At 50.2% G+C, this 142,869-nt stretch overlaps 1 protein-coding gene across 13 annotated transcripts; it reads right to left on the bottom strand.

Annotated features, from left to right (window-relative positions):
• Positions 1 to 2,432: 2,432 nt before the first annotated feature.
• On the bottom strand, positions 2,433 to 51,853 carry FGFR1 (fibroblast growth factor receptor 1). Of its 13 annotated transcripts, none has more exons than XM_060085943.1 (18): positions 51,552 to 51,853; positions 43,652 to 43,830; positions 17,071 to 17,337; positions 15,614 to 15,697; positions 15,174 to 15,346; positions 13,420 to 13,543; positions 12,227 to 12,417; positions 10,219 to 10,363; positions 8,010 to 8,213; positions 6,905 to 7,049; positions 6,552 to 6,673; positions 5,996 to 6,106; positions 5,279 to 5,469; positions 4,496 to 4,618; positions 4,289 to 4,359; positions 3,878 to 4,015; positions 3,581 to 3,686; positions 2,433 to 3,468 (listed from the first exon to the last, which is right to left on the bottom strand). In XM_060085943.1, exons 2-18 carry the CDS (start codon positions 43,740 to 43,742, stop codon positions 3,292 to 3,294), a joined length of 2,463 nt encoding a protein of 820 aa, XP_059941926.1. In that variant the 5' UTR covers positions 43,743 to 43,830; positions 51,552 to 51,853; the 3' UTR covers positions 2,433 to 3,291. The 13 variants fall into 13 exon arrangements, with proteins under 13 accessions (XP_059941926.1, XP_059941925.1, XP_059941917.1 ...); XM_060085942.1 differs by having other exon boundaries at positions 13,420 to 13,579; positions 15,608 to 15,697; XM_060085934.1 differs by lacking the exon at positions 51,552 to 51,853 and adding an exon at positions 45,886 to 45,968 and having other exon boundaries at positions 6,905 to 7,050; positions 8,017 to 8,213; positions 13,420 to 13,579; positions 15,608 to 15,697.
• Between the last annotated feature and the right edge of the window lie 91,016 nt (positions 51,854 to 142,869).

Genomic DNA, 142,869 nt, shown 5'->3' on the forward strand with positions numbered 1-142,869 from the left:
ATCAGTTCCGTGCACCAACACAGGCATCTGGGACGCAGTGCCGTGTAAATGGCCATAAATACTGTTAAGTGCCAACCTAGAGAGAACTTGCCCCAACGGAGTGTTTCTGAACACCAGGGTTCCTGCCAATCTGGCTCTCAGCAGCTGAGGGAATGGAAGCCTGTCTCCTTCCCCCGCTCTCTACTCTTCCCCACAGATGCAGATACCGTGGCTGTACCGGCTGCTAATAATCTGAGTATAACTTTAGGCATTTTCTAAAGCCCAACCTCAGTGGTGATGTCAGACTTGGCCCTTGTGTCATACACTGAGAATTCTGCTCCAAAAGAAAGGTGTTGGTGGCATCTGACATGTGTGGACCTGCACTGTGCCAATGTCTAATCCTGTATTTAGATCATTACAGGTCACACTGGTGATATCGAATAAATGCTCTATAACATTAAAACCTAGACTAAAGATTTCCCGGTCACCACCAGCGCACAGCTGTAGGTAAGGTCAGACTAACGGAACGTGAAAGCCGATTGGCACGTTACTTAATCTTTGATTCTGGCTTGCTGGCTCCCCCCACTGGCGGCTGATCAACACAGCGACTCCGTTGTCATTGAGACAGATTCTTTCCAGCTGAGGTTCGATCTTACTTGAGATCAATAATGTACATTAGCGGTGCCCGGGGACGGATGCTCCCCAGCCTGTGGCAATTAGAAAGGGCGGGAAGGCAGTATCGATCGATGCTGTGGTGATCCCAGGCCCTAATCTTTTAACCCTCAGGAAACCAGACACTCAGTGCCTTGACAGCACGACATCTTCATTAGATAAGCTGGATTCCTTTCCTCGGGAGACCCAATCTGGTCATCTAAGTAAAATGGCCATTTCATTTTCTCTCAGGTCAATTTCACTATCTTTTATTTGCCAGTCAGCTCAGTCTCGGGAAATTCACGGGGGATTTCAGTAGTAACAGCGAAGACATCACTGTTGCAATAACAGTGCCTTCTATCTCCCAGCACCTCTCCCGAAGGTACAGAAAGCCCTTTGTAAAAGATCATCCATCCATCCACACAGCCGTGGGCAGAAATCATCACGGGTTTACAAGGAAAGGCCCCACTAGAAGGTGTCAGGCAAATGGTTTTTTTTTGTTTTGTTTTGTTTTGTTTTGTTTTGCTGTACGCGGGCCTCTCACTGTTGTGGCCTCTCCCGTTGCGGAGCACAGGCTCTGGATGCGCAGGCTCAGCGGCCATGGCTCACGGGCCCAGCCGCTCCGCGGCATGTGGGATCTTCCCGGACCGGGGCACGAACCCGTGTCCCCTGCATCGGCAGGCGGACTCTCAACCACTGTGCCACCAGGGAAGCCCAGGCAAATGGTTTTAAGTGCTAAAATTCATTTCCTGGCTCTGCCAACGTACGCCTTCTTTAAACATAAACACAAATCACCATATGTTGACAGTTGCATATTCATTCACAGAGGAGACCCAGGAGAAGAGAGAACTTTACAACAGTGGCCAGCACTGCAGCTGCCAAGAAATAGCTCAGAAAGGAAACTTCAGGAGCAAGCCCATTCTCCCGACAGGAATGAGAGCATACTGGACTTCCTTTTGTACTCAGAAGGAATCCAGCAAAGAGCAAGGTCTGGGGGTAGAAGCCGAGTACCAGTAGGCTGAGCACTGAGGTTCCAAGGAGCCAGGACCTACCTGGTGAGGGCAGTACTAACTAGCAGGTGGTGGAGGAAGACCATTTCCAAGCAGCCAAAGCACAAACATTCAGACAATGTTCTCCCTTTCCTGAGGGCTGGGGTGGAGTTTGTATAAGAACCATGGGAAGCCAAGATGTGTGACAGTCCCAACACACGCAGTGTGATGACACGAATTCAGGACGCGTGGATGGGCAGGGGGGAGGGGGAATCACGGACACAGAACAGCCTGGGAGACAAGAAACATGAGGCGAGGGGGCCTGAAGGTAAAGCTCGTCTTAGGGGACAAGTGCTCCCTCACACAGAAGCACGGGCAAAACCACACCCACACAGAGGGGCAGCCGCGCACCTGGGTCTGGGTGCCTGCAGGCCCTCATCGAATCATGCTTAGCCTACTCGCTGGCTCCTCTGAGGTCGGCCCCCAGCTCCCTGTCTGACCCTCAGACCCCACCTGGCCTCAGCCTCTCCCCCGAGGAATCGGTCCGTGGTGGAGAGGGCCGCAGGGCCTGGCCCCGGGCCCAGCTTCTCTGCTCCCTGCCCATCACGCAGCCGTCTCCTTTCCCTGCCTTTCCAAAAGCATCGCAGAGCTTAGGAGGCTTGTCCGGAGGCCTCAGTGCAGGACCTGAGGGGAAGAGCCGGTTGGGAGTGGGGACCACAGAGAACACGCAGTGCCCTCTGGACAGACAGCCCCAGAGCCCGTCAGCCTTGCTCCTCCGCAGCTGACCTTCTCTCCTGTGTCACACAGCCCGTATAAAAATGAAGCAGCAGCAATTTTTATTGAGGGACCTAAACTGAAAATAGGTTTAGAACATAATTTAAAAAAATAAAACAGCAAAAGTAGCAAAAAATATATGACCTTTTTAAAAACACTTTCCTTTTTTTTTTTTTCTTTTTTCTTTGTTTTTAACATATAGCAACTGATGCCTCCCAGCCACCAGGAGCATCTTACCCAATGGGTAAATCTCTGGTAACGACCCTTTTAAAAAGACATGTAAATATATACTCAGATTTATACACTTTGTGTTTTCTTCATAGCTATGTACAAAGCCCCTGCTTTGGGGCTGGGCCCCAGGGCCACGACACTGCTCCCAGCCTTTGCGTCCCCATCCTCCGGTACCAGGTATTTGGTCAGCAAAGCAAATTAGTATCGGAATTAATAAGCCACTGGCACCATCCATCTGGAGCAGAGGTCGCCTTCCACGGAGGCCCGAGTGCTGACCACCCCCCCCCCACGCTTGCTGCAGCCCGAGGACCAGGCACCTGCCACGGGAACACAGGCTGCACGGAGCAGACAAACCAACACAGAAAAGCTCGGTCGGCTCTCCCTCGCTTGCTGCCTGTGCCTCCACCGCCTGACCCTCCAGGCAGTGCCAGGCGGCTGGGAGGGGTCTCGGTCCAACATTTGGGACGGAACCAAGTGGCCATCAACAAGTCCCCGCCTCCCTGCTCGTCTGTGTCAGCGGCAGGCTGAGAGGAGGAGGAGAGGGGAGCTCGGGGGCGACAGCTGGCTCCTGCCAGCAGGACGGGCATGAAGGAGGCGGTGAGTCCAGCGGGAGCGGGGCCGGGGCCGCAGCTGAGGATGGAGTCTGGGGAGGGGTGCGGGGTGCTAGTCAGCGCCGTTTGAGTCCGCCATTGGCCAGCTGGGCCGGGTGTCGGGGCAGACAGGGCTCCTCGGGCAGGGGCTCGTGAGAGAAGACGGAATCCTCCCCAGAGGAGCAGGTAGAGCTGCGGGTGTCGGGGAAGCTGGGGGAGTACTGGTCCAGGGGCATTGATAGGTCCAGGTACTCCTGTGGGAGGGGACAGAAAGACGCTGGACCCGCACCGTCCCCCCGGCAGCGGCCGGAGGATCAGAGAGAACCGGGCCCGCGGGGCCTGCAGGCCTGGGCAGGGCAGCCTCACCTGGTTGGAGGTCAAGGCCACAATGCGGTCCAGGTCTTCCACCAGCTGCTTGAAGGTAGGTCTTTGAGAGGGTACCGCGTGCCAGCAGTCTCGCATCATCATGTACCTGAGGCAGGCCGGTGAGGGCGGGGGAGGGAGGACCAGAGCTGGTCACGAGGCTCGGGGCGGAGGGACCGTGGGCGGAGTGACCGGGGAGGGCCGCAGTGTCCGGCTAAGCACCGCTTCTTCCCTCTACCTGCCCAGCCCATCCCTCCCCCGGGGCCCAGGCCTGGACCCCAGGCATCTTCTCCCGCTTACAGCTCATTGGTGCAGTTACTGGGCTTGTCCATGCGATGACCCTCCTTCAGCAGCTTGAAAAGCTCCTCCACAGGGACGCCAGGGTACGGGGAGCCGCCCAGAGTGAAGATTTCCCACAGAAGCACCCCAAAAGACCACCTGTGGAGGAGCGTTCCGGGCACAGGTCTAGGCCACCCTGCAGTCCTTGCCGCTCTCCCTCCCCAGCACGGCAGGCACACGCCCTGAACCCGCCCCCGGCCCCGGCCCCCAACACAAGTCCCTAACCCCAGGGGACCCCAGGGGACCATGGCCTCCGGGAACAGTCTGAAGGGGCACATACAAGGTTTTTTTCTCTCAGAGATGGAATGCCAGACTCTACCGCCCAGGAAACTCTCTCCCGGCATCCCTGGCAACTGCTTATGTCAGACTCACACGTCGCTCTGGTGGGTGTAGATCCGGTCAAACAAGGCCTCGGGTGCCATCCACTTGACGGGCAGTCGGCCCTGCAAGCAGCACGGGGACACTGGCGGTGGCCCGGGGCACGCGGGGGCACAGGCCGGGCTGGACTCGGCTCACCCCGCCACAGTGGAGCGGAGCCCCGGGCAGAGGACGGGCACCGGGGACGGCGCCAGCACTTACGTTGGTCGTCTTTTTATAGTAGTCGATGTGGTGGATGTCACGAGCGAGGCCGAAGTCTGCGATCTTCATCACGTTGTCCTCCGTCACCAGCACGTTCCTGGCGGCCAGGTCTCGGTGTATGCACTGCGGAGCCAGGAAGGGAAGACGGATGGGAGTGAGGAGGGCGGGGCGCAGGGGAGGGTCTGCAGCCGTCTGTGGGCCCGCTCCCCTCGCAGGTTTCGCCCACCTCACCACTCGACCTCCCCGAACGGTCCAGCTGCCCGCTACGATGGCCGTCACCTGCACGTCAGAGCCAGCCGTCCAAACACCCCCAGCTCCGGGCCCCTCGATCACTCCAGCAAACCCTCCATATCGACCCCTTTTCCTGCCCCTCCCAGCTCTTAGCTTTGGATTTGCACCCAGCAAGGGGAACATTTCGCTTCTCTCCAGTGTGTACGAGCTCTCACGCCCCGTCTCCCTGGGCGAAGCACATCCACACCAGGCTGGGTTCAAACAAAGCAGCATTTACCGAGCACCGAAAGCTGTACTTAAGTCTCTCACAGGACCTCATTTTCCCCAGGTAGCTGTTCTACAACGCGGGCAGTATCATTCTGACTTCACGTTTGAGGAAAAGTAAGGAGGCGGCTGCCTGGGGCTGCACAGAGAGTGCCAGTGCAGGGACTGGAACCTAATCCACCCTGACCCCAAGGCCACAAGGCCGCACTGGCTCTCCTGACTCTGACGTCCCCTAGGAGCGGCCCGCACGTCCCCCACTCCAGCCAGGGGAGCCTTCAGGAGCCGCACCTTCTTGGAGGCGAGATACTCCATGCCTCGGGCCACCTGATAGGCGCAGGACACCAGGTCCTTGGAGGACAGCTGCTCCTCGGGATGACGGCTGGGGTTGTAGCAGTATTCCAGCCCCGGCGGCCTCCGGGCCTGCAGGTACTCTCGGAGGTTGCCCTTGGAGGCGTACTCCACGATGACATACAGGGGGCCTGGGGACACGAGGACCGAGAGGCCGTCAGGGCCGCCACGCAGGCACACGGGCCTAGTTTCCCCCCAGGAACTCCGCCCCCAATGGCACTGGGGGAACTGTGAGCCTGTTCCCCAAGCCTAACCTCCCCTTTTTAGGGAACCCCGCAAATTCGTTCCAACTCCCCAAAGAAACCCAGCAAAATCATTCTTCCCTGCACAGTCCAGGAAGTTCCCAAGCAAAGTTGGGGGCAAGAGCCCTAACCTAGACCACAGTAACTCAGCTGTTCCTGTCCACACAGTGTGTGTGAGTCCTGGTACCTGTATGAACCCCAATGGGCACCAGCCCAGACCCTGAAAAACACATTCCAACTACTGCTAAACCAAACTCTCCTCCCAACCCACTTCCCGAAGCGTGGCTGAGAGATGCCTGGTCGCTGACACCCCAGCTAGCTATCTGCTCCCCGACAGACAGGCAGCAGGAAGCCCGGGGTTCCCGCCTGAGCCCCTTCCCGACACGGGTGGGAAGGCTGCAGGCCCGGCGCCTACCGTCCTGCGTGCAGGCCCCCAGCAGGTTGATGATGTTCTTGTGCTTCCCAATCATCTTCATCATCTCCATTTCGGAGATCAGGTCTGACAGGTCTTTCTCTGTTGCATCCGCTTTATGGACAAGCCAGAGAAGGGAATTGAGACTCGTTTGCTTTGGAAGGGAGGCCGACAGGAGAAAAACTAAGGGAGGGGGATGCAGTGAGCACCCAGGGGTCCCTTTTCTCTGGGACTTGCTTCTCTCCGCCCTTTTTCACATCCAAGTTTATCCTCCCATCCCCCTTACGAGAGCCCGTGTTGCCGTAAGTGGTAATGCGTAGGGCAGAGGCTACGTCAGGAAAACCAGCTGGCATCGGCATCTAGAATAAACACCTGACGACAACCCAGGTGGATGCCAAGGCACAAAGTGAGGTCATAGTGATCTTGGGGTGCAGAATGCCCCCCCCACTCCCGGACATCCCTAAGCAGGCCATGTAGCAGGTGTGGGCAATGGCCCGAGGCCCACAGTTTGCTTGGAAAGGGAAGGGATTGTTTTTGCAGGGACACAAGCATCACTTACACTTCAGCATCTTCACAGCCACTTTGGTCACCCGGTTGGGTTTGTCCTTGTCCAGCCCAATGGCCTCCGCCAACACCACCTGCCCAAAGCAGCCCTCTCCCAGGGGTTTGCCTAAAACCAGTCTTTCGGGGAAACAAAGGGTGGTGGTATAAGCCGGGGGTGGTAAAGTTCAAACCTGACAGGACACCCCATTCCTCCCCGCCTCCACGTAGCTCCCCCAACCGAGAGCAGAAGGTAGAAATCATCATTTCTGATGCACCTGGTGCACCGTCGCTCCCTCGAAGGTCGGAGCACACACAACTGCCAGCGTTAGAATAAAAAGCGGGGGCTCCCCAGAAAGTGGAGAGGGTCACCTGTCCCGAGGCAGCTCCCAGCGGGGGTCTTCGGGAAGCTCGTATTCAGAGACCCCAGCCAGCATGGGGGTCCCGCTGGAGGAGAGACGCGAGGGCCGAACCAGCAGGACCCCAGAGTTCATGGATGCGCTGGAGTCGGCCGACACCTACGGAGAAGCGTGGGGTCACCCAGCGGGGACGGGGATTCCTCTCATCCCCAGTCAGGGCTTTTCGCCAACGGCAGAGGTATGTACCTGTCATCTGATGCTCCTTCCCCAGCACAGAGTGGCAGAAAGCCCACTGGGGGTCGGAAGATCTAGGTTCTAAAACTGACTTATTTCCCCCACCAGCCTTTCTGGGCTTCGGTTTTCTCACCTTTCACATGAGCGTTCCAGACTGACATTGTGTATCTTACCATCGCAGTACCAACTCTATTCTTGTCCCCACTCTTTGTGAAAACCCTGCCCTGGATTAGGGATTCCTGACTCCCAAAGCTGCTTCCAGAATTAGCCCGGCTCTTAGCAAAGGTGGCCTCCTTTCACACACCTTCACCCTCCGTTCCATGTCTGGGATGAGGGGTGCACAGGAGAGGGAGGGCATCTTGGGACCCAACTCAGGTCCTCTCCCCCACTCTGTCCCTTTGCACCTCTATTCTCCTCACTTTTTAATTGTTTTGGCCGCACCTCGTGGCTTGTGGGACCTTAGTTGCCCGACCCAGGATCGAACCCGAGCCCTTGGCGGTGAAAGCGTGGAGTCCTAACCACTGGACCGCCAGGGGACTCCCCACCTTTGCACCTCTAATGGGCCCTGGCGGGGGCAGTTCAAACTCTCAGTACCAGCTGTGCACTCAGCCCAGCTAGAACCGTCTTCCAATCCACATGCCGCGTGAGCAGGTCACCGTGGCTGGGCTAAGATGGGCTCACGGACCAGAACAGCCTGGAGCCTGACTCGGAGCACTTAGGACAGGACATTCCCCTGCCCTGGCCCAGAAGCCAGAAACCAAAGTCCGAAGCAGTTGGCTGGGCACCATGGCGAGGACAGGGCACTAGAGGGTCCCGGGGAAGGCCCCGAGGCACAGGGATGATGCACAGGATGAGTCAGAGTGTACAAACCCCCCATCTACTTTCTGTTACCTGTCTGCGCAGAGGGATGCTCTTGGCCAGCTTGTGCACGGCCATCTGGCTGTGGAAGTCAGTCTTCTTGGTGCTGCTCTTCATCTTATAGATGATGACAGACCCCACCATGCAGGAGATGAGGAAGGCCCCCGTGCAATAGATGATGATCTCCAGGTACAGGGGCGAGGTCATCACCGCCGGTCTCTCTTCCAGGGCTGGGTCAGTGCGAACAGGGTGTTAGCGGGCTCGGGGCGGGGCCCGTCCACTAGCGTCCCAGCTCCATAAGAAACTCAACACCCATCTCCTTTCCTCTGGGAATCTTCGGGGCAGAGAAGAACCAAGCCAGGTCCCAGCTAGGATTGGGGTTCTGGCACTGAGCACCCGTCAGACGTTCTGTGATCGCTGAGGCTTCCTGATCCTGACTCGTAGCCCAAGAGGGATGGACTATATCTTGCTACCCGAAGCCCATCCTCATGAACTCAGGAGCCCTCCTTGCTCAGCAGGACGGCTGGGCCGGAAGGGCACCTGGTGCCCTGCAAGAGATGGCTGAGAACTCACTTGTGCTAGACGCCTTCCTCAGTGTCCCCATGAAAACTCGGCCCTTCTCTGCAGCGCCTGAGCACTGTGTCCCCCTATCACAGGGGACAGCTGAACTGTCCATCGATCTTTCATCCCTGACAGCCCACAAGTACCTTGAGGGCTCAGATGGCACCTCACCCATGTCTGTAGGCCACAGCGCCTGGCATCTGGTGGCACTCACAGCATGAGGACAATGAACGGGAGGGAAGGAAAGAAGAAAACCAGTGTGTGTCCTGACTTCGTTTCTCAGCTTCACCTAACGTCATCTGTATCAGGTCAGACGTGTAAATATCCACACCCCGCCAAACCACAGGCAAAACTAACTTAATTTCCAAATGTGTCTGGACTGCTAAAGATGGAAAGTGTAAACTTCTCTTAAGGCTTCTACTCACAGGTCTAACTCCTAAAGCTGAAGAAGGACATGGAGGGGGGTTGTTTTATTCTCTTCTCCATTTAGAATCTCACCCTTCCCATCCCCACAGAAGCCCGTGCAGTTTAAGCCCCCTTTCCCTCCCACGCGGAGGCTGGGAGGGTTCCAAGCAGCACCACTTCACAGAACACACATTCCCCACGAGGGGAGGGTCCCTCTCCCCCCACAGCTCTCCTCCCACTCCTCCCCTTTTAAAGACCCCCGCCAGCCACCCGGGCCAGCACCCCGAGGACCTCCCCCCGGGGAGGCCCCAGGCAGGACCCCAAAGGAGCCCCAAGGGAACCTCCCGAGGCCTGACGAGGGGATGGCCGTGCTGATAACAAGGAGAAGCGGTTCTGTTTTTCTCTTTCCCCAGCGTCGAGAAACAGAGACAACCCACTGGGAGCACACACGGGACAAAGACAGTGACGAGGAGACAAACAGAACGCTTCTCTCCCTCCAGCGGGGGCGTTATCAGAGGAAGAGAGGGAGAGAGAAGACAAGAGGACGGAGTCTGCGGGAACCACAGCAGCACAGCGCACAGCCCACGTGCAGGCCCTGCAGAGGCACCAGCCCACCACCCCGAGCAGGCTGCAGGCTCCTGCCTTCCCGGACCAGCGCACACACCTCCCCTCGGGAGAGAGGAGACGTCGGGAGCCAAGGAGGATAAAAGGGCACCATCAGGCCCCCTGTGCTGCCTGGGAAAGGACTCGCTCCATGCAGCTCCAAGTCTACCGTCTGGGTCTGGGTGGAACCTCGCTCACCCTGAGGTGGCAGCGTGGGAGCAAGGAGAGCATGACCCTTGCCAAGAGCAAGCCCCTCGTTCCGGGGCGCGTGCGTTCAGTTACAGGGGGAGCGGGCCTTTCTGAGACTTTTGGGGGGTGCTGGCGATAAAGGATCAGACAAGTTAAGGAAGGCCGCCGGACCCGAGGAGGGAAGGAGCCTGCCCTGGAGGAGAGCCCAGCTGCAGGTTAAATCCAGATCCGCATGCATCACACTGGCCCAGGGGAGAGCCAGAGGCGGGCACACAGGTGGGACACCTCCGCGTTCCTGCATCACGAGGAAAGCACCTGTGTGAACCGAGAGGCTTCGACCTGCCGAGCCGGACAAATTGCTGGAGCCACCTGCCGGCCCTCGGAGCCCGGCTCTGTGTCTCCCCCAGCCCCGCGATGCATGCTCCCCCCGTGCCCGTGGCGAGGGCAGGACATCGAGAGGAGAAGTCCAGTGTGTACCTTCCAGAACGGTCAACCATGCAGAGTGGTGGGAGAGTCCGATAGAGTTACCCGCCAAGCATGTATACTCCCCCGCGTCCTCAAAGGAGACATTCCTTAAGTGCAGCACCTCCATCTCTTTGTCGGTGGTATTAACTCCGGCCGTCTAGAAGAGACAACGGAAGCAACATGGACAAGCCCGGGACCTGAGACCTCTCAGAGGCGCACAGGGAGGGAGGGAGGAAGAGGAAAAGGGAAAAAAAAAAACAACACACACAAAAACCAGAGGAAGAAATGCTCCCCAGCGTCTCCTTTGCAACAAGGAACAAACAAAAACCACCAGGCAGCGCGAGACCTGTTAGAAGAAGAGAGTGGGACCCTGAGGAGGAGCTCGGCAGACCTGAGACAACACGAATGGCTGGTTACACCCGTCACCAGACGCTGGCAGCCCCGGCCCGGCCCGGCATGCGGCGGCGAGCGCATGGAGAAATGGGGCCCGGAGCGTGGGGGGCCGTTTGGTTTCCAGAGGGCACACACAGAAGGGATGGAGAGGGCGGCAGCCACACACGCACACACGCCTGCGGACGCTGGTCCTGTCTTCTCTCCATCACTCAGACCCTCCGTCTGCATGACCAGCCGGGACGCACCTCACACACAGCCAAGGAACACACACAAGGCACAGAGGGGACGACACCAACACAGAACCAAACCAAACCAGCCTCCCAAGGCCGGGTATTTTTCCATGGCTCCGGGCACTAGAAACACAGCAGGGTAACAGGGGGAGTGGGGCGCTGGCCTCCCCACCTGCCCCAGCAGCTCGGGGCCTCAATCGAACTCCCAGCACAGGGGTCCCTCCAGCTCCCCGTTACCTTTTGCCACAGGTCTGGTGACTGTGAGCCACGCAGACTGGTTAGCTTCACCAATATAATTGGAAACCTTACACACATACTCCCCGCTCTGGGCCTCTGTCACATTGAACAGGGTCAGCACCTCCGCATCCGAGCTATTTATCCCCGAATGCTGGAACAGACCAACGACACGCCATCAGTTGGGCTAACACTGAGATGTGGCTGTAGTTTGCTCCCATGCAGGCCCAGGAGCTAAGGCAAAGGGAGGCTGAAGTGAGACTCGCCATGTTTCCCTTGTTAGGACAAAACAAGTGGACTTTAAAAGTCCAGAGCAGTTGACCGAAAAATAAACCAAAGAAAAACATCACTGCCCCCAAGCAAACGTTCTGTTTGTGTTAAACCCCCTCCTCCAGGACGAGGGCAGGGACTGTGAATGGAGAGGGCGGCCAAGGCCAAGGCCATGGCCCCGCTTCCTACAGGGCAGTTTCAGCACCCGAGGTGAAGAGGGGGGTGGCCGGTAAATCTTTGGGACGGCCAAGCCAGGGAGGATGAGGTCTAATGCTGGGACCAGGAGGGAAACCACTTTCCCAGCTTCTGGTGACTTCCTGTTGCAAGATCCACTGGAGAATTAGGCAATTAGCTTCCCTGGATTAATGGAGCATTCAGGGACAATCAAAGTCTGGGAGTGGGAGGAAAAAGGAAGAAAATGCCAATTACTCCTGAAACCGCTGAGGACTGACCTGTGGCCTTTGCTCCTCCAACCCTACCTAAGCCGTGCCTGTCATTCAGCCCACGTGCCAGAAAGAACGTGACTTGGGAACCAGGGCAGAGACTGGGAGATGCTGCCTAGAAAGGCTGCGGTCATGGGCAATGGAAAAGCAGGAATGCCAACGCCTTCCTGGAGTAGCTGACCCGAAAGCTTGGGCACAGTCACTATCGATGCATTTTAGAAACCAGCAATGCCCACCCCCAGCCCTCTGTGCCCCTCACGCCTCCACCCCGTGACCTGCCACTGGTCCTGCGGAATGTGGCTGGGTCCCCATTTAAGATGGAGCCTGTATCCAAAGAGAAGGGATGGGGTCCCATCGCGGGCACCGAGCCTGACCACAGCAACCTGGGCCCCGGGAGATACAGGCCTCCTTCTCAGAGCCCAGCCCACGGAGACTGGGGCCAGGGATTACCTTCAAGATCTGGACATAAGGCAGGTTGTCCGGACCAATCTTACTCCCATTCACCTCGATGTGCTTTAGCCACTGGATATGGGGCTGCGGGTCGCTGTACACCTTACACATGAACTCCACATTGCTGCCCAGGGCCACTGTCTTGTTGGCTGGCAACCCTGCCTGCAGGATGGGCCGGTGAGGGGACCGCTCTGTGGAGGAAGGGACGGGAGAGGCTCGTCAGGCTCTGCCACGGCTGCTCCTGGCTGAGATGCGGACAGAGGGCATCCCAAAGGCCACCAAAGAGAAGCACTCCCGGACCTCAGCCCAGCCTACCCGTCCTTAGCTAACATCACAGTCACTGAGACGCTTGCTGTTCAAAGTGTGGTCCAAGGGCAGCGGCACCAGCACCACCAGCTTGCGAGAAACATCAAACCTCAGACCCTACCCCAGACCTCCTGGACCGGAAGCTCCTTTTTACAAGACCATGGCCTCAAAGCCGAAGCAGAATGCCGGCTGTGAAACTCTTTACCTTAAGGTTGCTAGAGAAGGAGACTCAGAACCTCTAGAAGGAAGAGGCTACAGTCACAGCACCCAGAGGCGTGACATTCTTCCTAGCATCTCAGGCAACGCCCGGAGTCTGCATTCACCAGGGGCCTGTCCTCTCTGAGCCGCTCGGTACGCGGGCCTCTCACTGCCGTGGCCTCTCCCGTTGCGGAGCACAGGCTCCGGACGCGCAGGCTCAGCGGCCATGGCTCACGGGCCCAGCCGCTCCGCGGCACGTGGGATCTTCCCAGACCGGGGCACGAACCCGTGTCCCCTGCATCGGCAGGCGGACTCTCAACCACTGCGCCACCAGGGAAGCCCAACATCGCCTCCCTTGCAGGGGTGCCAGGAGAATTGCCCGTGGTATAGTTACTGCACCCAGCAGACCGCTGGCATCCAGGGAGTGATAGCTACTATTAAGCTAAATTGACCACCACTACTCCAGTCACCTCCTGCAGGAGAGACTATCAACAGCACCTGTCACTTTACAATGAGTCTGTGGTATGGCTGATCCTCCCACCTCTATTTACAGGTAAGGAAAGAGGCAGGTGACAAGAGCTAATAAAGGCCACACCATCCGGACTCCAACCCTGAGTAAACCTGGCTCCAGGCTGTCTGCTCAGCGTCCCTGCTCTTTCCTCTAAGCTCCTACTCCTGTCCCTTCTTACCCACGACATCAAGCTGGTAGGTGTGGTTGATGCTGCCGTACTCGTTCTCCACGACGCAGGTGTAGTTGCCCTTATCAGAGGGCACCACGGAGTCCATTATGATGCTCCAGGTGGCATAACGGACCTGAGCGGAAACATGCCGTAGGGTTCTACTGCGGGTCTGAAGGAAGAGGCGGTGCTGGTACCCCGGGGCGCTTACCCTCCGATCAGAGCACGGAGGACGCAGCCCCTCTGCACAGTGACCCCAGCCCATTTAAACTCTGCAAGAAGGCATCAGGCAGACGGGTGTGAGGACCCAGAAAGTCTCCCCACAAAGGCCAAGGCCATCGTGATCTGGACAAATGTGCTTTCTGCACCCTCCCCAATATACTGGGAACTTCCCCAACCCTGCACCCCTGTCCACCCTGTTCTTGTGCCAGAAAAGCTCCCCGCTAAGAGTCCAGCCCTGTCCGCCCTTGACATCTCATTTCAAAGTCCATCTCCTCCAGCCCCATCTCCGGCCAAACCTGTTCTCTCCGTCCCTCTGTACCTTGCAGGTGCAGTGCCCACGGATATCTGCCATCTTATTAGACAGAATTCTGCATGGGCAGGATACTGCCTCGTGAGACTCAGAGCACAGAGCCTTGCATACAGCAAGTGTTGGGTGAATTCATTTAAACAGTTTCCATATTTTTTCTGATCTCCTTTGCTTTTCTTATACAAGAATAATGAGAAAAGAGCAGCTAAGTGAAATGGAAGAGAAACAGGAACGATAAGGATGATCAGAGACTTTAAAGGGGGGATTAGATGAAGATGTTCTTCCTGGAATTGTAAACGGGCAAAGGACACGAATAAACAATTCCCACAACAGGAAATGGAAATCGCTTATGAACACATGAAAATTCTAAGTTCGTTACTAACCAAAAGGGCCCACAGAGAACAATGCAATACTCTCATCTATCAAATTTGTTGGCAAAGGTAGAGTAAGCTTGTCATTCTTGTACTCTGCTATGGGAGGGAAAACTCATTTTCTCTTTAAGAAAGTAACTGTTACCACAATAAAATAAAAAATAAAATCGCACTCCAACTGATTACATCATCCTCCATTAGAGCAAACATCACAGTAAAATTTTATGTCTTCCCATTGTACTTTGAACTCTGCTGCCTAGTACATTTTCTGGAAAGACATGTGTTCAAGAAATGTTCATGTAATAAATGAATACATGGATGAATGGATAAAATTATCTAATTATCAGGAAAAAAAAGTAATTGGGTAACATGCATCAAGGGCTTAAAAAAATGCTTACACTTTGATCTAGTAACTTCCCTCTATCTGTCCTAAAGAAGAACATTTTAAAATGCTGACATAGACTTAAGCACAAAGATATTCACCGCAACATTATTTATAGCAGTGAACAACTGGAAAATAACTACCATTGCAAAATAGTTCATTAAATTATGGGACATTTTAATACCGGGATATTATAAAGCCACGAAAAATTATCTTTCAAACACATGGCAAAAGACTCATGTCATAATGTTAACAACTGACAAGAAATTATACAGGCAACGTGATCCTCCAAGTAAAAACCGTATGTATACACAGAAAAAAAAGACTGAAAAGTTTTAACTTTATATACACTTTTTTATATTTGAAAAAATTTTAATTTTATAGGTAGAAAGCGTTATTTAACACAATTAAAGCATATACATAGGGATTTTCTAAGCAGAGGCTCCCGTTCCCCTGACTCTAACTTTCATATAAACACAGGTACCTTGTAGCCTCCGATCCTGTGGTCAGGCTTGAATTCTTTGCCATTTTTCAGCCAGCGCAGCGTGGGGTTAGGGGTCCCACTGGAAGGGCATTTGAACTTCACTGTCTTGGCAGCTGGCACTGCGTGCAGTTTCTTTTCCATCTTTTCTGGCGACGTCCAGTAGGGAGCCACGGCTGCCCGGGGAGAGCCGAGAGAGAGCGAGAGAGACGGGCAGGGCCTGGTCAGGCTCAGGAGCGAGGGCCTCCGCCCACCCGCCCACCACCTGGGGATGACGCCTGCACTGATCCGGACCCCCGAGGGATCCCAGGGCCAAGCACTGTGACCCCACATGCCCCCTCCTCCCCTTCTCCAGACAATCACCCGAGCCCCCCCCATTCCCGTTCAAACCCAACACCCAGGCCCAAAGGGCAGTAAGGTAGGAAACAGTGTCTCACGCATACGGTTTGGTTTGGTGTTATCTGTCTCTTTCTCCTCTGAAGAGGAGTCATCATCGTCATCATCGTCCTCGGAGGAGGGGAGAGCATCTATGGGAAGGAGAAGGGGGCACTGACGTCCCTCCAAGGGAACAGGGGCTGGCGAGATTCCCGTCCAATCAACAGCCACCCGAGGAACACAAAGGCCAGTCCAGTTATAGATGACCGCAGCTACCCCTCCCCACACTGTCCCCCAGTCCCACTCCTCCCTTAGTGCCTGTCCCTCGGAGGGACAGACACGGTTTATTTAAGAACTGCATGCTCTATGCGTGTCGCCCTCCTCCACCGACCCCACCGCCCTGCCCTCCTCTGCCCAGAAGAAGCCTTTACACTGGGCAGTTCCATGGCGGGCAGGTGGGCTCTCTTTAAGTTAACTCCACCCTGCATTCAGAGGCTCACTCAACTCAGCATCGCCTGGATGCGCTGGGTCTCAGAACTAGCAGCCAGGGAAACTGGGTCCTCCTTTGGAACCCCAGATCTAGGCACTGCGGCCAGAAGCCATTTCCGAAGCCATGGGCTGAACGACGTGGAGTTGGACTTTTCCTAGCACGCATCTGCTGAGCTCTGGGAGCTGCCTTTCTTAACCAGAGCAGACAGGGAGCCCACAACACAGTCCGCAGCTGCCAACACCTGTCCCCAACAAGTATCCACCCCTTTTAGCATGTGGTCACCAATCAGGGTTCATGCCAGATCTTTTTCCAGTCCTTTCTAGTGCTTTTGGGGGTCTGGAGGGAAAAAAAGGAGGCAAGTCCCTCAGTTAGGGGCAGGTTCCAGATGATGCCCGGGGGAGAAGATGCCAGGCCCGCACCCGGGGACGCACAAACGGCTTAAAGACAATTTCAGCTCTACCTTATTTAATCCTAAGGTTTTGTACAAGTCGCATCCTACAAGTGGCAGATCCCCAAAGTCACAGAGCCCTAGGGTTCCCTGGCTGCCCTAACAGCTCTGGAAGCCGGAGGACAGATGTTTTCCGTCAAGCCGTGGATACGGCGGCGCACCTGGATCATCCCCCATCACCCGGGGACCTCACCACGTATTCGGGGGTGCTAATTACTAAGCCAAGTACCAAGTCCAAATGGCCGGGGAGTGAGAGGGTGGAAGCTGCCTCCGCCCTCGTAGCACCCGGAGGACTGGGCAAGCTGTGGTGGAGAAATCACAGCGTCTCACTGCCCCGGATGTGTCAGCAATCACCTCCGAGGTAGGTCCCAGAAGCCCCCGCTCTCTGGCCTGAGGCCGGCACCACGGGTCACCCCTGAGAGCTAAGCCACGCGGCGGGCAGGGAGCGATGTTAGAAGGCAGCAGCTTCTGCAGCAGAGTAGGGGCGGATCACAGCCGGGCAGAGGGCCCGCCTCCCCCCGAAACCAGCAGACAGGGAGGGAGGGCAGGGGGTCTGAGGGAGGGGGAGGGCGGGCTTCGCTACCAACCTGAGACGTTGACGGAGAAGTAGGTGGTATCGCTGCCCAAGGGGCTGCTGGTCACACAGGCGTAGAGGCCGGAGTCGGCGGGCACGGAGTCCCGCACCTCCACCTCCTCCCCCGTGATGCGGGTGCGGTTGCTTTCCACCAGCTGCACCCCGTCCCGCAGCCAGTTGATGCTCTGCACATCGTCCCGCAGCCGACAGCGGAGCTGCAGCAGGTCACCGGGGTGGACCAGGAGGGACTCCACTTCCACGGGGGCTCCCCAGGGCTGGGCTGCTGCCGCCACAGGGGCCGGGAAGAGGAAGCGAGGCGGTGGGGGAGGGGGAGGAGGGGGGAAAGACAAAGGGCATTATGCCAGCCGCACTGAGCTGCAGCATCCCAGGGGCTACGGAGCTGGGGAGGTGGGAATGGGAAGACGGGTCAGTCGGGAGACGGCTGGCTACCTGGGCACCCCCACCGCTTCTCCTCCACCCCACTCCTCCAGAGGGCAAAGGAAGAAAGAGGCAAAGTTAGGAAGCAGCTGCAGCAGCATTAAGCGGTTCAAGGTTCGTTTCTCTCCATCCTAGGGGGGGCAGCCGGCCCTTCCCAGGACCCCTGTGCGTCCAGAGTGTCCCCTCCCCACACACTCAGCTCTTTGCCAAGAGTGGCCGCTTCCCAGGGGAACACCCTGTTTGCTTTTGGCTGGGGCAGCCTTACCCCTTTCCCTCGGAACCGTTGAACAAGCCCCCCTGTCACAAACCCAACAGCCCCTGTCCACGTGGGGGGCAGTTTGTCATGGGGGGTGTCTGGGTTCAAGTGATTCAGCACTGGGGGGATCTGAGCCCCGCAGTGGGTCTGATGCACAGGGTGCATATGTGGGAGAGACAGCCCAAGGGAAGGTCAGCTCAGGGGAGCCTCTAGCTAACAGGTGTTGGGCCAGAGGATTCGGACCTTTTGACTATATTAGGAACGGAGGCCGGCAGCTGCCACAAAACCCACACTTGCTCTGGCAGCAAAAGCCATCGCACACAAAGCTCCTTTCTCCTCATCCCACTGCAGGGCTCCCCCTCTCCAGCCCCCCACCTTCCTCTCCCCTGCCCTCCCCCCCGACACACGGGCACACACATCTACTCCCCCTCACCTCTCCTTCCCCGGAGTCTGGGGATCCGCACACCCATCCCTCTCCACCAGTTACACTGCACTCACGCTAACAAGAAGGCCTGAGGCCGGACACAGAAAGAGGCCACCCTCCCAGGAGGACCCCTCTGCACTAACAAGGGGGAAACGCAGCTCCTAGTTCCTCTCGGGACGTGCAAGCCTGCTCTCGGCATCATCTGCCCACTGTCCATGGCCCACCAGAAGAACACACCTGCTGCAGCTCCCATCTACCACCTGACTAGTTTCTGCTGCCTTTTGGAATCTTCCCTCTTTCTCACCATGGATTCATCATCAGAGGCTCGCCAGGGGGCCCCCTGCCCTGCAGGCCCCTGACGCGCGAGGCTCTGAAAGGCACCTGGCCCTACCGCCTGGCCGGGCCTTGCATCTCTGCCTGGTTCTGTTCACACACCCTCCGGTTCTCAGCCTGGCTGGAAACTGCCTCAAACCCTTCCTCTCTTTCTTTTTTGTTTGTTTGTTTGTTGTTTTGGCCACGCTGCCACGTGGGATCTTAGTTCCCTGACCAGGGATTGAACCCGCACCCCCTGCATTGGAAGCTCAGACTCTTAACCACCGGACCACCAGGGAAGTCCCTCAAAGCCCTTTCTGACTCCATGCTGGGTCAGGTGCTCTCCCCTCTCACACTGAAGGAAAGTCCCCTTTCTCGACTGGGCTGTGAGTGTGGGGACGTGTCACCTTTACCTTCAAATCCCAGCACCCAGTAGGGCCCTGGCACATGACAGCTGGCAATAAACGCACGATTAATAACGTAACAATGATGCACTGTCTCTTCCTCATCTTCCCTTCCACACTCCCTCTTCTCCTTCACCACCTCATTCGAAAAGACTCTTTCTGAAGTCCCAAACAGGTTTCTTCTAGAAACCTCACCAATGAAGAAATGAGTGTCCTGGGAGCCAAGGACTAACAGTAGTTTTGCTCAGAGGGGCCTCGGATAAGGCTCAGAGGCCAAGGCTGCAGGCCCCGGCACCCTTCGACCCAAGGGCTCTGTCTTAAATTTGGGGTAAATATGGAGTCATCAGAAAGGGAGGGCTGCTCTTTAAAAGGGTTTGAAAGCCACTAGGCCCGCACTTGTTTATTTCTGTGAGTCAGGTCAAGAGGAAGGCCACAAAGGTGAGCAGACCACACAACTCATTAAATATAAGCTTTTGTGGGTCTTGAAAAAAAAAGTTATTCCTTCCATTTTTAATGGTTTGTGGTTTTGCCAAAAGAAGGTAGAAGAAAAGCCGTTCAGACTTGACCCTTAAGGAAAACAGAAGACGCTCCTGTGGATCAAATCTTATTTCCCTGCAATGACCTCACTGATTAAATATTTTGCAGCTCGTGATCTGTACCAGCCGTTGGTCAAACAGTAAACTCCGGTAAACTCAAATTCTTAGCCTCTGGCATCACAGCCTATTTTGACAGGTCCCAGAAACAAAAAGGTAGCAAGGAGCACACATGGGCATTTCCCCAGGAGAAAGCAGCAAAGGGAGACTGGTCCTGCTGGGACCAAGCTCTGGCTGATTCTAGCTTGGATCTAAAACTTCCCGCTCATTCCAACCAGGACGTGCGAACAAAACTCTTGTACGTGGTCTATTAAAGCCTCAAGAGCCAGCTTTCTTGTCCCTGCCGCTGGAGGTAAAGCTCCCCCTGATGTTCCAGGCCCTGGTGAGCTAGGCCCATTCATTCTCCTGATCAATATCCTATGCTGTGTAGAGGATAGGATGTATTCTAACCCCGTGCTTGGCATTCAACACTCGTCACAGTCTGTTCCCACCTCCACATGCGACCTTCTCGTCCCCACTTTTTGCTCCAAGTCTGAATGTTTCCTGTACGAACTAACTTACTTATTATGCCCCACAATGAAACTTACTTCTGCTCAAGACTGCCAGGCATCTCTCTAGAGCCCTCCTACCCACCTACTCAAAGTGCACCTTCCAAGACACCCAGGAAGCCTTCTGCTGACACGAGTGTCTCTACCCTCATTTTCTGTACAACCGTAACTGTCTGAACCACAAAGATGCACACTCAATTCCATACCATGCTGCACTGTTGCTTTTTCAAACAACTTTATTGAGATACTAATTCACATACCATAAATTATTATTTATTCACATAAATTCACCCATTTAGAGTGTATCATTCAATGCTTTTTAGTATATTCACCGAATTATGCAGCAATCACCACCATCTGACTTTAGGACATTTGCATCACCCCCAAAAGAAACCCTGTACCCATGAGAAGTCACTCACTGTCCTCTCCCCCTCCCCCAGTCTAGGCAACCACTGATCTGCTTTGTCTGTATAGATTTGCCTACACTGGATAGTTCATATCAATGGATTTGTACAATATACAGTCTTGTGTGTCCTCCTTCTTTCTTTTAGCACGTTTTCATGGTTCTTCCATGTTGTATCATGTCTCAGTACTTCATTCCTTTTAATGGCCAAATAATATTCCATTGAGTGGCTATACCACAGTTTATTAATCCATTCATTGGTTGATGGAAACCTGGGCGCACTGTTTCCTAACTGTCAAAAGTGTCCATGTGTCGCCTGAGCAATAGCCAGCAACTCAGAGCAGAATTGCCTATCATAGTTTTTTCCACAGTGCCTAACCATGTCAGAAACTCAGAAAATACTCAGTAGGCCTTCAGCTGAAGTTCGCATCTGGCACAGACTAATTTTTGGAAGAACCAAAAACCAGCCGACGGCTCTTGGGTGATTTTTTTCATGGCTAATGGTGCTCTCGGATGTGTGTCAAAGTCTCAATTTACAAAGCAGGTAAACGCCGCTTTCTTTTAGGAGGTGATGGAATGGTAATGGACTGCTTGCTGGTTTACCGGGCCCTGCCCCTGTACGTCACCACCTGGAGTAGCAGCCCCGACCTTGGAGACTCCTCTGTAAGGCGGCTGATGCAGGACATCACTGCTCACCGGCCGCCTGCGACAATCACGTCACTACTCTCCATTCTCTTTTGGTCTTTCCAGGGTCCCCCATTTATGCCCTCATTGGAAAGGCCCTTGTATCTGTGGCTCCACCTCTACCGAGCTGGCCTTTCTCTGGCCGAGACCCATGGACCAGGGCTCTACGTGTTGTTAGCAGTCAAGAAAGGAGCCAACTGACAGCTTTACTGGGCTGGCCATGAACGATGAAGGAGAGAAAGCAGTTTATTGCTCAGCAACTTGGAAAGACATTCCAACTCTTGGAGCACGTGATGAATTGGAATGGGGATGCTGAAGGAGACGGCAAACCCACACACGTGCTTTACGTGTCCCACGCTTCCTGAGAGATGGGGAACAGAGGCTGGAGGACATTTGGTATCTGGATTCCGTGGTGACCAGGCTCTGGGTGCAGTGCGCTTGGAGTGCACCGTGGGAAAACAGTGCATCATGCTTCCACACCCACATCAAAGTCACTACCATCACCACCGGCAGCTAGATGGTTAGGCTTAGGGTTAGGGCTGGACTTGACTTGCACACCCTTAGAGGATTAAGGCCGCCAACAACTTGGCTATCTCTCCAGAAGACAAGGAGAGGACAAAGGCTCCTGCATAGCTGCCTGAATCTGGGGCTCAGGAGCACTGTGGTCCTGGGCAGCTCCTGGGACGGTACAGCTGGCAGGTGGACTGTGGAAGGCTGTGCAGGCTGGACCTGGTACCTCCTTTAGTGGGAGGGAAAGGGATTCAACCCCATCCTGCTTCTCTCATGGAGCCCCTCCATCCCCCAGGGGGAATTAGGAGCAGACAGGGGACCCAGACTTTTTAGTAGTCCTCAAGGAAGCAGCCAGAGGTGAGGGGCAGTGCCCTCAAGTCTAGGAACATGATTAACGTTAACGGGGCCCTACTGTGTCCCTCTCCCTTCCTCCTTTCCTCCAAAATACCAGGGTTTTGTAAATCCCAACAAGCAAACAGGATGTAGCATTTGGCTTATGGCAGGACTGGCAGAAATCTGCCACTGTCATCTAGCAGGCAGTTCTGCCCTGGGCTCATCAGATCAGATCCAAGTTCTTGATTCTAGACTCTGAGTCTTCTGCCAGCCATGGGCACCGTGTAGGGTAGGGAATGGCCTTGAGGAGGCTCAAATCCATACAAACGCTGTCATTAGAAGATGAAACCCCAGTTTCCAAAAATCCAAGAAGACAGAGGCTTTCTCCAGAATAGCTGTCATTAGGTGTCTCTGTGAGCCCCTGTTACTGTGCAAAGAGATGTAAAGGATTAAACTAAGCAGCAGAAGGGCTGGTTAGCCTTGTGCTAACCAGGGTGATAAGATTTATGCGATACTTGATCATACAACACGAGGCAACGGGAGAAGAATCCGAGAGCCCAGGACAGCTGATCCAGCACAGGCTCTGAGGCTTCAGAACTCAAGTATTGGTGGTCAGGGCGGACGGCGATGTTCACAGCACAGGGGAACATGACGGTAGGGAAAGGGAGTGAAACTCTGGGGAGAGTGGAAAAGGATGAGGTGCTTATGAGCAGTGCTGTGCCTCGGGATGAAGGGGATGGGAGATGAGGAAGGGGATGGGAGATGAGGAAGGAGATGGGAGATGAGGAGGGGGATGGGAGATGAGGAGGGAGATGGGAGATGAGGTGGGGGATGGGAGATGAGGAAGGAGATGGGAGATGAGGGGGGGATGGGAGATGAGGAGGGAGATGGGAGATGAGGAGGGAGATGGGAGATGAGGAGGGAGATGGGAGATGAGGAGGGGGATGGGAGATGAGGAGGGAGATGGGAGATGAGGAGGGGGATGGGAGATGAGGAGGGAGATGCGAGATGAGGAAGGAGATGGGAGATGAGGAGGGGGATGGGAGATGAGGAAGGGGATGGGAGATGAGGAAGGGGATGGGATATGAGGAGGGAGATGGGAGATGAGGAGGGAGATGGGAGATGAGGAAGGAGATGGGAGATGAGGAGGGGGATGGGAGATGAGGAGGGGGATGGGAGATGAGGAGGGGGATGGGAGATGAGGAAGGAGATGGGAGATGAGGAGGGGGATGGGAGATGAGGAGGGAGATGGGAGATGAGGAAGGGGATGGGAGATGAGGAGGGGGATGGGAGTTGAGGAGGGGGATGGGAGTTGAGGAGGGGAATGGGAGATGCGGAGGGAGATGGGAGATGAGGAAGGAGATGGGAGATGAGGAGGGAGATGGGAGATGAGGAGGGGGATGGGAGATGAGGAGGGGGATGGGAGATGAGGAGGGGGATGGGAGATGAGGAAGGAGATGGGAGATGAGGGGGGGATGGGAGATGAGGAGGGAGATGGGAGATGAGGGGGGGATGGGAGATGAGGAGGGAGATGGGAGATGAGGTGGGGGATGGGAGATGAGGAAGGAGATGGGAGATGAGGAAGGAGATGGGAGATGAGGAGGGGGATGGGAGATGAGGAGGGAGATGGGAGATGCGGAGGGGGATGGGAGATGAGGAGGGGGATGGGAGATGAGGAGGGGGATGGGAGATGAGGAAGGGGATGGGAGATGAGGAAGGGGATGGGAGATGAGGAAGGGGATGGGAGATGAGGAAGGAGATGGGAGATGAGGAGGGAGATGGGAGATGAGGAAGGGGATGGGAGATGAGGAGGGAGATGGGAGATGACGAGGGGGATGGGAGATGAGGCCAGAATGCATGGCCTCCTTGGAACAAAAGAAAACATAGTAGAAAACAGCCCCTCAAATGATTTCAACTTATAAGGTGGGGGATAGAACAGAACCCCTCAAGAAGTCCCAGGGAACACATTTCTCTGCAGAGACTGTGAATGCAGGCCTTTCATGCCACAAGGACGAATATACCTGAACATGTATTACTGAAATACCATTTCACCAGCCCTGGTCCCATAAGAACCAGTTCGGTCTGGAAGTCATCCATCCCCGAGCCTCACAACGTTGCACGAACCCAGGAAGGAATAACAACATACTTGCATAGAGCTTTGCAACTGACCACGCGCCTCCCCATATATTATCTTGGGATCCTTGAACAACTCTGAAAACAGTAACACCAATACGGGCAGTATGCTTACTATATACATCCCACATCCCGTGAACACTTTTAACACACACTATCACTGAATCCTCACAGCAACCCTATGAGGTTGATAACCACTCTTTTTTTTTTTTTTCTCGGTACGCGGGCCTCTCACTGCTGTGGCCTCTCCCGTTGCGGAGCACAGGCTCTGGACGCGCAGGCTCAGCGGCCATGGCTCCCGGGCCCAGCCGCTCCGTGGCATGTGGGATCTTCCTGGACCGGGGCACGAACCCACGTCCCCTGCATCGGCAGGCGGACTCTCAACCACTGCGCCACCAGGGAAGCCCGATAACCACTCTGATCTCTACCCTGTGGGTGCAGAACTGACAACTGCTCCACAACCCTGTGGAGTGGGTACTATCACCCTCATTTTACAGAGGGGACCCTGAGGCACCTGGAGGCTCAGGATGTGTCCAAGATGGCCCACCTAGTCAGTTAAGTGGCTGAGCAGGAATTCGCACCCAGGTGGCCTGGCCCTCTGCAATCCCCACACATCTGGAGCCCAGGTCTACCGCTTTGAAAGGCAGCCCTTATTTTCATTGTCTTTGCAATCCTTGACTTCCAGAAGACAATGGAAACGCTTTCTGGTCGGCCCCAGGGTCCTGTCTGATGGCGCCCATGTCTCCTACCTTCTCACAGGGGATTCTGCAGTTGGGTGCTTTGGCCTCATCCTTCCCTTTGCATCCGCCCCACAACTACTGCTTTATAACTCTGTTTTCTTACTTACAAATGTACTTTCCCAGCCATGCCGAGCGACTCAGAGTTGAGGAGGTGTGACTGTGCACACGTGGCAGATGAGGAAATTGTGGAGTGGGTGCGGACCAGGACCGACAGTCATGCCCTATTTCGGTATGGCACCTGGTACTTTACAAGGCGCGTTTATCCACGTTCATGTTCATTTGCATTTATTCCCTTTAGACACAAGACAATGGAGGCAGAGACTTCTCCCAAAGTCACAAAACAGGGCTCAGCACTGGCTCCAGGTGCTGGATCTGCTGGGTCCTGGGCCCTTCACCCAGCACACATGGCATCGGGAGGTACCTACAGCTCTGCCTTGGCCACAGGTACGTGGCACGACCCCTCCCTCCTGCCTGGGTCCCTGGCTCAATCCCTGACACCTTCTCTGGTCCCAACCCCTCCCTCTCGAGTGCAGCTTACAGCTGAACTGATGCCCTCCGATGACCCCTGCCTGATCCACTGAGATGATCCAGAACGTGAGGCAGAGGCTGGCCACCCCTTCCCTTGGACCAGCTCTCCTGATTACGCGTCCTGAGTGTCGCACTCCTGGACCTCTGCATCCCATCCCCTCAGGCCCCCCGAGAGCGCAGTTTGCGTCCCCCTCCTCCAGGACCTGGGGGTCTCTCAGCTACCTCCTCCCACCCAGCTCTCCTGGTTCCACCTCTGCAGCCAATACCCTCACTGCCCTTTATTTTGCTTTCTCCTAAAACACCTTGTTTTCCTATCTCTCCACCACTTCCCCAGACGTGAAAACTCATTCTCCGGAGACTTCTGGGGCTCTGTTCCTCCTCTCATTTGTAATGTGACATAGAAAATAAGCTTGTGGTTACCACGGGGTGAGGGATAAATTGGGAGATTGGGATTGACATATACACATTTCTATAATAAAACAGATAATTAATAAGGACCTACGTTATAGCACAGGGAACTCTACAGAATACTCTGTAATGGCCTATATGGGGAAAAGAATCTAAAGAAGAATGGATATATGTATAACTGATTCACTTTGCTGTATACTTGAAACTAACACAACATGGTACATGAACTGTACTTCAATAAAAATTAAAAAAAAAATTCATGGCTTTATCGTGCACTCATTCAAGCTGCTCGGCTGAGGGCTGGTCCGTAAGTATATGTCTTATCTACCCTCTGAGATCAGGTGTGGTGCCATGCCTGTGCCGCACTCCGAAGGGGAAGGGTGTAGGGCTTGAATAACCAGCCCTCCACAAATCCAGGCGCGTTGTCTCGGGCCGGGGTTCTCATTGCTGTCATCCCTATGAAATCCTTTTTGCTTTTGCGTCTCTGGGTTGAGAAAGTGAGGAGAGAAGGGCCATCCTCTTCGGTAACGTGGGGAACTGGTGGTCCAGGAATGTTTACAGTCTTGGCACAAACGCCCCAGAGATAAATGAGGGGGCAATTGTGGGTGGGGGAGGAACTCGGGGTGGCTTTGAAAGCGACTTAAAAGAAACACAGAACAGCCCAGTGGGGCTCCGGGAGCCCTCGGCCGAGGTTTTTATTACGTTACTTTGGCTTTGAAATGGAACTGAAAACTTACTTTAGTCTGGCAAGGCCAGGTCCGAGGGGGTTCTCACCGAAATCCCAGGGAGCCACGGTGGGAGGGTCCATGGAGGAAGCCCTCCAGATGTGAGATTCCCTGGACGCGAGGCATCCCCAACGTGCAGGGAGAGCTGCAGAAATGGGGCGCACGGGCATGGGTGGGAGGGGAGCCGGGGACACCAAATCAATTAGCAGGGCCTGACACCCAGATCCAGCCGTATTCCCCGGGACCCTGACCCAGGGAGATTTGGAGTGTAGGGTTTGTTTTTTGTTTTTTGTTTTTAATAGGAAAAGGGACAGAAATAAGAAGCATTTTGCATGCAAATGGGCCACTGCCAGAAGAGCCCATTAAAATGTAAAGACTCCACGTTCAGCCTGACAAAACGGTGCAAACTGCTGTGTTTGCCAGAGAGGCTGCAATACAGCTCCCACAAAGGGGCCCGGCAACAATGGGAGCTGAATGGCCTCAGTCAGCAGGTCCCCTCTCGCGTTGCCATGGGGACCCCACCAGGGCTTACTAAAGGTATTTCCTGAGGAGAAAGGCAGTGCACACATGCCCAGGCAGCCCAGCTAATCCTGACAGGAAGCCATCGCCATTCAGCAGCCCAGGGGCTTGGGGCTGGGAGGTGTGTTTTGTTTTTATTAAAAAAAGATTTGGGGGCTTTTGTGTTGTCCCATCTCGTCACTGTAATTTAGCGCAGAGCCGCCTGTGCTGGCCAAAGCCACGGCCAGGGCCCTGCACCCACCCCAAGACCCCCCAAAACCAGCTCCGCAGGAAGTGGTTGGGCAGGGGAGGCCCAGCATTCTGTGCAAACCTTCCCGAAGATGTGGCGACGGGTAACCCAGCATCAAAGTGGAGTCTGGGGTTCAAGCCCCAGTGCTGGGCTCCAGCTGATGCCTCCTTGGTACCTGTACTTTCTTCCCTCCTAGGGATTGGGTAACACCCACCCCTCCCCAATACCTCCCACCACGAGGAGAACACTTTCAGGCTGGGGAGAGGGCTGTAATTACGTGATTAACAAAGGAATGCGCCCAGGAGTTGTTTTTAAAAGAAATCTCCCCTCTTCCTCTCGCCCCAATGTTTACAGACGCACTCTGGGCAGAGCCCCAAAGAAAAATGCGTCCTCCACCCATTTCCCAAAAGGATTCCCGGTACCCTTGGCTGCTCTACCTTACCTGGAAGAGAGCGCTGCTCGGGGAAGGGGCAAGTTCACCTAAGACGTGCAGGAAGAAGCGTAAAGAGCAAAGGCAGGTGCCTTGCAGCTACCGGGAAGGGAGGTCCTCAGCTCCCGGTTCCTAGAAGTTTGTCACCGGCTCACATTTGGCACCAGAGGAATCAGCCTTGGCAGATTCAGGGAAGAAAGCCAACACCACAGCTGGCGGTGGAGACAGAAATTCCTGTGTGACAACTGCCCCCCTCGGACACAGTTTAGGGTAAATTAACATTTCCTGAGCAAACTTGTATGTGGAAGGAGCTGGCCTCGGTGAAGAGGATAAACTGAAGGGGGCTCCACCCACCCAGGCCTGTGTGTTGGCAGAACCCATGCTCCTGCCTCGAGACCTTCCCCGCAAAATGTTTTGAACCGGGTATTTTGATAGAATCAGAGTGATCGTTTGGGCAGCATTAAGACTGTGCCTTACCACTGCCCTGGGCCCCCCGGGAAGCTTCTAGAGCCATGTTCGGGGCGGGGGGGGGTCCTATTTTGGGAAAAGAAGCTGGAGAGCCTTGTTCATTGATGGAAAACTTCCCCCAGAGACCTGCAAGCCCAGTAAGGACACTTGTATGGGCTGTAAGCACAGGGGGTCTGGACCCTCAGCTGGGGGACTTCTCCTGCCTTTATTAAAATCACGTCCTAAGCTCAAAGCAAAAGTACCACCGGCCACCAACTGTGACAACACAGAAGTAAGAACACCTTCCCCTGAGCCGTCAGGGAAAAGCTGGACAACTAGCTGAAGTGGGGTGTGCGTGCGTGCGTGTGTGCGTGCGTGTGTGTGTGTGTGTGTGTGTGTGTAGGGGTCCCGCTGCTCGAAGGGGAACTCAGACCCTCCCACCACTGGCCCAGAGCCCAGGCCTCCCAGCCATGTGTCTGCAGCTGTGACCTGTCAGGCGCTTCCTGGTCTGGGTTCTGTAATGGAAAGCTCATTAAGAGTGGGGGAAGGAGGACAGCCAAGAGGTAGCCCTGCAGCTCCCAATCCACCGGGCGCTGACCTTAGAGTCCGGTCAGGTTCCTGGAAGAAAAGAATGTATGGCTCTCCCCTCACCCCTCCCCCTCCCCGGGCCTCGGCCTCCCCTCCCCCATGCTCCTCGAGCTGGTTTGGGGAAGGAAAAGTACCAGTAGCTGCGTAGGAAAACGCTGCCGCTCCCTAAACTTGCTGATGAATTAGTCGAGGCCACAGCTGTTTCAGAATTTGCCTTTTGCCCCCCTCCCCAAACCTCAGTGGGTGCTTGAGAGCACACGCACCAGGGCTATCAGCACCCCTCCGGCTCTGTGCCACCTTCCCTCCCTGGCTGGTCCCGTGGCTGCAATGGTGGGTCTGGGTCACCGGGCCCAGTGCAAGGACGATCACCACCCACTGCAATGGAGAAAGGAAGGGACTCTTCATAAAGTGACCTATTTTTTTCAATGTTAAAGAAACATCCCTTATTTTTACATTAGGAGAATAAAGGTGATAGACATCTTTTATTTATTTTTTTGGCCACGCCATGCAGCTGGCGGGACCTCAGTTCCCCGACCAGGGATTGAACCCGGGCTCTCGGCGGGGAAAGCGCAGAGTCCTAACCACTGGACCGCCAGGGAAGTCTCAATAGACATCCTTTTAAAAGGAAATGGTGTAAAAGGTGGTTGCCAGGGGCTGGAGGAGAGAAGACTGGGGAGTTACATGTTTAACAGGTAGAGTTTCAGTCAGGAAGGTGACAAGTTCTGGAGATGGACAGTGGTGATGGTTGCACAGCAACATGAATGTACTTAATGCCAAGGACCTGTACGCTTAAAAATGGTTGAGTTTTATAATATATATATTTTATCACAATAAAAAAAAGTACCGGTAGTGGACAGTGTTGGTTTTTTAAAGATGTTCTTACGTGGCAAAATTAATTGTCAACCCAAAATATCGGGGAGGAAATTTGACCCATGAAACCTAAAAATCTGGGGCCAATGGTCTGTTCCACAGACTGGCAGGAAAGTGATGGCCCAGAGGACCCACTGACTTATTACCACGTATTCATTCTTCTCTCTCTCCTCCTTCACACATACCGTGAAAGTAGAGCATTTAGTACTGTTTTCAGAAACTAAAAGAGCGTGGTTTGGGGATATTTCTCCCTGAGATGGAATGGCACTCAGGCAGAGAGCAGGTAGGAGAACCAGGACCAAAGGCTGCTTGGAGGGCCAATGTCTACACTGGGGAGTCCTGTGCTCGGACAAGCTGGGTGATCTTGAACAATGAGCATCCTGCGGGAGATCCCTACCCTGGGCAATGTCCACATTCCGGGTGTCCTAAGGGATGAGAGCTTCGTTTGAAATCCTTGTGAAAACCACACAGTACCAAACTCTGCTTGAGCCCCAGGTGGCTGTAACTGGCTGGGAGCAGCAGAAGGAGTATCTGAGTGGAAGTCACTGGGATGACTGGCCCTGCCACTCCTGTGTGACCCGGCCACATCATCTCCCCTCTCGGCCTCCGTGTCCTCAACTGTGAGATGCGAAGGCTGACTGGACAAGCTCTAGGCAACTCCAACAGCTCTAACCAACATTCTACGTTTCAGCTGGGCCTTGGGAGTTGAGTACCACTCACTACATCCCCTCTGGCCCCCACCAGCACAGGCGGCCCTCCGCCATGAGGGAGGGCAGGAGACTGCAAGTTAATTTTCCTTAAGAAGAGGGGAGGGGACTCCCCTGGCGGTCCAGTGGTTAAGACGAGTGGTCCCACTGCAGGGGGTACGGGATCGATCCCTGGTCGGGGAACTAAGATCCCACATACCATGTGGTAAGGCCAAAAAAAAAAAAAAAGACACATGGGACTTCCCTGGTGGCGCAGTGGTTGGGAGTCCACCTGCCAGTGCAGGGGACACGGGTTCGGGCCCTGGTCCAGGAGGATGCCATGTGCCGCGGAGCAACTAAGCCCATGCACCACAACTACTGAGCCTGTGCTCTAGAGCCTATGAGCCACAGCTACTGAGCCCGTGTGCCACAACTAATGAAGCCCGCGCGCCTAGAGCCCATGCTCCCCAACAAAGAGAGGCCACTGCAATGAGAGGCCCGTGCACCGCAACGAAGAGCGGGCCCTGCTTGCTGCAACTGGAGAAAAGCCCACGTGCAGCAACAAAGACCCAACACAGCCAAAAATAAATAAATAAAATAAATATACAAAAATAAACAAACAAATAAATAAGACACAAGGATGTAATGTACAGCAAGGAGAATATAGTCAATATTAAAAAAAAAAAAAAAAAAAAGAAGAGGGGATTCTGTTTTGGCCACAGAGCTACGGCCACCAGCACCTTCAACACATGTCTCCCTTCATCTTTTCCCTCTGGCCCGAGATGTTCCAGAAGAATCCTCAGAGCCGAGGGTATGGAGTAGCTCAGAGGCTGTGACTGGCAGAAAGCTGGGAGCCCAGGTATTCCAGAAGGATTTATTTCACTGTCTTTTTTTGCGGTACGCGGGCCTCTCACTGCTGTGGCCTCTCCCGCTGCAGAGCACAGGCTCCGGACGCGCAGGCTCAGCGGCCATGGCTCACGGGCCCAGCCGCTCCGCGGCATGTGGGATCTTCCCAGACGGGGGCACGAACCCGTCTCCCCTGCATCGGCAGGCGGACTCTCAACCACTGGGCCACCAGGGAAGCCCCACTGTCCTTTTTTGATGCTCATGAGAGATTCCATGAGAACTCACTAGCTAAATAAATTTTTTAAATGGACTGTGAGTCTGAGGGTAGTGGGGAAAGGACATATGTTATGGAATAAATGCCTCTTCCAAGCATACCCTTCAGGCATTAATATAGCCTTTAGAGTGCAAATAACATGGACGAAAGTTTTAGATGCCGAAGGGAGAACTTCATTCAGTACGTTAGTCAAAGAACCTGACTCTTCTAAGGTTTAAAAACTAATTCCTAAAACCGAAGGAAAATAAACCTTAATTCCCAAAGTCAACCCTGAAGTTGGATAATAAAGGGGCAGAGATTTCCGAATGCAAAAGGACCCTTCCAACGATGGGAGAGCTGATCCACATTCCAAAGGTGGTGATAACTGACAAAGCCCCAAGCGACACAGAATAAGGGCGTTCCAGGAAGAGGGTCTCCTTCCTTCCAGACAAGCTTTTAGACAACTTTCTACTCCTGGTCCATCCTTCCTCCAATAAGCCCCGGCCATCGGACTCAGCCCTGTTCTACTTACTCGCCTCCCTCCCCTCCCAGTACAGGGGTTAGAGCCGTAGGCACTGATATTAAATAGACCTGAGTCGAACTCTAGCTACACCATTTATTTTAGCTGTTTAACCTGGCAAGTGTTCGTTTGACCTCTCTGTGTCAGTTTCCTAAACCGTGAAATGGACACACAGCACCTCCCTTATAGACAATTAATTCTCAAAGTGTGGTCCCCGGATGGCAGTATCAGCATCCTCTGGGAACTTGTTAGAACCACCCAGCTCGGGCCCCGCTGCAGAATCCAGAGCCCTGGGGGTGGACTGTGGCAAAGGTTTTTTGTTTTTTTTGTTGTTTTTAAAAAACTAATTAATTTATTTATTTTTGGCTGTGTTGGGTCTTTGTTGCTGTGTGTGGGATTTCTTTAGTTGCAGTGAGTGGGGCCTATTCTTCATTGGGGTGTGCGGACTTCTCACTGCTGTGGCTTTGCTTGTTGCTGGGCACTTGCTCTAGGCATGCAGGCTCAGCAGTTGTGGTGCGTGGGCTCAGTAGTTGTGGCTCGCAGGCTCTAGAGCACAGGCTCAGTAGTTGTGGCTCACAGGCTCTAGACTGCAGGTTCAGTAGTTGTGGTGCATGGGCTTAGCTGCTCTGCGGCATGTGGGATCTTCCCGGACCGGGGCTTGAACCCGTGTCCCCTGCACTGGCAGGCAGATTCTTAACCACTGCGCCATCAGGGAAGTCCCGGCAAGGGGTTTTAACAAGCCCAGTGCGTGATGTGCCTGCCGGGAAAACCTGAGGACCACTGCATTAAGTGATATAAAGGGCTCACTGTGGGGTAGCAATAATTATTTCTCACCTATTTTCCTTTCCTTACCTTCCTATTGAAAAGGATTTCATTCCTATCTTCCCCTTTTTTAAAGCTAGAAATTGTAGGTATCTTTTTTTCCCTAGTTCCTTTATTATTTAAAAAAATTGGGGGGGGGGAGGATAATTGCTTGACAATGCTGTGTTAAGTTTCTGCTGTACAGCGATGTGAATCTGTTAAAACATATACACATAGCCACTCTTTTTAACATTCTTTTCCCAGATAGGCCATTACAGAGTACTGAGTAGAGTCCCCTGTGCTATACAGTAGGTCCTTACTAGTTGTAGGTATCTTTTTCAAAAAAGAAAATGGACGGTTACCTCGCTGTGCGTTCATGCATGCATTCATTTCTTCAAAAAGTATTCATGGAGTGCCTGACGCGTATCAGACACTATTCGAAGGTGCCGGGGTAAACAAAGGACCGAACGACACCTCTGCCTTCATGATATACGTGTGCACACACGTCACAGCCCACAGACGACAGTCAACCTGCCCCTTCACTTTAGGGAAGAGGCCCTCGCCTGTGGCTTCAGATGTCCTCATAACCTGAGTTGTATATCCTTATTTGAGGTTGTCACTGGATGGTGTTTTTAATTTTTATTTTTATTTTTTTTTTTGCGGTACTCGGGCCTCTCACTGTTGTGGCCTCTCCCGTTGCGGAGCACAGGCTCCGGACGCGCAGGCTCAGCGGCCATGGCTCACGGGCCCAGCCGCTCCGCGGCACGTGGGATCTTCCCGGACCGGGGCACGAACCCGTGTCCCCTGCATCGGCAGGCGGACTCTCAACCACTGCGCCACCAGGGAAGCCCCGGATGACGTTTTTTAGATGAGTCACTTATTGTATTTGCCTATGTGTAGTAAGAGCGACACTGGCCAGGGCTGGGCCTGACCCATGGCGAGGCTGGGGTAGGGTTGCTATATGTCCTGGGCCTCCCAGTCAAGAGGGGCCTCCGAGAATTTTTGTGTTTTCCCCAAAAGGGCACACAGATAGTTACTGACAGAACTGGAAGAAAATATTTACCAAGAAACTTGCAATAAATCTGTGTTCTATTCCTGGGGCACATCTCAGACAGTATACCACAAATTAATTAATTTTGAAAATCCTGTAATTATTTTGTGACTAGCCCAACTACATTGTATTATATATATTTTTGTTTAAAACATTAATTTGTGTGATGTAAACACTAAGAAAAACAAAATTTCAGGACCCTTGTGGGTTTTTTTTTTTTTGCTTTTCTTCACGCTTTTAATATATATTTACTGGTAGCCTCAAAACAATGCTAATGCTTCAGGCTTGCTGAACCTTCTAACATGTTTATTTCTATCCATGAGACATTGTTGGACCATTTTAGAAACATTCCAGGTGGTTTATTGTGTCCGGGCAATACCACTATATTCTAGAATAAGTGTGACCTACAAGGAAAACTCAGGTGTGGCCTCTGATGCTTTAGAGACCTCTGATCCCAGACCGTCTCCAAGTAGGAGGTCTCAGCTACCGTGTAAAAGGCAGCCTCAATGGGGTTTTCGTTCCATTGATTATTCTAAGCTAGGGAACCACTTTCATTAGGGCAGCTCATAGACCTATGACCGATGCATAACCTCGCAGCCAAGAGCAGAAGAATGTCACACAAGAAATGCACAAGCAAGTGTCTCCAGCTGCCTTTACCCCAATCACACACATGCACATACCACCCCAGAAGGGGAGGTGAAGCCTAATTCCTGTGAGATAAAAGGGACTGACCCAGCAGTGTTTAAATTCAAATGTTGGTCTGCCTGTATTTTGGGAAGAAACCCAGTTTGATAGAGGGACATAGTATAATACACTGGACAAAAAAATACTGGAGTCAGACCTACCTGAATCTGAATCCCACTTTCACTGCCTATCAACTAGACGACCTTAGACAAATTACTTAACTCCCTGAACCTCAGTTCCCTCATCTGATTTTGGAAATAAAACCTATGGCCAGGGCTTCCCTGGTTGTGCAGTGGTTGAGAGTCCACCTGCCGATGCAGGGGACGCAGGCTCGTGCCCCGGTCCGGGAGGATCCCACATGCCGCGGAGCGGCTGGGCCCGTGAGCCATGGCTGCTGAGCCTGCGCGTCCAGAGCCTGTGCTCCGCAACGGGAGAGGCCACAACAGTGAGAGGCCCACGTACCGCAAAAAAAAAAAAAAAAAAAAAAAAACCTATGGTCATGGGATCAATGTAGAGGTAAAAATATGTAAAGGATGTGGAATGTGAAAATGTAATAAATAGTGTTTATTATTATTTTTAAAGACCTTTACTGGTATTACCTTTCTGGGGCTATTTGGTACTAGGTAATCACAGCTTTTAGAATGTAAGTATCTTTGGATACATGGGCAAATTTTATTTGTAAAAGTATGTTCACTTAAATGCAAACTATTGAAAATAACTTAAGTGCCCAACAGGAAAGGACTGGGTAAATAAATAAATTTGGCACACCCATACTACTACATAGTTACTTAAGCATGATGGAAACGTCTCTGCATGGCAAGACGTACCTGCTTACATTACAAACCAGTATATAACATATAAATTCCACTTTGAAAAGTTACGTTTGTATACATGCAGGAAAAAAATCTATATAAATAGATTCACCAATAACAGTGATTATTTTTGGATGATGGGCATATAAGAGGTTTTCTTTTTCTCTTTACAAGTCTATAACTTCTAAATTTTCCACAATGAACCCAGATGACATATCAAAATATCCATGTCTTAAAAGAGCAATAAAAACATGCTTTCTGGCTGCATACAACTTTGCTCTAGTGGAGGAAACAGCCATATGTTAAAAACTCCACAATGTGGGCTTCCCTGGTGGCGCAGTGGTTGAGAGTCCGCCTGCTGATGCAGGGGACACGGGTCTGTGCCCCGGTCCGGGAAGATCCCACATGCCGCGGAGCGGCTGGGCCCGTGAGCCATAGCCGCTGAGACTGCGCGTCCGGAGCCTGTGCTCCGCAACGGGAGAGGCCACAACAGCGAGAGGCCCGCCTACCGCAAAAAAAACCCCAACAACTCCATAATGTAAGGCAGAGGAAAGTAAGTGCCAGATTGAAAGTTACACAGAAAGGTGGGGGGTGGGGGGGAAGGAGTGATTAATTTGGAGACAGAGGAGGGCTTCAAGAGGGAGGTGGTCCTTAAGCTACTCCTTAAGCTAAGAGTAGAAATTACAAACAGTGAAAGCAGGAAAGGATAGGGATGGACATTTCCAGCTAAGGGACCAGGATAAACAGTTATTATGTATGAATGTGTATGTTGTATTAAACAAGGGAAAAGGAAGTCTTATTTGGCCAGATGGATGGATGGATGAATGGGAGACAGGGAGGAAAGGAAGGGAGGGAGGGAGGGAGGAAGGAAGGAAGAAAACTAAATCAGTAAACAAATGGTGAAGGGACCATTAGCCAGGGGCTAGTTTTCGTCTATGGAGAAAAGAGAGGAGGCGCTAAGCTCTAAGTTCAACTTTCTTTGTTGATCAAATATGTGACTCTCCAGCATTCATGGTTTTTAACCTCTTTCCCTGCCCAAGCTCATGACCACTAAATGTTCACTCTTCGCCGAACTCCTTGACCCTCTCACCCACTTGAGGCTTCACGCACCTACACATCCAGGGCCTGGGAAACACAGCCACATTCACACCAACATTCACCTTCTTTTACACCACCCATCCCAGGAGCCTTGCCACGATACAACATGTGGGCTCAGGAAGGAGCATTGAGTTTCAAGCTCCATCCGAGCCAACGGTTCTCGTGCTTGGAACTGACTGGACAAACCCCTCTCCCGAGGTTTCCCGGTTTGCAAGGAGAGAGCCTTTAAATGAAGGCAGTGGGCACCTCGTTTGGCAAGGGGGCAGGGGAGGGTCGGTGCGAACCAAGAACAGGAGAGGGGGGACTCAGGGTACAAGCCACAACCAGCCCATCAGGCAAATGTCCCCCGGACTTGGCCATCAGCGGCTGTAAGTCAGAGCAAGCCCCCAAGTTCAGGAGCGGCCCACAGTCTAGAACAGTGGTCCCCGACCTTTTTGGCACCAGGGACTGGCTTCGTGGAAGACACTTTTTCCATGGACCGGGGTTGGGGAGGGTACGGTTTTGGGATGATTCAGGTGCATTACATTTATTGTGCACTTGATTTCTATTATTATTACATTGTAATATATAATGAGGTAATTATACAACTCACCATATGCTGACAGGAGGCGGAGCTCAGGCAGTAATGGGAGCTATGGGGAGCGGCTGTAAATACAGATGGAGCTTCGCCCGCTCACCCCCCGCTCACCTCCTGCTGTGCGGCCCGGTTCCTAACAGGCCACAGGCCGGTACCAGTCCGTGGCCCGGGGGTTGGGGACCCCCTGGCCTAGACTGCTTCTCCTAAGAGGAAGCAGTTTGGGATTTATTCCAGGCCTTAAGAGCCCAGGTAGAGCAGTTAACTTGCTGTTGAATCGCTTGGCGGGGGGGGGGGGGGGGGGGGGGCGGAGGTGGGGGACAGGGTGGGCCGAGAGAAGGGAATGCTGGCCGTAAGTCTGTGGATGAGCCTCCTCTCCAGAATGAACAGGGCGGCCTGGGCAGCTGAATTTGGGAGACCAGCAGTGCTAGAGCAGCTGGACTTTCCCGGTCAGCAGGGAAGCAGTTGTCTCGTTGCCAGGCTTTGGGGAGGCAAGAGGCAAAGGTGGCGTCTACAGGGGGAGCTGGAGCCCCCAGCGGCCCCCGAGGATCGAGGCCCTGTAAAAACAGGGCACAGCTGCCGGTCAGGATCTCTGACCCCGGACCTCTCCCTCCCGGATAATGACTCCCCAGAACTCACTTCTCCCAGGACCATCCCTCACGGCCCCAGACACGGGCCATCACTCACTGTTTCGGGCTGACCGGGAGCAAGCATCCCGGCCGGGCCCTGCTGACCCACCTCCGGGCAGGGGCCACAGGCCCCAGAGGCATCCCTGACCCTCTCTCTCCAGTTCCTGCCCACCCAGGTCGTCACAGAAACCCGGGGGCGGCAGCCCGGCCTGCGTCTCTGTTTGGGCTCCCTCCCTTCCCCCTCCCTGGCCAGGGCTCTGGACAGCCATTTGTTCTTCCCTGAGAAATTCCTCCTCCCTGACTTCGGGGAGCTGGCCGGCAAAGCCGGAGTGGAAAATCAGTGAAGCTAATGGTGCAGCAATGCAGCAGCCAGCGCCAAGAACACGGCCCTGGGGTGGCTCTGCCCGGCGTGGTCAAGTGGACACGTGAGCCCTCCGGCTCCAGCCTCACATTCTCTCCCTACACCCACCCTCTGCAAAGCTCCAGGAACGCCTGCAAACACACCCTTCCGAAGGCACCGAGCTACCTCTCTCTGGAGAGGGGGTGAGGGACTGAGTGGAGTGCCCTGGGGAAACCTGGTAGCTCTGTGCCGCGCGGATTCCCACAGCCCGAAAGCCTCCAGCCTTGCTCTCCAGTGGGTCTCCCCACATCGCTCTCTGCCCCGTGGAATTCCACCTGCCTTCTGGGCCAGGGGTTAGAAACTCCTCTTCAACGTCCAGTGTGAATTAGAAGTAAACAGGTTCTTTTCACAAGAAAAAATTATGTTGCGGACGGGGTGGGGTGGAGGAGTGCTCCTGCACGTTTCCCCGCCCCGGGGCAGCCACCCGACACTGGTCCACAGGACACTGGCCCCCAGGCCACAGCCAGTAGGACCTCGGCCTGTACGAGGCTGGTAGGGGGATGCCCTCCGCTACTTGTCTGGGGCTCCCCCTGCAGCCAGGCTGAAATGCATACCCCTTCGGGCCAAAGACAGCTGCGGGAGCCCCTGGGGGGTTGCCAGGGGCGGCCAGGGCCCAGGGCCGGACTTCAAGCTGGGGTGATGTCTCTGGCACCATTTGCAGCTCCCCGCCACGGGCCCAGGTTTCTGCAGAACACAAAGACAAAGCCTTGCTTTGTGGTGCCTGGCATCCAGGGGGCTTGCAGCCAGAAATGGAACCGTGCGGCTTTTCCATTAAGTGTAACCTCTCCCTCTTCGAGCGGCCACCAGACTCCTTCAAATCTGGGTAGGTGGGAGGAGCTGTAAAACCCCGGCCATTAAATCGTTTATTAGTTGCAGGTTTCTGAGCATGTAGGCAAGTATTTTGAGACGGCAAGGCTCATACCGTGCCCTCCACCATGTGGGGTCTGGGGGCTTTAGCCCAGGTTACTGCTGAAAAGGGGGTTAGGATCCCCATTCCCAATTACGAGAAGCGGCCTTGTAAGCAGTTTTGGATTCACCCACTTGCTTTTCTCCAAGTCTTATTCTAAAAGAGAGACAAATACACAAAAACAAGCCTCTTCAAGCTCAAAGTGTCTTTCAAGCTAGTGCTTCTCTTTTTAAAGGGGCATTCTACTCCCCGGCCCATGACCCGGCTTCAGTCTCCCCCGCCCCCCTCCCCGCAAAGCCTGGTCTGAAACAAGCTCAGCCTCTTTAAGATCCCAAACTAGAGAAGGGAAAGGAGAGGGAGGAAGGAGGGAGGCTGGTTTTCCTGGAACCCTTATTAAATCAACTTTCCAAGGACAGCCAGAAACTCCAGGCCCTCCCCACTCCCTGAGGAGCATTTGCAGACTGGGGGAGGGGCTCCCGACACACACACACACACACACACACACACACACACACACACACACACACACACACAGCAAAGCCTTTCTAAAGGGCAGAAGCTCTCAGTCAGTGGGAGCAGGGTTTGGGGTAATTTGCTTTAAACTTTTGGGCAAACCTTTTATATACAGAGTCTAGTCTTTTCTGAGAACAGCAGCAGCACTGTTATTGAATAATCAGCAGGGCCAAGACCACGGCAATACTTTACATTTGTGAGATACCTTATAGTTTACAAAGCGTGGAGACAGATTTTTCCCTTAGGACTTCAGGTCTCTGAAGACGGTGGGGCCCATGTTCTGCTATCACAAAGCTCAGAAGGGATGATCTAGAAGGGGCTGAACCACGAGAGGGACTGACTCAACCAAGTGGGGACCTGGGACCTGATGTCCATCCAAGTCTCATGGGTTTCCACTTCTGCGTCCTAAGGCACTCCAAGTCCATCCATGAAATAAGCCCTTTACCACGCGGCGTGTCTCCTGTGGGGTCCCAGGAAAAGGTACCCACATCTACCATCTATGGCTCATTGACTGTGTCCAGGCACGGTTCTTAGAGCTTTGCAGGCATTTGCATCTGATATTCACAATGACCTTAGAAGCAGATGTTCATTACCAATATAGATTATAGAGTGTCAGAGAGGAACTTTCCCAACAGCCAACAGTCGGTAAGAAATGGAGCCAAAATCAAAACCAAGGCAGTCCAGGGAAAACGTGTGCCCACAGACTTGTACATGAATGCTCACAAGAGTTTTAGTAATGATAGCCCAAAGTGTTAGCAACCCAAATGGCCACCATCAAGTGAATGGATACACATTCCCCATATAATTCCATTATGTGAAATTCTAGAATAGGCAAAACTAACCTACAGTGACAGAAAGTAGATCCGTGGTTGCCTGGGTCCGGTGCTGCAAAGGGGGGCTGACTGCAGAGGGGCAGGAGGCAAGTTTGGGGGGTGATGAAAATGTTTCATATCTTGATTGATAGTTACGTGGGACAATGCTACATTTATCAAAACACATCAAACTGCACGCTTAAAATTGGTGCATTTTATAGAATGCAAATGATACCTCAATTAAGTTGATTTTTTTAAAATGGCAGTGTAACTTCACTCTTCACTGCCACATCGCCTCCTAATAGCCCTCTTCACCTCTCCTACCCCCTCCCTCTTGTTTGCAGACCGGGACTTTGTCATTTTCAAGACTTTCAGCCCCTTGACTCCACCCTCCATCACTGCCCCGGCTTCCTTCCCCAGTCTGGATGCACAGCCAGAAGCTTCAGGACCACCATCACCCCCTCAACCCCTATTCCTTATGCTTCGACCCTTGGATACTCCCTTCCTGCTTACAAGTACCCAGGTCCGAGATGCGTACTATTCACTTTCTCCAGCCTCCATCCCTGGGTTTGTTAGAGAAAGTTAAAAAAAATACTTTAGGGTCCACCATAAATGCATATTCCCAAAGCTTATCCACCCCTCCTCATTGCCACCTATGCTGTGGCTGACCCAAATCTCTATCTACTCCTCACAGACCTCCCAATCTGACTCACTCCCTTTACTCGCATCTTGTCTGTGTCTCTAGTCACCCGGAGTTGACACCCAACCTACTTAAACCAGTAGGTTTTTTTTTTTAATTTAATTTATTTTTTTGGCTGCACAGGGTCTTCATTGCTGCGCACGGGCTTTCTCTTGCTGTGGCGAGCGGGGGCTACTCTTCATTGCGGTGCGCGGGCTTTTACTGCGGTGGCTTCTCTTGTCGCGGAGCACGGGCTCTAGGAGCACAGGCTTCAGTAGTCGTGGCACAGGGGCTCAGTAGCTGTGGCTCGCGGGCTCTAGGGTGCAGGCTCAGTAGTTGTGGTGCGTGGGCTCAGCAGTTGTGGCGCGTGGGCTCAGTAGTTGCGGCGCACGGGCTTAGTTGCTTCAGGGCATGTGGGATCGACCAGGGCTCGAACCCGTGTCCCCTGCATTGGCAGGCGGATTCTTAACCATTGCGCCACCAGGGAAATCCTAAACCCGGAGATTCTATTTCTATAGTGTCTCTGCTATTTTTCCTTCCTTTACAATCCTCCACTGTAGTTCAGTGCCTTTCTCTAGCTAGACATTCAGAACAACCGTTTAAGCAACTCGTCTTTCTGGCAACAGTAATAACTCTTAACGCTTTGCCTGTCAGTGCTTTATCTGGATTATCTCACTTAATCCTGTATTACTGCTCCATTTTAAAGATAAGCAAACTAAGACTTTGTGTGTTTGAGTAACTGGTCAAACCAAGTAATGCAGCTATTAAGTGGTGGAGCACGATTTTTTTGTTTTTAGAATTTTTAAAAAATAAATTTTATTTATTTATTTATTCATTCATTCATTTATGGCTGCATTGGGTCTTCGTTGCTGCACGCGGGCTTTCTCTAGTTGCAGCGAGCGGGGGCTACTCTTCGTTGCAGTGCGTGGGCTTCTCACTGCGGTGGCTTCTCTTGTTTCGGAGCACAGACTCTAGGTGCGCGGGCTTCAGTAGTTGTGGCACGGGGGCTCAGTAGTTGTGGCTCACGGGCTCTGGAGCGCAATCTCAGTAGCTGTGGCACACGGGCTTAGTTGCTCCGTGGCATGTGGGATCTTCCCAGACCAGGGCTCAAACCCGTGTCCCCTGCACTGGCAGGCGGATTCTTAACCACTGTTAAGGGAAGTCCTGTGGAGCACAATTTAAACCTAGGTCCGTCTGACTTCTTCCTCCCATCCATCCAAACTCAGCTGCCTGAAAATCTGAAAGCTGGATTGTGTCACTCTCCTGCTCAAAACTTTTCAAGACTCCCAGTATCTACCCATTTAGGTACAGTTTCCTCAGCAGGGCATTACAGCTTTCCATATGCTAACTCAATCCAATTTTTCCAGGCATTACGTCCCCCGACTACCTACACACCAGGTAAGCTGTTCTCTGTACACCTTATACATCCTGCCCCAGCACGCTCACTCATGCTGCTCCATGTGGAACACCCTTCATTTCCCTCCCAATCCCCTGCCCAGCCCTGTGGACCATCTCAGATGACGTTGGCTGTCCCTCTCCCCCAGCATGCCCACTGCATTGTGTTATAACTCCACTGCGTGGTTTAAACACGGTCCACCTTGAGTTTAGCTGCCTCTGTGCTTGTCACCCTTTACCTGATGGTGAATTCCCTGTGGGCAGAGACGGTCCCTCCCACTCGGGGTCTCCAGCGTGTTCCAGGTCAGGCCTTGCCTTCAGTTCTGTCTCTGAATATAACACGAATCTGCCTGCCCCAGCCAGTGCGTCTTCTAGAAAGCACCCCCGCAACCCATCCCCCCTCCTTCTCCATCACCCTACAAGAGGACAAATATCCTCATTTCTCATTCGTCACTCACACAGGTCCTGGCAGCGAGACTGGTGGCCCTTTAAACGCAGCCACCATGTTGTGTGCACACCTGAGCCCTTTACCCGCCACCTGCCAACCTCCTCTGCTTCTGTCATCAGCCACTGGGTCACAAGCCACACTACCCTTTGGCAGCAGAAATGCCCAAATATTAGTTCTCAAAGACCTTCGAAAGCTGTCAGGTGTGCTGTACCTGTAATTGCCATGAAGTATTTTCACAAGTCCAGAAAAATCCCAACAGCAGTGGGTGCAAGTCTTTCCTGTTACTAATAATCCCTCCGAATTCCCAATAAACTACAGGGCTCTACCAGCGCCTACGCCCCGTAATGTTCCCTGGTTCTCAATCTCCTTGAAATCCCTCCAGCAGTATATCCAAAGCAAACCTCTTACCAGGCCTCCAAACAGGGCCTGTGAGAGATGGTCAAGAAAGACAAAATGGCAGGCACGTGGCCATGATGGCCGACCCTCATAGAAGATATGTCTTTGCAACAATTTTCTAGAAGCCGGAGGTCTTTATGAAGCTCCCACAACCCTCCACATCCCCTGGAGCCCGATCCAAGTTCTAAGCCCAAATTCACAGGTCACTCGCACCCCACTGCACCGCCCAAGCCCGTTTTATACACATCATCTAGGTTAGGGAGCTAGCTCTTGGGTCCCAATCAGAAGTTCTCTTTTCAGAAGGAGAAAAGCATAAACTTCCCCCCTGAGCACGTCACCTCTGGCAGATGGATGTCACCAGCCTTCACGACCCAACCTCTGATGAAGTTGGCTGTGTCTGCAGCCAGGCCCCCACCAGCCCAGGTACCTTGGGAGCCTCTCCTACAGTCCAGGAGCCCTGTGCTCCACCTGGGATGGAGCCTTCGCAGTTGACCACATCACGTCTCTCCCAGCCCCACCTTGTTGCTGAGGGCCGGGAGCCCAGGCCGCCCCTCAGCCCGCGCCTTACCTTGTTCCGGCAAGGTTGGCGCTGGCCTGGCAGTGCAGAGCGCGGCTGTGACCAGCACAGCCCAGAACAGGAGATACTTCCAGCTCCACATCCCAGTTCCGCAGTTAGAGGTTGGTGACAAGGCTCCACACCTCCATGGAGACTCTGCCGTGGGCTTGATCCTCCTGTGCAAGCTGACTCTGGGGAGAGAAAAAAAAAAAACCCAAGGTTAGGAGGGGTCTGCGTGGGGGAGGAGGGGCAAGGAGAAAAAGAGGGAAGGCATGTCACATGGCCACCCTGCCCAGAAGGGTGCCTGAAGCAATAACTTACTCCTTCAGACACAAAGAAAGGAACTGTGGTCCTGTCCCAACGGTGAATTCAAGGTTATGCACCTTAATCAGACCAAGGAGTGGTTCAATTCGGTCCTACGACTATTTATTGAATGTGGACCGTTTCCCATGTTGGGAAAATCATCAGAAAGTTCCCCGAGGCATGAGCCCCAAGATCATTTGTGCTGGAAAGCGAACGGCCTCAGGAACGTCTCCCATAGGTGACCTGGGTGTGCGGATGTGACCTCTCCCAGTTTAAGACTTCACTCCCTCTAGGGCACACCCACCCTTCGGTGAGGGATAAAGAGAGTTGAGGAATTATGGAAGAAGCCCAGAACTGGGAAATGGGAGCCAGGTGAGATGCTGACCCTCTCTGGACCTACGTGATGAGGAAGCTGAAATACGCCATCTCCAAGGTTCTTTCTTTTTGCCTCTAAAACTGGATGCATCACAGGGACCTCTGGTTCTACCAGCTTCTCTCACGGAGAGAACACAACTCTCACCAGCTACTTAAAAAGGCCTCCGAGGAGGGAGCCGTGAGCTGGATCCAGTTCTCCCCGAGGCTGAGAGGTGACGGCAGACGTCCAACAGAAATGGATCCAGAAGTGGGAAAGGTCGTGCTGAAGAATAAGGGTTCTCGTAAGGCCTGACTCAAAGATGGCTCGTGCCAGCCCCGGGGAAAGGCACAGACTGCGGTCCTGTATCCTTCTCAGGTCCGAACGGGTAAAATTTAAAACAACCCTCCGAGGTCTTCAGGATAATGGTCCTTTCCCGCTAAACATTTACCAAGCGATAAGACTTTCTGGGCACCGTGTGGGCTACGAGGGGGTGACCCCTCTCTGTCTTCGGGTGGCTTTTGCCCTAAATACTCCAGGGAACCATCCAAGTTATTCAGAGAATCCACTTCCCCGGAACATGCCCTAATGTGGTGCTTCAGCCGGGCCTCCCCCTGAGCCAGACAGGGCCCCTTGTGAGTGAGTCAGGCGCGGCTGGCAGAAACCCCCCAGATTCTTGGCCTCGTTCACAAGCGCCTGCCAGCGGGAAGACGCATGCACTGCGCCACTAGCTCCCTCCAAGGCTTTTCTGACATTTTTTAATGATTTCAAATAAAAGGAGAAGTAAACACTTCTATTTTTCTAAATTTAAGAAAGGGACTAGGACCAGGCAGAATCGAACAAGTATTTACTGAATACTCACTACGTGCCAAGCATGGACTAGGTAAGATTTTAAACTATAAAACTTCATTTCTTCCCCACTGTGAACTTAAGGGGAGGGGTGGGAATTATTACTGCCCTTTAAGCAGCGGGGAAACTGAGACGCAAAGAGGTTAAGTGCTTTGCCCAAAGATGTGCAGTGAGATGGCAAGGGCACGGGTCTACATCACCTGGGTTTTCGGATGCCAGAGACCAGGGTGGGAGGAAGCAATAAGGGAGTGATCGAACCTGGCTCTACCGGACGCAAGCTCCTTCTCTCAGAGGGCATCCCTGTGTCACACAGAAGCCATGTAAATAAGGACAGATCTGAGGTGACCCTGGCAATGGGAGAGCCTTTGAGTCTCAATCCTTTGCTCTAGAGAAAGACCCTTGGAAGCAGCTCATGGATATGCCATCTAGGACACGGGGATGGGGCATGATTCCCGGCCGGGGATAGAAGTGATGCTTGCCAGAGGACATCCCCAAACCACATTCCACATCTCATTACATCCCAAAGATACAGCAAATGGATGCAGGCCAGTCACCGAGAAAGGTACACCTGACTAAGGACCTAAGTAAATCCCATAGTAATGGCCGGAGTCATGAATGAATTTTTAGTATCCAACAGGAAAGGGTGGTATCATCGCGAGATGATGAAGCTTGTTTTCAAAGGTAGCAGGCAGGCAGCTCCCACGACCCCTCGGCCGCTCTGTCCCCTGAAAAGCCTGTCTACCTCCTCGCAGGTGTGGTCTGGCTGCTGACTGTCCTCTTTCAGCTCTGCGATCAATGCACTTCAAAATAATCTGGCAGCTTCCCTGCAAAAGTCTCTTCCTCTCCTCCCCCACTGGCCTTGAGTCCCACATCTGTAAAACAAAGGATGTTCAGAAAACCCAGCCCCCCGGCGCCAGGCACCCACTCCTGGAATGAGAAGGGGTAAGCGGGCACACAACCTATTGTGGAAAACACAGTGACACGAAGTAGTCCCCAGACTATCTGGGACCCTAGGACTGCCACCTCCCCCTTCACCTCACCTTCTTCCCATTCTACTAATTAATGAATTCTTTAAGTCTCTTAGGAACGGTCTCCTTCCTCCACTGCCTGACAGATGTGACCTGTAGCCCTGCAGGTGCACACAGCAGCCGCCCCCTCTGCCTCTCCCCATCAGTCACGTCTCCTGGGACTGGCAGCCCAGCTCCTGCTCTGGGTGCAGAGGTCCTCACTGGGGAATGAGGAGAGTTGGGGGACACACGTCATGTCACTTATCCCACTTGTCATCAGCGGGAGCTAAAATAGTTGCCTTGCCTACACCACAGGAGGTTACGAGCTTCAAATGGGGGGCATGGGTGAAAGTATCTGCTCTCTCCTCTCTAAAGCCCTAATCAAATGTAAGGAATTATATATAAACATTGTGCTTTGAGTCACTTCTTGATAGCAATCTCAGGAGACTTTGGTAATTGGCAAGCGGAGGATGTGAACTTCCTGCCTTTACAAAGGCATTTCTCACCATCCATCTTTACAAACCCCACACTCTAGATCTAGCTGTCCCATTAGGTGGCCCCTCCTGGCTATGGAGCACTTGAAATGTGGCCAGTGCGAGGCAGGATGTGCTAGAAATGAAAAATACATACAGGAATGTGGAGCCTTTCATTGATTTTCTTAAACTGATTACATGTTCAAAAGATAATATTCCACATATATTGGGCTAAATCAAATACGTTATAAAAACGGAAACAAACGAATTAAGGAAAATGAATTTCACCTGTTCCCTTTTTCTTACTTTCCAACATGGCTACTGGAAAAATCTGAGATTCCACGTGGCCTGTGTTTTATTGTAGGGGACAGGACAGCTCTGGGCAACCTCTGTGCCCTGCCAAGCGTTTCTTCTTTGCCCTTCCTCTGTCTTCAGCGGGCTCTCCCATTCGCCCAGCCCCACCTCAAACAGCCACGTCCACTTCTCCAAGTCTTTCTTGGGCCTTGGGAGGATCCTCTGAATTTCCAAAAACACCATAGGGTCTCAACTCCTTAACAGCAGGGTCTATACCCAAAATTAACCTTTGTCAATGACCTTAGCACCTAACACCTACACAGCAGATGCTGGTACATTTGGGAACTGGATGAGTAAATGAATGAAACAAAGAGAGGCCGATGGAAACGAAACTGACAGAGCCACGCTTGCAGAGAAGAGGAAGAAATCGTCCAGCACTCCTTGTTAGCCAGCCAAACTCGATTTCAAAGCATACCAACCCGGACATTTTCTAAACATCTTGATTCCTCAGACTTGAGGAAGTGAAGCCAAAACTTGAATCCCTTTAGACGGGAGTAAGACTTCTTAACAGAAATGGTGGCTTTCCCCAAAAGTGAGCAACAATGAGCAGCCCTACTCATTGGTGAGAGTGGCAGGACAAGTTCTTAATAAACATCTGAAAAAACACAGGCAGCTCAGCTTGAGAAATTGTACCGGCTCCAAGAGAAATGCTAATTTAAAAGTTTTTAGTCTCTGTCAAAGAGTGCCCAAATGTCCTTGGGAGTGAGGTATGTAAAAAGTGAGTAGTAATAAGAGAAACCCTAACTGCTCCACGGTAATCTAGGCAGCCTTGCTACTGAAGACAGGATGGGCTTGTGGACCATCACATGCTTGGAGGTGTTCACCCAGGTGAGGGCTATTTACTTGGAGCCCAAACGTGGCTTTTTTAATTGCAAGTGGAATGGTGATGAGGAGAATACCTAAGGGAGATGCAACCTTAGGGAGAAAAGCAACTCTCCTAGCCCACGTCTGGTTTTTAATCCTCTCAGGCAACCCCAGAACCTTCTCTGAAGTTCTGCATCTGGACTCCCACCAGTCCCGGGTTCACTCAGAACTTTCACAAAGCTCTCGGGATGAAATATGCAAGACGTATTTCCCAAGAGGAAATGAAGCTCCTCTCAAGGGATGTGAGGCCCTTTCAGAGCAAGACGTTTGGATCCCTTCTCTCTACGTTCTTTTCCTTCAGCAGCAACAGGCTCAAACTTTCCTAGGAAGCTCTTAACTAACAGCCTTTTTTTTTTTTTTGCGGTACGCGGGCCTCTCACTGCTGTGGCCTCTCCCGTTGCGGAGCACAGGCTCCGGACGCGCAGGCTCAGCGGCCATGGCTCACGGGCCCAGCCGCTCCGCGGCACGTGGGATCTTCCCGGACCGGGGCACGAACCCGCGTCCCCTGAATCGGCAGGCGGATTCTCAACCACTGCGCCACCAGGGAAGCTCACGAACAGCCATTTTGATGAGACAGATTTAAAAAATGGAGGCCCGAAGGAAGCATTCAGAGGCTGCTAAAAGCCCAAGCTCACAGGAGCAAATCTCCTGTTTTAGGAGTCTTGTTCCAGGTCGACACCCAAAAGCAAACAAAGCAAAATCTCATGGACTTTTCTTGGTTTCCATGGCTGGAGTCTACCTACTCGATGCTCAGCTCAGTTCTCCTAGCCTCCGGAGTCCACCAGGAACAAAGCTGGGCCAGGCTTCGGGATGCCTGGAGATGCTCTGATCCTCTTCCTCAAGGTGGGGGTGGGGTCACAGCCTCCACCATGCTCCTTCTCAACGTCTTCCCGTGCTTCTGCTTCACTTGCTCTTCTAAGGGTGCCTAACGGAACTTTCTCACATCCTCCATGGCCAGGAGCCAAGGAAAAGAAGCACCCAAGACTGTCTACTCTAGAGCCAAAGGAAGAGGTGCCCACTCTGGCCCAAATCCCATTTGTGAAATGCCTCCAAAATGCGCATTTCTACGGGCTTGGTGAAAGCAGACAGTGAGAGCACACTATCCAAGTGACTCTCCACCCGGATGGCCCTCATTAAAAAGCTGACACTCAGCTATGACTAAGAGTAAGTGCAACAGACGTTTCAAGGAGCTTGTCACCGATGCAGTACACAACCAACCCAGCTGGAGCCAAGTCCCCAGCAGCCTCCCTGTCCCCAGACACCCTGCACTCCTCCGGGGGTCTGCAGCAGCCCTGGAGCTTCCCCCAACCAACTGGGGGGAAATATGTAAACAAGTCATTAGGGAGGTAGGTTATCGGGACCGTGGTCCGTAAGGTAGCTGGGTCCTCTGCAAGGGTTCTTGCTCCATCACTCTCTCGAGGGAAGGGCTATGACCCAGGCTTGGGGGTAATCAGCCAGACAGAGGCACGTCCCACGGGGCCCTGCTACTTAGCTCTTAAACAAGCCTCAGAGAGGAAACCAGGAGCCCGGGCCAACGGGAAAATGGCCACTTTCTGCTCAACAGTCTCAAGGCTAAGGTTCTACAATTTAGATGGTATTCCAAAAAAAGCTCTGGGCCGGAGGTGCAAAGGGCAGGGCACATCTGCAGAGGAAACAGTCACCTTAATTACCATGTCTAGAGAAAGTGCGATTTCATTACAGCCTCCAAACTACTGCCCAAAGGAGGAAACCAGAGAAGTGTTTTCAATTTGAAAGGGGCTGGAAAGGAGAGGGTGAGAGAACAACTCTCCCCACCCTCCTGCAACTTTGGAGCCAGAAAGTGCTTTCCTACCTCAGAGGTTAGAACCAGAAAAACCCTCCACAATCCAATCCCTTTCAAACCTGCAGCCGGTATTGACTTGGTAAAACGCCCCACTTCAGTCTCCGGGAGCTGCCGCCCCAAGAACTCCTTAAAAACACCCAGGGAGCGACAGCCCGGGGCCTCCCTCCCACGCCCGGACCGCTGCGCCCCGGGTTCGCTCCAGGGAGGGTGGAAAAGGGACGCGTGACGCCACCGCCGGGCGGCCCGAGACCCGGCGGCGGGCTCCGGACAGGGCCAGACGCTGCCGCTGCTCCAGCTGTAACTGAAGGGAGGAGAATGCAATGCTTTGGTTCCAGAAACTTCCGTCAGGGCCAGTTCTGGGTCAGACCACCTCTGACCACCTCTAGCAGATGAGATGGGCCACCCCCGAAAAACTTGGCCCCCTCTCCTACGATGCTTCTTTTCCGCACGAGTCAGAAAGCACCACCTCCATATCAGATCCTAAATAACTTGGCATCCAGGGTAACTTCTCTTCTCCTCAAATCCCAACGCCTCATCCCCAAGTCTTAAGAAATCTTAAAGAGCGAGGTGGTAAGGCCAAGTTGAAGAATCCCAGTTTTCATCTGGGGGAGGGGGGAGGGAGGAAGAGGGATGTTCTGGTGACTGCGGTGTACCCGTGTGGGGTGAAACGGAACCAGATGCGGCGGCTACATCTGGAAAATGGGGGCGGGGGGGAGTGGTGGGGGAGAAAGACACCGCAGAAACTTTGAAAAGGGCTAAAGCTTCTGGGCCCAGAAAGGAGAAGCAGGCTTCACCGCTCCCCATCGCCCCCCCCCCGCCCAAAGGCGTCTGGCTGCCTTCACAGGCTATGAGTTAAATGAACTCCGACTACAAAGTCAACAAATTCCTCTGCAAATGAGCGTTCTAGCCCCTCTTCTACTAACCCCAAACATAACGGGAAAGCGGAGCGGGGGCAGAGGGTTCTGGGCCCGAGAAGCAACCTGCATCGCAGCCGAGTGAACCGCACGGGACAAAACCCTCATCCCTTCCCCCACCTCCTCGAACCAGATTGGAACTGAACATTCCCCTCCCCCCCGACCCCATAATGGGGCTTAACATCACCCGCTGGGCGCCCTCCCCTTCCCCAAACTTCCGATCCTTTCAGAGATGGACTAAGTCGAAGATAAGCGCCTCTGGAAAGGGGAATTCCTTTCTCGCTCTCCGCTAAAGCAGATTCAGCCATTTGGTGACGACACCCCCTTAAAACCTATTCGAAGAGAAGCTAACCTACCCCTCCACTTCTTTCCCCCTTCAGGCCCTCAGCCGCCCACCCACCCGCAACCGCGACCCCAGACCTTCCCGGAGGTGGAAAAGGACTTAGAAAGACCCCGGATTTTTAGCGTGCCACCCAAAGCTACCTGCTGGATTGGGGTGAGTCCCCACGGGTGGACTAAAAGGAGATGGAGTGGAATGCAGCGCGCGCGCGCACACACACACACCCCACCTCGCTGCCCACTCCCGCCCGCCTCCCCAGTCCCAGGAAACCGAGGGCCGCCGCAGCCTCGGCCCCGGCCCTGTCCCTGCCCGGACTCACCGCCGAGCCGCCGCCGCCTCGCCACCTCCCCAGCGCGAGTTGGCGGAAAAGTTGGGCGGCGGGCGGATCGGTGGGACCGGCTCGGGGAGGGGGCGCAGGAGGCGACGCTAGTGGAGGGAAGGGAGGGGAGACAAAAGGGGGGCGCCGAGCGCTGGGGAGGGAGCCGGGGGTGGAGGGGGGCGGGTAACGAGTGGAGGGAGGCGCCGGACCCGACTGGGTTGCGCCCGGGGAGAGCGCGCAGCCGGGAGGCTCCAGCGCCGGGGGCCGCTCGGGACGCGGAGCCCGCCCCAGATCCGGGGGCGCCGCGGCTCTTACCTCACTCGGCGCTGCGGTTCCGCCTCTGGAGGGTCCGCCGTGGCTTGTGCGGGCGGGCGGGCGCCCGCGTCCCCGGCTCCGGCCCGCCGCCCCCGGGCTCCGCTCGGGTCCTGGCGGGGCCGCGAAAGCCCCACTGCCGGCGCTCGACTCCCAGTGGCGCTCGGAGCTCGGCGCCTCCGGCCCGGGCGGGAACAATGGAGCCGAAGCTGGTGCCCCGGAGGCGGGGCGGGGGGAGGGCTCCGGTCCGCCGCCCGGGATCTCCAGACCCCGTAGCCCCCCTCTCCAGCACCGGGCGGCGGCCCTCACGCTTCTGGCAGCCCGGGCTCCATAGCCCTGCGGGGTCCCCGGCGCCGCGGCGTGCCCGACTGCCGCACTGGTCCCCTGCGCCCCACGGGGCGCCCCTCGGACCGGAGAAAAGTCCTCGGGCTCCGCCGCTCTTCCAGCTGCGGCGCGCACTGGTGGCCGGGGAAGGCGAGGTCGCCGCAATGCGCTAAGCAGAGTCTCGGTCCTGTCCGGACGTCGCCGCCCAGCTCCGGGCACAGCCCGGGCTCCTCCGCGCGCTGCGGCTGGACCAGAGCTCGGGCTCCCGCTCGCCGCCGCCGCCGCCGCCGCCGCCGCGGAAGCCGCCGCACCAGTGCCCGCAGGAGCGCTCCGAGCGCTGTGCGCCGGCGGGGCGCGAGGACTCGCTCTCTCACTCCCACCCCGCGCTGGTCCCACCTCCTCCTCCTCCCCCTGCAGCTGCCTGCTGGGCCTTGTAGTTTCCGAGCCGCGGCCCCCGAGAAGGGGGAGCGGGCTGAGCTGCCCCGCGCTCCGCTGCTCCTTTCCTGCGGTCTGGCCTCCTTTGGCGCGCGTGCCCCTCCATCTGAGCACCGCCAGGAGCGCGCCCAAATTTCAGGCGGTGGCCCGAATGAGCAGCTGTGGGGATGAGGTGGGGAGACGCTGTAGCCCTGAGGTTGCACGTGGTAGCACGGGCTTTGGAGTCGGACTGTGTGCCTTGGGGAAACGATGTTCTCGCTCTACATCTCAGTTTTCTCATCTGTAAAAGGGGGATAAGAGTACTTTCCGCATAGAGTTGAGGATTAAATGAGAGCCTGGCACATAGTTACTCAGTAAATCCAAGCTGCTTTTATTCATGAGAAGGTCTGCTCCCTCCTCAGACCCTTCACTTTCCCCAGCCACATAGCCTAGGTTTTGTGGTCCAGGGAGCTGGGTTTTGTCCATTCTAGGGCACCGTTCTTGGCCTCCAGAAGTCTTCAGCCTGCGGAGAACGTTTCGGAAGCAAAGAGTGAGTGAGAGGAGTCGGGGGTGGGTGGGTGTTGTTGGTTTGGAAATTAATCAGAGCCCACCCAGCGCACACTCCAGTACTCTATGGAACCCGAGGAAAAGTGGCTAAAATGCCCTTTCCCCTGGGTCCTTCCTCAGCGTGATATAATCTAGTGGTTCCCTAATCCAGATGGACATTTGTCCTCTGAGGAACTTCTAAAACATACAAACTCTTAGACCTGCTCAGACTCGAGGAATCAGGCTGTCCCAAGAAGGAGCAAAGAGGTTTTTTTTTTTCTACCGCTCCCACTGTGTCAGTAGGGGACCACCGGCAGGGTGAGAAGTATGTCATCCTAGGTATGAAAGACACCTCCATTATGGCCCACTACTTATGAACTGTTTGATTTTGGACGGGTCATGCATCTGAAAGAAATCAAGGCCTGTTTATATATTTTCCCCCGTTGGTTGGGACTGCCTTACAAAGTTGTCACCAGAATCAAATGAAATAATGGATGTCAGTGCATTCAAAGTGCTAGTTTTGATATAAATAAGGTTACTATGGAAGTTAATGGTGGGGTCTGTTCCCTCATTCTCACCTAACCCACAGGATTCTGGAAGCTCAAAAACTGAATTAGATAACCCCCCTCCACCCCCGCCCCTACCATTTAAGGAAAGGTTCTCCAAGTTATTTTTTATTTTCTTTCCTTCTTTCTTTCTTTTTCTTTTTCTTCTTCTTTTTTTGGGGGGGGGCATGCAGCACGGCTTGTGGGATCTTAGTTCCCCAACCAGGGATCAAACCGGGCCCTAGCAGTGAAAGTCCTAACCACTGGACCGCCAGGGAATTCCCTCCAAGTTATTTTTTTAATTGGACTAACAGGAGAAAGAATAGTGATCACTATAGTGTCATTCACATAGTAGGAGCTCAATAAATGTTTATGGACTGACTGAAGAGTAAATAAATAAATATTTTTGCAAGTGAAGGAAAATTAAACTAAATAAAAGGCAGGAACTCACATATTTGTGGAGTAAATGGACTTCAGTCATTGTTTATAGGTTTATAAGCCTATCTCTCTGCCCTTCAACCCTTCTGCTCCTGATCAGACTCTATTTATCCTCCCATATAAGCTGTCCAGCCCTGAGCCGCTCCTCTTTCATTTTATTTTATTTTATGATTTTTTATAAATTTATTTATTTATTTATTTATGCCTGTGTTCAGTCTTCGCTGCTGCGCGTGGGCTTTCTCTAGTTGTGGCGAGCGGGGGCTACTCTTCACTGGGGTGTGTGGGCTTCTCATTGCGGTGGCTTCTCTTGTTGCGGAACATGGGCTCTAGGTGCACAGGCTTCAGTAGTTGTGGCTCGCGGACTCTAGAGCGCAAGCTCAGTAGTTGTGGCACATGGGCTTAGTTGCTCTGTGGCATGTGGGATCTTCCCAGACCAGGGCTTGAACCCGTGTACCCTGCATTGGCAGGTGGATTCTTAGCCACTGCACCACCAGGGAAGTCCCCCTCCTTCATTTTATTTTATTTTTTATTTTTTAAAATTAATTTATTTATTATTTATTTTTGGCTGCATTGGATCTTCGTTGCTGGACACAGGCTTTCTCTAGTTGCGGCAAGCAGGGGCTACTCTTCATTGCAGTGCACGGGCTTCTCATTGCGGTGGCTTATCTTCTTGTGGAGCATGGGCTCTAGGCACGTGGTCTTCAGTAGCTGTGGCTCTCAGGCTCTAGAGCACAGCCTCAGTAGTTGTGGTGCATGGGCTCAGTAGTTGTGGTGCACGGGCTTAGTTGCTCCACAGCATGTGGGATCTTCCCGGACCAGGGCTCGAACCCGTGTCCCCTGCATTAGCAGTTGGGTTCTTAACCACTGCGCCACCAGGGAAGCCCCCCTCCTTCATTTTAAATCATGCTCATTCCAGGCCTGTTAGAAGGCCAAACTTACACCCCTCCCCCTTGGAGGGGCCTTCCCAGCCAATCCCAGCTCTGTCAGTCCCTGGAACCTCTACTGACCTTCTGGTATATCCCATTGATTTGATATTTAACATGACTTTGTTAGTTGTCTTTTTTACTCTTTCTCTCTAACCAGCTGCTAAACTGTTCTAGAGCCCGGATCCCATCTATGTATTTGACCTAGCTCAGGACTCCCCTCCGGAGGTGTTTCGTTATATTGTTGATGGACTTGATTATAAACCTGGGTGACTAGCTGAGGAAATACAGTTTGAGGGAATATGATTGGGAAGACAAGTGAAGGACGATCCAGCATTTAACATCCAGCTGCTGCTTTCCCACTTTGTTACTGAAAGTGAATAGTTCACACTTCCTCTCTCGATTCTTCTGAAACAGGGTTTTTCAAATCCAGCCCTTTTGCCTTCTGATTTAGAAGCACTTTAGGAGTATCTTGAACCCCAAAGACGAGGCTGAAGGACATGTCCTTGGTTTGAGCAGAAAGAAAATGGTTTTGATGCCTGCCTGTTTGGTGTTGAACGGCGTCGACCTGGTGCTGAACAAATTTCTCTGTGGATGTAGCAAGAAACCAAAATGAAAGCAAGTGGTCAACTTGATAGCTCTCCCACCCCCGGTTCTCAGGGAAACCGCCAAAGACAGCGCAATGGGGAAGGTGAGAAACCCAGGGAATGAACGAACGGCCTGTCCACAGACCACAGACGGGGATCCAGAATAACTGAGGGCTCGAGTCTTCTTTCCTCCCAGCCCAGCTCCTCTTCAGAGCTGCTGCTCGCCCTCCTCTTCCTGAAATGCAGACCCTCCACTTCAGGACGGGCCCCAGGCCGTTGGAGGGAGAGCCTCCCCAGGGCAGCCCCGAGCCGCTCCAGGCAGAGGGGGTCAGGCAGTCGCCCTGCTGCTTCTGTCCTGCTCTGAGGACGCCTGGCACCTTGCCTCCCCACACAGAAACGTAATCTTCCCTCCGAGATAACAAAGAGCTGGGAGGGTCAGGGAGGACTTGTAGGCCCCTTGCCCTGGTAGCGAGATGTCTGAGGAGGGTACAGGGGCCCTCACGGCTCGAGGACCTGATAACCAGCCGGGAGCCTGTTGCCTCTTGCATCTGTGGGAGGAGGGAGAGAGGTGCTGAAGGAGGCCGAGGGGAACAGATCTCTCCCCACAGCCCGATCGGGTGTCTTTGTTTGGAAACACTGCAGAAAATCCCTTCCCTTCTCCTCCAGTGTCCTCAGACGTCTTCCACGGAGGAGGCAGCCCTTCCCCTCCCCAGGCCTCCCCTGCTCCATCAGAGTTTAGTTATTTTAGGGCTCAGCTCTTCCCACCAGGGATGAGCACCCCCTACTACCCTGGCTTGGTCCTGAGGCGTTAACACCTCTCTGTTACGGAAGAAGTTGGGGGAGGCTAGCAACCTCTACACCCACTGGGGCAGGGTGGGCCGGAGAGCAACTCCAGCTGGCCTTGGGAGTCCCGCAGACTGGTGGGGGACCGGCAGAGGCTCAGCTCTGAGGGCTGGCTGCAGGGGGGCCCACTCGGGAGGAGGGAACTGTCTGGGTTTCTCCCTCCACAGTGGAGGTTCCCAGGTCCCTGGGAGCAGGTGGGCAGCCTAGCCTTTTGCCCCAGGCCCCTGCGGCAGCCAGTTACCATCTGGCTGCCATTTGGTGACCCCCGGCTGTTCTCAGCACAGCTTCGACATATCAGGGAAGGGAGGGTCTTGTTTGGCTTGGTGTTTCTGTAAAGAACATTTCACTCTCTCCGACCAACTGGGAGTTGGAAAGGGAGCTCTCAGCCGTGGCAGCTCCACTTCTCCGGCCCTAGGGCCACATTCATTCACCGAACACTGGGGCAGCGGTTGGTGGTGTGTGGGACACGTCTCATGGGCCGGGTACTGTGCCGGGCACAGTGGATCCGAAGATGAACGAGATGAAGGTGCAGCCTCTGGGAGCTCACAGTCTGGTCGGGGAGACCAGGAGCACCTGCAGGGTATTTGGGGAGGAGACATCAGGAAAAGAGCCGGCTCAGGGGAAGTGATGCCTGAACCTTGAAGGCTGACAGCATGTGAAACCCACAAGCTCAGGCAGGATGATTGAGGAAAGCAAGACTGGAGAGTCTGTGCAGGGGTGTTGATTATCTTCTGTATTGTCTTGCTCTGGAGAGATGAGCTCCATGCCTGGCGCAGAACAAGTGCTCAATATATGGTAACCTTGTTCTTATATTTTAGCCCAGGAACACCTCTTTCAGAGCCTTTTTTCTCCAGGTATCCTTGTGGTGTTACCATCCAATCACCACCGCCCTCAGATTCTCTTGTCTCCCAAGATCTGCAGTAAAGGATATACTTTTCCCACTTATCTCCCCCTTCTTTGTTGACCCCATCAAGATAAGCAGCCCCTTTTGTTACAGATTTAACTGTGAAACAAGAAGAAAATCACAAGAACACATATGGAGAAGCTAACAAGTCTTATAAAACCTCCATGATCCTAACAGCTGTGGTTGCTGGTCTAGGTTTCAGACCCCCTTCGGGATGCTCATGGCAAACCAGCTGGCCTTTTGTCCCCTGCTTTTCTTCAGAGATCCCTAAACTCTCCCCTCTTTCTGACCCCAACCTACAAACCCTCTCCCAGTCAAAGTTGCCCATCCAAACCACCGTGCTGGGGACTGGAGAGGTGACAGAGAGGCAGCGACTGAACAGTGGACATTTGCATTTCTGAGGACTCCCCAGGAGTAGAGAACCCGGTTCCTGAGGCTTCTGCCCTGCCCAGGGACAAAGATCAAAGTTGCAGGGTTAGACTGGGATACTTGAGGATTCAACTTTGAAGTGGATTCCATCCGAGGATATGCTAACAAAGTTGCAGATGACCTCTCCTGGGTTGTTAAGAACTTTTGGTGATATGGGGATGGGTGGGGTCAGAGAGGAAGAGAATTTAAAAATAGACAGTGTTAGGTTAGGAAAGATAGACATGCATTTTAAAAGATGGGAAGATAAAGGTGTCGGTGAGGGTGTGGGAAAACGGGCACCCCAAGCCCTTGTTGGGGGGAGTGCTGATTGGATAGAGTCCTTGTGGACCATGTCATAATATTTATCAACATTTAAAAGGTACATACTTCACATACTCTTTGACCCAACAATTCTTCTAGGAATTTAATATACAGATGTCCTTGCATATGTGTAGAAAGACCGTGCGTATAATGTATATATAGATATGTGTATATGATATACATGATAATCATTGCAGCATTGTGGCTGCAAAACACTGAAAACAATGTACTGACTGGTTCACAGGGGACTTGGTGAAATAAATCATGGTAAGTCTGTAAATGCAGAATTGTGCATCTGTTAAAAGGAATAAGATGTATCTATATGGAAGGGAAAGAGCAAGAAGCTTTCTACTGTATGTATAACAGATCATTTGTGTTAAAGAAAAGAAAACCAGGGGCGCACACACCCTTACACATACAGATACCGACATACCTATATATTGATCTTTAAGTAGATTACCTGGAAAGAAACTCACACACACATACAACAGGTGAATTGAATGTCTAGGGTGGCAGAGGTGGGAAGGGGACTTTCAAACTACCTTGTTTGGTACTATTTAAAAATGTCATCGTGTGCCTATATATTTCCCTCTAGTTGGATGTCATTCTTCTGTTTAAAACAAAACAAAGGGGGCTTCCCTGGTGGTGCAGTCGTTGAGAGTCCACCTGCCGATGCAGGGGACACGGGTTTGTGCCCCAGTCCAGGAAGATCCCACATGCCGCGGAGCCGCTGGGCCCGTGAGCCATGGCCGCTGAGCCTGCGCAACGGGAGAGGCCACGGCAGTGAGAGGCCCGCATACCGCAAAAACAAAACAAAACAAAGGTTTATTAGCTAAACCGTTAATAGTGGTTTCTTTTGGGATAGGATTATAGGAGACTTACACTTTTTTTTACACACATTTGCATCGTTTGAGGTTTTGGGAAGAAGTGTGTTTACAGGGTGGCCTGTACGGTTGAGCAGGTCGCATCCTGGGTGTATGTTTCAGGGGCTGAAATTCTGTGTGCTGCTCCCCTTACCTCTGCCCAGAGGAAGTGGCACCTTCTTCTGCCCCTGACCGGGTACTACTTTTATGATCAGCCAAATGATAATAATAATTATAGCATATGTGGAAAAAGCAAACGTGCACCGAGTGCTATGAGTTTATCTTTAGGCAAGAAGAGTGATCATGGAGACATGTCCTGCCCAGGCAAGTCCACTGGGACAGCGTTTAAGTGGCCATGCTCAGGCCTTCACAGATGCACCTAATCCCTCACCCACAGTGACCCACAACCCAAGACACCCTGCAAAATGGCCCCTCATCTGAAGAGAGAGAGGTACAATGTGAAAGCTGATTTCCAAAATGGCAGAGGTTTGGACAATGCACGTGGATTCAGGAAGGGCTGCAGACCCCTCTGATTATGAGTCTTTCCTGAAACCTGCTCTCCTCCACTCCAGCCAGTGCGGGACCCTCGGGAAGCCTGCCTGAGTCAGAAGCTGAGCCCTTTCCCGCAGTGCCCTGCACCCCATGCGTGGCTTTGGTCAGCAGCCGAAGTGGGGGTGTAAGCTGAGTGAGCTGGGGTGGATTTCTGAGACCTAACTAGGAAGCAATCCAGATGGGTGTTCAATCTTCCAGGAAGTTTCTCACCAAGGCTAGGCAGAGGCTAATCATTCACCGTCGTATTCCTAAAGCCACTTGTTTGACTCTGATAGGTTTCCAAGCACGTGAGCTTATTTTCTAAGAAGTGGATAGAAAATGCAAATAGCAGTGTTAGGTGTGATCTCTCTGCTTAAGCCTTTTTTTTTTTTTTTTTTTTTTTTTTTTTTTTTTTCCCTTTTTTTGCTGTACGCGGGCCTCTCACTGCTGTGGCCTCTCCCGTTGCGGAGCACAGGCTCCGGACACACAGGCCCCGCGGCCATGGCTCGCGGGCCCAGCCGCTCCGCGGCACGTGGGATCCTCCGGGATCGGGGCACGAACCCGCGTCCCCCGCATCGGCAGGCGGACTCCCAACCACTGCGCCACCAGGGAGGCCCTGCTTAAGCCTTTTAAAAAAATGTTTTGTTTGGCATCCCCAGTAGCTAATAGTTAATGAATGCTTGCCATGCAGGCACCTTGCTACGTGCTTTTACATTTGCTAAGTGAGGTCATCTCACTTAAACCGTACAACAATGAGAGAAGTATGACTCCCATTTCACAGATGAGAAAACTGAGGCTTGGGGAGGCTAACTGGACCCACAAGTGATGAGATAAGGAAGCCAGGCTACAAATCCAGACAGTCTGACTCCAGAGCCTTGACTGCCAGCCGTTTTACCTCGGGAAAAGAAGATGCTCTTGATTTAGCAGTGTCTGCAGAAGGGACTTTAAAATCGCTCTTTCTTTGAAAACTCAATTATTAAAAAAAAAAAAAAGTTTAAACCACAGCAAACAGAATTGTCACAGTTTGAGTGTGAATTTTAAAGACAACTTGTTATTAATCTGCTTGAATCAATACCAGTGCCATTTTTTTCTGAAACAGTTCTGCCTTGTGGGATCTTGTGAGTGTGACTGTGAGTGTGTGTGTGTGTGTGTGTGTGTGTGTGTGTGTGTGTCGGGGGTAGGGAGTGAGGTGGGGTGGTGGGGAAAAAAAAGAGCTAAAATCTGGCACCAGTGGGCCCAAATCTCAGTGTCACTTAGGGGTGTCGCTAGGTTTCAGAATCAGTCTGCTCAAGTTCACCTGGTCCCATAGGAGCTGTTATTCAGGAATTACACGTTAAAGCTGAAGCAGGAGCTTGGGAAAATATGGAAGGCATTTTTAAGGAGACTCAACCAGCCAGTGCAGAAACTGTATTTTAAGTAACCATATCTCTGTTATGAATAGGTCCACAGGGAATTGAGATGGAAAAAATCTTTCAAATCAAATGTGCTTTCTGCTAGGTATGTTTCAAGTTTATTTTTCATTTTAATCTTTTTCCATACCCCCAGCCCCTCCCGCTTATAATTCCATCTCCTTCTGTCTTTCAAAGTTTGGGGAAGAGGGGCAAGGGGCGGCATTCTGATTAGAGAAATGGTTTGGTCTTTTACCTGGCTGCCGGCTTACCCTCACCAGAAACTCTTGTTTGGCTGCGGTATTTTCTTGCCTCTATAAAAGATCCCAGGGAGTTCCCTGGTGGTCCAGTGGTTAGGACTTGGTGCTTTCACTACCGAGGGCGTGGGTTCAATCCCTGGCTGGGGAACTAAGATCCCGTAAGCTGCACAGTACAGCCAAAAGAAAAAAAGAAAGATCCCAGAAGCAGGTCTATATATAATTCGGGCCACTAGTTGATTAAATGAGAGCTGTGCTTAATAGTATGATTCTAGACCCAGGTCTTAAATGCAGTAAACATCATGAAACAATCGGGGAGAAAGTCAGGACAAAAAGTTGAATGTGTGGGTGAAGGAAGGGAACCATCCTTCCTTGAAGAAAGACTAACACCCAACTCAGACTGTGTGTCCCTGTTACTAAGCCTGTTGCTCCACCAGGAGGGCCGCGGCAGCACCCTGGCAATCGGTTCTGTTGCTGCAAAGTCGTCTCTTAATGACTTAATGGAGACTCAGGCAGACTGGCCGCTGGGGTTCAGCTCTGTGATTTCTTCCTTCCTGCATTTTTATTGAAGTGCCGGGAAGCGAGCCAGGACATTTGATGATGTTTGTTTCTGCAGATACTCCACTCTCTTTTTTCCCTTCCAGATCAGATTATCGTGTGTTGGTGGCAGCAAAAAAATAGAGTATTGATGACAGGGAGAGAATTGCTGGGAACACATGGGGACAGGGAACGCACACTCAGCTTGACCCAGACGGCAGGTCGTGTCGCCCCTGCCCGGGATGAAGGCGCTTTGTCCTGGACTGGTGAGTGGTCAGGCCCCGTTCCTGCCCTCCATTTCCTGTTTCTGCTTCAGGTGGCCTTTTATTGAAACTCTAAAGCCCGTTGGAGGATCTAAATGAGACTTTCTCTAGCCTTAATAAAAAATACAGGATAACCAGAGACCTCCTACCTTTTACTTCTGTGATTTTCCCATATTCACCTGGGGCTAGGTAAGCATTGGTGGGTCCAGCATATGAATTTTTTTCTTTTGTCACCTTGGCAAGTTTAGCAGCTTCTCTGGGCCTCAATTTCCTAAATTGTAAAATGGATATACAGGGTGGGGGGATGTAAAAAAACAAAACAAAACAAAATAAACAGAAAACCCCAAAACAATCCATCTAAAGCCCTCCACACAGTGCCTGACATATAGTAGGTGCTCATTAAACGTGGCCTGCCTTTACCTGAGCTACTGTACAGTGTACCAGGAGCACCAAAGGCCAAGAAGGCCTGAATGAGACTCTAGCTTAAAATCCATTCATGGGGGTGGGAGGGCGAGGGCGTGGGCATCAGGCTGGCCACTCCACTGAGCCATGCTAAAGCTGTCACCCAGGTTTACCCCGGTCTACAGAGGCAGGGGCTTCCTGCGTCCTTTGCCTTCCTTCCTCTCACCACCATCAGTGGGCTTCATCTGGCCCCATCCCCACTCAGCATTTGATCCTGAAATGTACCCACATTGCCCAGGTCTCATAAAGATGCATATCAAAGAAGAAGTGATTGAAGCAAAGAAAAACAAAAGGTGAGCAATCAAGGAGAATGAGACAGCTTGGTGATTCTCAAATTCCTTTTTCTCAATAACCTCCTTGGCAGTCTCTCTCTGGCCTCAGACTCTCTTCCTCTCAGCACCTCACAGCCAGGTTTCGAATGAATAATGTAAGACTGAAGATGTATGGAACGTCCACGATGTTCCTGGCCCTGGCTCCTGCCCTCTGCCTCGCTTCTCTCCTGCTGGACAGAACCTGCTGACCTCCCTCTTTCAGAAGGCCGCTTTCAATCCCTCTTCCATCGCATTATCCTTCTCCAGGGAATCAATCCGCTAGGAAACGAAGGAGGACCCTCAGCCTCTCCTGCCCGCGTCTTGTAAAACACAGAGCCTGGTAATCCCCATTCATCAAGGCTGTTTTTTCCACGGCTCTGATTCCTACGGGAGTGCAGGGAGAGGCGTGAATGGTCAAGAAAAGCCGGCAGTGGCAGACCCTGAGCCTCCCCAGTGGTGGAGCTTCTTACTGACCCATAGGCAGCCCCAAGCCCCGCAGCCAGGCTGTAGGGGAGGCACCCAGGAGATGCCTTAATGGGACCTTGTGTCCAGGGCTGGGCTGCCCGGCTGCACGTGGCCCCTTTCCCTGCAGACGGAGAACGTGAGAGCAGGAAGACACCTTCTGGGTCAGACCTTTCAGGCAGAGAAAAAGGAGCTGTTTGGCTCGTGCCTGGGGGACCTTTAACTTGGAGAGGGAATGGCAGCGCTTACAATTAACTTACATTACGGGTGCTTTTTATTTTCAATCGCTAAACGTTGCCGACTCCCCCATACTCCCTGCAGCCGAGAAAGCTAGATAAAAGCAGCCTCCTTGGGGTGGGAGCGGCCGTCCAGCCGTGAGATCCAGGAGTGGTGGGGTCACATGGCCGCGGGAGGGGTGATTTTGTGTCTAAGAGGAGGACAGAACAGAAGCAGGAAGAGGTCAAAAGGGACCAGGGGGCTTCCCTGGTGGCGCAGTGGTTGAGAGTCCGCCTGCCGATGCAGGGGACACGGGTTCGTGCCCCGGTCTGGGAAGATCCCACATGCCGCGGAGCGGCTGGCCCCGTAAGCCATGGCCGCTGAGCCTGCGCGTCCGGAGCCTGTGCTCCGCAACGGGAGAGGCCACAGCAGTGAGAGGCCCGCACACCGCAAAAAAAAAAAAAAAAAAGAAAGAAAAAAAGAAAAGGGACCAGGAAGGTTAAAGTAGCTCGAAGACAAAGAGGACCAGAAAGGGAAAGAGGGGAGAGAAACGCAGGAGGGGGGATGCCACACAGCCACTGTCACTGCCAGGGGCAGACAGGGAGCTGGGCTATTGTGGGAGGGTTCCAGAAGGGACTCAGGGGCTGTCACATGAGCTGCATGGTCTCCAGACAGCAGTTCCAGCAGACAGTCTCACTGCGCTTTGTGCGGCCCCAGGCGGCTGTCCTCCGACCAGGCCCAGGCTCCTGGGGCCATGTGGGGACCTGCTCCCCAAGTTCTTTCTGTTACCAAGACACCACTTCCAGGGAGAGCACCTCCCTTCCCCTGGCTGATCTGGTCCTAAATTCCAGAGCCCATAGCCTCCTTGCAGTGAGCTCTGTTCATACTGTGCACATACAACCAGTCTCCCCTGTGTGGGCTCCAGCATCTCTGGACCTCAGCGTACAGACATTAACTCCAGTATCTATTCGTGGAAAGACTTTACGAACAAGCGCTTCAAGGGCGTCCAAGATGAGCAAGAGGCAGCCCCGCCCCCCCGCCCCCAAGTGACTTACTGCCTCCAGTGGATGAAGGAAAGAGGCATATCTCAGTTTTCTGCTGGCAGCACCCACCAGCCCCTGTCCTGATGATAGAACCTTCCTGAGAAAGCTTCCTTTGCATCTCAGGAGACAGGAGGAAAATGATGGCTCAAGAAGGGAAATGATCCTTGCATTCCAAGTATCAGGAGTCACCTGCATGGGGAGTTAACAGTCACCATCCACTCCCATCACTGTGCTTCAGGCTTTGGAAAGCGCCAAGCGTGGGTCAGAGGGAGGTTGGGTGACTTGCCCAGTTGGGCTTCAAATCATGGACTCTTAGCTAGGATGCTAGGAAGTTTCCCATTTCTTGAATTGATTTCCTTCTGTGATGAAGCTTTCAAGAGTCTGCACTGAAATGAGAAAAGTAAGATCACATACTGGATTGTTTCATATTTCTTTACAGGACTCTCCTTCATATTCTAAGATTGTGTCCTTCTCTTTTTTTAGTACTGAAATGCGCTTTCTTTTTTAACCAATAGTGAGAGGAGATGGCGATATTTTAAAAATATCCTTATCTGGCAATGTAAAAAGTTTTTGTAAACTTTTAGTCAATTGGACTGGACCAAAATTCGGGAATCATTGATCATATTCAACCCATTGCTCATGGAGGTGGGGACACTGAGGCCCAACAAACTCAAGGGACCTGTCCAAGGTCACATGGCAGATAGGCACCCTCTGCCATGCCATGACGTGCCTATTTTCTTTTCTGGCCCCGAAGCATGAGGGATCTTAGTTCCCCCACCAGGGATTGAACCCATGCCTCCTGTGGTGGAAGTGGAAAGCCCTAACCACTGGACCACCAGGGAAGTCCCCATGCCATGCTTATTTTCTTCATGTTCCCCATTCTGGGGATTTTGTGTGACTGAGCCTTGGAGTGTGTGACAAACACTGCGTGGTCCCTGAAAGTGTGGTGACCTCCCTGTTTCCCTGGTTTTAGTATCAGAGCATCATTCTCTCTTTTCTAAGCAACTGCCACCGACTCTGCATTTGCTCCGTGCGTGAAGTACCTCATCTCCCCTTATAAAGCAGACAGCAGCCCGGCCCTCCCTGCACGACAGCTGAGAGCTGGCCTCCTCCACAAAGTCCCTAAAAGGCAGAAATGAAACTCCCACCTCGCAGCACTCCCAGGTCTGACCTGCAGGAGGGGTGCGCTGTGCCATTCACTGGCTCATAAATTCTGTATGTACCTGGCTTACCTTTGTGCTCACCTGACCTAAGTTAAACTTCCTGAGGAAAAAAACCGTTTCTTCCCTTTGTTCTGTGACTCTCCACCCCTTTGGGTCTATTATCTATAACAATGCAACGCCCTCTGTTCTGAGTTCCAGAAAGGTCAGATAGATTGAATAATGTGGCAGACTGGAGCTGGGAGGAGGGGCAGGAGGGGAGAGGATGGTGGAGGGAAGGATTCTTAAAGCAAAGCTGGAGGTGAGAGAGGAAACCCTCATCCTAACAGACCCTGGAGCTTAAAGAGGCTCCATCCCTCAGTCCCAGGACGAGGCTGCATTGGGAAGGACCTAGCTTCTGACACTTCTAGACAGGGAGGAAGGTGTGTGAAGCCCCAGAAATCAGACAACCGCTGGTAGAGAGCGGGGAAGACTCCTTCCTGTTCTGGAAACTTCTGAGCTTCCTCTCCCTGGCAGACGGCTGAACTGGAGAGTGGGTTCATCCAGCCCTCCAGCTCTCAGGCAAAAACAAGGATCCCATTCCTCTCCCTCGCATTGTTACTGTCTGGCGGGGGGCGGGGACCATGGCCAGCTTTCTGTTTATTTGTTCTAACCAAAGAGGGTGGGGCTCAGATGAAAACAGAAGCTGCATTTTGCCTTGGGGTTAAAAAACAGAAAAAAAAGTAAAAATCATTCAGCTTGAAATGGGGCCCATTCAGGCCTTTGTGCCCTGGCCAGTGGTCCAGCCCTTCTCTGCGGAGAGATTGTGCTAGATGTGGGCCTTACCACCTCCTGGAATAAAAGCATTCAGAGAGGGAAGGAGAAGAGAACGCTCACTGCAGAGGGAATATTAAATATGTCAGGAGAGAACTTGGTTACGGAGGAGCAGGTCCTTTACCTGAGGCTGAGAAGGTGTCAATTGTCCAATCAGAGAATAGGAAGGAAGTCCCCGCCCCCTCCTTCTGTAAGTCCTATTCAAGACAACGTGTTTATCCTGGGTTTAGTACTCAAGGACACTAGTCTGGATTTAGAGAAAGAAAACCCACATTTTTTACATTCCGATATCCATTAGGTAACAAGATGTGACAGATTTTGGAACCAGGCAGGCTTTGGCTCCAAGACTGAGGTAGGGAATTTGGTCAAGGTCATTGCTGTGATTTAGCTTTGTAAGCTTGGACAGTTGCCTAGCCTCTTTGGAGACTCAGCTTCCACATCTGTAAAGTGGAGATAAAGAATGATATTGCAAAAAAAAAAAAAAAAAAGAATGATATTACAGCTGAAGCTGATGTAAAGGTGAAATAATGATCAAGGTGTATGAAAACCCTAGCTCTTAAGTAGGTTCTCAAAATGGCTTGTTCCTTCCTGCTTCCTGCTACCTACTTGGCTGTAATCAGGACTTCTGAGAAGGGGAAAGCGAGTAAATAATTCTCTCATTTCAAAAGCTGTGGACTCCCTGTTGCTGTGTCCTGTCCCCAGGCTGCTCAGTGAATGCTGTCATCATTAGAATGCATTTGTCCAGCTACTAATCTGTTTAGAGGCAGCTTGGCTTGGTGGGAAGAATAGAGAATCAGAATCCAGAAAACAGGCTCTCTTCTTGGTCCACCACCTGGTCTCAGAGACATCAGTGACTCTCTGGATGGAGACGGACCTTCAAGGTCATGTCCTCCAACCACATACCTGAAGCTTGACCCTTATTCTCCACACACACACACACACACACACACATGCACAAACACACATACACGCAACACCATCCCTCATAAAGTGGGTTGTCCAGCTTCTATAGGAACAGCCCACTACATTTAAAACATTTTGCTGAATCTTTAGACAATTCTGACTGTGACAGTGTTTTTCTTTCTATTTAGGTGAAATTTGTCTTCCTGATGTTTCTTCCTATTCATCATACTTCTATCCCTTACGGCCATAAAGAAAAATAGACTCCCTCTCCCATGTGACAGTCATCTTGTATTTAAAGTTGATGATCGCATCTGCCTGAGTTTTCTCTGACCCCTGACAAGCTGCCTTCCATTTCTTTGCCAGTCTGGTTTTCCCCCGCTGCACTCACCCAAATTCGGTGAGCCTCAGTTCCCTCATTTTTAATTCAGGGACCGCTATTCCTGACTTGAATGACTGCAGAGAGGATTTAACAATGAAATGTACCCTTCGACCCAGGCTGTGCTCCATTAATATTTGATGACAAGTGAGTAGATGAATGAGTATGTGAAAGCACTGTGTAAACTGTAATGTGCTCGCTGTATCAGTCTGCTCGGCCTGCCAGGACAAGGTACCACAGACCGTCTGGATTAAACAACAGAAATGTACTATTTTCTCACAGTTCTGGAGGCTGGAAGTCCAAGATCAAGCTGCTGGCAGGTTTTGTTTTCCCGAGGCCTCTCTCCTTGGCTTGCAGACTGCCGTCTTCCAACTGTGTCCTCACATGGTCTTCCTTGGTCTGTGTTGTTTGTGTCCTGATTTCCTTTACTTGTAAGGACATCAGTCATATTGGATTAAGGCCCACCGTATAGACTTCATTTTAACCTAATTACCTCTTTAAAGACCTTATACTGTTACAGTCTGAGGTATTAGGAATTAGCACTTCAATATATGAATTTGGCGGGGGCGGGGGGGGCATCCAATTTAGCCCATAACACTCACCAATGTATTGTTAGCAGTTTTATTTATGGTGACACTTTTCAGAGTTAGTATTTGTGTGCTTTGGGGGGAGAGTGGTGGAGCCCTTTGCATATGAGAAATGAGATATTACAAGCCCATTTTAATACATTTATGTTTTTGAATAGGTAATACGTCCACATGGTTCAAAATTCAGAAAGTCATGGAAGAGGAAACATGAATGGAAATAAACACAAGAAGATGCTCTCAATGTCACCAGCAACCAGAGAAATGTAAATGAAGCTCATATTATCACACCATTTTACACCCACTAGATGTAAAGTCTGTTAGTATCAAGTGTTGGTGAGAAGGCAGAGGAACAAATACCCTTCATGCTGTGGGCGGGAATGTGAATGGTACAACTATCTTGGAAACCATCTGGCAAAGAGTCAGTGAGTTGAAGGTATATCTACCCACTGGCCCAGCAGCACCACTGCCAGGATCGAACCCTAGATCCCTATTGCATGTGTGCTCCAAAAGATAGGCATAGAAAGCCCATAGCAGCAAAAATGGGAAAGAATCCAATGTCTAACACTAGGAAAATGGATGAATAAAGTGGGTATATTCACTCAATGGAACATTAATTAACAATGAACACACATGAATCAAGCATCAACATGGATGAATCTTAGAACTATGGTGAGAGAAACGAGCTCGTCATAGAAAAATACACACAGTTTGACACCATCTTTGTAAAGTTCCAAACAAGTCAAGTGAAAGACAATATTACTCAGGGATATATACGTTTATGATAGAACTCTAAAGGCGGGTGAGACTGAGGATAACAGGATAGCAGTGACCTCTGTGGAACCACGGACGTGATGCAGGAAGTCTCAGCCCTGTTGTAATGCTCCATTTCTTACAATGGGTGGTGGCTCCACAGGGCAGAATTGTTTATTATCCTACCTCAGTATATACATTCATCTCATATGTTTTTGTACATATGAAATAATTCATTATTAAAAATTTTCAAGTTCAAAAGGTAGGGAAAGGTATGTAATGAGAATCTTTCTTTGATGGCAACTGATATTTTCAGATGGTTGTGCATCATTCAGAAATCGTGTATACTTACAGAGACAATTGATACTTACATCGTTCAGAGATAAGTTATATTTGACAGCAAAACATACATGCACACATGTGTGTGTGCATGCGTGTATGTTTGTATTCTACAATACCTTCCCTCCCCCTCCTTTTTATTTATTTATTTATTTATATTTTTGTGGTACGTGGGCCTCTCACTGTTGTGGCCTCTCCCGTTGCGGAGCACAGGCTCCGGACGCGCAGGCTCAGCGGCCATGGCTCACAGGCCCAGCCGCTCCGCGGCATGTGAGATCCTCCCGGACCAGGGCATGAACCCGTGTCCCCTGCATCGGCAGGCGGACTCTCAACCACTGCGCCACCAAGGAAGCCCCCTCCCCCTCCTTTTTATACACTGGTAGCACGTCTGCAGTTTCCTTTTAAACGGCACTATCAGCTGATAGTAAAAGGTCAGAGTAAGGAGAAAGTCTAGGGAAGAAAAAGATGGACCTGTCTGTCTGTCCGGTAGTTTGGATTTTAAATCAAAGACAGAATCATCACACAACAGTAAAGAAACTGCAGAGCGGGAATTCAGCTTTGTAGCTGAGGCTGATGAGACATGGAATTGGGACCTGTTTACAGCACGGGGAATGGAGTCCTGTCACCTCCTGAGTGACTCAACCAAAGAGCAGAAGAGAGCAATTCCCCATTCTTTTTTTGTTTGTTTTTTTGTTTTGTTTTGTGTTTTTGCGGTATGCGGGCCTCTCACTGTTGTGGCCTCTCCCGTTGCGGAGCACAGGCTCCGGACGCGCAGGCTCAGCGGCCATGGCTCACGGGCCCAGCCGCTCCGTGGCATGTGGGATCCTCCTGGACCGGGGCACGAACCCGTGTCCCCTGCATCGGCAGGCGGACTCTCAACCACTGCGCCACCAGGGAAGCCCTAATTCCCCATTCTTGATAATGAGACCCCCTGAGTTCTAATTGTCTCAGACCAGCAGCACAGATGTGAAGAAATAAGGAGAGGGCAGGCTCCCGACCAAATAAAAGCAGGGCGCGAATACATCAAGAGATCATAACGTATCGACATCAAATGTATGTCAAGCGCACAGCTGGGATTAAGGCAGAGACCGGGGAAGCGTTCTTGCACAGAAGCCAGGAGAGGAGGAGAGAGCCTGGCCCAGCAGCTGGGCACGGAGGACAAGGCCAAGTGCCTGCCGAGGTGGACGGTGGTGAGCGACACCCAGGGAAGTGCTAGGTTCAGACAGGGCCAGCCCATGGAAGCTGCCAGTGCCTAGTTGATCTGGGAAGACTTCCCAGAGAGGCTTTCAGGAGCAGCTTGAATGGGGAGAGAAACAGTTTGGTGAACAGATTGAGGGCGGGAGTTTCAGGCAACCTGCCGATCCACACTGGCCGAGCTCCAAAGGAACACTTGCTTATCTTCTTTCTGTTGTGTCTTTCACCCTTTTGTATTTCCTTAAAGATCCCAGAATCTGGCAGGGGTGTTCGGTTCTAGGATAAGCTGTTGAGAGTGGGTGTGCGCTAAAATGCAAATGAAGGCGGTGGGGACCAGATCTTGGTGGTGGAGCTGGGATGTGGATGCGCCAGAGGACTCGGCCCGGCAGAGAGGCAGGGTGGCCCAAGGCTCCAGCCCTGAGTGGGAATCGGGAGCCCTGGTCTGCAGGCCCGGCTCAGATACTAAATTGTTTGGGACCTTGGAAGGTCACAGGACCACATCTAGCTTTTGTCAAGGACGAGATGGGTGTGTTGGACTAAATGACCTGTAAAAATCTAAGCAAGTCAGCGATTGCCAGCCAAAGAACCCAAGACTGCCAGTTCAATGGAACTGAATATCGCCACAGCCTTGAAGCTTACAGTATAAACATCATTTGTGATAGTCATGCCTGCCAAGCACTGGACACAAGTCTTTTCCCTAGAGCATGTCATCTGTTCCTCCTAATGGCCCATGAGGCAGGCACGGCAGGTATATGATTAGCCCTGTTTTACAAACGGGGAAATTGAGAGCTGGGCTAACTTGTTCAAGGTCCCAGTGCTGGACCCTGGCTGGCTCTCCACTCACCCACCCCGTCCCCGCCCCGCCCCCTGCTTGGCTATCAAGTGATGTTCAGAGCATGCCCAGTGCTGGCTCTGGGATGAGAACCTGGAACCCTGATGCCAGGTCCACCCACCCCACCTTAACCTCAAGGTCGGGGGGTGGTGAGCCACTGTCACCTGAGCACCACCCCCTGAGGGACATCTGCTCCACCTGGTACCCCCCTCCTGCACTTGCTCCAGGGCAAGGCACACCTTTTACTTTCATAAGGATGTGCCCTGAGCTGGCACTCAGGCCCCTGGGGACGTATCCTCTGGGCTCCTGAAGCAGTGGCAGCCTCCGGGCTCTACCCTGAGGGAGTGGAATTGCTTTTCTCCCAGCCTGGCTTCCTGTCTAGACATCTCGAATGGTCCACTGGATTTAGCTCGCTGAGTTTGCCTGCCAGCTCGGTCAAACCCACACAGTTCAGTGCCCGGTGGCTGCCTCCCCCTCATCAGGGCTGCATCCCAGGAGGAGTGGCTGGAACTGAGGTCTGAGGCTAAGAAACTGTATAATGAAGGGACCCGGGCGGGTAAAGATGACAACACCCTTAGGGGCAGCTCAGCTAGCATCCTGTCCTGTTTGGAACTCACACAGGCACCTCCCTCTCTCCCCCACACCTGGAAGGAAGGATGGGTTGTCAGGGTAACCACTCATAGGCCCCCGTATCCTCAGTCCCACCGTCCCAGTGGACACACTGAAGCTGGCTGTGGAGAAGAAGCCTGTCCCTCGGAGTGACACCAGCAGAGCTAGACCTCTGCAATATCCAGTCCCAAGCCAAGACTCTCTCTCGGACCTCTTCTCGATGGAGGCTGAACCTCCCACGTGAGGCGAAGCTGAGAGATCCATCAGGCCCAGTGCTTCTAGAGCAGGGATGCTAGGGCTGGTTTCTGAACGGCCCAGGTGATCCCCCGCGGTACGGCTTCACCTGCCTGCCCTGCCTCCTTACCTGCGCTGCACACAGGCTTCATAATGGGGGGGAGTGCAGATGCCTCTCTCTCTAACCTGCCCAGGGGATAGAGGTGCCCCCGCTGTGGTTCTAAGGAACTTGCAATCAAGTTGAGAAAAAAAACATCAATCAGATCCTGATTGTGAGACATTCTACAAAACACCCAACCTGTCCTTCTCAAGACCACCGAGGTCATCCAAGACAAGGAAAGTCTGAGAAACTGTCACAAGCAAGAAGAGCTTAAAGAGACAGTAACGTCGCCAACAACCATGTGGTAGGACAGGGCAAGCACTGGACTGAGAGTCTGTTATTTTTTTATTATTATTATTATTTTTTGCAGTACGCGGGCCTCTCACTGTTGTGGCCTCTCCCGTTGCGGAGCACAGGCTCCGGACGTGCAGGCTCAGCGGCCATGGCTCACGGGCCCAGCCGCTCCATGGCATGTGGGATCCTCCCGGACCGGGGCACGAACCCGTGTCCCCTGCATCGGCAGGCGGACTCTCAACCACTGTGCCACTAGGGAAGCCCGAGAGTCTGTTATTAACACTAGTTAGAACTAGGATGGGCAGCGTGCTTTTACAGCTGCAAAACAACATTTTTTTAAATTAAAATTTTCTTTTAAAACGGTTTTTTGGTTTTGGTTTTGTTTTGGCCGTGCCATGAGGCTTGCGTGATCTTAGTTCCCTGACCAGGGATTGAACCCGGGCCCTCAGCAGTGAAGGCACAGAGTCCTAACCACTGGACCTCCAGGGAGTTCCCTAGAACAGTTTTAGATTTACAGAAAAAAGTGAAGATAATACAGAGGGTTCCCATACACCAGGACCTAGTTTCCACTATTACTAACATCTCACATGAGTATGGTACATTTGTTAAAAGTAATGAGCGGGGGCTTCCCTGGTGCCATTTTCAGTCCATCCCAATGAGAGTGGATACTATCAACATGACTTATCACTGCTGATAAGGCTCACCTCCTCCAGGAAGCCACCCGTCTGGGTTGTATTTGTTAGGATTCTCCACTGGCAAGTTATATCAAAGCACAGTTGGTAACGTATGATTTCCTTTGATCTCATCAAACCACCTTTGGGACTTTGCACACCCACTTACTATCTCTAGTCCCTGGCTGCAGAAGGAAGATACAGAACATCTCTGAGGTCCTGGTTCTAAGATTCTCAGTCGTACTCCCCGACTATACTCTGACCTACAGAGAAAAGGCGGCAGCCACAAGACCGCCCAGGGAGCACTCCATCCTCCCAAGACAGGCCACCCTCTCATACCTGGGAGCAGGCTGGATGTGGACTCCCATGTTTTGGAGGGTGAAGAAGCATTCTATTTTTATTTAGTTACTTATTTATTTATTTGGCTGCGCCGCGTGGCATGTGGGATCTTAGGTCCCCGACCAGGGATCGAACCCATGCCCCATGAAGTGGAAGCGTGGAGTCTTAACCACTGGACCACCAGGGAAGTCCTGAAGAAGCATTCTAGAAGCTCCACCAGTGAGCAAGAAAGGAAGCAAGGAGATGTTGAATGAATGAACAAGATAATAAATTTATTAAGAACTTACCGATACTTTGTTTTGTGCTAGGCCTGATAGGGAATGGAGAGCTACATGACGCAGTGAACAAAATTTAGAGTGGGGACCAGATGTAAGCTGATGAACAGTGACAAAGCACATTCAGCCTGTCCTTGAACGCCATCGCCTCTATGGAACCTTTTCTAATTGTCCTATCTGGATATCTGCTCTCCCTCTTCTGAGCCCTTACACTACTCTGTGTAAGGAAATGGCATTGCTAGTGTAGCTCTTAGTTTATATGACTGTCCCTGGTAGACAGGAATTCTACTCTTTACATCAGGGACTGATCATGAAAACTCACTATGTGCTGAATTGGTCTAAATCTGGGACCACAAGAAATTAAAGTTTTAGAAGCAACAAATATGCTGGGTTCTGAGGAGGGAGAGATCTTGGGTGGCTTCCTGGAGGAGGTGAGCCCAAAAGCATGGCTAAAGGACAAACAGAGGCCTTCCTCCTTCCTGGGATGAGGCAGAGGTGAGTTTAAAGCCAGGATCCTAACCTCAGGGCAACCTAGGGACCAGGCCCTTATCACCCAATTCTTCAGGGCTGGCTTCTCTCCCCGTGCCTCCCATAGTCCTGCCTTTCAGTGTTAGCCCACACCTGTCTCTCCACCTGCCGTGCTCTCCCCTCTTCTCCTTCCCTGATCGCTCCAGCCCACGGTGACTTTGCCTCTCTGACTGTCCCGACGAGCACTTCCGGTTTGAAAGCCCTTGTTTGGCGTACCACCCATGTACGGCCCAGGACTGTGGGCTATCTTTTGTGAATTGGCTTGATGTCTCCTGACAAGCAGGCTCTGGGTCTCAAGGCCCCCAGCTCAACCCTGGCACAGAGGAGATGCTCCGTCAACAGTGGCTGATGAGTTTATCTATCTTTAAATTTTTACTTATTTACTTATTTATTTATTTATTTATAGCTGCATTGGGTCTTCGTTGCTGTGCATGGATTTTCTCTAGTTGCAGCAAGCGGGGGCTACTACTCGTTGCGGTGAGTGGGCTTCTCATTGCGGTGGCTTCTCGTTGCATAGCACGGGCTCTAGGCATGTGGGCTTCAGGAGTTTTGGCACGTGGGGTCCGGAGTTGTGGCTCGAGATCTCTAGAGCACAGGCTCAGGAGCTGTGGTGCACGGGCTCAGTTGCTCCGCGGCATGTGGGATCTTCCCGGACCAGGGCTCGAACCCGTGTCCCCTGAATTGGCAGGCGGATTCTTAACCACTGTGCCACCAGGAAAGTCCCCGATGAGTTTATTGTTTCAGAGTCTTCAAGGGCTGAAACCTCTCTTTCCCACCTGGCACTTTATCATACCTCCAGCACCCAGTTGAATCTTCCTGTTGGGGTCCTTGTGCCTCATTGCCCACCTGCCTTTCTGTCGGTGGGAAGACGCAGTGGAAGGGAACATGGCTCCCACTTCCCCAGTCACTGCTCCCCAGAGCCTGGAACTCAGCTACCATTGCTTGGATAACACCCACAGAGTCTGTATCCTAGCGACTCTGGAAGGTTGCCTCCACAGCCTTTCATGAATGAAGAAAAGCTCCCTCTGCCTTCTGTGGCCTCAGAGGTAGTGCTGGATGTGAGTCTGTGTGTGTGTGTGTGTGTGTGGTGTGCGGGGTGTGACTACCTGTGAATGAGAGTGTGTGAGGGTGTGGGTGTATGTGTTGCATGTTGGGGGTGGGATACGAGGATGTGTGTTGTATGGATGTGATTGTGAGCGTGCACGTATAAGCATGTGTGCATGTGTGAGTGTGGGTGTGAGGGTACGGGTGTGTGTGTTGCAGTGCTGCGTGTGTTTGCATGGGTGTAAGTCAGGGGGCATATGGGTGTGTGTGAGCATGTGCATGTATGAGCAGGGGGTGCAGTGCGTGTGAGCATGTGTGTATATCGCACGTGTGTGAGGGACAGTGTGAGCATGTGTGTGAATGTTGTATGTGTGAACGTGAGGGTATGGGTGGGTTGGATGTGTGCATGTGTGGCGGCTGTGAGTGTGTGCAGGGGTACAGGGATATGGCTCGTGTGTGACCCAAGGGAGGAATACTCTTCCAGACTAATCCTGTTAGATGACTCAGGAATCTTTTTCCCCCCCTTTGGTAAAAGACTGAAGTCTGGGCCCTCGGTCAAAGCCTTCACTCCCTCTTCCCCTCCCAGCCCAGGCCTCTCTCTCTCATCATCAGGGTCCACTGGGCGCCGCGGCATCTTTAGTCAAGCCACTCCAGCCCCTGCTGCGGCGGGTGAGGCCCCGCCTTCCCATCTTGGCCCCGCCCCCTCCCAGCCAGGACCAGAGCGCCTCGGAAGACGCCCGGAAGTGATTTCGCGATCCTCCCCGGCCGCGTTCCAAACCTTTGGTGTCCCCCAGACCCCCCTGTGAGGGAGATGAATTTGGCATCAGATCCCAGCTGACAAGAAACTGCTGACACAGGCCCGATTTTGTGCAGGCCCTGCTGGGGTGATGGATGATGAGTTTCCAAGTGAAATCTAATAGAAAGTCCATGCATAATACATCTTTAAGGGAGCAAATGCCAATTTGCATCCCATTAGGCCTCTGAAGTCTCAGAGGCCCAGCAGTGCCGCGGAGTCTTCCTTCAGAAGGAACCCAGAGCAGAGGGTGCCTGTCCCAGAGCAGAGGCCGGGAGTCTGGGTGCACCGCCCGACAGTGGGAGCTGCCCGCGTGGGAGGGGCTGTGCTCTCCCGCGGGCTGTCCCTTGGTGCTGTCCCCGGGCCTGGCTCTGGGCAGCAATTCTGATGTCCTGTGCCTCCACATGCCCTTCACAAGCAGGATCAAGGGCGAGCCTGGCTTCCCAATGATGCTGTAATTTCCCTTCACTGTCCTGCTGTAGGTCAAGGATTTGGAAGAAAATAATGTGTGCCCCAGTTCCCAAAGAGGTAAAGGAAGCTTGAAGAGGAACAGAGTCCCTCCTGCAAGGGTGGAGGGCTCTAGGGGCAGCGAGGGGACAGGAACAAGGGGGTGGAGGGCAGTGGTCAGGGCAGTTAAACTGGAGCTCTTGGTATTTTAAGAGCAGTAAAGAATTCTGGAAAAACTGGGGGAGGGAAGCCAGGCTTGCAGGTGTGTGGGGGTGAGGTCTGGTCCAGTAGAGGGAGGCCCAGCCTCTGTGGCTGTGGATAATTCCTTCTGACAGTAACTGGGGACTCCCCAGAGCCCCTCAAAACCCATCGGAGGCTTAGGATGCAGGCCACACCCATTGCCCTGCAGAGAGGTCTACCCCGAGTTCTTAACTGTGCCAGGGTTGTGCTTGTGGGCGGGAGTCACTGTGTCATAGGACAGAGCCCTCTGTGAGCACCGCCCGATTCCTGTTTGGCCCTCTGCCCGGCTGGCCACTGGCCTTTCCTCTTCTGCTCGGCAGCTACTGCTGCCCTGACCCGAGGCCTCAGCGATTCTGTGGGACCTTCCCTCCCTGGCCGGGCTGATTGGCACTCTATAGGCCCAAACTCCTAAATTACTCCCTGTAGTTCATGGAGAGGCACGGGGCTGTGATTAGGTGAGTCAGAGGCCAGGGCAAGGTCGTCCTGGAGGGATGTGCGTCCTGGTGATGTGTCAGGGCAGCCTATGGGGCGGGAGGGGTGCCTGCCAGCTCTCAGAGCCGTAGAGATCTCTTGGCTTACATGGCGCTAAGTGAGGCAAAGGTTTGCCAAATGTCCATCAGCTTGGGGCCCTAACACTTCTATTTTTCCCGCTCAGTTATTGGGGTAATCCAGGGAAAGCATGTAAAATGTTACAGGGTAGCATTTGGATGATACATCCTGACCTGTAGGGACGTGTCCACCGAGGGATGAATGTCCAAGTGTAGCTACAGTGATAGGTCAGGACACAAAGACAGGCCTGGGAAGGCCCGGCCTGGATTTAGTTTTTTCTCCTGTAAAATGCTACTTCAACTAGTCTCACGATTTTCCTGGGATAGTAAAAATGGGAGAATAGAAACAAAAGTACACATTTGATAAGAGGTCCAATCATGCTTTGGAAGTACTACCTATACTGCAAAGCATTAAGGTATAACCTTAGTGGGTTTGTGTAACTTATTATAACAGTCCCTGCTGTGTTAGCCAAGAATGTGAACATAATCTGTAGTTGGGACAAGAATGTCACACTGATATGTAATCGTTTCGATGTACTGCCTTTTGAACTGATGCCAAAGCGGGTGAGATCCTGATGCCTGTGAGATGGGACGTGAGTGTCCAGATACCTCTCCGGTTTCCAAAGGGGTAGCAGGTTTTACTCCACGAGTTTCTCAGTTTCCACTGTTCCTCTAGAGCCGTTCTGCCAGGGACATTCATTGTTTTATTTTTCTCAGTAGGTTTTGTGATGTTTCTCCTAAGACTTTTGTGCTTCTGTCAATAACTTCTACAGTAATTATTCATTTTCTCCAACAGACAGACTGTTTGCTCTGTGGAACAAGATTTGTTGATGTGCTGTTACAGCACAATCCCAGTACATTTTGTGGTGGTGATTCTCCAAAGCATTCTTCGGTATTTGCTATCGTGTTGCTCCATCCATGGGGCAGTCCACACTTGCGGGCTGCCTACTGCTGGGTAATTGTTAAATACCTGCTGCGTCACCTGCGACTGACAGGGTGCATGCCCTCCAATGATGCCTTCCATCATTTTCTCGGTTCGTTGTTCCTGAGTACGTTTTCATTTCTTAGGTGCCTGTCATAATGTTTAGTGGTGAACGCATGATCTGGGATCAACTAAACAAATTTTCAGTCCAGACCAAACACCTCACTTTATTTTGGTCACAAGTCAGACATTGCTTTATCTGGATGGTTTTGTCTAAACTGCTTCAGTAGCTACCTGAAGATTTTTCAGTCGTCCTGTTTACATGTGTTCCTGGGTCTTTTTCTTCCCCATCTTTTTATGGCGGTAAAATACACATAATGTAAAATTTACCACCTGAACCTTTTTTTTTTTTTTTTTTTTTTTTTTGCGGTACGCGGGCCTCTCACTGCTGTGGCCTCTCCCGTCGCAGAGCACAGGCTCTGGATGCACAGGCTCAGCGGCCATGGCTCACGGGCCCATCCGTTCCGCGGCATGTGGGATCTTCCCGGACCGGGGCACGAACCCGTGTCCCCTGCATCGGCAGGTGGACTCTCAAGCACTGCGCCACCAGGGAAGCCCCTGAGCCATTGTTAAGCATACAGCTCAGTAGTATCCAATACATTTGTAATGTCATACAACCATCACCACCATCCATCTCCAGAACCCATTTCATCTTGTAAAACTGAACCTCTAAACCCATTCAACAATAACTCCCCATTCCTCTCTGCCCCCAGCCCCTGGCAACCACCATTCTCCTTTCTGTCTCTATGAACTTGACTATGCTAAGTACCCCCCTTAAGGGGAATCTTACAGTATTTGTCTTTTTGTAGCTGGCTTATTTCACTTAGTGTAATGTCTTCAAATTTCATCCATATTGCAGCACATGTCAGAATTTCCTCTTTGAAGAGTAGTTTTTCTAACAGATTTGCCTGTTCAGTTTTCAGCCTTTAATGCAAGACTGCCATAATTTTCACGGACCAACTAGGTTGCTATGATACTCACTGAAGATGTGCCTCGTTTTGCAGTCACGGAGCAGTATCTATTGTCAGTGTGAATTACTTCCTTTCCACCTGAGAAACTGGGGGATTTCCAATAGGAGCATTTCCACAGAGAGTTATTCATTAACGCCTTGACATTTCATACAATCTCTGAGTCAGGCCACTTTATAATACCACAAATCTGTTTGAACAGACACAACAAGTGGCGATAGTTGCCTAGATCTCATTGCTTGTGTTGAGGCAAGTTCTTAATTTTTTTTGTTTTCAATAGAGTGAGATGCTTTCATCAGCTTCTCTTATTCACCTAGATGGTATCTGCTGTGTACCAGACAGTGAACCAAGGTAAACAGAGACCCAACTACTCTCTCCACATCTGCTGGCACAGGTGGACAGCAGGTGGACAAGATAAGTCAGTGCTATACACGTCTGTAAATGCTTCATCTTATGGGATTTGGAGGGCTAACTATCCTCAGAAGGGAACCCCAAAGCTTGCCAGTATTTTTGGGCAGGAACTAAATCTTCACCTCCTCCCGCCATAAAACCTGCCAGTTTATTATGACTGACTTTTTAAAATTTCTCCTTGTACTGAATTTTCAATCGTCTAAATGAGTGATTCTTTTGGCATGGGGGTGCAGGGCGATGTCAAACTGAGAGGGCGCTGTGTAATTTGAAAAAGCGTTTTCTCTAGTCCACTATCATTTCATCTTTATAAAAGTAAAAACAGAACTTACTACTTCCAGAGGGCCACTCAGAGGAAGCCCAACATCTTCCCTGGAGGGTAGAGAGATGTAGATTCAGTATCAGTTATTCTCAGGGGGAGGGAGGAGCCCACTGTCTTTATCAAGAGTTGTTCTTTCAAAATTTGGTTTGGTTTGCATCTCTTTTTAGCAGAGTGCATCTGTACCAGGGCTCACGGGGGACCTCAGGTACACCAACTGGATTTGGAAACGAACCGTCTCCTGGCAGACCAGGGAGCCTGATGCTGGTCTGTGCTGCTTTGCCCGACTTTGCAAAAGAGAGCCTTTCTCAGCACCCTGTCTTTAAAGACGGGAGAAGCCACACGGAGGATGGGTGCCTAGTCCCTTGCTCTTGAAGGCAGAGGCAGTTTGATTTAGAGAGTAGGAAATAGCCAGGAAAAAAAAGGAGAAAAAAAAAAAAAAACCACACACACACACACACACACACACACACACACACACACACACACACAACCTGGAACACAGAAAGGATTCCTTAGGAGAGGAGGGGCAGGCGGGAAATTGCAACCTTATCCCCTGGGACTTGGGCTCAGGAGCCGAGCCTCCAGGTTCAGTGAACCTGTTAGTAACATGAACTTGGTTGCCGTATTTCTCAGCCTGAGCTCATGCATTATTTACCTGTTGTAAGTAAACCGGCTTCTCCCAGTGTTGCTGGGGAAACCACTTTGATTTAGCGAGTTGGGTCTTACTTTCCAACTAAAACACTGCAGAACGATAGGAGGGAGAGGGCGGATGCTGGGTCCCGGAGGCTGGGGGGTGTGGATCAACGAAGGGGAGACCCCGCTTGCCCCCTGCTCCCCGGGAGCCCCACGCCTGCCGTGTCCTGCTTCTCTGAGTCCCCCTCTCTCTTGCAGGCCCTCCAGGAAGCGGGGAGGAACGGGCAAATCCCAAGGAGCAAGGTGTGCGTCTTCTGAGGTCCTGTGCAGGCCACTTGCTGGTCTCAGTCCGCCTGCTTTCAGAGAGATACACATCAGTTTGTGTTGCGCTGGGGCGGGGGGTAGGGATCAAGTTTCCCCAGAGGCTGTTTCCCAGGTGAATCAGCCTTGGGAAGCCAACTCCATACACACAGGTAAAGTGGTCCTCCCTCCTGCCAAACTCGCTTGGGCTTCTATTGCGTGAGTGCCCCCCCCGGACCAGACAGCTGTGCTCTCATGGGCCAGGCAGCTGTGGTGGCTGAGGAAGGCTCGGGGTGATGGATGGGGGGCCCTGGGTTCAAGTCTCAGTGCTTTTATTTATGTTGGGAATTGGAGCAATTTATGTAGTCTTTCTGCCTCTCCATTCCCACCTGCGGGAGATGGACACTAGTGTCTACCGGGGAGAGGCTGGGTGGAGGCTGCCCAGGAAGTGATCTGGGAGCCCGGTCCACGCCCAGGCCTGAATAGTGGGTGAGGGATGCCGGCCAGCATTGCTGACTCTTTCCTGCTCTTGCCAGCAAGGCTCAGGCAGCACGCCCGCCTCCCTTCCTCCTCTCCACAGCTATCGATGTTTCCCTTCCTTCCTTTATTCTATTTGCGGCTTCCCTAGCCCCTCCCAATTGCATTATTTCTGCAGAAGCGCACGGAACGAGGAGGCCTGCTGTGCACGTCAGCCGCGGGGCCCTCCTCCATGCCCGCAGGTCCGTGCTGTTCCCTGTCCAGGACCTTGGTGCCTTTCGGTGCGAAAATGGCACCTCCTGGTCATTTCCAGGGTCTCTGTTTTGACTGTGAGGAAGCTGCTATTTGTCAGGTGAGTGTGTGGATAGCAGGACTGCCTGAGTAATGCAGACCCAAGCGATGGCAGGCGTATACTCGCTCCTGCAGTGACAAATATTTAAGCAACAGCTCTAACTCGGGGAACTTTGAGTTTTTGCTAAACTACAGTGAGCCGATATGTTCAAAGGACAAAGAAACCAGCTTCCTAGGTATCACTAACTTAACTTTTAGCAACATCTTTCTAGATTTGCTTTTGTCTTCCTGGGGCTATTTTGTTATTTTCAAGCTTAGGGCTAAGTCCTACTTAGCTACTAGTGAGATTAGAATATAGGTGTTAATTACATCCTCAACATTTCTGCTTTTCCATTAGGTGCTAAATATCCCCAAGTGACTTAGTTTCTCTCCACTTAAGCCTGTTCACCTGCTCCAGGCCCCTGCGCCTCCCATTTTCTCTCTGTGAAACGGCCGTGTGGCCAGGAGGTCTGCGTGTGTCCCTGTGCTGGCCGCGGCTTTGCTGACTTCATCCATCCAGAGCTCGTCCTGTGGGCTCCAAACTGGCTTCTTAAAGAGACTTCTCATTTCTTCCAGACTAAATGACAGGTCAACAAGAAAAACACAGGACACTTCACAGACCTCTCTTGGCCGCAGGGGCTCTTCTGAGAGGATAAGGGGGAATCCCTCCCTGAGGAAGGGGCCAAATGAAGAGCAGAGGGAAGAGGGTAAGGGCCAGATGTTCTTAAATGTTAGCGCATTGGAATGCACAGGGTGCCGAGCCTGCCCGGGGTAGGGGGCATGGATTTCTGATTCAGGAGTGCTGGGACAGGCCTGAGGAATTTTCATTTCCAGCAAGTTTGTGGAAGATGCTGAGACCCTTCCAGTGATGGAACCACTGTTCAAGGCAGAAGGGACCTCGGCGGAGGCCTTGAGGCAGGAAAGAGCTTGGTGGGTTCAAGGGCTAGAAAGGAGTCCAGTGTGGCTGAAGGCCAAAGAACAAGGTGCTGGAGAGGTAGGCAGGGGCCATGCCATGTGGTGAGGATACACACACACACACACACACACACACACACACTCACACTGGAGAGGTAGGCAGGGGCCATGCCACGGGGTGACCACACACACACACACACACACACACACACACACACACACTGGAGAGGTAGGCAGGGGCCATGCCATGTGGTGAGGACACACACACACACACACACACACTCACACTGGAGAGGTAGGCAGGGGCCATGCCACGGGGTGACCACACACACACACACACACACACACACACACTGGAGAGGTAGGCAGGGGCCATGCCACGGGGTGACCACACACACACACACACACACACACACACACTGGAGAGGTAGGCAGGGGCCATGCCATGCGGTGAGGACACACACACACACACACACACACACACACTGGGTGAGATTTTTGAAGTGAGGTGCGTGAGGAGGGCTAAGACCTGATTTGCATTTGCATTTGCATTTGTTATTTTATTGATATTTGAGTCTCTTCACAGTTACCCCACTGTGAGCTCTGTGCCTTTGACCTCTGGAACCCCAGCACCTTCCACAGCACTGAGAACAGAGTAGATCCTGGATAAACTTTATTATGTGCCAGACACTGTACTCAGCTCTTCATGAGTATATCTCATTTAATCCTCCTAAAGACCCCATGAAAGAGGAGCAATTATGATCCCATTTCACAGATGAGGAACACTGAGGGTCACATAACTAGGGAATAACAGACTGTATGTGTACCCGGCACTGTACCAACGCAGAAGCTGAGCCCTGGCCTCCACCCCACTCTGCTTCTTCTACTCCATGTTGCCCTTGTAAATGAGTGAACAGCTTTGAGAGGCATAATTAGCATCACTGTTTTAAAGATGAGGAAACCAAGGCTCAGACAGGCAATTGGTCACAGGTGGAAGAAGAATATCAACCCAGGGCTCCTGATTCCAGATCTTAAGGTCTTGTCGCAAAACCAGCTGCTGATAAACCACAAGCCCTAACTGAGTCCCCCATGTGCCTGCCCATCACTGAACTAAGGGACAAAGAAGTTTACCAAGAAAGAGGAGGCCCCGCCTGGCAGGTGTGAGGGTGAGGCTGGTACCCTGCGAAGATGGGGCTGATAGCTTTGTTCTCATGAGGGGCGTCCTGTCAGCGGCCTGCCTCCCTCCCTCCCTGGGCTGGGCTAGAGCAGCAGCTGGGATCCTGGGCCTGGAGGTGCCAACAGGGCCAGTCATTCAAAAAAGCTACAGTTGGGTTCTGCGGCCATAGAGAAAGATACAGTCCTTCTCTCCAGGGAGCGATAGCTGATACTGTAAACACTTTGGGCTTTATCTTTGATCTGGTGGGTCATCAGAGCTGCTTTTCTCCCCAGGTAGAGTTACCAGGAGAGGGCTGACCCAGGGCTTTGGAAAACTGTGCCCTGCTGAACAGATGGTACAGCTGGGGGCGGGGGAAGTAGTAGACACACACAGAGGCAGGGTCTGAGAAGGGAACCCAACAATTAGGCCCAAAGCTGGAACCCAGACACCAAATTCCAGGCCTCCGGGAAATTCCCAAGTTCCAAATAAATTCCTGGGGGTTCCAACTTTCGGTCTTCAGCTTTAAAAACAGTTCCTTTCTAGATAATGGAAAATAATACCATGCATAATTTAAAAAGCTCCAAACATCTTTAAACTGAAAGTATGTAAAGGCAAGTGCCAGGCCCTGAAGAGCCCTAAGTTTGAGATGATTGATGGAGCCCAGCTCTGAAGCCCTTTTCTTGCTTCCAGTCAACAGTTTTTGATTTGGGGTCCTTTCCCTGGCAGTTGCAACAGATCATAGTTCTGTTCAAGAAGGAGGTTATTGGGCTTCCCTGCTGGCGCGGTGGTTGAGAGTCCGCCTGCCGATGCAGGGGACACGGGTTCGTGCCCCGGTCCGGGAGGATCCCACATGCCGCGGAGCGGCTGGGCCCATGAGCCATGGCCGCTGAGCCTGCGCGTCCGGAGCCTGTGCTCCGCAACGGGACAGGCCACAACAGTGAGAGGCCCGCGTACCGCAAAAAAAAAAAAAAAAAAAAAAGAAGGAGTTTATTTTCAAGCTAACTTTTAGTATTGTTCTGTTTCCTCTGCTTGTAACACTCTTGCTGCTTTTTGGCCTCGTGAACTCCTGTTCATCCTTCAAGACCCTATTCAAACATCACCTTCCAAGCTGGCATCTCCTACTGCCCTTCCAACCCCAGAAAATCATTAAAACCATCAAACTATCCTTCCACTGTCCTCCATCCAAGAGCGCCTTGTTTACAAGCCCATATAACATGTGAAAGATTACAATCAAGGGTATTCTTCTGGCCAGATGGACTACAGAACTTGAGAGATTATTTCTCATGTATCATTGTGTCTCTAGTGCCCAGCACAGTGCCTGGCAATTAACAAGTGGCCTCAAATTAATATCGTTAAATGAATGTTCTTATTTTTTCTGCATCAGAAGAGGAATGAGGGGAAAGAAATATATATATCTTTCATATATATATGAAAGCATCTTTCATAGACCAAGTACTGTCTAGGCATCATTTATAAGTTATTTAATTTCATCTCTATCAGAAGTGTTTTCATTTGTTTAACTCTTAACACAGTGACCAAGGGAAAAAAATAATTGACATGGGACATACAACGAAGGACAATGTCATTCTCTAAGAGTTTAGAATCCGACTGAGGATGGACACATACATCCCCTGCCCCTACATAGACAACCTCCCCCTCCAACAACACAGACTGCATCCACTCAAAGAAAGGTTATTAATATTGTAAAGCACACTAACTTCTAAATATCTGATACAGAATTCCCTGGCAGTCCAGTGGTTAGGACTCTGTGCTTTCACTGCTGAGGGCCCGGGGTTCAGTCCTTGGTTGGGGAGCTAAGATCCTGCAAGCTGAGTGGCGTGACCAAAAAAAAAAAGAAAAAAATTGTGGGCATAAATACCTGATACAGTCCTATATGTAATAGAAATGGAAAAACAAGAGATTGCCGTGGGTGTGGTGTTTTCAAGGGAACCGCAGGCATCAATCTCTCCCACAGTCTGTGCTCTCATATGACTAGAGCCTGGGAACAAATTAGATAACCTCTAGCACTCCGCTGGCTGGAGAACTGGAGAGGGATTTAGAATGATACCTTGTGTTTATGACTTTTCAAAAAGTGCCGTAACGCCCACGATCATATTTTTATCCTCAAAGTCACACAGCTGATGATGGAGTGGGGTCTGGGTTTCTCTCTCTGTCACTTACTAGCAGGGTTCCTCTTGCCCTTATGGCATCTCTGTGAAGATGAGGAGGCTCCTTCCTCTAGTAAAATTTGGTTGTATTTAGTATTTTGTGGCACAGCTTGAACAAGTGTGCAAGGCAGCCCTACCCTGGCCATGCCCAGCAGAGAGCTTTCCTGAACCCCAGCACGAGGCAGCCCCCAGTGAGAACAAGCATGTGTCCCCCTCACTTGCTCATACTTCCTGCCTGCCCCTCCCCCCCAGTGCCACGACACACGTGCCCCTTGCAGCCCATGCTTCTGTGTCCACCCTCATCCTCCCAGATTCAAAGTAAGGAGGGGTAGGGACTGGGTCTCCAAGAGTAGAGGGCAAGCAATGGGAGACCAGGGTCGGTAGTGTCTTCAGAACTTATATCATTGTGTTGAACAATTTCCAAGGGTCTTATGGTTGCCAAGAGATGACAGGTATAAATAACGAACACCTACCAGTTTCTCAGTTTACAATTTCCTCGTAGGTTTCTCTGTGACGTTGTGATGAACATCTGTGGTCAGCTTGCCCAGCATCCTTCCCTTCTTCCTGTGGTACTATCCCTCCAGTTTTGGAGAGGGAGACCACTCCTTCATTCCTAATCCATGTGAGCTGGAAAAGGCTGGGAAAAACCAATCAGGTCGCCATGGTAATTAATTGAGAAATGGGCACACGACCCCAGCTGGTCCCCTGAGAGCCATCCCTGGCACTCATACTGAAACTATTGGGGAAAAATATGCTTGCTTTTCATGGGAATGGGTAGCTGAAAGGAACCAAGTAACATGGAATTTCTGGGACCATCTTTGCTGCTACATCAGAAGAGCTTGCCTGAAAAATGAAGACAACACGGAGGAAACCAGAGCTGAGAAATACAGAAACAGAATGAACCCTGACAGACATTAGTTGAGTCCTAATTCCAGTGAGCCATCTACTCATGGACATTTTTAGTTCCAAGAGCCAAATAACTCAATGTTGTGCCAAAGCTGGTTTGAGTTAGATTTCAGTCCTGGCTACAGCAGCTTCCTCTCGTGCTTCGGCCCCAGTCCCCAGAGCTTCAGACCCTCAGTGGGAATGAAGTAGACCCAGGTAGTGTCAAAATAGCCAGGCTCCTGGCCAAGGTGTCCGAGGGACCCCAGAATCACTACTCTCCTGGCCTGATGAGTAGCCTGCCTGGTACCCACTCTCAGGCCATGGGTGTGTTTCTTCCCTGGGTCTTGGGCTCTCCCTTTCTGTCTTGTTCTGTAGTTTCTAGTGCATGCTCCAGTGTGTGTGTGTGTGTGTGTGTGTGTGTGTGTGTACGTTCACATCCTTTCCTCCTACCTTGCTGGATCATCACAAGGATCCAATGGGATGGTGTAGCCACGGTGCCCATCCCAGGGCCCGGCACATACAGCAAACCCTCTTCCCTGCCCTTTCCCTCCTCCTGACTCATGCTGGGATTTAAGAATCTGTGATGTATTCTGATTTCCAGTGCCCTGGATCAATAACGGAGGAGGTGGAGTACAGTTGCCAGAAACTTGTGCTCCTTTTAATTAATTTTATCTGTTTAGAGTGAGATATCTCAAAGTCACTGAATAAGTTTAGGTCACATAAGTTTAGGCAAATCAGTGCTTTTCTTTGGAGCTGACAGCCGAAGTCTCTGTTGGTTCCATGACGCTGCTGCAGAGGCCAAATGTGCCATGTTTTCTCAAGCGATGGCTGCCAGCTCTCCAAATGTCATAACAGGCGAGGCATTTCACATGGGGGCAAGCTCCAGTGTTGAGGGTGTCTGGGAAGCATCGACAAACCTATTTTTATTCTCTTTATTTTCACAATACATTTTGTTCTTTATTGAAGTTATAAAAATAATTCATACTTAAAGTCAAACAGTACAGAGTATAGAAAAATAGATTTTCTTATCCATTCCAACTTTACCCTCTGAAGTAAACAATGTAACCAGATTCATGTGTATCCTTCCACATTTTTTCCATATACTTAGGTTCCACATTTCCCCCACATTTTAAAACATGTACAAATATATATAAACATATGTATCTATTTATAAGCTACCCTTTAAAATTTTTTAAAACAGATAACATCATCTTCTATAACTTGCTTTCTCAAAACTTAATAATCATAGATCGCTTTTCAAGTTCATGTATGTAGATGTAACTCATTCTTCTTCGCAGCTGCACTGTTTTTTATTGAATGGATGTACCATAATTTATTTTACTAATCTCCTATTAATGGATTTTTGGGGGTTGTTTACAGCTTTTTGCTATTACATACACTGCTGAAATAAATACCTTTGTAAATACACTTATTTATATTCAAGGAAACATTTGGTTATTCTCCTTTGGCCCATGTGCCGTGTATGAAGGACACTTAACTATATCAATGTTTACTTGGTCCCTTAGTTGGTCCAGCACACAAGAAGGCTTCCTAACTTCCTTTCCCAATGTGTACATTTAGCAGAGCCCTGATGACTGCAGGGCACATCTTCCTGTGACTGCAGAACCTGGGCTCAGACGTAAGACCAGCATCGCTCCACACCTGACCGGAGCCGTGATTTCTCTGGTCCTTTTATTCACTCTGTCCTGTTGCACCCTCGGCATCCCAGCCACCTCCACATTCAGTGACAAGATGCTATTGGAGGTAAAGGGCTTTGAAGTCCAGATAGATGAGCTAATCAGTCTCTGCTCCCCAGGGATGCAGGGCAGAGTCTGTGCCCACTGAACGGTCTCAGCCATGCTGGGTGTATAGTAAGTACTTAATTAATATGAAATAAGAACAATAAATCCAGGGGCTGAATTGCTCCCTTTGAAGTTCAGGTCAACTCTAAGCCATCAGAGAAGAATGAATGGAATGGATAATTGAAACTCATAGATTATCCTAAACCCCATCTTAATAGCTAATAGGTTCAGGCTCTTTACCTAGTAAACTCTTCCTAAGAACTGCTAAAGTAAATCCTCTGCTGTATTTATTTTTTCATTTTTTCTGGAGCAATTGAGCAGTGAAACAGCCCCCAGGAAGGCGAAAGGAGAAAGAGCTAGGCATCCTGAGTGAGACATTCATAGATGGCTCATAAGCAACTTCTGAATCACGGTATCGTCTGCCAAACGGCCCTGCCAGTTATGGACACAGACCCAAGAGCGGTCTCCCTCGGGCTCCTCCTGACCTGGGTGGGGCGAGAGTGAGGCTCTGGGAGAAGAGGTGAAATGACGCTCAGTCTAAGCCACCTGGCCAGAGATGCCCCAGCTTTGCCTGTGAGATTATTCATGGACTCCAGCCTCTAAGATGCAACAACAGTGTTTCACTTCATGGGTGGGTCCGGTGCATTTTAGTAAAAAGGAGTGATCTCATCGCATCCTTGAGCAAAAAGGGAAAAGGACCTGCAGGCGGAACAAGGACAGCAGGATGGGGTGGCCAGGCTACCTGGGTCTGCAACTGGCTTTGCTATAAGCTCTCCCTGTGACTCTGGGACCGTGGGGCTGGCTTTTCCTGCTGCTGTTCCTCTGTCTTTAAAACGCAGGGGTTGAAATTTGGGATTCTAAGATCCTGGCCATCTCTGACTCTGAAAACAACCCCACAAGCCTGAAGAATTTCACACTGCTGCTCCATAGGGGGGGTTCATCAGGAAGAGAGGACAGATGGCTTTCTCTGGACCAGGTTCAGCAATGTGGAGCGTGATGCACGGTGTGAATGAAGCGTGGTGCCCTTTAAACACAGTTCACCCTGGGAGGGCTGGCTTTCATCCTCCTCCCGGCATCACTCTGGGCATCACTGCCTTGTGCACTGAAACACACACACACACACACACACACACACACACACACCCCAGCTCTGACACACATTCCATGATTCACGAACTGACAGGACCATTACATGCACTGGATGACTCACTGAGGGTTTTGCTCACACGCACAGGCTCACACCCACTGTGCTGAGTAGACGTGCCCGAGCCCACAGCAACGGGCACCCCCGCGGGAGCCTCGGTTGTGTATTGCACGGGCGTCTGCAAGCGATTTACGATTTATGCTCTTGGCTCTTCCAAGCCGCCTGTTCTTTGTCTTTCTGATCACTGTTCAACCCTCTCCTTCCCGTCCTCCTCTACTTGGCTGGTTTCGGTCTCTTGCTCCAATGCTCCTCAGCCAGTTTCCGGGACTGGACCCCGACATCTCCAGGGCCCTTTCCAAGTCCAAGTCTCTTCGAATAACCTCCTCAGCTGTGAGCAGTCCTTTCCCCATGGGGCTCACCCCTTCCCTGGCCAGGCATCTCTTCCTGGCTTCCTCCCAGGGTCTTGGCAGGAGGCTCTCCAATATCTGTGCCCCCTTCGCAGAGTGAGGGGAATTGAGCTGTCCCATGATGGAAGTGCGGGCACCTGTGGAGCGGGGTCTCCAGCATCTCTGAAAACCCCCCTCTTCCCAGTATCCCAGGCAGAAGGAAGTGGAGGGGCTTCCGGAGAGCCCACCTCTGGGCATCGAGCAAGACCAGCTGCTTCTTTTTTCTTTTTTTGCGGTACGCGGGCCTCTCACTGTTGTGGCCTCTCCCGTTGCGGAGCACAGGCTCCGGACGCGCAGGCTCAGCGGCCATGGCTCACGGGCCCAGCCGCTCCGCGGAATGTGGGATCTTCCCGGACTGGGGCACGAACCCGTGTCCCCTGCATCGGCAGGCGGACTCTCAACCACTGCGGCACCAGGGAAGCCCAAGACCAGCTGCTTCTGAAGGTGCCGAGGAAGGAGGGGCTCGTGAGCACCGAGGTCTGTGTGCGGTCCTTGCTGACTGGCCTTCACCTGATGTGGCCACTGGCCGTGGTTCTAATCGAAAGATGGGGAACAGGTCCTGGTGCCTGCACAAGGAGTAGAACCCTGGCTTTTCCTCCTTCCCTTGGGAATCTCTCAGAAACCGAGAGGGGGTGTACCCAAGTCTGGTGAAGTAGCCACGTGGTCCTGGGCATGTCGTTAGCCACCATGAGCATCTGCTTCCTCCGCTGTCAAATGCCGTAACAGCACCTCTCTGTCTACCCCAACGGTGTGGTTGTGCAGAGTCAAGGAGATTATGTGACAGTGCTTTGCTGAATTCCTCTCTCCAGGAGAGAGCACAGACGGGCGGGGGCTGTGCTCAAAGGAGTTCACGCCCAAGTAGGCGCTGGTCCAGTGGTGCTGAGAACCAAGGAGCTTTTCGTGCCCAGAAACATGGAAACTCAGCTCTTGGCTAGCTGCTGATAGCTGAGGGCTGAAATGCCCCTTTTCAACTCTGAAATTTTAAGAGCCTAATAAGCCTTGAGAGTTTTTTTTCCCCCCTGCTACTTGTGTGAGAACCTTATCTCTGACCACATTCAACCCATCTGAAGGTCTGGATCCCAGAGGGGACTACCTTGCCTTGGCCGACTGAGTCTCTGCACCAAGCCTGCACCCTCTGAGTTTCCTCTGCTTGCCTCCCCACTCCAACACTACTGGAAGGCTTCTCAGCAAACACTCTTAGAGAGATTTCCAGTTAACTCCTTCCTTCCAACGGATCTTCTAACTTTGGGTTTAAGGTTATTTTGCATGGAATAGCTCAGATGATCTTGGAGATACCCTAGCAGGCTCTGCAGGTCCCAGCCCACTTCTGCCAGGACCCCAGCCCCTAAAGGGGAGGAGTTTAAGAGAAAGAGAAGACAGGGTTGATCAGAACAGGCCCTGTTTGGCTTTCAGTAGGGGTACACGGAAGTTTCCTCACTAATTCCCATCTTCTGTGTGTAATCTTCCGGAGGATGTTGGCAGAGGCGAGAAAGACTACACTATAATTAAACATGCATTGATGCGTGGGAGGACCAACCAAATATGTATGGCAATTCCCTGTAACACCGCAAACGATCCACAAGATCCACGCATAGGGTGTTACTTGCACCACTGTTCCAGATGAATTCAATACCCGGAAACTTAACACAAAGTTTTTTGAACTCTCAGTCAAATCTTTAACTTAAATAGCACTTACTTTGTGCCAGACACGGTTCTAAGAATGTTTCTACAATATTCATTTATTTAATTTTCATAAAACCCTTATGAAAGGGTACCCTCATCCCCATCATGCCAATGAGGACCCCGGAAAGGGATGAAAGAGCGAGCGTGGCTGGTGAGTGCGGGGTGTGGGTCTCCAGCCCAGGACACCTGCCCTGGGATAAGAGCCCGTGACCAAGCTCTCCGCCTGGTTTCTGGTTATTCGGACAGCATCATAATTCTCCGGCTGGTTTCTTGGGGCAGCAGGAATTCTTGACCTGGGGGCGGTGAGGAGAAAGAAAACTCGGTCTAGAGTTCAGGCCCAGGTCCACGACCTGACCATTGCCTTTGTTCTCCCTGTAGGTCTGTGTCTTCCCAGGCCCAAGTGAGCCGCGTCCACAGAGAGCAAGGCCGGGGCCACCGCTCGGTCCTAACTGCCCTCCAGCTCCTCGGGGGAGTCCTGCCGAGCCATTGTCTTCCCGGCCCCAGCGATCCGGCCTCTTTTGGCAGGGACTGTGCGGTTTCTCTTATTTGCCCATTAACAATTAAGCTCTAGGCATTTAACATATAAACACAGAAAACATCAGCATAATTACAGCAAGGATTTCAAAAGCTCTTTGGCAAGGAAGGGCCTGAATATTTACTTAACAAAAGAATTCCTTACTTCAGTCTTTAATAAAGAATTCACAAGAAGACTTAACTTCGCCAGTAAATGAAAAACATTCTTTTATTCACAAAGAATACGATTTGTGTGTTGTTTTTTTTTTAGTGTGACTCACTACAACTTTTCAAGATAACATTCACAACTTTTTTTTTTTTCTGAGAGTTCTGTTCCCACATGATCTTTCAATATTTCTTACTGGTTGAGATAGTTCCTCTCTGAGCAGAGATAGATGGTGTGTGTGTGTGTCTCTGTGTGTGGTGTGTGCCCCTTAGGGTCTGAAATTCCACCATTAGAGACTCTTTTTCTGTTTTAAGCTTGTCTTCTACACATGTGTTCAGAGTACTGACCCTTAAGTATTTCTTCTGGGATTAGAGGGATTTGAGCTGGTCTATAAAGGTCCAGGGCCCTTGGGAAGAGGAGGGGTAGGGAGAGAAAACACTAATGGGTTTATTTGGAGACAGGAGCGATATTCATGTTCATTTGTTTGTTTTGTTCTTTTAGGCATCCATAATGATTCTCATATTCCTACCATTGCCAGATATTTGGGATACAAAGGTAAATAAGAAAATAGTATAGTCAGGAAGACAGGCAGAACAAATAGCTAAGCTACACAGGTGAGCAAGGTGAACAGTCAGAATGGAGTGCCCAGTTCTCCTTAGTCCAGGGTTGATAGATGGATTTGACATGAAGGCAGTGTTGGGGATGGTGGCACAGAGTTGATAGTTGAGTTTCAAAGGTTGAGGAAAAAATATAATTAAAAAAACTAGCACAAATTATATTTGCTATGTGCCTGGCATTATACTAAGCATCTTACATTTTATCTCATGTAACCCTCACAAAAATACTGTAAGGAAAGTCCTAATATTATCCGTATTTTATAGTTAAGGAAACTGAGGCCCAGAGAAGTTAAGTAATTTTCCTAAGTCCCGCAACCAGAGAGAAGTACAAGTGGCATCGGAGCCTGGGCAGCCGAGCCGCAGTGCTCATGGCCAAGGACTCTAACCCACTAGGATGCATTACTGTGTGCAATGGTGATTATCATTTCCATTATGAAATACTTCAAATATCTAGAAAAATACAAAGAATAACATAATGAAATCCCATGAATCCCATCATCCATCTCCATTGAATTCCAGTATTTTGCCTTGCTTGGGTAGTATTTCTTAAAAAAAAAAAAGAAAGAAAAGAGGGGGCTTCCCTAGTGGCGCAGTGGTTGAGAGTCTGCCTGCCGATGCAGGGGACGACGTGTTCGTGCCCCGGTCCGGGAAGATCCCACATGCCGCGGAGCGGCTGGGCCCGTGAGCCATGGCCGCTGAGCCTGCGCGTCCGGAGCCCGTGGTCCGCAACGGGAAAGGCCAAAAAAAGAAAAGAGGGATTCCCTGGTGGCCCAGTGGTTGGGACTCCATGCTTTCGCTGCCGAGGGCCTGGGTTCAATCTCTGGTTGGGGAACTGGGATCTCGCAGGCCACGCGGCACGGTCAAAAAAATAATAAATAAATAAATAAATAAATAAATAAATAAATAAAAGAAAGAAAGAAAAAAAGAAAGAAAAGCAATTATAGGTACAGTTGAAGTCCCCTTGTGTATTCTACACTGCACACATTCCTCTCTATCCCCTGAGGTAGTGCCTGCCCTGAATTTGTGTTTACATTTCCAAGGCACATTTTTATACCATTAAAGCATTTGCATGTACCCATATATAACATTGTTTTGCATGTTTTCAAACTTTACATACATAGTGTCATTTTACAGCTTGCTTTTGCATTCCACATTCTATCTTTGAGATTTTTATCTATGTTGATTACATAGTTCTAAGGTCATTTATTTAAAATAGCATATTATCAAATAACATTTAAAATATCGTATAGTATTACATCATATGAATAATACACGATGTATAAATCTCTGACTTAAAAATATTTTGCATAAAATATTTTTACAGACAATGCTGCAGTGAACTTTCCTGGCATGTTCTCTTTTGCACTCCTTTGATCATTTTAGAAGGGGCATTGCTGCGGGGAAAGGCAGGACCATTTTTATCTTTATCTTGTGAAATTCCTCTCCAAAGGGATAGGCCAGCTGTATTCCTACCAAAAGTAAGTGACAGCCCTGTGGTTCCGCATCTTCCCAGAACTTGCTGTGATCAAACTCTGGGTACCAAACGACTTCTTACTGTCATTTTAATTGCATTCTCTGATTACTAGGGAAGTTGAACATCTTTATAGTTTTTCTTTGTTTCTTGTGTGAATTTTCTACTTACGTATGTCCACCTTGATATTTATTCATTTGGTTTTTTTCTTAATTGATTTTAAAAATCAGAGTAAAATTGAATTTTTCGAGGAGGGGGTTTTGCAGTTCTAAGTTTTAACACATGTTAAAAAAAAAAGAAACCAATGACATTAAAAGAAACTATGAGAATACTTTAAACTATAAATTCAGTGTCTTTAATAGATACAGTACTATTTGGGTCATCTCTCTCTTCTTAGGTAAACTTTGTGAATTTGTGGCTTTCAAGGAATTGGTTCATTCTATCTAAATTGTCAAATTTATTCATGTAGAATTGTTCCTAGTATTCTCTTATTATTCTTTTAATGTCTGTGGGGTCTATAGGGGGATCCTCTCTGTTACTCCAGAAGTTGGTATGGTCGGCCCTCCCTATTGGCGGATGTGGAACCCATGGATTCAGAGAGCTTACTGTACTTTGCCATTTTACATAAGGGACTTAAGGGACTTGAGCATCCACAGACTTTGGTATCTGAGGTGAGTCTTGAAACGAATCCCTCCCAGATAACGATGGAGGACTGTAATTTGTGGTTTCTCTTCTCCACCCCCTTTTTGGTTACTCTAGCTAGAGAATTATCCACTTTTATTGCAATTTTCAGAGAATCAGCTTTGAGTTTCATCCTTGATGTTCTCTATTGTTTTTGCTTTTAATTCCATTGGTTTCTTTTTTGTCTTTATTCTTTCCTTCATTCTAATTGTTTTGGGTTGACTTTGCTCTTCTTTTTCTACTTTCTTAATGTGGGAGTTTAGCACATTGCCTTGAGACCTTCCTTCATTTCAATTATTAATAGAAGCATTTAACAGTATACATTTCCCTCTAAGCATGGCTTTAGCTGCATCTCACAAATTCTGATATGTGGTGCTTTCATTCAGGTCAAAGTATTTTGTAATTTCCCTCAAGACTTCCTCTTTGATCCATGGATTATTATGTTTTTTTTTTTTTTTTTTTTTTTTTTTTTTTTTTTGCGGTATGCGGGCCTCTCACTGTTGTGGCCTCCCCCGTTGCGGAGCACAGGCTCCGGACGCGCAGGCTCCGGACGCGCAGGCTCAGCGGCCATGGCTCACGGGCCCAGCCACTCCGCGGCATATGGGATCCTCCCAGACCGGGGCACGAACCCGTATCCCCTGCATCGGCAGGCGGACTCTCAACCACTTGCGCCACCAGGGAGGCCCTATTATGTTGTTTAATTTCCGAGTGTTTGGAGTTTTTCCAGTTATCTTTCTGTTATTGATTACTAGTTTAATTCCATTATGGTCAGAAAACATACTTTGTATGATTTCAAGTCTATTATATGTATCGTTTTATGACTCTGGGTATGATCTATCATAGTCAATATATATGTGCATTTGAGAAGAATGTATTCTCTTCTTGTTGGGTAGAGTGTTCTGTAAATATCAATTGGATCAGTTGCTAGATGGAATAGTTCAGTTCTTCTATATATTTGCTGATTTTCTGTTGGCTTGTTTATCAATTACTGAGCGAGGAGTGTTGAAGTCTCCAACTATAATGGTGGATTTGTGTAATTCTCTCAATTCTATCAGCATGTGCTGCGTGTATTTTGAAGCTCTTTTGCTACGTGCATACACATTTAAAATTGTTACATCTTCTTGGTGAATTGATTCTTTAATTATTGTATACTGCTCCTCTTTATTCTTGGAAATTATCCTTGCTATGCAGTCTCTTTCGTCTAACATTAATACAGCCACTTCACCTTTCTTTTGACTAGTGTTTGCATGGTATTTCTTTTTCCATTGTTTTACTTTTAACGTACCTATACTACAAAATTGTAGACAGCAAATAGTTGGATCTTGTTGTTTGTTTCATTTTAAATTGAATCTGACAATCCCTGTCATTTTAGACAACTTTTATTTCATATGTGTATTGATATGTTTAAAACTAGGTCAGGGCCTCCCTGGTGGCGCAAGTGGTTGAGAGTCCGCCTGCCGATGCAGGGGATACGGGTTCGTGCCCCGGTCTGGGAGGATCCCATATGCCGCGGAGCGGCTGGGCCCGTGAGCCATGGCCGCTGAGCCTGCGCGTCCGGAGCCTGCGCGTCCGGAGCCTGTGCTCCGCAACGGGGGAGGCCACAACAGTGAGAGGCCCGCATACCGCAAAAAAAAAAAAAAAAAAAAAAAAAACTAGGTCAACATTTTTAGTATTTTGTATTCCAATTTATCTGTTGAGCTTTTAACTATGTCTCTTTGCATAGTTTTAAATAATTGTTTTCAGTGGTTTCTCCAGGGATTATAATATATATTTAATATTTTACCACTTCATGTAACATGTAGAAAGCTTACCACCCTATAGGTTCCTTTACCTTCTCCCTTCATCTTGTAGTTGTCATGTGTATCACATCTATGTACACCAGAAATTCACTGAACCATGTTATAATTTTTGCTTTCAATTGTCATATATATTTTAAAGAACTTAAGAGGAGACAAATACTCTATTCTATTTACCATTTTTCTCTTTCTTCATTCCTGATGCCCCAAATTTCTTTTAGGTATCATTTTCCTCCTAGCTTGAAGAATTTTCTTTCGCATTTATTTTATTTTTATTTATTTTGGGTTGTGTGGCATCTGGGATCTTAGTTCCCCGACCAGGAATCAAACCTGCACCCCCTGCACTGGAAGTGTAGAGTTTTAACCACTGGACTGCCAAGGAAATCCCTTTAGCATTTATTTTAGAACAAGTCTGCTGATGACAAATTATCTTAGTTTTCTTTTATCTGAGAATATCTTTATTTCACTCTCATTCTTGAAGAATATTTTCACTGGATTTAGAATGCTTTTTTAAAAACTGAGATAAAATTCATGTGATAGATAATCTACCCTTTTAACCATTTTAAACTGCACAATTTAGTGGCTTTTAGTACATTCGTAATGTTGCTCAACCATCACCAGTATCTACCTCCAAAACATCTTCATTACCCCAAAAAAGAAATTCTACTCATTAAGCAGTTTCTCCCTATTTCCCCCTCTCCCCATTCCCACTAATCTACCTTCTGTCTTTGTGGATTTACCTATTCTGGACATTTCATATAAATGGAGCCATACAATATGTGACTTTTATGTTTGGCTTCTTTCACTTGGCACAGTGTTTTCGAGGTTTATCCACGTTGTAGCTTGTATCAATATTTCATTCTTTCCTATGATTAGATAATGTTCCATTGTATGGATATATCACATTTTGTTTTTCCGTTCATCAGTCGACAGACATTTGGGTTGTTTTCACTTCTCAGCTATTATGAATAATGCTGCTATGAACATCTGTGTACAAGTTTTTGTGTGAACACCTGCTTTCAATTCTCTTGGATATAGATCTAGGAATAGAATTGCTAGGTCATATAATAATTCTATGTTTAACTTTTTGAGAAGCTGCCAAAATGTTTTCCACAGTGGCTGCACCATTATATATTCCCACCAGCAAAGTATGAGGGTTCCAATTTTTCCACATCCTTACTAACACTTGTTATTTCCTGTTTATTTTATTTTATTGTAGCCAACCTAATGGATGTGAAGTGGTATCTCACTGTTTTTTTAAAATTTGTATTTTCCTAATAACTAATGATGTTGAGTATCTTTTCATGTGCTTATTGGCCATTTGTATATCTTCTTTAGATAAGTGTCTGGCCAAGTCTTTTGTCCATTTTTGAATTGGTTTATTTGTCTTTTTGTTGTTGAGTTGTAAGAGTTCTTTATATATCATAGATACTAGATATATGATATATAAATATTTTCTCCTATTCTGCAGATTGTCTTTTTGTTTCCTTGACAGTGTCTTTTGATTTAAAGAAGTTTAAAATTTTGATAAAGTCCAATTTATCTATTTCTTATTTTGTTGCTTATGCCTTTTGTGTCATATCTAAGACTTTATTACCAAATTTAAGACCACAGAGAGCTACATCTATGTTTTATTCTGAGAAATTTATTGTTTTAATGCTTGTATTTGGGTCTTTGATCTATTTTGAGTTATTTTTTGTATATAATGTGAGGTAAGAGCCCAATTTCAGTCTTTTGTATTTTTAGTTATCTAGTTGTTCCAGTACTATTTGTTGAAGACTATTCTTTCCTCCATGCAACAGTCTTGACACCCTTGTCAACCATCAATTGACTATAGATAAATGGGTTTATTTCTGGACTCTCAGTTCTATTCCCTTGATCTATATGTTTATCCTTATGCCAGTACTACACTGTTCTTTTTTTATTGAAATATAGTTGATTTACAATGTTTCAGGTGTACCGCAAAGTGATTCAGTTATATATATGTATATATAATATATAATATATATTATATAGAATACATATAATAAAGAGTATATATTTTTTTCAGATTCTTTTCCATTATAGGTTGTTACAAGATACTGAACATAGCTCCCTGTGCTATATAGTAGGTCCTTTTTGTTTATCTATTTTATATATAGTATTATGTATCTGTTAATTTCAAATTCCTAATTTACCCCCCCTCCCTTCCCTTCTGGTAACAATAAGTTTGCTTTCTATGTCTGTGAGTTTATTCCTGTTTTGTAAATAAGTTCATTTGTATCATTTCTTTTTAGATTCCACATATAAGTGATATCATATGATATTTGTCTTCCTCTTTCTGACTTACTTCATTTAGTATGATTATATCTAGGTCCATCCATGTTGCTTCAAATGGCATTATTTCATTCTTTTTTATGGCTGAGTAATATTCCATTGTGTGTGTGTGTGTGTGTGTGTGTGTGTGTGTGTGTGTATCACATCTTTTTCCATTCGTCTGTTGAGTACTACACTTTTTTGATTACTGTATTTTTGTAGTAAGTTTTGAAAGTGGGAAGTATGAGTCCTCCAACTTCATTCCTCTTTTTCTTTTTTTTTTTAAGATTTATTATTTATTTATTTTATTTAGTTTTGGCTGTGTTGGGCCTTAGTTGCGGCACGCAGGATCTTTCGTTGCATCAGGCAGGTTCTTTTTTGTGGTGCGTGGGCTTCTCTCTAGTTGTGGCATGTGGGTTTTTTCTTCTCTAGTTGTGGTGCACAGGCTCCAGGGAACATGGGCTCTGTAGTTGCAGCATGTGGGTTCCAGAGTGCGTGGGCTCTGTAGTTTGTGGCATGTGGGCTCTAGTTGAGGTGCCCAAGCTCAGTAGTTGTGGCACGCAGGCTTAGTTGCCCCGTGGCACGTGGGATCTTAGTTCCCCAACCTGCGTCCCCTGCATTGTAAGGCAGCTTCTTTACCGTTAGACCACCAGGAAACTCCCTATTCCTCTTTTTCAAAATTGATTTGACTATTAAAGGTCCCTTGTAATTCTGTATGAATTTTAGGGTCGGCTTGTCTATTTCTGACAAAAAACACAGTTGGAACTTTGATAAGCATTGTGTTGGATTGGATATAGAATTCGTGGCTCAGTTTTTTTCCTTTTAGCACTTGAAAACTGTTGTTCCTCCTCCTTCTGGCCTCCATGGTATCTGATGAGAAATCTTCAGTCATTCAAATCAGAGAGTAACAAACAGCAAATTTGCCCCCCACTCTGGAGACCACCGCTCCTCTGTGTCCCTCGGGGCTTTGGCACTTGCCAATATCATGCCTTCACTTTGGTAATACCTGGCGATTGGAGTGGGAGAGAGCTAAAAAAGAGAACAGCAACAACAAAAATACTGAACCCTTTCTGACCCCTTTCCCCTTCTACAGACCAGGAAAAGGGTTCCCTGGGAGCTCTTCCTGTCCTCATCTAGTATGTACTTCTGGGTTTTGGGTTTCCTTCAGGGCAGGTGATATCAAAGGGGAAAAATAGGTACCCTCACCACTGACTGGGTAGAACTTTGAATTCTGGCATCCTTCTCCCATCAGCTTATTACCACTTACTTTTCAGTGTCCTTGGAGAGCTAACTGCCCCACGCAATCTGTGTGGGATTTATAGTTGCATTCAATGGCGGAGGCAGGCAGGGCATGCTTACTCCATCCACGGGAAATGGAACCTCTCTTAAACTGATCTTTAAGAGGTCCTTATAAAGTATGGATAAAATACTGATATTAAACTATTTTTTTAAAATTGAAGTATAGTTAATTTACAATGTTGTGTTAGTTTATTAAACTCTTTCTTTTTCTTTCTTTCTTTCTTTCTTTGTTTTTTTTGGCCACACCACGCAGCTTGTGGGATCTCAGTTCCCTGCCAGGGATTGCCCTCAGCAGTGAAAATGCGAGTCCTAACCACTGGACAACCAGGGAATTCCCTAAACTCTTATTGTGTATGTTGCACATATCTTTTCCTAGTCCTGGTCTTCAAATTTTTAGAGGTTTTCTCTTCTTTAATGAAGCTTTACATCTTATTAGAGTCAGATTTATCAACCATTTCCTTTATGGGTCAGGCTTTTATGTTCTATTTAAGTACTCCTTTTCAATACTGAGGTCATAAAGGTATCCTACTGTATTTTCTTGTTTCCTCTTACATTTTCTTCTGAAAATTAAAAACTTTCCTTTTTTATATTTATGTCTTTTGAACGTCTGGAATTTATGTGTTCTATATGCTGTGAAGTAGACATCTAATTTTTTTTCCAGGTGAATAACCAGTGCCCTAGTACCATTTACCAAATAATTCATTCTTTCGTTACTGATGTTTAGGGATATCTCCTCTGTCATATATCAAATTTCCAAAGATATGTGGGTTTCTGGGCTCTTTATTCTATTTCATTGGTCTGATTGTCTATTCCTACTCAGTAATCTTACTGAAATAACTATTATGGATTTAGAAGAAGGTCTCTCACCTTGCTTTTCAAAATTGTTTAGCTTTTCTTGACACTTGATCTTTCACACGAATTTTAGGATACGATTGTCAAGTTACAAGAAAAATCTGGTTGGAATTTTGACTGGCATTGCATTGAATTAATATATTAATTTTGGGGTAATTGATATCTTTACAAGAGTCAGTCCTCCTCTCCATAAACATGATATACCTATCCATTTATTCAAGTCTCCTCTTAGGTTTTTCATAATGTTTTATAATTTTCTTCAGAAAACAAATCTTTTATTAGAAGTATTCCTGGATACCGGATCATTTTTGTTGTTACTGTGAATATCATGTTTTTAAAAAATTAGATTTCCTTGCTGAGCTCTACTATTAGTTTTAATAGTTTGTCAGGTTTTTTGGGATTTTCTATATACTATCATATTATCTGTACATAGGGATAGTTTTGTCTCTTCCCTCAACCCCCAATACTTATATATCTTCTTTCTCTTCTTTCTTTTCTTGCATAGGTTAGGACCTCCAGTAGTTGGGTAGAAGCAGCAACAACAGGCATCTTTGTCTAGTTCTTGAACTTAATGGCAATGCTTTTAAGTTTCCCTACAAAAGTGAGTTTTCCTCTAAGTTTGATAGATGACTTTTGTCAGGTTAAGGACATTGACTTCTGTTCCTACTTTCTTTTAAAGTCATGAATGAGTTTGAATGTTCTTAACTCTTCGTTATAGGAAAATTAAACATATAAAGACACACAGACTGGGGCTTCCCTGGCAGCGCAGTGGTTGAGAGTCCGCTTGCCGATGCAGGGGATACGGGTTCGTGCCCCGGTCCGGGAAGATCCCACATGCCGCAGAGCGGCTGGGCCCGTGAGCCACGGCCACTGAGCCTGCGTGTCCGGAGCCTGTTGCTCCACAATGGGAGAGGCCACAACGGTGAGAGGCCCACGTACCGCAAAAAAAAAAAAAAAAAAAAAAAAAAAAGACATACAGACTAGTATAATAAACCTCTGTCTACTCATTACACAGCCTCAGTAACTGTTGGCACATGGTCAATCTTGTTTTATCCGTACTCTGCTAACTTCTCCCCATTCTGTGTCATTTGAAACAAATGTCAGATATTACACCATGTTATCTGTAAACATTTTAGTGTCTATCCCTAAAAGATAAGAATTCTTTAAAAAAGAAAAATAACTGTAGTGCTATTACCAAACAAATAACAAGAAATCCTTCCCATCATTAACTATGCACTTTGTTTGTGTACCCAATTGTATGAGTATTGAACTTCAGTAAATATTTTTTCAGAATCTATTGTGCGAATTAAGTGGGTTTTTTCTCTTTTAATCTGTTAAATTAGCAAAACTTAATAGATTTTCTGTTGAACTATTCCATTTTTGAATTACTGAGACAAACACACTAGGTCATGCTTTATTTTTAATGTATATTTCCTAGAATTTAATTTGCTAGCATTTCTTTATCTGCATCTATGATTATAAGTGATATGCTTCTACATTTTTTCTGTTTATTCTGTGCTTATTGGGTTTTGGTATTAAAGTTAAGATTCTTATAAAGTAAGTTGAGTAGCTGTATTTTTTGGGGTAAAAGCTAAGCTCCTATGACAAAAAAGCCACCCAAGTACAGTTGCTTAAATAAGATGGAAGTCTCTTTCTCACTCACAGTCTGGAAATGAATGGTCCAGATCTCCTCCGTGTAGTCATGTGGAGACCCAGGGGTTTTCCATTTTATGTTTCTGTCATCTCCTAAGGTATCTGTCTTCATCTACATGGTCAAAGGTGGTTCAGTTCTGTGTCTTTGCTCCAGCCAATGGGAAGGGGAAAATAAGAAACTGGAGGACAAGCGATTTCCTTTTAAGCAAGTATTGTGCTCCTCAAATTCATATGTTGAAGTTCTAACCCGCAGTACTTCAAAATGTGACCTTATTTGGAACCAGTGTCATTGCAGATATAACTGAGCAAACTAATAAAGGGGTTGCAGTTGAGATGAAGTGATACAGGGAGAATGCCACGCAAACATGAAGACAGAGATTGGCCGAGGGATACCACAGATTTCCAGTAAACTATCAGAAGTTAGGAGAGAGGGATGGAACAGATTTTCCCTCATAACCCTCAGAAGGAACCAACTGCAACGACTCCTTGATCTCAGACTTCTAGCTTCCCTCTACTGTGAGAGAATAAATTTCTGTTGCTGAAGTCACCCAGTTTGTGGTACTTTGTCACAGCAGCCCTAGGGAACTAACACGGCAAGTGGTGGAGAAGTAGCCAACCACTTCTGCTCATAATTAAAGGTGGCCACGCCTAGTTGTAAGGGAGGCTGGGAAACGTAGCTTATAGGTGGGTGATCCTGTGTCCTGCAAAAATTTTATCAGAAGGATTTGGGAGCATGACATTTGTTTAAGAATTTACTTGTGCCTTAAAGTTTAAGAAAATGAGCTTCTAAAACCATCTGAGCCAGATATCTTTTAGGGTGAGAGACCTCTGATTAACAATTTAAAATATTTAATAGCTTTCTAGTTATTTTTGCACCAACTTTGGTAATTTATTTATTTCTAGAAAATTATCCATTTCATCTGAGTTTTCAAATACACAAAGTCATTCACTGTATTTGAAAATTTTCTGTGTAGGTGGAGACTGTACATTTTTTATTCCTAATTTTGTTTGTTAGTGGATCTTTCTTTCTTTCTTTCTTTTTTAATGGTCAGGTGTGCTAGAGATTTGTCTGGTTTAGAATTTTCTTTCAAGGACCAGCATTTTACATTGATCCTTTCTGTTGTTTCTTTGGTTTTTTGTTTTGGTAATTTCTGCTCTTATCTTTTTTTTTTTTTTTTTTTTTTTTTTAGCTCATCTTTGCTTGAAATCATACATACCTATAAACGAAAAAGTTAAGTAGCTCTGTAAGACTTGTTATGAAAAACGGTGGACCCGGGCCTCCCTGGTGGCGCAGTGGTTGAGAGTCCGCCTGCCGATGCAGGGGATACGGGTTCGTGCCCCGGTCTGGGAGGATCCCATATGCCGCGGAGCGGCTGGGCCCGTGAGCCATGGCCGCTGGGCCTGCGCGTCCGGAGCCTGTGCTCCGCAACGGGAGAGGCCACAACAGTGAGAGGCCCGCATACCGCAAAAAAAAAAAAAAAAACAAAACAAAAACGGTGGACCCCTACTCCCTGCCTCTCCTTTCCCCTTCTCCAGAGGCAACGTTTTTCAACTCTTCTGATTTTTTTGGCGTTTATCTCTATATCGCTAAATAATATGCTTCTATTCCTGTCTCTTTATTTTTCAGCTCTAGGTATTATTATTATTATTATTATTTTTTTTTTTTTTTTGCGGTACGCGGGCCTCTCACTGTTGTGGCCTCTCCCGTTGCGGAGCACAGGCTTCGGACGCGCAGCCTCAGCGGCCATGGCGCATGGGCCCAGCCTCTCCGCGGCACATGGGATCTTCCCGGACCGGGCCACGAACCCGTGTCCCCTGCATCGGCAGGCGGACTCTCAACCACTGTGCCACCAGGGAAGCCCAACTCTAGGTATTATTGATAGACTTCCCTCCATGGACAATAAGGCTTTAGGGCTCTCTCCCTTCCTTCTCAACACATGCAGATACTCTTTTGTCCCTTTATCCTCCCAATACCATTGTAGTGGGGCTGGTGAGATTTCAGAGATAAATCTGGGAGATAAATAGGTGGCGGATTGGATGGATGGCAAGGACGACTTTTAGTTTCTGGGAGACTGGTGGAAGGTGGTGTAATTTGCTGAGCTTAAGGCATGCGAAAGAAAGGTCAGGTTTGTGGGAATTCATTTTATTTCACAATTTTGTCAGTGGGTGGCTCTGTGTGTCCTCTCCCGAGGTTCTGGTCCTGACTCACCAGACAGACACCCGTTTCTGAGTCCCTGCTGATGAGGGCTGGAACCTGGGAGGATGGGGATGGGTGGGGGATGAGCTAGTAGGCAGGTCTGCCCTCAGGCTGAGCTCTTTGGAGTGAGCGTTCATCAGTTTACAGGAAATGCTAGTCCTCAGGCTGGTGTTTCCTGCCCACAGGTTGTGTGGGTGCCTGGATTCTGCCAGAAGCTTGGGCCCCTTAGAGAAAACTAAGGCATGGGAGGCGGAGAGAGTCAAGCATTTGAGAAATAAATAGAGACAAACAGATAGACTTAGGAGCAGTCTTTCCTTTCTGGTTGGTCAGAATTCAGTCCTTTGCCCCCTGACTAGCAACTTTGCTTTTAAAGGTCCTTCATTACCTGGGATCCAGCCTCCTACCGTAGGTCTCCCCCGCGGGAGAAATCCATAGGAGGGGAAGATAATTAGAAAATCCAGAGGCTGGATACAAATGAGCCTTGGAGTTAGCAGGATAAACTGCCTTCTCCCGTGATCCCACAGAAGATGCTGGCTGGGGGGAGGGGGCTGGGCGGGGCCTGCGATGGCTCCTCCTTCGGTCCCTTCTCTCCCCCACCTCCTCTCAACCTCTTCCGGAACCTCCAGTCCTCCCCCAGCCCAGGCTGTTATCTGACTTCACAGCAGTCAGAGCAGGTTCCAGAAACATCCCTGGAGTCCAGTGGAGTCAGCTCAGATCCCAGAGTTCACTCTGCGGAGGGTCGAAGTCCGGGGATAGGGTTAGGGTTAGGGTTAGGTTCCCCAGCGGGTGTGGGGGATATAGGCTGAAACACAGCACGTTATGTCTGGGCCTCCCCCTAAGCTCTGATGGAAGCAGATAGGAACTGCTGCTGTCACGGTCTCGTTCCCGCTCTTACTCTTATTATTTATTTTAGGCAGAAACAGAATAATAGAATGTTAGGAGCTGTGAAACCATAATCCAACCCTGCATTCCACACGTGAGGCTCAGGGAGGTTAAATCACTCACTCGAGGTCAAACCAGGGACATTTCACTTTGCTCTCCGCCTCCTCACCCCACCACCCCTGGCTCCCAAAGGGCTTTGGGGTCCACACAGTGAGCTTGGAGTACCACTGCCCGTGGAGATATGGACAATCTTTGCGGGCAGGGCTGAGAGTCCCTGGGTCCCACGGGGACAGGCAGTAAGGGATCAGAGTTTGGGGGCTCATCAAAGTCTGGGGTCCACGCGTTTGTCCGTAGCCACAAACACAGGACGGGCTGCTTACTTTCAGCGGGTCTCACCCCTGCAGGCCCCTGCACCTGGGACTAGAAGAATGAATAGCGACCTTGTCTGGTCGGAATTTCTTTCCTCTGCTGTTTGCTTTGGGTTTTTTCCCTCTCCATTTCTGGCTGCTAACCCAATATTTGGCTTTCTGTGAGCACTAAATATAATTCTTCATTTAACCTCCAGAATCATGGTTTCCTACCTGCTTCCCACGACCGGATCCACAGCCTGGAATGAAAACAGAACCCAGAGGGCATCAGCGGCTCAGGGCTGGGGGTGGGAGCGGTTCCGGGGAGGGGGGGAGGGAGGAGCAGAGGCAGGGAGGCTGGGAGGGAGAGAGGGAGGGAGCATCCACCCACGCCGGGTGTCTTAGCGAGGGAGGCGACTCACACTGGCTTTTGTCCCCGCTCCCTGAAACCCGGTCCTTGACCCTCTCGTTCTTATCCAGAGGGTGCCTGGTTCCCACCGACAGCACCTTCACACACCCCGGCGTTCCAGGGCCAGGGGATAGTGAGGGGGGGCTGGGGCCCAGGGGAAACAAACACAACCTACTCGGGACGCGCACGGATGCTGCAGGATGTGGCGGGTGGTGGTGGGGCTTCCGTGCGGGTTCCCCACCTTCCTGCTCTCCTCACTGTGACCAGTCAGGGCAGGTGAGAGCTCCATTGAACTGGGCAGTGGAAAATTCCCCCCAGATTCTCCTGGGAAGGAGCCGGAGCAGCTACTCTTAAACGCCAGGGCTTGTCAGGCACCTGGTCCTCAGGTCCCCCGCCGGTTAAGCCGCAGCTGCGGAGGAGGAGGAGGCCGGGCGGGAGGGAGCGCCGGGAGCCCGGTCCCCCAGCACTGGCCCGCGCTGATGCCTGTTACAAATCTCCTCTGAAATCAGACGCGGTTTTGCAGACTGGGGAGCCCGTGGTAGTACATTTCGTCTCCCTCTGGTTGAGCAGGAAGACAGGAGACTGAGCTTCCTACCGCCTTCCTTCACAGCCTGGGCGTATTTTCGACACACAAATCACTCCAGAGAGCGAGGCTCAATTATGGCCGTGGTGCAGATGCGGTGAAGCCGCGGCAGCGCTTCCTGCCGGGGCGGGGAGGCGGCGCTCGGGCTCACACCCGGCTGACCTGGGGACCTGGGGACCTGGGGAGAGGGGGGCAGGCCTGAAATGTGCCTGGCACCCCGGGGGGCCATGTCGGGCGGGGGGGCGCTGGTGGAGCCTGGGGTGGGCGGTGGGCGGGCAGGGCAGGGGGCGATGGGATAAGCGGGCCATTCCGACCTTCCTCTGCGTTCATCCCCTTCCTCACCTGAACCCACCTTCATCTTCACGGCTGTCCGTGATGCACACTCGCCAGGCGGGGCCCCGTGGGAGCTGCTGAGAGGACACAGGAGGCATAAGGGCCCCGCCCTCGGTTCTTCTCCAGGAAGAGACAGGACCGCAGGGCCTGCAACAAAACTCAGAAAGCAGTCAGTGCACTAATAGGTACAGAGAAGAGCCCTGGGGATCCAGCCTCTCTCACAGGGGGCAGAGGGGACCCCAGAGGTGTGAGGTGATGGTGATGTTGGTGTCTCTGGCAGGAGTCCCCTCCCTACAAGGCTGACCTGGGTCTGGGGAGACCCCCCTCCCCCCAGCTAAAACCTGCCCAGAGCAGCTGCTTTTTGCTCATAGATGAGTCAAACCCGGGCGGCAGGGGCTGCCTTTCTGTTAGGAGCTGCAGGGCTCCTTTAAGGTGGCATCAGGCAGGCATCACCCCTCTGCCTGCCCCACTGTCCCGTCAGAGTGAGAGTGCTTTGGGCTTCAGTTCAGCTCTCACCTCTTCTGACAAGGTCACGTGGCTCTTCCTGTAAGACCTCAGCAGATTTTGCTGATCTGCCTGACTAGCCTTGTGGTGGGGGGGTCCCCTGACCCGCTTCCCACTCCCAGAGCAGAGCACGTGCTTAATCTTCCCTCGGGGTGGTCCGCCACGTGAGGCCTGGCTCCCCTGCCACCCCTCCAGCCCCAATCTATCTCTACACCCCACCGCACCATGCGGAGGTCTCTCCCTTCTCCCCATGGCCCGTGAGGTGGGCACTGCTTCATCCCACCCCGACATCCATAGAAGGTGACCTGGGTACCAGGACACGGAGATGAAGCAGGACACCCTGCCGCCCTCGAGGAAGTCACAGCCCATTGACATCTGGCCAGTGCTTTCCAGGTTACAGCGCACTTAGACTTACGCGCGATTCCCCTCTGCACAGGGCTGAGAGGTGGGGTGCGGAGGTACCATTGCTACCCTCGGTAAAGAGGCAGGTGACACAGAGCTCAGATTCGCATTGGTTTGCCCACATCCTTCCCATCAGGGGCGGGAGTTTGAGTCCTACTCTTGCTACTGTGACCTTGGGCAACTTTTTCCTCCATGAAAGACCAGCCTCACTGGGTCGTTGTAAAGCTCAGTCGTGTGACATAGCATATGTCTGGCACATAGAAGGCACACTGTGAGGTTAGATTTCCTTTCTTGGGCAGAGGAGTACATCGTATGTGTATGTGAAGCTCCCTGAACACTGAGACCAAATTCCCGCTCCCGTCCCTCTGCCCTTGCTTTGGTTCTTTCTGACGGTGAGGCGGGCTGGGCTAGGTCGGGGGAGGGAGGCGTGTGCTGCCTGCAGGGTGGGAGAGAATCTGGGGTTTATTAACCGCATCCTTGTCTCATCCCAGTGGGCGGAGGCTGGGCAGGTGGGTGTCCCAACCCGCCTGCTGGCAGAGGCAGCTTATGGATTTGGTGACAGATTCCTCTGAGGAGATGAATGAAGCAATTGTGTGCTTGGTGTAGAAAAGATCCCAGATAGAGGAGATGTTTTCAATGGCAATAACCCTGAGATGTAGTATTTCACCGAGTCAACAAACAGCGTTATCGGCCCCGGCTTCCCTTTGATGGGCCTGCGAGCACTTGTAAGCCTCTGGAGCCATTCTTGGCACGGAGGGACCATGTCTAAAAGCTTTTATTCTCTTCTTCCTTTAAATCACCCCTCCTACCTCCTGGAGGGATTCCTAACTCACATTCTTGGACAACAAAGGCTGTTAACGGAATCCCAGTGGGTGAGGTCCCAAATCAGAAAAATAGCTTTCACACAGCACCATAGAAGCCCCTCCTGGATCAGCCTTCATTTTCCAGAAACATCTCATGACCAGGTTCAAACTGTAAGGAGTTTAGGGGGGCTTTGTGGGGAGAAGGGCCCTCTTCACCTGCTTGCAGAGTTTAAGAGGATAGCTAAGGGCTGGCCATGGGCAGAGCATGACTTGCAAAATGTTTGCTTGGGGAATCCTGGACTTTTAAAATTTTTCCATTGGAAGCCGGAGGTGAGGGTGGAGGATCCAGAGAGGTGTGTTACCTGGGCTTGTCAACAATGGAGGGCAGGCCACACAATACGAGACCCCATTTCACGCTGCTGAGAACTGCGTGTGAGAAAGCACTTAGCAGGAAGCAGTCCTGATGGACTGCCACAGAGCAGCAAGGATGCGGTCAGGGTACGGGTAGGGGGGGTAAGGGGTGAGATTTGGGAACTGGAGGAGAAGGCAATGCTGGCCTAGAGATATCCAGGGGAAAACTACCCTCTCTTTCAAAGACTTAGAAGCCCCTTCCATCCTGCCTTAGGCATCTGAAGAAGATACTCCAAGACCAAATGCTCAGGGATTGCTCAGGGATTGCCGTGAGAACGAGTGAGCTTGGCCTTGAAGATAGATGACCCTCCAGCTCCCAGGCTCTCTCTGGGTGGCGTCTTGGCCTGCGGTGGTGTCAGCCAGGCTGGTGCCCTTTCATTGACACCACAGCCAGGCAGGGCAGCATGGCGGCCCCTGGGGTGGGGGAGTGAGGTCAGAAACAGAAACTGTAATTAAATCTGTTTTTACCCACCTCACCCCCAGCAGGAAGTTATTCTTGGTGCTCAGTGAGAGGGAAGAAGGGGCGGAGTATGAACCAAAAGGCCGCTTTTGACCTTATGGCCTTCCTGGTGATTGGGTGGAGAGGTTTATAGATGGAAGAACAGATTTCCTTGAGCATCTTCCGAAAATAGTAACCGGGACCTCTAGTTTGACTCTTCCCAGATTCTCCTGCTGCTTTGGGGCAGAGAAGGCCAAAGCATTGAGCGTAGACATCCTCCAGCCAACTGCAGCTCCCGGTCCTCTTTCCTTGGACGTCAGGGTTGGATGTGGACCACATCCTGGAGACACAAACGGAGTCGCCTCACTTGTGTGGGCGGAGGCAGGTGCAGCTGTGGTGAGCCAGGGGCTGTGTTTTCCAGATCGGTGGCTTGTGTTTTGGTGGAGCGGGTCTTGGAAACATGTTCGTCCGCAGCTTCTCCACCTCCTCCTCCCCTAGAGTCAGACGAGGGCAAGAAGTTCAGGCCTGAGGATGCTGAGCGAGAACGCAGAGGCAGGGGATTAGGTGTTTTGCCAGGACTCTCCTTCCTGTCCTTCCTTCCAGGGGCTGTTGGAAGAGCGGTCCATCCTTCCTCTGTCATCCCCTTGTGTGTTCTCCACTCCATCCGTCCCCCAGCTCTCTCCCTTTCCCCCCAAACTGGAGCCAGGGCCAAGGAAGCGTGGCCAAGAGTGCAACTGGGTCCACTCTCCTGCAGAAAGGATTCCAGCATTGCCTATTCGACCAAAGCCAAAGTCTGGGAGAAAAAAAAAAAAAAAAGGACTTGGGGTCCAAGTTCTTGGAACAGGGACTGCAAACACTTTACCTTCCAGAAGAAAAATCACCAGCCACTGAGGGAGCTGCCTCCAAAATGAAGACTTAGGATCCTGTTCTTGTGCTCCAGCTGCTCCTTGGGGCAAAATTCTCTTCTACTTGCATTTTTATAAAAAATTTAATGGGGGAGCATGTCTCCCCTTTAGTTCCTTCCTCTTGGAGCTCACCCTCCTCCCCGCACCGGGGGAGCCAGCTGGAGCCTGAAGCGTTTCCCACACGTGTATATGCAATTTCCTTTCCACGGTGAATAGTTAGTCATCCTGACCGTGGCAGCACATCTGACATCACTGGCATCTCAGCAGTGGATGAACTGGCTGGGGAGGGAAGGAGAGTTCTGGCAGGGCCCTCATCCTTGATGGTGGCTGGTGGGGGCTGTCCAGTCCTGCCCTCACATCCAGGGTACCTCCCCTCCTCACCCTTCATTTCCAAACACTCCCCAGTCCTGCTGTCCTATCCTCTCTCTTTTTTAAAAAAAATTTATTTGTTTTATTTATTTATTTTTGGCTGCATTGGATCTTCGTTGCGCTGAGCGGGCTTCTCATTGCAGTGGCTTCTCTTGTTGCAGAGCACAGGTTGTAGGCACGTGGGCTTCAGTAGTTGTGGCACGCGGGCTCAGTAGTTGTGGCTCATGGGCTCTAGAGCGCAGGCTCGGTAGTTGTGGCGCACAGGCTTAGTTGCTCCGCGGCATGTGGGATCTTCCCAGACCAGGGATCGAACCCATGTCCCCTGCATGGGCAGGCGGATTCTTAACCACTGCGCCATCAGGGAAGCCCTGTCTTATCCTCTTTAATATTGCTCACTCTATCCTCTTCTCCATCCCTGGCCACCATCACCACTATCACATGGATGAGGTCTCCCAAGTACCTGTGAGAGCCTCCCCCTGCTCTTGTCACCTGCCCCTGGCTCCTTCACTGCATCCCCACTCTGAGGCCAGAGTGAGTTTCCTAAAATTCACTGTGGCCATGTGATCCCCTGTACTCACACATATGCACTTCTGCTCACACAGACTGTCCAAAGCCTAGGCATGGTTTGACTCCCTTTGGGTACCACAATTTCCAAAAGAATTTCTAGATGGACCCCCCCGTAATAACCGTAGGATGGATGGCTATTACCATCCCACCTCATTCAAATAAAGGTGACCCTTAATCTCTCTGTTTTTGATGCTGTTGACCACTTCCTCCTTGAAAATATCTCATCTGCAATACTTTCCCCTAACATCCATTCTTTCTATTTTTTTGATAATACTTTTTTTTTTTTTTTTTTTTTTTTTTTTTTGCGGTATGCGGGCCTCTCACTGTTGTGGCCTCTCCCATTGTGGAGGGTGAGGACCCTGGAGGCTGCCCTCTGACTGGTTGCAGCAGCAGGTGTGAAGAGGACCTGAGATGCATTATCCTCACTCCCCAGGTCTATGGTGGAACTTAGGGGAGGGTAGAAAAGACCACTTTGATCCCTAGAATTCACAGGAGAATGCTTTTTGCTGCTTTGGGGGCAGTTACAGGGAAACTTCCAGACTATTAAGGACCAGGCAGGGGAGCAGAGACGTGCTTAAGGTAGAAAGAGATCTCTGGCTGCCTTTGCTGCACCCCCCAATTCAGGTGCCCCTGTCCCCATCCTGCTAGACCCAGCTCTGGCCCTGCCCCCTCCGGAGGCCTCCCCGAGGACCGCCAGCGCTGATTCTCCCTTCTGGGGGAGGGGAGGCTCCCCTGCACTTTTACGCAGGTCTAGAGGCCCAAGCCCTTGATGAATCCACATGCTTGTGGATTTGAAGTGGGGATTTAGCGGGGGGCCTGGTGCTGATCAGCTGATCCCAGGGCAGCTGCAGCTGGCGAGAGGGGCACCGGTTCCGAACTACTCACGAGTCCTGAATCATGATGAAAAGTACTGATAATAACAACCGCGTGACGGGAACTCACGGGGATGCCTAATCCGCTTTGCAGCAGGCTCTCCTAATGAGGTCTCATTCTGCTGAGTGGGACCGGATTTCCAGGGAGTGTCCGGGGGCAGGCCCTCCAGGTCCTTCTTTCCCGGTGCCCCTCCAAGGTAGGACCGAGTGGGAGACCTGTTTCAGCGCAGCCTCCTTGGGGTCCCAGTGGGCTGGGCTGGGCCGACATCCACACAGGCAGGCAGGATGCTGGGAAGAGGGGCTGGAAGGCAGGGCTCGGGGACACTTTGCAGGAGTGCCAGCCGGCCATCCGTGCTCCCACCCGCTATGCGGCTTGGTTCTTCCCTTCTGTGAAGGGAGGGCCTGCTTTTCTATTGCTCGGGAAGGGAGGGGGATTCAGGATCCGGGGCAGCGGGGAGCTGGGGCAGGAAGGAGCTTAGGACAAGCAAAACTCAGCAAGCCACGGCTCAGGAGCCACTTGGAGCCGCGTCTGTCGGCTCTGTAGCCACAGGTGACTGCACGGGGCCCCTCCACAGTGCGCCCCCTCCCCCTGCCTCCCTCCTGCCTTCACCAGACTCCAAGCACCACCCTTTATCTCCCTGGAAGAAAGCTCACAGAGTTATTTCCAGGAATATTTGAATTTTACTGGGGCTTCTGAAGGCTTCAAAAGGACCTTAAAGAACGCAGTAATATTGGTGGAACCTGACAGGCTGTTTTTTTGTTTTTTTTTCTTTTTTGCAGTACGTGGGCCTCTCACTGTTGTGGCCTCTCCCGTTGCGGAGCACAGGCTCCGGACGCGCAGGCTCAGCGGCCATGGCTCACGGGCCCAGCCGCTCCGCAGCATGTGGGATCTTCCCGGACCGGGGCACGAACCCGCGTCCCCTGCATCGGCAGGCGGACTCCCAACCACTGCGCCAGCAGGGAAGCCCCTGACAGGCTGTTTTGAAAGAGATTGGAAGAGTTTCCTAGGCGCTATCCTAAATAGTTCTGCCTAGGCAATCCTCCCCTCCCTCCCTCCCTCCCTCTTTCCTTCCTTCTTTCCTAGCAGGGCCCTGAGCTTGACACTGGGATGCAAAGGAGTCTAAGGCCTGGCTCTTGCCTGAAAGGAGCTCCCACTTTCACTCCACAGGCCCAACTCCCCGCTTTAATAAGGTGCTGGTTTTCCCAGAGGTGGGAGAAAGGCTTCTGATGGGAATGGGGTTGGGGGTGAATTTTTGCTCCCTAGTTGGGCTCTGAATCACAAGGAGTCTGAAATGGGCTCTCTGTGGGGTGGGCTCAGCCCTAGTGAACCAGGGGCTTCCAGTCCCATTTTGCTGTGGCTGAAGGCACCCGGCAAACTACAGCTCATTCCTTAGAGTTGACCTTGTTACGGGCCTGGTGGCTGCAGAAGGATTTGCAGCTGGAGCCTGAGCCCAGGGCCTGGTAGATGGACAGAAGCGTGTAACCGTGGGGATGAGCCACCATCACACGCCGTGTGCACATCCAGGGCTGGGAGGCAGGGGGATGCCTTTTTTTTTTTTTAATTGGAGTGTAGTTGATTTACAATATCGTGTTGGTTTCAGGTGTACAGCAAAGTGATTCAGTTTTATATATACATATATATAGTTCAGATTATTTTCCAGGATATTGAATATAGTTCCCTGTGCTATACAATAAATCCTTGTTGCTTATCTATTTTATGTGTAGTAGTTTGTATCTGTTAATTACATACTTCTAATATATCCCTCCCTGGGCTTCCCCTTTGGTAACCATAAATTTGTTTTCAATGTTTGTGATTCTGTTTCTGTTTTGTATATAATTTCATTTGTATTTTTTTTAGATTGCATATAGAAGTGATATCACATGATATTTGTCTTTCTCTGTCTGACTTACTTCACTTAGTATGATAATCTCTAGGTCCATCCATGTTGCTGAAAATGGCCTTATTTCATTCTTTTTATGGCTGAGTAATATTCCATTGTATATATATACCACATCTTCCTTATCCAGTCATCTCTTGATGGGCACCTGGGTTGCTTCATATCTTGGCTATTGTGAATAGTGCTGCTATGAACACTGGGGTGCATGTATCTTTTTGAATTAGAGTTTTCATCTTTTCCAGATATATGCCCAGGAGTGGGATTGTTGGATCACAGGGTAGTTCTATTTTTAGTTTCTTAAGGAACCTCCATACTGTTCTCCATAGTGGCTGCACGAGTTTACACTCGGGGGACGCTTTCTGTTGTCTTCCCAGGGACACGGTGAGACCCAGAAGCTCTCAGTGCTCTGCTGGCTTCGGTGACTTGGGAAAGGCTGGTGGCGGAGGGACAAGACACAGGGTGGCCCGGCCTCAGTTAGGTTCTCTGAGCTGCTGGGGCCTGAGTGGGGCCAGTGAAGCTGCCCCAGCTCTCAGGGACAGCCCTTTGGCCCTCACCAGCCCCCATCCCCCCATCAAGAGCCTGTTCCGTCCTGCATCCTTTTCCTGAAGAATCTTGCTCCCCTGTGATCAATAGGACCAGCTTTGTGATTTGCGGGGCCCAGTGCACAATGAAAACACAGGGTCACTCTCATTAAAAAATTGTTAGGAATCTCAATATGGCCCTAGAAGAGCGTAAAACCACGTGTAGGGCCCTTCCGAGTGCCATGAAGCCAGCCCTCAAAGAGAGACTTTGGGGCCATCTCAGAAAACAACCCTAAATGAGAACTTTCAGACCCTGGTGGCAGGTGGCTGAGGAGTTAGTCCTGCCTGAATGATCTCAAATTACAGCACGGGGATCGGGGACCACCTACCCCAGTTCCCTCGTACGAGGTAGTTTCCTTGGCTTTTCCCTCACCTGTGTTCTTTTTTTCTTTTTATTTTTTTCTTTCTTTTTTTTAAATTAATTTTTTTGGAGTAGAATTGCTTTATGTATTCTCTTTTGAGTTTTCCTGTCAGGAGGCCAGGGAAGGAGGGGCTGTCCGTGTGTGTGTGTGTGTGTGTGTGTGTGTGTGTGTGTGTGTGTGTCTTGGGCCAGAAGAGCCGTCGGAAGGATGAATGGAGGTAGACATCAGGGTTTGGTTTTTCTCGTAGTCTGGGCCCAACCTTGGTCCTCAGGATGGGGGGCACCCCATTGGGTGCCGTGCCTGATGTTCTGTGACCTGGGGCTCCAGGTAGAGTCTCTTTCCTGCTTTTCTCACGTTGAGGGAGACCCTCGTCATCCACCCAGCTGCTTGGTAGGGAAGATAAACACCGGGGAGTGCCTGCAGGTCATGCTGAGAGCAGAGACAGAGGTTTAATGGGCTTGTTATCTGGCACCTGCTGGGCTGCACGTCCCTCTCTGCAGAAGACAGGGCGCAGAGATAAATGATCTGGCCAGAGCTGCCTTCCGGGTGAGAGGAGAAATGCCTCAGAGCAGGAAGGGGTGAATTTACAGAATAGGTAGGTCGTGGGGTACAGGGAGAGACCCAGTGGCCCTGCTCTGGGGGGAGAAAGCAGCCCTCTCCCTGCACTACCATTGACTATCCAACTCACCAATGAACCCAGAAATGTCTGCTGCGTGCCTCGTGGGCTCTGCCGCCACTCCGGGGAATGCAGAGAGTAACCATCACCCCTGCCTCTGATGAGTCCGAAGTCTAGGGGCAGATATAACCCTGGTCTCACCTCCTTGAGAACTGCGGCTGCGGGCTGGGCATCTGGCAGAGCCTGGCTCATTGAAAAGACATGAAGGAAGGGATGACTGAATGAATTAAACTGAAAAAAGGAGTGGTAAACTGTGTCGAGGACAATACTCCCTTCAGAGTTCAGACAGCAGCAATTCAGAATGATGAAAGACAACTTCCATTGGGTTGAAGGTAGGCAGCTGTCAGAAGAGGCGGGATTTGAGCTGCATCTTGAGGGATTTAGATTGTTGGGAGCTGGAGAGAGTGGGGGATGACAGGCAATGCAGGGGAGAGATTTAGAGCAGAAGCGTTGGCATTAGGATGACCTGGTTTCTCTGAACGGCTGTGTGGCTCTGGGTAAGTCACTCAACCTTTCTGAGCTTCATTTTCCCTTATATGTTTATGGGGAGAAATAGTACTTGCCTCATAGAACTGCTCGAAGATTACCTTAAATATCCCACCAAAAGCACGTAGCAGGGTCCTGGCATATAATATATTCTCAGGAAATGGTGTCAGCTTTTTATTATTAACTACAAAGACACAAAACAGGAAAGTGCAACGTGTCTGAGGAAGAGGCAATAACTTCTGTTTCACTAGAGAAAAGTAGGCTTTAAAGTTTACCATGGAGCTAGGCCATGGAGCTAGACCATCTTGAAAGCCTGGTTCCGAACATGAGCTTGTTGTGGAGAAGATCAGAAAAATCAAGTGGTGCTTTGGAATCTCAGAAAGTTATTCCTTTTGCTCTAACGAGTTCTGTCAACTTATCCTCAGTCGGTACTCTGTGACCGTACACTTTCTTCTAGTTACTTTCAGACATAATGAATTTTGTCTAAATTTGGAAATCACCATGAACTAGAAATTGAGAGGGGAAATCCTTGGAATCTTAGAATTGAAAACATAGCTATAATTCAAGGATTTGCCTGGTTCCCACCTGTGGAAACACACAAGAAATCGTGAAGAGATGTGATGTCCCCACCTCTGCCTCCAGGTGGGGAGTGATGGACAGCCGAATGGAGCCCCTTGCCTGTCCCCTGGCTCTTGATGCCCAGGTAGGAAAGATACTTCTTTTTGTAGGATCTTCTCAATTAGCCTCCTTTCTAGAAGGTGATCGAGGAATATACATCCACATGTAAAATATGCAACTCCTTTGGCCAAGCCTTCCCATTTCTGGGAATTTATCTCAAAGAATGTCCATTGTAGCTTGTTTAGCATAGCAAAACCATAACAACAGCTTAAATAACACATTAATGTGGTGTTGACTGCTATAACTGGGGGGTTGTCTATTCAACAGAATATTAAGCAGGTATTAAAAATTATGGTGTATATCAAAATGTTTGGTCATTGAAAGCTATCTATGACAGACTGTCAAAGAAAGAAAGCTGGTCTCAGAACAGTATATTTGGATGATCAAGTTGGTGCAAATTACATTTATATTTATATATGCATTAAAACTCCAGAAGGCTGTAAACCAAACTATTAGAGTGTCAATCTTTGGGAAAGGGGTTATGAGTAGATGTTTGATGTTTATTATACTATTTCTGTATTGTATGAATTTTTAACAATGTATCACTTTGATCATAAAAACATCTCAGATTTGAAAAAAAATCCTTGTGCCTTTTTTTTGTGGGCTTGAAAGGAAAATAAAATCAGTAAGTGTCCTTGAAAAGTAGCTGATTTAAGAGTAAACAAGGTGAAAAAGAGCTACCTTAGAAGAGAAGACATCTCAATGGTTGGCATAATTGAAGTCAATATCAATTGTAAGAAAACAATTGTGTTCACTGTAAATTACTTTTTATTTGTAACAGCTTTATTGAGGTATAATTCATATACTATATGAGTCACCCATTTGAACTGTATAATTCAATGATTTTTTAATATATTCTCAGAGTTGTGCAATCGTCACCATGATCAATTTTAGAACATTTTCATCACCCTCAAATAAACTCCATACACATTAGCAGTCATTCCCCATTTCCCCCATCTCCTTTTAGCCCCTGGCAACTACAAATCTGCTTTTTCTCTCTCTGGATATTTCATATAAATGGATTCATACCATACACGGTCTTTTGTGTCTGGCTTCTTTCACTTAGCATAATTTTCAAGGTTCATTCATGTTGTAGTATGTATCAGTATTTCATTCTTTTTTTTTTTTTTTTTTGCAGTACGCAGGCCTCTCACTGTTGTGGCCTCTCCCGTTGCGGGGCACAGGCTCCGGACGCACAGGCTCAGTGGCCATGGCTCACGGGCCCAGCCGCTCTGCGGCATGTGGGATCTTCCCGGACCAGGGCACGAACCCGTGTCCCCTGCATCGTCAGGCGGACTCCCAACCACTGCGCCACCAGGGAAGCCCCTTCATTCTTTTTTTTCCCTGAATAATATTCTATTTTATGGAGATAACCACATTTCATGTATCCATTCATCAGTTGATGGACATTTGGATTATTTTCCACTTTTGGCTGTTCTGAATAATGCTGCTCTGAACATTCGTATGCTAATTTTGGTGAGGACATATGTTTTCATGTAAATTACTTCTAAGGATTTTTAAAAAATCAAACCTACCAATTGTGATTAAAGCTAAACACTTAAAATCCACATGAATATATGGATAACATGATATATGTTTCTCCCTCCTCTATCTGCCCCAGGCTCCTGGGGTCCCCTGAGAATTCAGAATTGAATGGCACCTGGGACTCAGAGGCCGTTCAGTGGCCTGTCTGCCAGTGACACATTTTAAGAAGGCAGGATCTCACAGTGAACCACAGAGTTTATGAGAAATATGGTTACTCCCATCCTTTACCAGTCCTTGTCTTGGCTGTATATCTACAAATAACTACAGTTGCCTTCCGTATCCGTGGGTTCTGCATCTGTTTCAACCAACCGCGGATTGAAGATATGCAAGAAGGAGAAAATCCAGAAAGTTCCAAAAAGCAAAACTTTTCCTTTGCTGAATTTGCGATAGTGTTTACATTGTGTTTACAACGATTTACGTAGCATTTACATTGTATTAGGTCTCCTAAGTAATCTAGAGATGATTTAAAGTATAAGGGAGGATGTGTTATAGGTTATACACAAATACTATGTCATTTTATGTAAGGGTCTTGAGCATGCTCGGATTTTGGTATCCTCGGGCGTCCTGGAACCAATCCCCCTACCCCCTACCAAGAGACCAAGGATGACTGTATTTAATTGGGCAGTTAGTAAATGCCTCACTAGCTGAGGAGATAGATCTGAAGGGAATAAATGGTCCTTGCTTTCAAGGAGCCTGTGTCCATCCCCTCTGGGGCATCGCAGCTCTGGCGATAATAGAGTCATAGTTAACCTGGCAGGTTGTTGACCAACCTGTATGTTAAGGGATGAAGAGGAGTGGGTGAGGGGGGCAATGGTTAGGGGGCAAAGGATCTCTCTCCCAGAGATGATTAAGATTGGGAGGTACGTACTCCTTCCTTGAGATGCAGTAGCTGTGATTTGTCAGGCGAGGACGTGGTGCTCCCGAGAATTCGATGCCGGGTGTAAAGTGTGAGGCAGTATTGCAGCTTCAGTGGTGGCTAAGAGCAGGGGTGGGGGAAGCAGACCAGCTTGGGTTTGGATCTCGGCTCTGCTGTTTACCAGTTGTGTGGCTTTGGGCAAGTTACTTCATCTTTAAGCTCTAATCTCTTCACTTGTTAAGAACGAAAAAGGGAGTAAGAGTGTGAGGTCAAGTAAGTAAATTACTAGGCATAGAGTTAGTCCTTGGGGCTTCCCTGGTGGCGCAGTGGTTGAGAGTCCGCCTGCCGGTGCAGGGGACACGGGTTCGTGCCCCGGTCCGGGAAGATCCCACGTGCCGCGGAGCGACTGGGCCCGTGGGCCATGGCTGCTGAGCCTGCGCATCCGGAGCCTGTGCTCCGCAACGGGAGAGGCCACAACAGTGGGAGGCCCACGTACCGCAAAAAAAAAAAAAAAAAAAAAAAAAGTTAGTCCTTTAATAACCTTTCCTGTTGGGTCTTATCTTTCCCATTTTAGGGAAAAGGAAACTGAAGCATAGGGGAAAAGTGAAGTCTAACTCCAGAGTTTCAGCTCTTTCCTCTCATCAGCTTCCCTCCCAACTCCCTCCGTCCACCCACCCCGACCCCTTAGCCCTCCACCTCCTCTCCGATTCTGCCCTGCATCCTCTGTGTGGTCACACACGGACTTGTATCCCTCACCCTTCTTTCATGTCTTGAGTCAAAGATAAGGCTGAACTCTCACATCCTTGAATGGGCATAAGTAGGAGACTAGAGAGAGAGAAGAAGAATGAAAATGAAGAGATGACTCACGGGTAAGAACTTCTAAAAAGCAGAGGAACAATAGCATCTCTGGGACTGAAGGTTCAGGAGACATGAGCTAAAGATAGTGCTTTCTGAACGGAGCAGGACGCTGGAGAACCAGAGTCAGAAGAACTTCCTGTTGTCTTGGCTTGGGGGAGTGGAGAAGGGTGGGGAGGAAGTGAGAAGACAGATCGGGTGCCTCGTAGGACATGGCAGGCCAGGGAACCGTGCCCTGAGAAGGTGCATGTGTTACAAACCGGTGGACATTCAGAGGCATTGAAGTAAGTGGACATCATGTCCTATCACAGGGGGACCCCAAACTCTAGGCTTCCATGGGGATACTTGTGTGTGGAATAAAGGGTTAGGAATTTGTTGGTTTCTTTTCTTCTTATATTTCATTTTACCTTATTTTATTTATTTTACTTTTTGGCTGCGCCTTGTGGGATCTTAGCTCCCCAACTAGGGACTGAACCCTGGCCATAGCAGTGAAAGCACAGAGTCCTAAACACTGGACCGCCAGGGAATTCCCTGTTAGTTTCATTTTTTTTAAACGTGTAAAGATTTAATTTCCAAACCTGATTTTCTTTTATTTTCTTCCGTGTCTTCTGTCCCATATTCCTTTTCTCTGATGCATGCAAGTGAGGGCTTCTCTTGGAAAAAAATACACAAATGTGCTACCTGTTCAAGGATCCGTATGTCATTGTCATTAAGGGAAGGTAGTTTCGAACGTTCACGAACACCCGCTCCTTTGCGTGCCGGAGCTGACAGCTCCCGCTGGAGCAGTTGTGTGGAAAGGAGGGATCACAGCTCAGAATGAGGCCCCTCCAAGCCCAGCAGCCGAGGTGGTGCAGGTGAGGGGGTGAGGGGGAAGCCAGGAAGGTGAAGGGAGGGCGGTGTGAGCGCCGGCAGGTGTGGGCATGGGGTTGACCTAAGCCCTTCCAGCTGGCAGACTGGCATCCTGGGGTTCCTTTTTTTTTTTTTTTTTTTTTTTTTTGCGGTACGCGGGCCTCTCACTGTTGTGGCCTCTCCCGTTACGGAGCACAGGCTCCGGACGCGCAGGCTCAGCGGCCATAGCTCACGGGCCCAGCCGCTCCGCGGCATGTGGGATCCTCCCGGACCGGGGCACGAACCCGTGTCCCCTGCACCGGCAGGCGGACTCTCAACCACTGCGCCACCAGGGAAGCCCCTGGGGTTCCTCTTTAAGCAGAGATGATGGTAACATACAAGAAGCAGCTGACACTGGGCCGACGGAGAGTGGACCCTCAATAAGCACTGGCTCTCCTCTCTTCTCCTTTGGAGGGTTCTCTAGACCAGTGTCTTTGTGTGGTGAGACTCTTGTCTCCCAGTATGCTTGGAAGCCAGTGGATAGTTACTCAAACGCTGCAAAATTTCCAGAGTCCCCTTCTGCCAACTCCTGCTTCTGAGGCGGCCCACCTGCCCACCTCCTGTCTGGACAGGTGAGATGGGGCAGGCAGCAGATGGGTAAGTTACTTTTAGCATCCGGAATAGGATGACGTAGGTGACTTCGAAGGCCACATACCGGTTGCGGTGCTTATCAGACATGTGCACATTGACCCAGTGTGCGGTGAAGAAGAAATTTCACTAAGAAAGTGCCAGAAAAGCTCCTGGACCAGGCAGAGCACCAGCATCCTATGGTTTGCCTCAGCCGGGCACCCGGGGTGAGGTCCCAGCCTGCGCAAGTTGACTCTTGAAAGCCTCACCTTTCCCCATGCCTCTGTAACTCTGCGCCCACCATCCCTCCCTGCACTTCTTGTTTTTAGGTCCTGGTGGATTCCTCCCAATCTTTCCGCACATTTTCCTGACACCCCAGGCAGTGTTAGCACCCCATGTGGGCGGCCACAACACCTCTGTTAGTCTCACACACACTACTGTTCACACACTCTGACCATCACCTGCCTCGTAAACCAAATCGAGACCTTGCCAGGCCAAGGCCCTGCCTGATTCCTATTCGAAGCTCAGGGACCTCACACAGAACTGGGCACATGGTGGGTGTTTGTTGAAATGAATGAATTATGTAAATTTGTCAATCAAATATGACAACAAAGACAAAGAGGAATTTGTCAAATTTGTGACATCTTTCCTTCCACTTGGTTCCCATTAAGTACTCTCTGATTTGGTATTAATTTAAAAAAATGCCAATGAATTCAAATGACTTTGGTTTGGAGAACTTCACAGCCACCTGCTGAAGTCACTGCACATCTGGGGACTCCCCAAGAGAAAGATGAGAATCCCTGTCCCTCATCCTCGAGTTGGAAGACACTTGTTGCAGGGTGACCGGCTGTCAGCAGGGTTGAGGTTACTCACACAGCACAGCAAGGCACACAGGAGCCGGTCAGCTGGGCGCCTGGGGCCGACTCGCCCTACCAAAGCTCCTGCCCTGGCTCACTGGTGGGCTGGCTGGCCTGGGATCCCACTACAGAGCTACCTTCATAATGGGTTAAAGCTGCAGCAAAGCTGCAGCTCTAGGAGACCAGGATCAACCTGGGGGCTTCCCAGAGTTCAGGTTTTCATCTGGTGTCTTGAGCCTTCTCTGTCCTGGGCTTGATGAACACTGATTGGATTTAAGTGCCCCAAAGGCTGGGGCTGGTATATACCTTTCTTCCCCCCAAAGACTAAGACTGTGTACGTCTTCTTCTCCCAGGGCCCTCATGGGGATGCCCTACTGTTGCCCTAGGGGTCAGGGAAGAGAGAGTAGCTCAGGGGGTCTCCGCTATGCTTGGTGGCCTCCACTCTGGATGTGCGTGGTTTTTCTGCTCTGATGGCTGAGCTAGAAGGCCATGCTACGGGCTCGTGGATAAATGGACTCAGTCGCCATTGTCTCTGACACGTCAAGGTTCACTAGGGTTAGCGTTTCAAAGATGCTCCCGGGAAGATGCCCAGAGAAACTAGGACCATTTTAAGGGGAAGGTATGCAGATTACAAGGATAGCAAGAAAAAGAAGAATTAAGCCCCAACCTGCACCTGAAGGATCCTCCTTGCAAAATCTCAGAACCTGATTTTGAAGAGCCTGGTAGTCACAGCACCAGCAGCTGGGGGGTGAGATTACCTTACACCCTGTCCCTGGATTTTTCTCATTATGTCACCAAAAATGAGATACCAGGGGCTCTGAGAACATGTTATTTCAGAGGTTGAAATTACAGACTCGTAGCAGCCAAAATGGCTCTTTGCAGTAATAATTATTCTAGCACAGGTTGGAAAAGCCTAGTAAATGTTGCCCTTGTTTGAAATCTTCCCTGATCCTCAGCCCACAGCCTCCCCAGTGCTGAACAGGTTGGGAGGCAGAAGCACTATTTTCTGTTTGTTTGTGTTTCTGAGCCAAGCTGTCTGGAACTACTGTTTGGAAGAGCCTCTTCCCCATGCTAGCAAGTGTACCCAGAAATCAGGAGCCACTGCTGGACCCGGGGTTGCCTGGATAAACATTTACTAGAGATCCAGAGGGGTCATTAGGGGAGGGCCGAAGATGTCTCTGTTTGAACCTCTGCCAGTCACCATAAGTCACACACTGAACTCACTCATTGACCTTTAATTCATGGGGATTCAGATGCATTGGGGAGGAGAGCGAACAATCTAAATCAAAGATTCTCAACCTTGTCTGCACTTTAGAATCTCTCAGGAGCTTTTGATAATCCAGATCCCCAGGCTGTGCTTCAGAGGGTTAAGTCAGAACCTCTGGGGGTGGGACTCAGCCATCGTCTTAACCCCAGGTGGATCTAACATGCAGCCTCTCGGCTGAGAACCTCTGACTTAAACGGTGCTTGGGGTCCAGTCATCCAATCCATGACTGAAAGCCCTGGAGTGAGGATGAGATGGAGGATGGGACTCTTCCAAAACAACCGGAGTTTATGGGTAATCAAAGGGATTTGCAAGCAGAATGTTGACCTAATGAGGTTCTACTTACATCCAGGCTTCCAAACCTCATCCCTGGATGACTCCCCTGCATTCTTTTCTCAGTGGGCAGTTAACCATTCACCAGTGGCCCTTCCAGAAATCCAGGCATTGTTTTTACCTTCTTACTTTCCCTCTGTGCCTGCATTGGTCCCCGGGTCTCAGAGATGCTACTTCCCAAGCTTCCTCCAGCCCCTCTGCCCCTGCTGTGGGTCAGTCCCTCCTCTCCCATCTATTACCAGCACCTCCCTGTCTCTAGTCTCATTCCCTTCCGCTCCATCATCTGCCTGCCTTCAGATGATCATCCAGATGCAAACTGCCCTTGTAGACTCCTGCTTAAAACCCACCAGGGAACTCCTTACATGTCTGGGTATGACCTTCAGTGCTCTGATGGCCAAGCACCTTTCCGACCCCACCTCCCATCACATCACCTGAAGGACCCTATACTCCAACCACATCGAATTTTGCTTTTCCATGAGACTTTACTTAGGCTGTTCCCTCTACCAGGTGTTCCTTTCCCTCTGCTGCTAGATTCCTTCTTACTTGTCTCTTAATAGTCAACCCACTTGTCGGATCCTCCCCCTTCCCCAGGCTGTGTCCATCCCCGGTCACCATGCCCCTCTCCTGTGTGCATCACTCAGGTGAAGCACTTTCAAACACTTTCAAACTCTTTCAAACATTGATACCCTTGTGTTTCTCCCCATGAGTCCATGATCTCCTTGAACTGGGTCTTTGCATCCCTGGTGCCTACATAGTCTCCAGACTCAAGGAGGTCTTTGTGTTTAATGCCTGAACTGGCACCAGTATATCCCTCCCCTTTCCCCTTGTTGATTTGAGACCTGGCTCAGATTCATTTGGTGAGTGCAAGGCTCTGAAACAGGAAAAGTGTGCCTTGGGTCCCCTCCACCTTTCTGTTCTGCAGTTGCTCCCTGTTTGAGGCATCTCTTAACTGTTCCCAACTCCTTCATTCGCCAATTCTTTTTCTCCAATTCTTTCTCTATCAAAGGAAATTCTCTCAAATTCTCTCTCTGTTAAAGTATGCTCTCAGAATAAGCACATGTACTCTGAAACACAAATAGCTGTTACCTTTCCCCAGCTTATTAGTATCTTCACAAAGTCAAAGAAATGAATTTCTAAGTGTGGACACATCTGGCCATAAGAGGAAGAGTCAGAGGAAAAAAGTTGAGGGTGAGACAGCCTGCTATGGAGACTTTCTTCAAAGACTGTCATGTATCCTCTTGTACCAGAGGAAGGATTTGGAGAGGCTGAAGGTTACTCTTCTGCAGTGGAGAGAACAACAGAAGAGAGAATGAAAGCAAACAGGAGACTCGGAAGGCGCTCGGCAGGCCCTAGATGAGGCGCTGGGGGCAGAGCAGACGCGAGACAGTTGTCCCCTGTCGGGGAGCAGAGTGACGAGGAGTGAGCATGGGGCGGGCAGCACAGGGGGAGCTGCTCAGGACCTAGACCTCCAGCCCTGGGCAGCCTGGGGGGGCGGCGCCTTTTAGGTGGGTCCCAGCAAGACTCCCCCGACTGAGGGAGACCATGTTCTGGGTGGGAGTCTGGGCTCACGTCCTGTGATGAGCCACAGCAGACCTCTGCTTCCCCTGTCTCAGGCCAGAGTGACCCTTGTCCCCAACGGCTGTGGCCTCTGCGACATGAAGGCCATCACGGTGGGTAGCTCAGTGCCCCAGGGGTCTGAGTACTGTTGTATTAGCCACTGTGCAGCTTTCTGGCAGGCAGGGTTCATGTTTTCCCTGGGGCAGAAGTGCCGAAAAATATACAGGGGTCACCTTCAGGCTTGCAGCCAGCAGCCGGGGGTCCTCGGGTGCGGCCATCAGGGTGCATATTCCTGCCACGTGGCCTTGCCTTCAGAAGCATGTGCGACCACTCACTGAGGGATGCTCAGACCTACTTGATACCTGCCCTCTCCTTCGACCGTGGCAGCTGCGTTTCCTCCACCGCATTCAGAGGCAGGAGATTTAAGCTGCCACACAGGCAGAGCAGGTAGCAGCCACTTAGCTTCAAGGGGCTCCAGAGACCCCTCTCTCTCCATCCCCCCAGATTCTTTTTTTTTTTTTTTTTTGTGGTATGCGGGCCTCTCACTGTTGTGGCCCCTTGCATTGTGGAGCACAGGCTCCGGACGCACAGGCTCAGCGGCCATGGCTTACGGGCCCAGCCGCTCTGCGGCATGTGGGATCCTCCCGGACCGGGGCACGAACCCGTGTCCCCTGCATCGGCAGGCGGACTCTCAACCACTGCGCCACCAGGGAAGCCCCAGATTCTCTTATAGTTTACTTATCCCCCTAATTCCTTATTAGGATTCCACCCTTTGGTCTCAGGACCCTACCTCTTGTGAGGATGCACAGAGCCTAACATCCTCTTCAGACACCTAGCTCCCCTGTGCTCTTACCAGATCCCACCTGGGGCTGTTTTCAACCAAGGGGAGACCAGCGGGAGGATGGATTGGGGTGGGCAGCAGGAAGTACTGTGTGAGGGGAGAGCCTAGCTGACAGGGGACGGACATGGGGACAGCGTGAGGACCAAACACACCTCCTTTCCAATCAGTCTCTAGCTGCAGCGATCACAGTTTCTAAAACCCAGCCGGGACATTTGGGCGATGAGAGATTTTTGTACCAATTCCAAAGTGAGGGGCAGTTTTGAAACTGTAGTTTGGACACTGACATGTTATAATTTCCAGGCCATTTGGATGGATTATGGGGTCAACAGGATATCTGAAACTGGAACTGTCCTAGAAAATCCAGGCTGCCTGGTGGCCACATTGTGGTAGTGAGTGATGGGGGTCCCCTGGTGACTCCCATCCGCTGACTCCATCTCATCCTTTATTCTAGATCATTTAAAGAATGGAGACAAATGGGCCCACCCTGGTCAGTCAGGCTCTCCTCTGGGCACAGGCTCTGGTTCAGCCCTAACATGAACCATGGTTGCCCAACAGCTCAGGGAAATGGGTGAGAATCCAGAAGCTTCTCTGCTCTCCTTGCCTTGAGGTCTAAGCATGTGTTTTTCTTCTGCGGGAAGGAAAAGAAGAAAAGAGAGAGCAGAAGAAAGGACTGGGTGGGGTGAAACAAACACAAACACAAAGCAAAACACAAACAGATGGGAGCACACCATCCAAAATCCCTTCTGAACTTCTTGGAGGAGACCACACGGGTCTGATCTTCGGCAAACACCTTGGAGGCCAGCATTGAGCTGGCTTGGTATGACATGGGGGAAAGACAGGGGTCTTCAGTTGGGTAGGATATAGGGTGTCCTGACACATTTGTGAACGTCTGTATCTACACCCTGCTAGGCTTGGAGGCCAAGGGAAAGGTCTGAGTACCCACCACATCCTCATTGGCAGGTCTCATATCTTCCCAAAGAGTCTTGTGAGCTAGTCTCACACTTGTTGGAGAATCTGTCGTGTCCGCCTTCATTCTCCCCCAGGATGCCTAACAGTGCTGTGCACATAGCAGGTGCTCAGTGAACTTGGCCCTAGCCTCTGCAGAGGCTGCGATCCCGAAGCTCCCTATGGGAGGGACCTCCCATAGCACGTCCATGCTCCCTTCAGAGCAGAGAGGCTGCATGATCGTAATCAGGTGGGAGCGGAGCCCTCAAGTCCACCTGTTTTTCTGTTTGACCTTGTCAGGGGCACCTCGTCTCTCTGCCATACCCCTCCCCCCGACCCCAGGGCTCCCTGGGCACACACGGGCTCTTCCCTCTGTGCGCAAAATGCTCCAGATTCTAGGATGAAACATAGGCTGTCCAGGTGCAAATGATCGCTACTTTACTACTTCAGACATCCTCCCTTTGAAACTAAAAAAGAAATCTTTGTACAGAGATTTCCCCCAAGGCCATTTTTAATACACCTGGTAATCGGCTCTGGCTTTCAAAAGCATGGTTATTATTGCCGTAAAATTATTGCATCATTTGATTAAAATCCTTCTGTGAATGTTTCTGATAAAAATTTTTTATTAAAAAATGTTTTCTAATGAGGCTATTTTCCTCCCCTTTCATCTGAGGGGCAGGGCTACCTCAGTGTAGCTAGTTATTTAGAAGGTAGAAGGCTTCCTTGACTATTTCCCACTTTTTCTTCGGAGGACCTTAAGATGATTTCTGGATACAGGAGAACTTTGTTTTGCATCTAGGATGAAATTTAGGCACTGCGGATGGGGTGGGGTTGCTGTAAAGTGTGTGGTCCCAAATCACGCAGGGATCAATCCTGGGGCAGAAAAAGGACATCCATCTCCTTAATCTCCCTTTGCTTTTTTTTTTAATATATAAATTTATTTATTTATTTATGGCTGTGTTGGGTCTTTTTTTTTTTTAACATCTTTATTGGAGTATAATTGCTTTACAATGGTGTGTTAGTTTCTGCTGTATAACAAAGTGAATCAGCTATACATATACACGTTGGATCTTCATTGCTGCGTGTGGGCTTTCTTTAGCTGCGGCGAGTGGAGGCTACTCTTTGTTGCGGTGTGCGGGTTTCTCATTGCAGTGGCTTCTCTTGCTGCCGAGCACAGGCTCTAGGCACACGGGCCTCAGTAGTTGTGGCACACAGGCTCAGTAGTTGTGGCACATGGGCTTAGTTGCTCCATGGCATGTGGGATCTTCCTGGACCAGGGCTCGAACTGGTGTCCCCTGCATTGGCAGGAGGATTCTTAACCACTGTGCCACCAGGGAAGCTCTCCTTTGGCTTTTTAGGAAAGTTCCTTTGGATAAATTATGATTGAAGAGAGGTTTATCTTAATCAATCTCGCCTTCCCTGTTCTAAAATTTTTTCTCCTCACCCATCCCACATCATCTTTATAAAGGATATTTGGTAGACCTTGTTAATTTTTGACTTAGGAGTATTTTTTTTCTATCTTTTTCTTTTATTTTTTGAGTAGCATTGCGACACCCTTTTGGAGAATTAACTCTCCTCCACTGGATCAGTTGTGATGGTTAATCAGATGTCTGCCTTCCCTTAGCTAAGGGGCAGCACATGAGCTTTGCTAGGCCAGCTGGATGCCTGTACTTATTGGTACTATTTTAACATTTTCATAGAACTCTTATTTAACTGGATTATCTGATATATTCTTAGTGTTGCCAAATTTAGCAAATAAAAACACAGCATATCCAATTAAATCTGAATTTCAGATAAACAGCAAATACCTTTAAAGTAACTTATACTCTATGTTACAATATGTCCTCCATATTGCCTGGGGTATACTTATACTACAAAAGTATTCATTGTTTATCTGAAATTCAAATTTGACTGGGCATCCTGTATCTTATCTGCCAACCTTATCAGTCTGCTGAGATGCACCCACTCCTGGAAAAAGTTCAGCTCTTGGTCCAGCTGTGGTTTTCTTGTAAGCAGATATTGGCTGGGAACAGGTTCTGTGTGGACGTACAGCTCCTCTGAAAGGTTAGAGAGGCAAACCCAAAACAAAACAGTGCCCCGCTATTCCGATAGAATAAGCAGGCCAAGGACTCTGTTTATTTGGTCAACTTTCACAGCCAGAGGTGGAAATAACATAAAGGTTTAGAAATGTGTTCCTGGATTTGAGACAGCCATTAGATACCAATTAAAATGTTGGGATTCAGCCAGAACATCATGAATTTTCCGTTTTCAGGCAGCAGTGAATGGGACTGGGAGAAATTCAACAGAGATGTAGGAAGGGAGAAGGTCTGAAGAGAGAAGACCAGGGGTGGACAGAGGTGCTGGGGCAGGCTGGTCCAGACTCCGAGAGAAACCGGAGGGGAAGCCCTTCTTCTGCTGGAGCCTCAGCATCTCCAGGGATGAGACCATCCCAGGTGGAAGTGATGGCCATCAGGCACGAGAGAGGGCCCCAGCATTGGGGTGTGGATGTTCTCTGCAGACGAGGTTTCATACACAGGCACCGAGCTACCCAACAGGTGTGGGAGGAGGCCCCTCACACCACCCTCAGATGGCAGACCGTTACCCCACTGCATGACCAGGGCACAGTGAGTTCACAGGTGTTTCAATAAATCCTGGAATCAGTTATCTTGTGAATTTCACCATTATGTTGCACTGTATATTTCTTATTTTAAATATGTTTGCTTGATGTAAACATTTGTAATAGCCCCTCTTTTGGAAATATCTTCAAAACCTAAAAGCGGTTCAGACCTACCTTGACTTCCAAGGATGCCTACCGTCTCAGGCAGCGCTGAAGAACCCTGTGCTCCCAGAGTTCCCACCTCAACTAAGTCATTGGAAAACAGTCAAGACCCTAATTTTTTAAAATAAATTTATTTAGTTTTGGCTGTGTTGGGTCTTTGTTGCTGCACACGGGCTTTCTCTAGTTGTGGCGAGCGGGGGCTACTCTCCGTTGCGGCGCGCGGGCGTCTCAATGTGGTGGCTTCTCTTGTTGTGGAGCACAGCTCTAGGGGTGTGGGCTTCAGTAGCTGTGGCGTGCAGGCTCAGTGGTTGTGGCTCGTGGGCTCTAGAGCGCAGGCTCAATAGTTGTGGTGCATGGGCTTAGCTGCTCCGTGGCATGTGAGATCTTCCCAGACCAGGGATTGAACCCGTGTCCCCTGCATTGGCAGGTGGATTCTTAACCACTGCGCCACCAGGGAAGTCCCCAAGACCCTAATTAAAGCCAGGTTTATGTTCATGGTCAGCTGGTACACCCAGAATGGGCTTAGGCCCTCCCCATTGGCTCCCCGAAATCTTCTGTTTGCTGACACCTGAAATTATGTTCTCAGACAAGGGAAGCAGTGTGAATGGGGATGGTGAGGAAGGGTTAGAAGACCTGAGACCTGGCACCCAACTGGGGTTAAAGTTTCAGCAGAAAGAGGAGCCTGAACCCAGAACACAGACTTCAGAGTCTGCAAGTCACCCCAGGCTTGCAGTGTAGTCGGGAATGCACTCCGGGGCCCCTGCTCCAGGGGTTGATCCTGGCTCTGTCAGGATCTAGCTGTGTGACCTAAAGCAAGTTACCTGACCTCTCTGTGCCCGGCTGTCTCATCTGTGAAATGAAGATAATAATAATATCTTCCTTACAGTTTTGCTATGAGGAATGCAACAACAATATATGCAAAGTGCTTATGACAGAGCCTGGCACAAAATGAGAGTTAACTTAGAGTTAGCTTTAATAATTGGCCCCCACTGTCTACCTTCAGCTGTTTGCTCAGGCCCTTCAGTCCTGCAGCTAGAAGGTCACCAGCTGGGTCTCAACTGATTTAGGAAGATGTGGGGGAATGAGATTTTTTTTTTAAAAAAAACATGCTCACTCTCAAGGAAAGAACACCATACCCAGAGGATTTGTAATTAATTATTTCTATAAAACTGTGGCAAAATACCTTCTGAAGCACTTGCATTTGAACAGATCAAGGAAGCCTGGGCTTCAGGAATGCAATCTGGGGAATTTTAGGCATCCCTCTGTCGATAGCATCCAAAGACACCACTGGTACCAGAGGGATGGTTGGGACTGCAGCAGCTTAGGGGACAGAGATAGGATCTCATGGGGTTGAGTTAGACTGGGGGGCCCTGCAGAGGTGAGAGCTGGGCCACGGTCTACAGCAGCGGTTCCCAAAGCGTGGTCCCTGCACCAGCAGCATCAGTGTCCCCTGGAAACTTGTCAGCAATGTGAATTCTTGGGCCATCCCAGACCTATTTAACTCAAAACTCTGGGGATGGAGACCAGCAATCATGTTTTAACAAGTCCTCTTGGTGATTCTAATGCTAAAACCCAAAAACCCCTCTGGTCTGCAGGATAAGTAAAGCCAAGGTTCAAATAACTGAGGTGAAGTCAGAGCCAAGAGATTGGAGGAGGGTGAGATGGAATCTGAGCCAAAGCAGAGAATGGAGGTTCCGGGAAATTGCTCTGAACACCCAGTGGCTATTTTCAGCCAGGCTTTATCTTCTGCAGGTACAGCCTGGGGTTGGGTTGGGCTGACTTAAAGGGCCAGAAGCAAAGTGGATAGGTAGAGAGGTATTTGCAGGTGTTTTTGCAGGCCATTCTGATTCTTTTGGAATGACAAGCTGTGGTCGTCACCCTTTCTGCGTTCAAAAGATTAGTTCTTGTCAGTGCTTTTCTGAGCGAGCTGGCCTGGCTTGAATATAATATGATAGAACCAGAATTTTCCCATCAGATGGGACCTTACAGGTCAGGGTCTAGCCCTGCTTCTCCAGGGCACGAATCAACTCTGCAGTATTCCTGATAAAGGGTCAGGGATCCCCCTCCAACACTCCAGCTAGCTGGAATTAATTCCGTGTGTTGCAAAGTCCTTCCTTTGGATGGCCCAAGGCACCTATTACCTTGCGTAGAGTGAGTGTTCACACATGCTAATTGAAACACGAATGCCTTCTATTGAACAGACATCTGATCCATGTGACTCTCCCCTCTGCCTGGAGCAACACATGACGTGTCTGCTCCTGCTTCCATTCAGGGATGCCGGTTATGCTTCCCACGGTCTCTTCTCCAGGAGAATGTTTCCTTAGTTTCTTCCAAGGTCCTGGTGTGAAGTGGCTTTCAGAGACCCAAAAGGCTCCAAGTAAAATGTCTAAGGAGCAGAGATGTGAAAGAAGGCTCCAAGAAACCAAACTGTGGGGCTTCCCTGGTGGCGCAGTGGTTGAGAGTCCGCCAGCCGATGCAGGGGACACGGGTTCGTACCCCGGTCCGGGAAGATCCCCCATGGCGTGGAGCGGCTGGGCCCGTGAGCCATGGCTGCTGAGCCTGCACATCCGGAGCCTGTGCTCCGCAACGGCAGAGGCCACAGCAGTGAGAGGCCCACGTACCGCAAAAAAAAAAAAAAAAAAAAAAGAAACCAAACTGTGGATAAAACGAGAGGGAGTAGGTTGGGGTATAGAAGAGAATGCGCGGAGGTCAGAGTAAGGGTGGGTCTGATGAAGCAATTTAGCATCTAAGCCTATGGGGTGCTGGGCGACCACGGGGGAGCTATTTTCTGCGGGCCCGTGTGTCTCACCAAGGCTAGGATTTGAGTGGAAGCTGAGCAGGACCAGCCAGGGTCAGGTTGCAATTATGGTCGCTAAAACCCCCAGGTCTTTTGTCCACGAATTGCTGCCAAGCCAGCAATCCTTGCTTCCCAACTGGTATTTTGGACCTAATTTCAGGGCTTTACCTAATCCTTATTAAATTTAATCTTGTTTATTCTCATCCGTCGAAACCATTTGAACTTTGTTTCTGGAATGTGTTATCTGTCCCTTTCAGCTTTGTCTCGTGCATTAAATTTATAAACTGACTCATCTCAATGTCTAAATCATGGACAAAAAATGTTGACCAGCAGCCCATTAGAGACTGCCTTTCCAATCGAACCTATATTAACCATCACAATTGGCTGTGGGCTGTTCGACTAGCTATTTGTGCATTTATTCATTTGTTCACAGGAAAAATGCTACTCGGACGAGGATGGAATCTCATTCCGATGGTGCTGGGTGGAGGACTGGGTTCGAAATGTCTACGGCAGGGCCCGCTGTATCCACAGGCCCTTCTAAGGAAATTATGTTGCTTGAGGCAGCGTCAGGCTACAGTATTTTACACCATGGGACCTCTCTCCTCCTCTGGCTGCATCTGATTGGGCCTGACTCAAAAGCAGCCGACTCATGGGCTGTCCATGGCCCAGTGGACTGGCCCAAGACAGTACCTATTCCCAGGAATTTGTATTAAGGCAGGTGGATGGGGGGCTTCCCTGGTGGTCCAGTAGTTAAGATTCTGCACTTCCAATGCAGGGGGCATAGGTTTGATACCTGGTTGGGGAACTCAGATCCCACATGCCATGTGATGTGGCCATAAAACCCCCCAAAAAACAAACCAAAAAAACCACAGCACTGGTTCCATCAGCATGGATATGTTCTAAATTGCCCTAAGAAAAATCTCTGGCTGCTGTATTCCCCAGTGTCAAGAATACTGCCTAACAGACAATAAATAATTGTTGAATGAATCAATAAATCATAAAAAAAAGACAGGTGGAGAGGCCAGGTATTTAACAAGAGGAGCTGAGGCTGACATATTGCCCAGAGAGGCAATAAAATTATTAGTATGGGAGTCATAAAGTATTTGAATCAGCAAACTATGAGAAGGCAACAACTATGAGGAGGTTCAGACTTTGTCAATATGGTGAACCAATATGATTTGGGGAACTCTTTTGCTACAAAACACCTAAAAATCTTGGATATGATAGAACAAATACCCTTTTCAATACATAGCTAAACTTATAAAAAAGTAAAAGAAATCCCTGGGGCCCCAAATTAAGAGCAAACTGAAAACCAGACTGGTAAATACAATATGTGATCAAAGATTGTGGTAGCCCTGGGAGGAGGCCAGCTTATTCTCAGGGCTGGTAACGGATAGGGATTCGGTCTGAAATCCCTAGGAGACAAAGCCTTGGACCTGCATCAAGCAGGGGGGTTGGAACTGAGGCTGTTGCCTAAAGCTAGAGTCATTTATGGGCTACATGCTCAGTAAAATAATGGGCTAAAAAAATATCCACTCATCAGCAGAAGAAGCCAGCAAAGACACTTGTCCGCTTTGGCTTGGGTCTGGATGGGGGAGAGTACTCCTTGAGAATTTGTAGTCACAGCCTGTACCTTGCCTGAGTTTGGTTCTAATTTATACTATCCGGGTGGTCCAGGAATCCTCAGGCTAAGACATTAACATACACATGGCCCAAGGCTGATGATACCTCCAGGGAGACTGGAAAAAGCAAACACAAAATCCCACTAGAAGGACACACCCTGACACAGGATTCTCACAGATGGAGTTCTGCTGAATATGGGCTCAAAATTTAAAACTCACAAGGAAACAATCCATAATGAATGTGTATCCATGGATACGACTAAGAATTTTGGAAAATGTAAGAGATATGAATTCTTAAAAATAGATGCTTAAAATGATTAAAGACATAAATGAAGTAATAAAAATGCAAGAAGAGAGAGAGATATAATGGAAACATAGTGGGCATATGAAATGAAAACATAATAATTGTATGAAACAGCAAATTGATACACACAAAAAAAAACAAACTAAAAGCTAGAGCTGAAGACATTGTCCAGAATTTATTGCAAAGGGTTAAAGAGATATGAAATATTAAAGAAATGTTAAGAGACATGGGGATAGAGTAAAATGTTTCAATATATAGCTAATAGAAGTTCCAGAAAGAAAAATAAATAAAAGAATGAAGGGGAGTCAATATTTAAAGGGGTAATGACTAATAATTTTCCAGAGTTGATGACAGACATGAATTATAAATTCATGGCAGAATAAATTAAACTAAATCCACAACTAGACACATTGTGGTAAAAAGTCAGAACAGCAGAGACTAAAAGGAAGTCTTCAAAACAGAGCAATCCACAAAGAAAGAGCAATTAGATAATTACCAGATTTCTCAACAGTAATAACAGAAGCCTGAAAGTCATGTAGTAAAATTTCAGAAGGCTGACAAAAATTTTTATACTTGGCTAAATTATCATTCAAGAGTGAGGGCTAAATAAAAACATTTTCAGAACGAAGACACTAACACACCCCTATTGAAAGAAGTAGAAGATGTTCTTAAGAAAGAGTAAGACTGAAAGCAAAAGGAAGGATTAAGGTGTAAGCAGAAATGATGAACAAAGAAATTAGTAAATATACAAAAATCTGAACAAGCACTGATTATACAAAATAATGATAATGATGATTAATTTAGAAGGTGTAACAAGAGGTAGGTACTAGACACCTACATAAACGATGGGCAGAAATGATTGGAGTTAGAATGCTAAAATTCTATTATTATTTAGAAAGGGGCTAGAGATATTGATGAAGGCAAATATACATGCTATGGCAGACATGGAAATGTACAGCCTAACTCTTCCTTCCAGAAAAGACTTGTAGCCCAGCTTCAAGGATACCTGGCAGCCTCCAGTTTCTAGTTTCATCAGAATCTACCTTGGCTTCCAAGTCAAGGTCATGCTATTCTCAGAGCAGCCTCTGGGCAATGACTGAGCAAGGTGATAGTAGCTAAGGTTGTGGAAAAAGGGCCTGGCTATTTCTATCTGATGTGGGACTTCACAGCATCCTGTGGGACCAGCAGAGACTTTGTTGAACCTGCACCATAGTCTGAAAGCTCCCCCTTGCTCAATTCCGCCTGCTTCTTTTCTCTTTCACAGTGTTACTCCCCCAAAATCCCTTTGCACAAATACTTCCATCTCAGCATTTGTTTCCAGAAGAACCTGAACTTGTGATACAGTTTAAAAAGTTTAGGGAACATGGGGCTTCCCTGGTGGTGCAGTGGTTAAGAATCCACCTGCCAATGCAGGGGACATTGGTTCGAGCCCTGGTCTGGGAAGATCCCACATGCCGCTGAGCAACTAAGCCCATGAGCCACAACTGCTGAGCCTGCACTCTAGAGCCTGTGAGTCACAACTACTGAGCCTGCACACCACAACTACTGAAGCCTGTGTGCCTAGAGCTCATGCTCTGCAACAAGAGAAGCCACCCCAATGAGAAGTCCACTCAATGCAACTAGAGAAAGCCCGAGCACAGCAGCAAAGACCCAACACAGCCAAAAAAAGAGTTTAGGGAACAACTCCTCAAAACTGAAGTATAAAATATAATTTCTAAAACAAGAGAAGAAGAAAATTGAATTGGTATGGAAAAAAAATCAGTGAAACATAACACGGTAGATATAAATATAACATGGTAGAAATAAATCTAAATATATCACTAATCATAACAAATGTAACTGGATTAGCTTGCCAATTAAAATACAGATTGCCAGATTGTTTTAAGGAACAAAAAAGCAAAATAAGCTCTGAACATGCACACCTAAAATATCAGTCTACAGGAAAAACTGAATGTAAAAAAAACAATACCAGCTAAAAAAAAGCTGGTGTAGCTATACTAATAACTGACAAAATAGATTCAAGACAAAAAGGATTATTAGGGTGAAGATACACAATATAAGGTGCAAATCCTTAGGACAACAATTATGAACATGTATATATCAATAATATAGCCTCAAAAAATATAAACAAAAGTGGACTGACTTAGAAGAAATTGGTAGTTTTATAATCACAGTGGTAAATTTTTATATTTCTCTCTTAATAATTAATAGGTCAATTAGGCCAAAAAATTAGTAAGACTACAAAAGACTTGAGTAATACAATTTTTAAGCTTGATCTAATGGAGATTTAGAGAGCCCTGCACCCAATAAAAAACACAACATTTTTACAAAAATTGATCTGTGTGGAAGTCAAGGAGGACAATCATCTAGATTCAGGGAGAAATAGGCATGTGAAGAGTAACTGAGTCTCATAATTTGCACAGAACACGAGCAGAGGCCCATGAACACTTTTTTTTTTTGAGATCTCAGTTTTATTTCTTCCATCCCAATCTGTATACCTTTTTTTTTTTTTTTTAATTTTACTTATTTATTTATTTTTTGGCTGTGTTAGGTCTTTGTTGCTGCGTGCGGGCTTTCTCTAGTTGAGGTGAATGGGGGCTACTCTTTGTTGCGGTGCACAGGGTTCTCACTGCAGTGGCTTCTCTTGTTGTGGAGCATGGGCTCCATGTGCACAGGCTTTAGTAGTTATGACACACAGGCTCAGTAGTTGTAGCTCGTGGGCTCTAGAGCACAGGCTCAGTAGTTGTGGCTCATGGGCTTTGTTGCTCCGCGGCACGTAGGATCTTCCCAAACCAGGGCTCGAACCCGTATGTCCTGCATTGGCGAGAGGATTCTTAACCACTGCACCACCAGGGAAGCCCCTGTATACCATTTATTTATTTATTTTCTTATCTTTTGCATTAGCTAGAACTTCCAGTACAATGTTGAGAAGGAGTGGAGAGAGGGAAAATCCTGCTTTGTACCTGATCCTAAAGGGAAGGCTTTGATTTTCTCACCATTAAGTATGATTCTTTTGGAATTAAAAAAAATCATGTGCAATTAAAAAATGAATTTTGTTATCCATTGTCCAAATACTACCTCCTTCTTAAAGCATTTCCTGATTCTCCCAACCAGATGATTGCTCCTTTTCTTGAAAATCCCATGCCATTAATTTTTTTTGTTTTTTTTTTCGATACGCGGGCCTCTCACTGTTGTGGCCTCTCCCGTTGTGGAGCACAGGCTCCGGACTTGCAGGCTCAGCAGCCATGGCTCACGGGCCCAGCCACTCTGCGTCATGTGGGATCTTCCCGGACTGGGGCACACACCCGTGTCCCCCACATCGACAGGCGGACTCTCAACCACTGCACCACCAGGTAAGCCCCCATGCCATTAATTTTTATCCCTTGTGGCACATATTATATCCTGTCCTGATTTACAGTTACTTGTAGACTTTTCCTAGGCCCTTGCTCCTGGATTTCAAGCTTGAGAGCAAGGATCCTGCCCTACCCATGTTTGTATTCCTAACTATGCCTTACAACATTGGGTTCCTGATAAGTATTTGATGGATTTAGTCTAACTGAATTGTTTGGTCACGTTCTCCTGCTCTTTCATTTTGCTGTTGTTACCTGTTAGCAGTGAGCAGGCCTCTCCTACTCCTTACAACTTATTTCCACAGTGCAGCATCTGTCAGAATGCTTTCTTCATACCTTGCCCTGGAGCAGTAACAAGCTCAAGAAGTCATTTGCCCGTAGCCTTTTTCTCCCTGGTCTGTGTCACTCTGAAAAGCTTGGTTCTGTGAAATACATGGTGGAGCTGGCTTCTTGGTAGCCCGACAGCCCTTACTTAGCTGTACCTCCTTGGAGAAAGTTCCTTGCTTTCTGACACTTGCAATCTGATGGGAGGAATATGGAGATCCTCTGAGGATGAATGCTGACAAAGGCCTCTTTGTGTCGTTTAGTGTCTGGTTTTGGAGTGATGAGGGCTGGGACCTGTTCTCACCTGGACATGTGTCTGTTACAGGAAGACGGCTGTCTGAGCTCAGGTCCCAAGCGCATGATGAAGGGCACAGCCTATCTGGTGGGGGCGGCAGCCTGCACGTGACACTTTTATAAATCAGTTTCAGAGAAACTCACTGTAGCTAGTAGATGGAGGACTCTCAATTTGTTGGAGTGTGATCTTGAAACGGCATGATTTTTTCCCAATCACTGCTTTTATTTATACAGTGTAGATGTGCTGTCCCGCTGGTTAGTGCATTCCTTAATGACTTCTTGGCTGGGCGCTGAATTTCCTGTCACTTTGAGTCATCTGCCTCGTCTCATTCCAGTATTTAAGACTTCAGTCTTAAGCACAAAACAAGGCTTGTCCCCTCCCTCCTCTTGGGCTGGCGAAAGTGTTGACTCCCAGCTGCTTACAGAGCAGGAAGAGGGTGCAGTCTGTTTCTGAGACCCTTGCTCCTTTTGTCTCTCCTGGAAGGGCTTGCGGGGCAGGAAGGAGGGGTACAGGAGGTAGAGATTTGCTTCCCGGACCAGCCCTGTGTCAATGCGGGGAGGTGTTCCAGCCTGGCTTTCTTGGGGGCGATGTTCAGCTCCACCCTGGCCTCTTTCAAGGTGAGGAACACCCTTCGGGGCTGCAGGGACAGCAGAAGCTCCTTTTGGTCCTGTGTGGAGTGTGCCCCACTTCTGGTTTGGATGCCCTACTACCTGGCTCTGTGGCTGCCCCAGAGCCGCTGGTTCTGTCTGCTAACCATGGACCCCTTCACACGCAACCATAGGAGTCCCCGGGCTCATCTCTATATCCTCCGGCATCCACAGAGCAGTGGAATAGATGGGAGTTACCGGCCTTCCTTTTAGGTGCTCTATGCTTCGGACCCTTCACGTTCAGCTGGCACTGGCCAGTCCAGTGAGCCTTCCACCTTCAGAAATCTTTGGCCCAGAAATGGTCCATAACAGTATCTGTTATGGGTGGAGTTGTGTCCCCCCCAAAAGCTATGTTGAATCTTAAACTCTGGTACCCCAGAATGTGACCTTATTTGGAAACAGGGTCACTGTAGATATAATTGGTTAGGATGAGGTCTGGAGGAGGGTGGACTCCTAATCTAAGATGACTGATGTCCTTGTAAGAAGGGACCATGTGAAGGCAGACACAGGGAGGATGCCATATGATGACAGAGGCAGAGATTGAAGTGTTGCAGCTACAAGCCAAGGAACTCTAAGGTTTGCTGGCAAGCCACCAGAAGCCAGGGAGAGGCAGGGAGGGATTCTCCCCTGCAGGCTTCAGAGGGAGCATGACACTGCCCATACCTTGATTTCAGACTTCTGATTTCCAGAACTGAGAGACAATAAATATCTGTTGTTTTATGCCACCCTATCTGTGGTTCTTTGTTATGGCAGCCCTGGGAAACTGAGATAGTACCTCTGCTCACAAATGTAAAGGAACACATGACAAGCACCCTCTTTTTGGTGCCCACGGGTGGAGGAGGGAGGCTGAAACGCCATTGCACCATGCACTTAGGCTTCCAGAATGTTCTTTGAAGAGTTTCCCATCACCTTCCATTCCAGTAAGTTCTGCAGCTCTGTCATTGTCTAGTGGGGGATGAGATGCCAGTCTTTCCTTCTTTCAGGCATTTCTAACCTTGATTCGTGGTTCTCTTGGAGTCCCCCTCACTCCTCTTTGGGTCACAAAAAGCACCCTCATGAACACCACGGTGTTCTTCAGACCAGTGCCCCTGCTTCCTGTCCTCAGATCCACCTCCTATGGCCTGGGTTGGTGGCAGCCCTGCTGTTTCTGGCTCCTCTTCACCTGTCCCAGGTGACCTGGTTGGTAGCGCTGAACACAGAACGTGAGGTCTGACTGTAGTTTGCCTTTCTTGCCTTCATCCTGGGTCCTGGCCATTATCCTGGGCAACCAGCCGAGTCCCATCCATCACCTGGTTCCCTCCTTTAGAGCAGACCCTCTGCTTTGCCAGAGGAGCTTGGACAGGCTGTGACGTGTGGCCGCCTGCTCCCGATTCTCTAAGGTGAGAGAGCAGACTCCTGGGGCAGGGGACCCCTAACCCAGTAGGACTGATGTCCTTCTAGAAGAGACCATGTGAAAGTGGAGACAAGTCCCCAAGGTCCAAGCTGCCTCAGAAAGAAGCTCACCTAGCCTTCGGGCTACCTCCAGGGCGGGCTGGGTTTCGGACAACCCCTGAGGGGAAAGGGGAACCTTAGTAGGTTTCTTTCCCAGTCAGTGTTTTTTAGTGGGGGAATCCCGCTGTTGTGAACATCCAGGGCTGACCTGGAAAGGTGGAAAGGTCAAAGTTCAGCCTGAAATCCAAGGTGGGTGTGGAGACGGGGAGTCCAGCCTCAAGCCTTGCCTTGGCTCTAGTGAAGGAGGAGGCATGGGTCCTCAGCGGACCCACTTCTCAGCTCATGTCCTCTGCAGATTTCTGGCTGGGGCTGCCTGCTTGTCACCGAGTTGGGCCAGCGGTTTGCGAAGCCCCAGATAGCTCTCTTGCTTGGATCTCTCTGAAGACGTCCTGTGGGGACCGGAGCAAGCCAGGGTGGCTCCTCTGAGGTGGGGGGACGTGGGGTGGCTTTGCCCACGTGTCTGTTCCCCCTTCCATACCTGGAGGCCCCGCCTGGGAAGGGGTCAATGAACCGAGGTTTGGCTTTGCCTGGCTCTGGCAGGTGCAAGGACCCGATGCAAGGACCCCCTGGAGAGCAAGGGGCAGCGCTGCCTAGGAACCAGAAGCAGGAGTTGCAGCCGCGCCAAGGCGGCTCCGGAACCCGCTCGCCGCAGAGCTCGCTCTGGCCACGTGGTCTTCCCGGCCCGGCACACTCCTTGTCTCCGGGTGTCCCATTTCTGACCAGCTTCCGCATCTTCTCTGTCTACGTCACACATGCAGTCAGATGGGCCGAATTCTTCCCGTCAGGCCACCTCGAGGGATGCCAGCCGGCCAGTGGGCGGGATGCCCTGGGGTCTCCCACTCGGGCCAGCCCCGGGCAGAGCCTCTTGGCACCGCC

This window comes from Mesoplodon densirostris, chromosome 20 (assembly GCF_025265405.1).
Source record: "Mesoplodon densirostris isolate mMesDen1 chromosome 20, mMesDen1 primary haplotype, whole genome shotgun sequence".
Lineage (NCBI taxonomy): Eukaryota > Metazoa > Chordata > Mammalia > Artiodactyla > Ziphiidae > Mesoplodon > Mesoplodon densirostris.

Bases quoted from the DNA above. Each gene is read 5' to 3' on its own strand.
- FGFR1 (XM_060085942.1), bottom strand. From the start codon at position 43,742: ATGTGGAGCTGGAAGTATCTCCTGTTCTGGGCTGTGCTGGTCACAGCC. The intron at 17,338-43,651 runs GTAAGGCGCGGG...TGGCGGCAGCAG, and splicing joins GCCAACCTTGCCGGAACAAG to CCCAGCCCTGGGGAGCCCCC. The intron at 3,687-3,877 runs GTAAGCGGGAGA...GGCCTGCCTCAG, and splicing joins AGTAACTGCACCAATGAGCT to GTACATGATGATGCGAGACT.